The 144,179-nt window shown below is 38.8% G+C and overlaps 1 protein-coding gene and 1 pseudogene across 1 annotated transcript; both read right to left on the bottom strand.

Annotated features, from left to right (window-relative positions):
* Positions 1–56,785: 56,785 nt before the first annotated feature.
* On the bottom strand, positions 56,786–87,923 carry QRFPR (pyroglutamylated RFamide peptide receptor). The gene is given in 4 exon segments (XM_089911240.1): positions 56,786–61,839; positions 65,659–65,785; positions 65,861–65,913; positions 84,485–87,923. Coding segments are annotated over 4 exon segments (909 nt in total). The 5' UTR covers positions 84,968–87,923; the 3' UTR covers positions 56,786–61,593.
* Positions 87,924–143,103: 55,180 nt separating this feature from the next.
* Positions 143,104–144,179, bottom strand: part of LOC111186079 (lysine-rich nucleolar protein 1 pseudogene) — a 2,994-nt pseudogene continuing 1,918 nt past the window's right edge.

Below are 144,179 nucleotides of genomic sequence, written 5' to 3'. Positions count from 1 at the left end.
TTCAATATTTAACATCAGTGAATTACATATAATTAAAAATCCTGTTCTTATTTACAAAGCAGAAATAGAGACACAGATGTAGAGAATAAACATACGGATACCAAGGGGGAAGGGGGAGATGGGATGAATTGGGAGATTGGGATTGACATATATACACTACTGATACTATGTATAAAATAGATAACTAATGAGAACCTACTGTATAGCACAGGGAACTCTACTCAGTGCCCTGTGGTGACCTAAGTGAGGAGGAAATCCAAAAAAGAGGGGTTATATGTATACGTATAGCTGATTCACTTTGCTGTACAGTAGAAATTAACACAATATTGTAAAGAAACTGTACACCAATTAAAAATAAAATAAAATAAATCCTGTTAACTTATTTATTTCTCAATCTGAAAATTATGTATTTTATTTTTCCTAGCTTTTTTGAGGTATAATTGACAAATAAAATTGTAATCGGGACTTCCCTGGTGGTGCAGCGGTTAAGAATCCGCCTGCCAATGCAGGGGACACGGGTTCGAGCCCTAGTCCGGGAAGATCCCACATGCCGCGGAGCAACTAAGCCCATGCGCCACAACTACTGAGCCTGTGCTCTAGAACCTGTGAGCCACAACTACTGAGACCACATGCCACAACTACTGAAGCCCACGCGCCTAGAGCCCATGCTCCACAAGAGAAGCCACCACAATGAGAAGCCCGCGCACCACAATGAAGAGTAGCCCCTGCTTGTCGCAACTGGAGAAAGCCCACGTGCAGCAACGAAGACCCAACGCAGCCAAAAATAAATAAATAAAATAAATAAATTTATTTAAAAAGATTGTAATAGATGTGGATGTAATATTTCATTTTTCAGCTTCCGCCAATGTTGGTCTTAGGGTCTATAAACTAGTTTATTGGTACTCTGGTCTATAGAAGCACCATATATTGTAGTACGAAATGTATTAATATAAGCATAGGATAAGGGGTGTGTGTGTGTGTGCGTGTATGCACGTGAGTGTGGGGGAAGTGTTGTGTCTGCATAAAATGCTTGTGTCTGTTTAACTAAGAGTACTTCTGGAAGGATTGAGTCAAGCTAGATAGGAGAAGCTAACAGGAGGGTAGACCAAGGTTGAGAGAAAGGAAGTAAATAGGGGGAAGAAGGGTACTGCCTCACATATTCCCAGGATACTTTTAGTTCTTGGAAGTCTCTGGGGTTGGCAGACACAAATAGCAAGTGATGGATGTGGCAGTAAATAAGAAGCCAGATATTTGCAGGTTTACCTTCGGGTTTATCTGGTATCTTCTCAGTGTTCCTCCTCATTATTAGCAAGCGTAAACCTACATTCCACCATCTCAGCCTCTGGGATTCCCAGGATTAAGCTCAAATTATTGAAAACTTGTCCTTTGAGGATAATCTTAAACACTCCTTTTATGAAAGAAAAAAATTCCTAGGATATATTTTACAAAATTCTGTTTGAAAATCTCAAATTGATTTAATTTGCTTACAGGTAAATTATTGATAAAATACATTCCCTAAACTGATTTTAATATAACCAAGAAAGGTTTCTTGTCTCCATTGATTAAAGTGATACTTAAGTGGAATTTCCCCATTTAACACTGAACTTTTCCTTTGCTCAATGCCTTGGCTTAGATATCATTAATGTTTTAGCAGAAAAATGATGTCTCAGACATATCATCACACTTTGTTAAAGTTGGTCAGAGGCTGTTGAATGCAATAGTCTCAGAGCTCTTCCAATTGGCATTATGTGGATGAGGTAAAGCATTTCTTGGCTTAAACAAAGCCTTTTTTGGCTCCAAGTTACTATATTATCTATAATCTAAAGATTTCATAGCAAATCAATAACAAGAATGAAAATTTGTCATCTGGCTTTGATTTTAAAAAATATATCTATATCTACCTGTTTAATTTTTTAAATGTTTGCTTTGATTTTATATCCCCCCAATGTGATTTTCCCCCTAAATCTTTTATAATCATTATATATTTAAATTTTTGTTTACATTTAGTATCCTGGAGACCTTAGCTCTCATCAGCTTTTTGTCCTCATCAACTTTGCTTATTTTAAATACTTAAATGTCTTGAAACATATACGATAAAATCATGATGCATACAAATGAGTGGGGGAAAAATGTGTCTAAATTCAAAACTGCCTACAGAGGGTAACATTATTAACTAAATTTTTCTCTTTGGAGGAAGGGGTAAGGTTATGTAATAGAAATAGCAGTTTATTTTTGTCATTGATTCATTCACTCAGTCAGTCTCTACATGTGGGATCCTTCCGGACCGGGGCACGAACCCGTGTCCCCTGCATCGGCAGGTGGACTCTCAACCACTGCACCACCAGGGAAGCCCAATATTGGAGAGTTTTGAGGAAGGACATAACATAATCTGATTTTGTGTTTAATAGAATATTTCTAGTTGCTATGTTTGGAATAAACTCTAGAAGAGCAAAGGTACAAACAAGGAACCAGGTAGGAGGCTATTTAGGACAAAAGATTCTGATGTCTGAGACCAGGGTAGTATCGGCAGAGAATAATCTGAAGTCGACCCAGTAGGATTTGCTGGTAAACTGGATATGAGGTATTAGACAAAGAGGATTCAAGGATGATCTCAAGGTTTTTGGTGTGTGCAACTGGATAGACTGTGTTACTTGCTGAGATGAGGAGGCCTACGTGAGGAGGAGGTTGAATAGTGATATGTTACAGTTAATATGCATCCAAGTAGAGCCAGTAAAAGTAAACGATTGTATATATTAGCTGAGGGTTAAGGAGGGAAGTCCAGGTCAGATATATTAATTAAAGAAGCATTTGTATATAGAAAGAACTGAAAGCTCTGAGACTAGATGAAATATCACCAACACAGTGAGTGTAGAGGAGAAGAGGTCCAGAGACTGAGCCCCAGGGTACACCAGTGTTGAAAGAATGGGAAAGAGGAGGAATCAGGGAAAAAATGCTGGAAGGAAGCATCTACTTAGTGGGGGGAGCGGGGAGGTGGCTGGGGATTAGAGTGTGTGGTATCCTGGAAGGCAAGTGAAGAAAACATATCCAGGACGAAAAAGGATCTGACAAGTCAAGTTAACTGCCTGAAAATTTCCCACTGGATTTTCAAAAGTGGAGGTCATTTGGTGACCTTGACAAGAGCTGTTTTGTTGGAGGGTTGAGGTGAAGGCCAGATTGGAAGGAGTTATAGAAAAAAAAAGAGAAGAGTTTGCGAGTCAGCATTCTGCTATTTAACTGACCCTGTGAAAATTCATAAAAGAAAACCTCATTTAAGGTGGAGTCCCGAAGGGGGAGCTCTCAGGCACTACCCCTCGTTGCCATAGGAAGAGGGCAAACAGGAAGAGACCTACCTTACATCTCCAACAGGAGGAAGGAAGATTGTCTCCTAGATCAGCAACAGGCCCAGCCAATGAGAAACTGTCACCCCAAACTCTCACTTTCCTCCAATGGATTTTTGTTGGAAGCAGCTCCTCCCAGCTTCCTCCTTTTTCTATATAAAGTAATGTTCCTCTCCTTTATTTGCCTATGGTTTTGCCATAGCCTGCACATTCCAACTTGCAATTCCTCTACTCTTCCTGAATAAATGCATTTTGCTGGTAAAATAACTGTCTGTTTTATTTTTAAGGTTAACAAACTCCTCTGACTTGGGCCCTGATGGGCCAGAGGATAAAGAGTAGAAATCAGCATGGCAGCTCATCCTGAATCACTGATGAATCATGAGCAGCACTCTTCCACTAATTTGAGGAGATAGAATAAAGGACAACAGAGATTTTTTTTTTCATAGAGAGAGTGTGAAAATAAATATTATTAACATCTGTAATTCTGCTTTCCCATTCTCAGCCAAGCTGTGTCTTCTCTCTGTCCTTATACTTTCCCCTGAACTGAAGCATTTGTTATTGCCACACACAAGCCTCCGCTGATGACTTTCACAGCAGTAAATTGGATAAAAATCTCCGAAAACCCATAGTTAGTGCCGTGATTAAACTTCTTTGTGTTGGCCTGCGGGAGAAGAAAGCAGATGGCAGGGGTCTACACCTTCAATCACAAACACAGCTAAAGAGGGAGGCATGGTCAGCCTAGTAGCTGACAGTTTCAGGCAATCACCAGGGAGGTGCGGGGGAGGAATAATTGGGCCAGCAGGGTCAAGGATGAAGTGGGGGTTTCAGCCAGGGTCGTGAATAGGACGTATGTACAGTTAAGTGGGAAAAACTGGCTGAAGCACGGCCAAGGGAGAAAGGCCAACGTTAGCTCAGAAGTAAGGCCCAGGTGTTTAGGCCACGCGTGACAGTAACAATTCATTGTGCACCTTTATGTGGAATACTCACTTCTTTCCTCCTCATCCAGCTTAAGCCCAGCCATAAAGAAATTTCTCCCCAGCTAATCCTCCAGATGCGAGTTGGCAGCTGGCTAGCTCCTCAATACCCAAGGCACGAGTGAAATTTGATAGAACGTTTCTCCCATTCTCTAGTGCTGAAACTAGAGCTCAGATGCTGATCAGACCCAAGTAGATAGGACGGCAAGTTGCCTCAGTTACCAAATTTTTTCCTTTTAAATATATCCGTTCTCCCTCTCGTCCCTATGGCCCTATTTGTCCTGACTGTCCTTCTGATGATAACCACAGTTGCCCTTTGCATTAGAAACAGGAGACTTTTCATTGCAAGGGACAGAAATCCAAACCGGACCCACTTAAATCAACTGGTTTACGTACATTACAATACTGTGGGTTTAAGACACTTCAGGCACCATGCTTATATATTGCTGTCTTCAAGTCCTTGATCCCTGACAAACCCAGGACGGCACATACTAAACATTCTTTTTCAAATACTATAAAGATTTATGTTTTTAGAAAATCCAAGATTCTGCTCTATCCATACAAACTATGAGAGTTGCAGGGTCTTAGATAAGGAAATGATTCTCCAACTTGAAAACTGTATCATTGAAATCTTTTCTCACCTCATATGTGATCTCTTCTGTGGACAGCTGCTTTCATCTCACACCAGCCTTGAATTCAGTACCTGTCTAGTTTCCTGCTACAGGAATTCTCTAGAAAGCGTGAGTGAGCAGTGTAAATTTACTATTGATTTTGTAGAGGAGAAGACAGGAGAACTTGCATCAGGTAAAGTATCATATTTCACTACAGATCACATTGAATTTTTCTCCATCTCTCTTGATTATCAGCCTTTGGGTCTCCCTCTGTCCATCTTTCCCCCGTGAAGTCTCAAATAATATCTCCCGAAAGTCTTTCCTATTTTTTTCAAACTTTTTATTTTTATTTTTTGGGGGATTATATTGGATTAATTTTTTATTGTTTGTAGAATTTTATTTTTATTTATTTATTTTTTTATAGTGAAGTATAGCTGATTTACAATATCTTAGTTTCAGGTGTACAGCACAGTGATTCAGTTATATATGTATGTGTGTATATTATATGTATACATAATATTTATATATTCTTTTTCATACTCTTTTCCCTTATAGGTTATTACAAAATACTGAGTAGAGTTCCCTGTGCTATACACTAGGTCCTTGTTGGTTATCTATTTTATATATAGTAGTGTGTCCCTGTTAAGCCCATCCTCCTAATTTACCCCTCTCCCGCCTTCCCCTTTAGTAAGCACAAGTTTGTCTTCTATGTCTGTGGGTCTATTTCTATTTTGTAAACAAGTTCTTTTGTATCTTTTTTTTTCAGATTCTAGAGCTCTCTGTCATCCCTCTCAGTTCATCTCCTGTGTCCTCCTTCTTACTGCCTTGGAAACTCCAAAGAGGCTGTCAGAGCATTAACCCCAAAACTGATTCTCCCCCAAGGGGAAACTTTTGGAATGTGGCTAAAAAACTATTTTTTTCTGTTAGTTATATTTATATTGATGCCCTCAAATCAGTCTCCAGATAGTATTTTTTTTATTTCTCTAGATAAAACTTGCATGTAAATATTTTAATTACTCTCCATGTCTAAAAGAACTTTCAGTTAAGAGGCTGGTATCTACAGTTTATTGGGCTACCACAGAATCTTTGGGAAGGTTTTCCAAAGAGCAAATCTAAATCATGAGCAAACAGGGAACTCACATAAACAATCTCTTTCTACTTTTATTTCCAGAACAAAAAAACTTGAAGTGGTGGACAGGGGTTTCATGGTTATATTTTATGATGATTATGAAAATAATTAATTGAGTCAAGAGTGGAATATACATGGTTTGGCATGAAAAATGCAATGTCTCTCCCAGCCAAAAGAGTGATTGGGGACAGAAAAAGAGGAAGAATCGCTTTCTCTGTGATCTGAGACTTTTTACTGCAAAAGACAAAACTGAGAAAAATTTTTATATAAATTTACATATATTTTTAATATCAATATTTACCTCAGTCCAATTTGATTAACAGGAGTTAAGGGGAAATGAGCAAAAGGAATTGGATTTGCATAGAATTTAAATTTATAGTTACTGGTTGCTGGCAATGCTATTTTTAGTGACACTTACTTAGCCTTATTCATGCCTATCCACTGCATTCTATGCTTTCTTAAATCCACTATATGTTCAGAATTGCCATAAGAAGGAAAAAACGAAAATCCAAGCAATATACAACAGCCTGAGGATACATAGCTTCACTCAGAGGGCCATTCAGTGGAATATGGTGGACTCTTGATTTTTTTCAATTTTATTGAGACATAATTGACATATAACATTGTATAAGTCTATGATATACAGCATATGATTTGATATATGTGTATACTGTGAAATGATTACCACCATAAGGTTAGTTAACATCTGTCACTTCATATAGTTACAAACTTTTTTCTTGTGATGAGAACTTTAAGATCAACTCTCTTAGCAACTTTCAAATACACAATACAGCATTGTTAACTATAGTCACCCCGCTGTACGTTACAGCCCAAAACTTACTTATCTTATACCTTTGACCATCTTCATCCAATTTTCCTACCCCCACCCCCCCGAAACCCATAATTTTTTAGGGGAAAGAACTTGTAGGGGAAGTTAGGTAGTGTGTGAAAAGAACTTTCAACATTTCTGTCTGTATTTACATCATATGTTGAACTTTATCACTTTAATGAGATTGACATTGAAGGAGTAGAAGGTGATGCCATATAATAGGTATCGACCAATCTACTGACCGAAGTTAGCACTCCAGATATTAGCAGGCTCCAATACTGATAGGATAAGGAGGCTTGCTAGTGTCCATATGTGTCAGAGGGGAAATAGCACTGTGAGCACCCAGAAGACATGATGCCTTAGCCACAGATGTCCCTGTTCCTTACTGACAACATGGAAAACTTGGCAAGGATGCTTAGATTTGCAATTAAATTTTAGGAAATTAACTTGCTTCCTGATAAATGTTCCTGTAATCAGGAAACATGTTGATTTTCTAAAATTAGCTTTTTGCTTTCTTTGAAGAAAAGAGATTTTGGATGTTGTGGGCTTTTTGGTCTGTCTCCTCCATTCCTTACATCTGTAGTCAAATGAAGTAGACTGTTTGAATTCTTCAATAAATTAATATAAATTCTTTATCTGGTTGTAACAAAAGTGACTATTATTAAGAGATCATCTGGGCTGTTAAGAGACGTCTTTTGGTTATATAATAAAGTCTTGCTTTAACTAGATAGGTGGGGTTTTTTAAAAGTCAAGATTAAAATGCAGAGTGGCATTATTTGAGGTTCTTCGTGGTTTGCTTCCTGATGGACTTATGCATCCAGTTGGCAATAGAGATCTGAAGTCATAATGCAAATCTATCCTGGTCCCAACCGCGGTTTGGCACCATCTGGTGGCACTTATCCACCACGGCTTAAATATGGAGTGGTGGGCATTCCAGGAGAGGGCCAACGATTTCCAGGAATCTTCTGGTTGTTTGGCTCCTTTTTCACTGGCTTTAACTTGGAGAGACTGGGCTAGGAAGATACTGACTATGCAGGGAGCCACTCTTCACCTTATCACCTACTTTGCCAGACAATGTTGCCTGTCATTTCCAAGGTAAGAATTTTTACCTGTTCTTTGAGAAAATAATAGGAACCAAGTATCCATTGCACAATCTTGGCGCCATTGTGTGAAAGGATTTTACTTTAATTTAAAGGTATGAAAAATAGCAGAGGACAAGAGCAAAATCCTGAGGCATGGTTCCAGATGATTCTTCCATGTATTCCCAGGTTTGATATAATGGTAAGGGAATGGGAAGCCAGCAGGATAAGAAGTGTACTGTGTCCTTGGGCATGGATTCCTCACAGAAGGGGAATGCGTCCCCACTTCTCTTTTGGTGTGAAATAATTGGGTTAACACCACAACTCAATGCCTGGAAAGACTGAGCGCAGGGTCCCTTGTATTGTTTGAATTGACCCTTATTTTGAACACCTTCTATAGTACCTAACTTTTCTGACTGTTAGAGTTATTGTTTTTTAAAGGCACTATTATACTTTTAATACATAAAATTTTACAGAGAATTTTTTAAATTCCCAATCTCACCACCCCCCAAAAAGTGATTCTTTAAAAGAATACATAAATGTGTTTCAAAAATTCAAATAGTGCTAAGAATAATAAGATGAAAATTAATCAGCCTTTTTCTTTTCACCTTCTCCCTCAAATAACCACTGTCAGCTATTACTAAGCTTCTTTTATACTCTTGCAGTTATATACACATACCTGAAGAGTTCTGCATTTTACTTTTTGCACTTAATAATATATTTTGGAAATCTTTCTGTATCAACACAGGTACATACAGATCCACCTCGCTGAAGAAAACTACATAGAGAAAATCATTCGCTGCCTAGTTTCCACCCAAGAGCAGAGCCTGAGATAAAGCTTTTTGTACAAGTAGTTTATTGGTAGTGACTCCAGGATCATGAATGAGTGGTAGAGGAAGTATGGTAGCCAACTCCCAAGACCGCTCAATGTTCCCCACCCCTTGGTATTCACACTCCTGTGGAGTCTCCTCCCATATTGCACCAGAGTTGATCTATGTGGCTGACAGCGTACAGCAGACGTGATGATATGTCCCTTCTAAAGCTAAGTGATAAAACACACTGTAGCTTCCTGCTTGCACTCTCCCTTGTCCTCTCTCTTGGATCACTCGCTCTAGGGAAAGCCAGCTGCCATAAGGTGAGCCGCAGTCCATACTGGGAAAAACTCCTGCTCACAACCACGTGAGTAAGTTCAGAGGTGGATCCTCCAGCCCCAGTCAAGCCTTCTGATGGATACGGCCCTGGCTGACATTTGCACTAAATCCTCATGAGAGATCCTGAGCTGGAAACAGCCAGCTGAAGCGGATTCTGATTTGTTGACTGTGGAAACTGTGAGAACAAAAATTTGTTATTTTAAGTCACTAAGTTTTGAGGTAACTTTTAACACAGCAGTAGATAACTAATACAGGAAGTCAACCAGAGAGGGAGGGAAAGTCAATGTAAGGATATGTTCATTGCTGCTATGGTCAATGGATTCTCCATTCAGCAGGACTTTCTGAGGAGCCTTATGAACTGCATGTCAAGCATTCCATCAGCCCCATCCTTCACTGGTCAAGTGTGCTCCATGGGTGTTGACTCTCCAGCATTTCCAGGATACACATGTATGAGTGCCAAGTGGGTTCTTACGGGCTTCCCATGCCACCTTGTGAGACACATGACGTGGCTCAAAGCAAGACTGGCGGGTTGTGCCTGTACAAACATGCTTGAAACCTGCTCCAAACTGCAGGCTTCACAGCTAGAGGAGTGGACAAGATACAACTACACACTTATAACCATACACATCAAAGATACTTCCCCTCCCCTTTCTTTCTGCAATCTATGCTACATGTCTCATTTTTAACAGAACATTCTTTTTTGGTGTTTTCTTAAAAAAATACTGAAACTGAATACATTTGCCACACTTTTTCCTTCATGTGAAAAGTCAAGGTTTTATTGTTAATGTGTCTATGCTTAACTCTATACGAATTTATAAAGTAACTATATTTCCCTTCAATTTGCAATCCATTAAATTAATAAAGGGTCATGTATTCTAATGGATAGGACTAAAACAAATCAAAAGAATTTCAAGCCTCACATTGTTAATCCACTTCTCTGAGATCCCTTTGGAGTCTGTGACTAACTAAAGCAAGAGAAATTTTGCACTTTGGGTGCCCATTATGAGCTGAGATGAATCACCACTTCCTTTAACACATCAGAAATTGCAGTTCAATTCAGCTGTGAGAGATGTTGAAATGTTGATATTTTTCTCTTAGTTTGAATTTTGTATGAAATTTCTTTGATCATATGGCTTCTCAAAACCACCTTTCTATTTTTTGGAGGTCAATCTTAAACATAGGAAGACATTTACCTGCACCAGGGAAAACAAGGTCCTGCTTCTTCAATGGGGCACTCTGAGTTTGTGAATCTTTCTCGTCTGAAATTGGATGGAGAGATCTGTTGGCAGAAACAGCCTTTAAAATAAAGGTAACAGTGACTCAACTTCTGAAGTAGAGCCAGGTTCTCAGGCTGCAGGGTGCTGGGGTTAGCAGAGAGAGAACTCATTTCAGGAGAGCACAGGAAGCTACTTAATGTTGCTTATGAGTCAGAAGAGAGTTGTATCCGTGATGACTGAACTCTTATGTAGTTACACATATTCGCAGATACCTTAATATGTGTGTGTAAAACATGTATGTGTGTAATTTTATTCATCTGTGTTCTATGTTTTGCTTTGATAGGAACCCCTCATCCCCATCCTTCCTCAGCTTTTTGAAGACCGTAGTAATGAGTCACTGCTGCCTATTGCTTTGAAACTAAGGACTTTCTAGGTCAGAGATTTTTTTTTAACATTCTCCTTAATTCACTCCCCTCGGTGGGATTTTGTATAAGTGTATGTAGTTCAGAGACTTCTTGAATGAGGAAAGAAAAGTTAATCTATATTCACAATACATCTGCTATGTGCTTGGAACTTTATACACTATTTTATTTAGTCCATAAACAGGCATAATACTTCTTTCTGAAAACTGTGAAAATGGCAACAGGGGCTTAGTTATGCTAAGAGACTTCTCCAACATAAACTAGGATGTGGCAGGCTGGAAGTGAAGTCAGGGATTTCCTGTTCACATAACCCGTGATCTTCCCACCACAACATACTCTCTCTAATTCTTTGTAATCATGGCCTTTGCCAAGGTTCAATGCTGTGCCAGGTCACTACTTCTCTGTATAATTGTTTCTTCTGAAAAATGAGATATTTAACGCTGAAAGCCAGTCCAGTTCCAACACTATTTAACTTCATTTTGTTTTCCATCAGGGGCTTTTAGGGTCTGGCCATTCATAACAAAAATGCTGAATAATGCACATAAACCATGCTTGGGACTACTAGATCTGCCATTATTGAGACATTGATTACTGCCCCATTTTTCAGAGACTTGTCCATTTGTTTGGACGTTTAGAAATAGTTTTGCAAACAGAGAAGCCTCATATAATCTGTGCTCAGCTGGGAATCAATATAGGTTTTCTTTATCTGACTGTGGGCCTTCAGGCCAGATGTCTTGGGAAAATTTTAGGGAATTCTGCTTGATAAACCAATTCCACTAGTGAGAACAGAGCCTTCTCTTTGGGGCCTCTAGCCCCCTCTTTCCATCTTTGGAAGCAAAGAGGAATAGGCAAACAGCTGGAAAAAGCAGGATCTCATCCCAACACTCTTACAGTCATCACTATATCTATACATTGTGCCCTCTTAATTCTAATAGGTGCCCCTACATGCCGAAGTTAGGTGATATTTCTGGCAGTTTCAAGATAAGTTATTTTGTTGGAGATGATCTTTGAAGTAGTACTAAAAGGTAATATTTCCAGGTGTCATTACTACTTTAATAGGACTTTAATAATCCTACTTTTTTCCTGGAAGAGAAAGAACCCATCTTCCCATCTTACAAGAGGCACTGGGGTGTCTTCTGGCCAATTGTTGGTATGAAGAGCTGTCTTGAAAAAGAATTCTGATCAACTCCATCCCTTTTGCTCTATTAGCCAATCCACATTTTTTTAAAGATACATTTTGAAAATCAAAGAAATAGAAAATGTTATCACTGCCAATTTCTGTTTGATAAGCCAGTGAAGAAAGTTAAAAGAGCAAATGACAATGAAGTGAATACTAATATAGATTAACTGAATGCAAAGATTATTTCTTAAGGTTCTGTACATGATACTCTTAGCTTTGTTTGGCTTGAACAAGATAAATTAAGTATCAGGCTTTGCATATATCTTTGCTTTGCAGTTACATTTCTCTCCTTGAAATTAGAAGCCAAAATTCTGTGTTCAGGTTATGAGGGTAATCTGGCTGAAAACATACTGGAATCAAAGATAACTTTTTGCTAAGTAGAATCAGTTAGATTCTAACAACAAAAAACTCTTCTTTCTAAGTAAAATCGAGACAGTTCTTGAGACAACAGTAATTAACTCTCTCATAACTGGATTTTTAAGATCTTAATTTGGTCAAATAAAGGAGGAATTGAATAGGTTCACTTTATTAAAATTAGCTCCCAAATAATTCTGTGATACAGACGAGAGAACCACAAAATAAAAAATAAACAATCACTACTAGTAACAACTACTACTATTTTTACTACTAATAATTACAATTTATTATGCCCGACCATGTATCAGACACCATGTGTAATGAAGCACTGTTTCTCAGCAGTGCTGTGTCTTTTTTTTTCTACTCTTTGTGTTCTAATTTGTGCTTCTGGAGGTATTTACAAATTAGCCTGATGTTTTTTTCGATAGTGGCACATAACTGGTGATTAACATTTTGCAGTATTAAACAATTCATATTCATGTGTGAAATTCAATTACTGATATCTTACATCAGCAACTAGCTGAATATTGAACTCTAGAATTGTGTTCTTTTAATATTAGGAAATTTTATTTTATTTTCAAACAACCAAATAAAAAGTTCAGCCTGATTTAAATACTTTTGATTCGAATGTTGGGTATCACTACTTTTACTTTGCATTTGAATTCTCATAGTTATGAATATTTAGAAGACAACTTGAAATATTTATGAAAATGATTTTTTTTTATTTTTTGCATTTACTGTAATTTATATTTGTATAAAATGCATTAACATTTTGCACATTTTGAATATGATTATATTTATTTTTAAATCTTTTAGATCTCATAAGTAGAACACAAATTATGAGGAAGTGTTGATGACAACACAGCTAGTAACCTTACAGAATTAAAGGCCAAAAAAATTGGAATTAATATAAAATTATTTATGATTTATATGTGCTTTTATTTATATATACTCATCCAAATATAGTCAAAGCAACACTCATACATGAGCAATCATGATAAAATTCATACGTCTTTGACATTTTGCCACTAAACTATAGTTTGATGAATATTTTAAAACTTTGGTTGTGATGAGGCATATTTGTCAGGGTAGACATATAGGACTTATTTGTTTGTTTCTGTTATTTGTAACTTCTAAATATTTAGGGCTCTATTGAATTGACCTTCATTTGTATTCTTGCCCAGGGCCCTACAAATGTTAAGGGTGGGCTTGGGGAGAGGCACTTCCACTCCTGTAACATTCTCCAGGTCCCTGCCCTTAGTGCTGGACTTAGAGATCCCCTAATCAGACCCCTGTATTTTACAGATGGAGGAACCCTGATGGTTGGCTTCAAGCCTAAGCCAAACCATCACGTTGTCTGCATAGACCAGGAAATGGAGGCCCCTGAAGCAGGCAGAGTGGCATGTTCCTTGCGCTCAGCTGGAGGACTGCCAGGTCCTCTCTTGCAAACAGTTCACTCATCTTAGACTGAAAGCATGGGCCGCGATAGCCAATTGTGTGAGGTTAGCTTATTCCTCAGGCTCGCAGGCAGCTCACATGGGCAGCAGGCCCCTAACCAGGAGCCCTCTCCAATTGCCAACCCTCTCTCTCTAACTTATGTATCTTTTAACAAAGCATTGTATTTGTATCAGCATAGGTGAATTCTAAAAGGGCTAATTACAAAGAGGCTGGAGGCCACCCCTAAGAATAGTGCAGTATCCTGGGGCTAGAAGCAGCTAAAATGGTATCACTGAGAGGGTGGTGACCAGAGTCTAAGAGAGAGATGAGTGTGGAGATGGCTGCCTGAGAGTGGCCTTTGGTGGATGGACACATTCAAAGTGACCTCAGAAGGAAGGAACGGGGAGAAAAATTCCATATCTTCCACCTATTTTCCTCCATCTCTGGCCAGGGTTCCCCATTGGTCAAACCTAGCTGGAGGTGAGAAGGCACAGAAACCCTGAAGATGTAATACTTACCAGTCAAGACAGAGCATATGAAAAGGGGTGGAAATGCATTTGTAGGGGCAAATGGATGAGATTTGGTATAGCAAGTGAGTCTTTTTATCATATATTTTGGATCTTTTGGTTGTCTTGCTAAGCAGAATAAGTAGTGGATGGAGGGACCAGAACACTCTAATACCTGAGCAAACAGGGCCCCTGCGCAGGTTGGAGTGACTTCCTCCACAATATCTGAGACCCTTCCAGTGCTTGGGACCAGCTGGGACCAGCAGAGCCACCCAGGAAGGGTGCTCTGAGAGCAGAGCGAGACCTGTGTGGGCCTGGTCTTTGTTTCTCTCCATCAGAGCACTTTTTGATGTTCTATTCCACACACAAACGGGCATCAGAAGCTTGGAGTAGCTCTGGGACTTGTGCTGTGGGATTGTCGCTAGTGATCCTGGCCAGACCCCAGTTCCAGGGTGGGGGCCGGACAAGTGGCTCACTCTGCTGACTAGTGTAGTTCTTTTACGGGATCACGTGAAATTGGGCCACCAGCATGGTGGTGACAGACTGACTTGATGTGACTCTCACTCAGGTTAGACACAGGATGAGTTCAGGACTTTATTTTACTGCTGACCCTTGACTCAAGCAGCATGTGTGGCCTCTCACTTGTCAAGGTTCCAATCAGGGTGCCACCTTCATCTCTAGAACTCATGAGTGGTGGGCATGGCAGAAGGCATCCTTTGGCTTGTGTATCCCCCACCTCTGGTACCCAGAGCAGTCTCCCACCCCCTCTGAAGGCTCCATGCCATATACTGGTCAGTGCCCCAGACCAGGCCACACCTGTCTGGCTGATAGACTTCAAGACCAATGCACTACAAGCCAATGGGTCCATGTCCGCTCTTATCTCTGATTGGAACTGTGATGTGCTCTCAGGTCTGTCTGAGACTATGCCAGGTAAGGGTGACAATCCTTGCCCAATGGGACCACTCTTCTCATTTCAATCACTGGCCTCTTGCCTGTCCTTCTCACTGGCGACACTGTGTGGAAGGCAAGGGTACAGGTGACACTGAAAGAGAGAATATTCTAAGAATGCATTAAGGACTAAAGAGTTCAAGAGAAGATATGGTTGGAAAACATTTTGTTCTATATTTAAGCTATAAAGCTCTGGATGGTAAATTTAACATCATCGTGAATAAATAATTGTTCTAATTTTCCTGCATAGATGGGGTAAGACTTACATTTGTGGGCTTCTCCAATAAAGCACAGAAACACTTTCTAAGTCACTGGAAGCCAACATTCACGGGCAGCACAATAGATAACACAGTATTTAAAGTAATGATATAACCAGCATTAAATAAATGGTATTGGACAACTGCAGAGGCAAGAAGACCTTTTGTTTCCCACATATAAAGAACCAGCATTACAACAGCATTGCTACCATTTGCTTGTGGTAAGAGATATGAAATTGTCCAGAAACTTCACATTTGTCAATAAAAAACAGGAAAAGATGGTTCCCAGATGTGAACAGAAAGAAACGGTGCCTGGATACCACAAGGCATCTTTATTGAACCGATTAAACAATAAGAAATTATATAAGTACTTCTTCTCTCCCGTTTATTCTAAATCTTCATCAATAAAATACTATTCCTCCCACCGACCCATGACTTTTATAATGCATTTTAGTCTAGATGTGGATATAGACAAAGGATCCAAAAAAAATTATTTGCCTAGAAGGAGCTCTGTGGAGGACACTAAGGAGCTTTCTCCCTTAGTGTCCAGGAACAGGGGGCAAGGTTAATACTGATTACAAAGGGAGTAGGTATAATGTTGATGTAATGAGATCACTGACCCAAAAGACTGAAAGCTGGGTTCAAGTCTGGGCTCTACTTCTTACTAGCTGTGTGGCTTTTTTTTTTTTTTTAAATAAATTTATTTATTTTTGGCTGTGTTGGGGCTTCGTTGCTTTGTGCGGGCTTTCTCTAGTTGCGGTGAGCGGGGGCTACTCTTCGTTGCGGTGCACGGGCTTCTCATTGCGGGGACTTCTCTTGTTGCGGAGCACGGGCTCTAGGCACGCAGGTTCAGTAGTTGTGGCTTGCGGGCTCTAGTTCAGGCTCAGTAATTGTGGCGCGTGGGCTTAGTTGCTCAGCAGCATGTGGGATCTTCCCGGGCCGGGGCTCGAACCCGTGTCCCTTGCACTGGCAGGCAGATTCTTAACTACTGCGCCACCAGGGGAGCCCTGGGTGGCCTTATTTTTTTCTTTTTTTTTTTGCAGTACGCGGGCCTCTCACTGTTGTGGCCTCTCCCGTTGCGGAGCACAGGCTCCGGACGCGCAGGCTCAGCGGCCATGGCTCACGGGCCCAGCCTCTCTGCGGCATGTGGGATCTTCCCGGACCGGGGCACGAACCCGTGTCCCCTGCATCGGCAGGCAGACCCTCAACCACTGCGCCACCAGGGAAGCCCTGTGTGGCCTTTCAAAGTGAACTTGACATCACAAATTCTCAGCTTATTCATATATAAAACTGTAGTAATAATATGTGCCCTCCTTATCAAACAGGTTTAGTTTACTGACAACAGAAATTCATGTTTAAGAACAAACTTTGTAAACTTTACAGTGATTTGAAATAGGTATTTTGAAATAGCAAATTTTGTATAAAAACAATGAAAATTCTTTTCTCTTTAAAGTAATTCAACACTCTGTATGCACATTCTGTTTATTTTATTCTAATTAGTGAAAAAATAATCTCTCTAAGGTCACCTTTTCCTTTCAGTGGTTCAAAGCAGCATTCATTAGGCCTCTTTATGTAATGGAACAGTCAAAATTGCATTAAAATTATTAAAAAGCCATTTCCCATCAAAGGCTATTTGATTTGGGCTTTCCAAACCACTGACAATTTCACTGTTGTGTGTTTTTAGCAGAACTATGCATTTAAAGCTTATATATAAGCTGAAATTCTCCCCCAGGATATCAAGAACACCACAACTTTCCTTTGGTGTCATTTGTGTTATGATTTTAATTATTTCTTGACATTTCAGAAGTGAAAGCTTTGGCCTCCACTCTCTATGACTTCAAAAGATGGATCCCATTAGATCAATAAGTGGGCCAAGGGACCGAGGGGGTCATTTATACTGCCATTGCCATTCAACTTTCTTTTAGCCTGGGGGTCTCTTTTAAGCAGGAGAACACGAAGATGAAGTGCTGCTGTCTAAGCAGAAAGCCAAGTGGAGAAAAGACTGGGCTCTATTTTCATTATTTGGCTGAGAAAAATAAACCTCTCTTTGTCTATCTATGTCTCTAATTTACTACAGTCCTTCATTGCAAAGTATTTCCAAAGATTAAAGTCCACAGTCCATTTGTCATTGTAGAGTTAGAGTGCCTTAGCCCTTGTCTCCTTGTAACAAGTTTACCTGGTTTAGGCCTCATGTCAAAAGTCATTGAACACGCAGCCATGAACTTGGGAAGGGAAGTCAGGGGGCATTGATTTTGGGGATCCTAACCAACTTACCCCTAAGTTCTTGCATACTGTGAAATCAGCATGTGATATGAATGAGGGTGATGCACTACCACAATATCACAGCTGTAAACAAACACACTACTGTGGTTTACTAATAGAGGTAAAGTTCTCTCTGTTTCTGACCTCAGTCAGACCATTATTAGAAGGTTGTGAAATAGACTCATTTGGAGATACTGTAATTAAAAGTAAGAAAACCTAAGAAGTATTCAGAAGTCAAAAATGACTATAAGGTTAGGAAGATCCTTTGATGAAGGCCTGAAGGTCTCCTTTGGGTTAATGGAGACATATGAAAGGGGATTTAATAGGAGCCTTTGGGCTTCCCTGGGGGCGCAGTGGTTGGGAGTTCGCCTGCCGATGCAGGGGACGCGGGTTCGTGCCCTGGTGTGGGGGGATCCCATGTGCTGCGGAGCGGCTGGGCCCGTGAGCCATGGCTGCTGGGCCTGCGCGTCCGGAGCCTGTGCTCCGGAGCGCGAGAGGCCACAACAGTGAGAGGCCCACGTACCGCAAAAAAAAAAAAATAGTAGCCTTCAAATAAGAGAAGGTTTTTAACAGGAGGCAATAAGTTTTTTCCTTATCTTCCTGATAGGCCTTTATTACTTTGCTTGAATTTATTCTTTCCATCTTCTCGCCAACTCTCTGTTTTTTGCAACCTTAAAAATCAGTTCCTTCTTAACCCTGAAGACATTCATTTCAAATTTATAACAAATTTAACTTGCCACCATGACATACGTAGGGCCTTATATATACAACTCCATCCCCAGAATCTGTAATTTCTGTCCACTCAACCCACCCTTCAGCCACTGCTTCCTTCAACTCACTATCCTGTCCTTTCCTCTCAACTACTTAACATGACTCCTACCCCAGGGTCAATCATCTTGCCACAAGGACTTCCAGGCCCAGCTGGCCCTCTAGTCTCTGTATCTCTGCTCTCCCACAGCTGGAGATATTTAATCCTTGTCTGAAGACCGTCTTATTTGAACCTCAAGGTCTTCCTCACCAATTTATCCAGTTGGTAACAAGTTAGTCACGCTTTCATCCCAATACTTCTTGTTCCTTCCTCATTATGCTTAACTCTGGTTCAGGTCATGGTAAGCATTTTCCTGCAGCAAGAGTCAGCATACCAGAGTGGTGAAAATGTTCACACCCTGAATTTAAACAGTTTGCCCCTTGCTAGCTCTGTGACCTGGGACAAATTACTTAATCTCTCTAAATCTCTCTAAACTATAAAAGAAAGATATTGGTAGCATCAATCTACAGAGGCAGACTTAACATGAAACTATCAGAGCTTAAGCTTTAGGGTTCTTCTCTTGCACATGTTCCCTTCAAAGTCTTGGCAGGAAGAGCACTAGTAATGTGTTTTACTTAGTCATATCTTCTTGAAAATTTTGCAACAGTATGATATGTTTGATGTCTGTCTTCCTTTGTGTAATTCCTTTCATTGTATGGTATACAGACTGGCCACAGACATTCATTTCTGGGATCCAGGTACAGGGAAGTTTAGTTGGTCATATATTTAACTTGAGTGTAGAAAGATATAAGTACGTGTTTCACAATCACTTTGTCATGTATGATTAAATTTTACTTGCGTCCAGAAATATTCTTACTCTACTGCAGAGTATGGCATCAGAAGCATGTGGATACAGGAGAAAAATCAAGTTGTGAAATGTACAAATCCAGAAGATAATTTTCATAAAACTCTTCCAATTAGATTTATAAAATTTATATTAGAGGGTTCCAATCCTGTAGAGGGCTATTCAAAGGAGCATAGGAATATAGTCAGTAAGACAGCAAATACCAATATGAATGTACCATATGCTTTTTGCTAAATATCATTCAGAAAAGATATTTTGATATATATCATTCAACATAGATATTTCCAGAATTCCCATGTCTGTAGGACACAAACCAATAGTAGCAGTATTAATACAGAAAGCAATTATATCTGTAACAAATATTAAAGAAATTTGATAGGGCTTTTCTCAAATTTTACAACCATCTTAAAAAGTTATATTACCAAGATCACTTTTCAGCTTAACAAAAATTGATAATGAGTGTCTAACTCATTATCAGTAATGAGTTATGAAGTTGAAAGAAGCTTTTCTAAGTAAGCAATAGTTCAAAAAAAAAAACAAACTTCGACAAATGCTGCTAGAGAAAATTTTCTGTTCTCTGTATCTGTTATCTATTGCCTGGATAATGCTGTGTGCCAACTGCAAAATCTCAGTGGCATTCATGGATAAGCATTATTGTTCATGAGACTGGAGGAAGATGGGGGTTGACCAGATGGCTCTCTTGATCTTAGCTTCATTTCTTCATATGTTTGGGGATCAGCTAACTGTAGGCTGATCTAGGCTGGCTTTTGGCTATGACAACCATGGTGATGAGGCTCTGCTTCACGTCTCTCATCCTCCAGCAGGCTGGTCTCATTGTAAAGGTAGAGGTGCAAGACAAAGGAAGCTCAATTGTGCAAGTGCTTTTCAAGTCTTTTGCTGCTTCCAATTTGTTAACATCCCACTGACCAAATCAAGTTACATGGTTAAGCCCAAAGTCAAAGTGGTAGGGCATTACAAAGTTATGTGACAAAGGTGTGAATATAAGCAGTAGTGAAAATGGGGGCCATTTAAAAAATTGATTCTTTTAAATATCAACATTATAGATATGCTTCAAAGGTATGGTACAATCATTTCTGACATTCCCAGATTTATTTTGCAAAGTACTAATTACATAGAGTCACAGTAGAAAATGATTATAGATATGAGATTTTAAAATTAGGATTTAGAAATAATATACATTGACTTTTAAACATTAGATATTACACAAATTATCCCCTTCCTGATAAAAATTTACCATCAAAATTTACAAAATTTACCATTCTGTTTTATTTATTGTGTTACTTACAGTCTTACCTTTAAACTGAAGAGATAGTACATGTGTAGAGGCATTTGAGGGATGTACAGATTTCATCAATGTTATTAACAGAACTTTATTATTATTTATTATTAGTGGTTAGCATTATTGTGGTAATTATTTTTCATTCCTTACTATGTAATAGCAGAAAGTAGAATGAGCTAAAAGGTGGAAGGGGGAAGATGAATAGCTGAACTGATATGTTAGGGCTGGGATGTTGAGAAAGGTGCTTGCCTCAACAAGCAGCCGAAGTGTGGCATGATGTTACTAGACTGAACACAGAAGCCACCATCACCCTTTACTCCAGGACTTGAGAGGGAGCTAGTTGCACTGAGGGAATTACCAGAGGCAGCTCTCCTTCTCACCGGCATGTAACCACTAGCTCTCCATTTGAATCCAGCCCCTTCTAACCTGATCTCCAAGGTGCAAAAAGAGTATATTTTCCTAAGGCACAAATATGATTATATTACTCCCTAGTTTTTATGGTTATTGCAGTGGCCTCCACATTGAAACTCATTAGTGCTCCCTGTTCACACAGGGACTCACATCTCTAGTCTCAACTCTTAGCACACCTCTTTATTCTATTTTTAAAACAAACAAAAGCCAACAGACCAAACAAGGAGAGAAAAGGTGTTTTCCAACCCCTAATTGTCCTCCAGTGTCTTGCTTCTGATCACTTGGGCATACCATGCCCTCTGCATGAAAAAGTTTCCCTCTGACCACCCCTGCCTACCCAGCCCTGCACCCAACATAAGCATATATTTCCTTCCCTCTCCTGCCTTTCCTATTCTTCCTTCAGGGCTGAACTCAGATCATACTTTCTCCAGAAAGTCTTCCTGGAAAGCAGCCTCCCTCAAACTTGCTTAGTGTCTATCCTCTGGGAGCTCATAGACCTGTGCATTTAACCCATCGTAGCCTTCATCACTCTGCACTGAAATTGTCTCTATATGTGCCTGTTTCTCTTCTAGATGCAAGACTCTTATGGCCAGGGATTGTGCCCTGCTCAGGATGGTAACCCAAACCCAATCTTAGCATAGTGCCTGACACAAGAGAGGGACCAAATATTTGTTGTTTTAAACTAAGCATCAGTGGAGAAAAATAGGGATAATTACATTCTTATATTATTGTAACCAGAGATCTTCTGAATGTAGTCGAAAGAATCAGCGCTACTCTCAACCCTTCTTGCTTAGTCATCTGTTCTTTCAGTTTTGTCAAATAAGGACAAAATGCCTCCAATATTCTAAAGATAAGGGAACAGACATTGTGTCTTTTTCATGCCTGAGGACACAGTGACTCATAACAGGATGCTAGTGTATGCTGGAAACACCATCCCTCTGTACTGCTAAACCCACTGTCCTTTACAATCAGCTGTGTTTATCTCCAGATGTGTTCTTTTGCTATAAGTCATCAATGTATAGCCTGAGCTGGGAAGCACATTTATTCTCGCAGGCTACCTGCTACTGGAATAGATCATGTTCAGGGAATTCTTCTGTAGCTGATCTCAGTATTTGCCTAGATCTATGCTTTAAGAAATTACAAAAATTAGAACATGTGTGTGTGTGTAGGAAAAAGAAGGTGTGTGTGTGAGTGAGAAAGAGAGATGTAAAGAGGAAAATATTAAAAAAAATATGCCTTCTATCATAGCAATAGGAAAAAATCTATTACCTTGGATTTAAGGTTAGGTAGTGTGTTCCCATTTTCCATTGCTGGGTAAGGAATCACCTCAAAACATGTATCTCCTTGATTGCAAATGGGGTTGTACATTTTTCTATTGTTATGCTAACCAGCTGTATTTCTTACAGTACTCAACTTTTGGTTTCAGGACCCATTTACACTTTTAAAAATATTGAGGACCTCAAAGCTTTTGTTTATGTGGATCATATCTTTTGATATTTTTACCATATTACAAATTAAAACTAAGAAGCTTAAAATATGTACTTATTAATGAATGGAAAAAACCTATTATATGTTTTCAAATATAAAATTTTAATGAAAACTAATTGCTTCTAAAACCAAAAATAATTTGAGAGGCTTGGCATTGTTTTATATTTTTACATCTTTAATCTGAAACTTGCTAGAAGACAACTGGATTCTCATATTTGCTTTGGTATGCAATCCATTACAACGTGCTGTTTTGGTTGAATTATAAGAAGAAAATTCAGTATCTCACAGATGTAGCTGGAAAAGGAAGAATATTTTAATAGCCCTTTCTGAAAATTGTAAGTTTTTTTTTTTTTCTTTTTTTGATACTGCACAAAACTCACCAAGTGGCTATTTCTTAAAGGTTACTTTCAAAACAGAATCTGAAACCATAGTAATGAAATTTTGGTGTTCTTTTCAGTAAAATCCATTGGCATTTCTAGGACTTTCAATATATGTTTTTACCCATGCATGATTTTAAAATATCATGCCTAGGGCTTCCCTGATGGTGCAGTTGTTGAGAGTCCGCCTGCCGATGCAGGGGACACAGGTTTGTGCCCCGGTCCGGGAGGATCCCACATGCCACGGAGCGGCTGGGCCTGTGAGCCATGGTCGCTGCACCTGCCCGTCTGGAGCCTCTGCTCCACAACGGGAGAGGCCACAACAGTGAGAGGCCCGCGTACCACAAAAAAAAAAAAAAAAAAATCATGCCTAAGCCACTTAGAAAATATTAACTCGCTGAGTTATTTAAAACTTCCAAACATTATCACATTTCATTACAAAGTATCGAAAACTCAAATTTGTTAATATTATCACCAACCTCATCAGAAAAGTGTTGAAGAACTGGCAAGCGGTCAAGTTTACCATAGTAGTTACACATTTTCCAATATTCTGATTTTTCACTTGAAAACTCAGATTTTTGTCCCTGGCAACAAATATAATTGTTTTCATTAAAGTGAGAGCTTACTCAGTTCAGTTTCAAGAAAATGTCTTCCAAATACCTAAGTTCGAATAACCATAATTTGTCAATTCCTTCAAGTATAATGTTGTTCCATGAAAAAAAATGGCGAGTTCCTCTTGCAGTTTAAACAATCACAAAGTGCTTTCTCGAGATACTATTATACTTCAGTATTCAGCAAAAGTGCTTTTTTGTTTTTGTTTTGCGGTATGCAGGCCTCTCACTGTTGTGGCCTCTCCCGTTGCGGAGCACAGGCTCCGGACGTGCAGGCTCAGCGGCCATGGCTCACGGGCCCAGCCGCTCCGCGGCATATGGGATCTTCCCAGACTGCGGCACAAACCCGTGTCCCCTGCATCGGCAGGCGGACTCTCAACCACTGTACCACCAGGGAAGCCCAAGTGCTTTGTTCATACTTCTCATTTTGTCACACAGCAAACTAACAAGGTGTGTCCTCAAAGACAGATTTAGTAAAATTGATAACATAATGTTACTGCTTCATCAAGAACATTCTTCATTAAAATTGGCCTTTTTGTTTTGTGTTGTTTTATTTTGTTTTGTTTACCATGAGTGCACAGTGGTGAAAAACAGTGATCACAAGTTTGGTGCTGCTGTCTTGGTTTACGCTAAAGCACCAGTAGTTTGCTCACCATTGCTTTTGTACAATGTCAACACAGAGGGGTTAGTATCCAAAAATATAAATAACTCATACAACTCAATAGCGAAAAAGCAATCCAATTAAAAAATGGGCAGAAAATCTGAATAGACATTTTTACAAAGACGACATACAGATGGCCAACGGGCACATGAAAGATGCTCACCATCACTAATCATCAGGGAAATGCAAATCAAAACCACAAAAAGATATCACCTTATACCTGTCAGAATGGCTATCATTAAGAGGACAGGAACTAACAAGTGTTGGCAAGGACTGGAGGACATTATGCACTGTTGGTGGAAAGGGAAGTTAGTACAGCCACTATGGAAAACCGTATGGAAGTTCCTCAAAAAATTAAAAGTGGAACTATCATATGGTCCAGCAATTACACTTCTGGGTATTTCATTCAAAAAAATGGAAACACTAATTGGAAAAGATATATGTACTCCCATGTTTATTGCAGCATTATTTACAATAGCCAATATATGGAAACAACCTAAGTGTCCATTGATGAATGAATGGATAAAGATGTGATAGATACACACACACACACACACACACACACACACACAGGAATATTATTCAACCATAAAAAAAGAATGAAGTCTTGCCATTTGTGCAAACTTAGATGGACCTCAAGGGCATTATGCTAAGTGCAATAAGTCAGACACGGAAAGACAAATACTGTATGATCTCTCTTGTATGTGGAGTCTAAAAAGTATATTAAAATTTTTACATAAAACAAGTTTGTAGATACAGAGTAGAGAACAGATTGGTGGTTGCCATAGTCAGGGGATGGGAGGTGGGAGAAATGGGTGAAGAGAGGGAAAAATGGATTTGATTCTAGAGACATTGCTTTATTAAACTTTGTCCACCTTCTCCATACTTCTAAATAGAAAACAAATATGAGTTAATGCCTGACCCCGAGATTCCATCACAACTCTCACTGAAAATGTCATCTTAGAGTTTGGCACTTGTGTAGTTTTATTTATTACTTCTGATTTGGATTCCTTGCTAAAAATTTATTTTAACAATATGTTATTTTAACAATATGTTTCACCATATAATAACTAAAATATGCTCCCTAATGATGGAGAGTACAATTTTTTAAGTCCTAAAAAGTGAAAACTCACTGCCAGTGTTTATAAAGAACAGAGTAGTTTTAAGTGCATTATTGCCATACTACACATGAGAGAGAAATATGTCGATGATACAATTGTAAGTAATGAGATCTTCAACTGTCAACCAGTCTGACCTAGCAAGGTATTTCTATTTGTCATAACTAAAAATTCCAGATGGTAGAGCTTGATCTTGGGTCTTGCCAAAGCCTTATTCAGACTTGGGAGAAGTGCATTTACCCCAGTCCAGCTGTGGTTAGCTTTCCTGTCTCACTTAAAAAGGTAAAAAAAAAAAAAAATTGAAGAAGCACTTATGAAGGTCACAGCCTGAAGCACTGGCTCACTAAAAAACTGGGATTTAATCATAAGATTATAGAACATTTCCCCTTACCAATATCTTATCATCACATCAACAGGGCTCCAGAATAATAACAACTGGAAGAGCTGCAAGGCTCAGACTTGATTTAAGAAGGAATTTCTAGGAGAGCCCAAAGACAACAGGGGGACAAAAACAAATACACTAGAGGAATTTAAACCCTCTGGCACCTACAGTTACAGAAAACATTAAATATAACCCAAGTCCTAACTGTATTATGAAACCACACAATAAAGGCCTTTAGCTCAGTTCTTATTGCCCAGTGCATGACTACTCTAAGCATGTCTTTCAACAACAAATAAAAAGGCAAGTGAAGAGGCACAGTCTAAAGAGACAAAGGAAGCATCAGAACCAGACTCAGATATGACACAGATGTTGTAATTATCAGAGAGAGAATTTAACTAATTATTAATATGTTAGGCATTCTAATGGAAAAGGTAGACAACATTCAAGAATAGATGGCTAATGTAAGTGGACAGGCAGAAACTCTAAGAAAGAATCGAAAGGATATGCTAGAAAAAAAAACTGTAACAGAAACAAAGAATGGATTTGATGGGTTCATCATTAGACTGGACCTGGCCACGGGAAGAATCAGTGAGTTTCAAGATATATCAATTGAAACTTGCTAAAGTGAAATGCAGAGAAAAAAGATTGGGGAAAAAAAAACCAAGCAAACAAACCCTGGAACATTCAAGAACAGTGGGACAATTTTTAAAGATGTAATACGTTTATAATTGGAATACCAAAAAGAAAGGAGTGAACAGAAGAAATATTTGAAATAAAAATGGTCAATAATTTTCCAAAATGAATGACAGACACCAAACCATAGACCCAGGAAGCTCAGGGAATATCAATCAGGATAAATAGCAAAAAGAAACAAAACCCAAAACAAACCTCACATAAGCATATCATATTCAAATAGCAGACAGCCAAAGCCAAAGAGAAAGCCTTGAAAAAACCAGAGGAGAGAATCGGGAAGATGGCGGAGGAGTAAGACGAGGAGATCACCTTCCTTCCCACAGATACACCAGAAATACAACTACATGTGGGACAACTCCTACAGAACACCTACTGAACGCTGGCAGGAGACCTCAGACCTCCCAAAAGGCAAGAAACTCCCCACGTACCTGGGTAGGGCAAAAGAAAAAGATAAACAGAGACAAAAGGATAGGGACGGGTCCTGCACCAGCGGGAGGGAGCTGTGAAGGAGGAAAAGTGTCCACACGCTAGGAAGCCCCTTCACGGGTGGAGACTGCGGGTGGCGGAGGGGGAAAGCTTCGGAGCCGCGGAGGAGAGCACAGCAACCGGGGTGCGGAGGGCAAAGCGGAGACATTTCCGCAACAGAATCTGTGCCGACCGGCACTCACCAGCCTAAGAGGCTTGTCTGCTCACCCGCCGGGGCGGGCGGGGGCTGGGAGCTGAGGCTCGGGCTTCGGTCGGAGCGCAGGGAGAGGACTGGGGTTGGCGGCGTGAACACAGCCTGAAGGGGTTAGTGCTCCACGGCTAGCCGGGAGAGAGTCCGGGGAAAAGTCCGGAGCTGCCGAAGAGGCAAGAGACTTTTTCTTCCCTCTTTATTTCTTGGTGCGCGAGGAGAGGGGATTAAGAGCGCTGCTTAAAGGAGCTCCAGAGACGGGCGCGAGCCACGGCTAACAGCGCAGACCCCAGAGACGGGCATGAGACGCTAAGACTGCTGCTGCCGCCACCAAGAAGCCTGTGTGCGAGCACAGGTCACTATCCACACCCCCCTTCCGGGGAGCATGTGCAGCCGGCCACTGCCAGGGTCCCGTGATCCAGGGACAAATCCCCCGGGAGAACACACGGCGCGCCTCAGGCTGGTGCAACGTCACGCCGGCCTCTGCCACTGCAGGCGCACCCTGCATCCTCACCCCTCCCTCCCCCCGGCCTGAGTGAGCCAGAGCCCCCGAAGCAGCGGCTCCTTTAACCCCGTCCTGAGTGAAGAACTGATGGCTTCTAGCGACCTACACGCGGAGGCGGGGCCAAATCCAAAGCTGAGCCCCAGGAGCTGGGCGAACAAAGAGAAAGGGAAATCTCTCCCAGCAGCCTCAGAAGCAGCAGATTAAATCTCCCCAATCAACTTGATGTACCCTGCATCTGTGGAATACATGAATAGACAATGAATCATCCCAAATTAAGGAGGTGGGCTTTGAGAGCAAGATTTATGATTTTTTCCCCTTTTCCTCTTTTTGTGAGTGTGTATGTGTATGCTTCTGTGTGAGATTTTGTCTGCATAGCTTTGCTTTCACCATTTGTCCTAGGGTTCTATCCGTCTGTCTTTTTTTTTTTTTTTCTTTAAAAAACCTTTTTTTCTTAATACTTATTTTTTATTTTAATAACTTTATTTTATTTTATCTTACTTTATTTGATTTTATCCCCTTCCTCCCTTCCTTCCCTCCTTCCTTTCTTTCTTTCTTTCTTTCTTTCTTTCTTTCTACTTTTGCTCCCTTTTATTCTGAACCGTGTGGATGAAAGGCTCTTGGTGCTGCAGCCAGGAGTCAGTGCTGTGCCTCTGAGGTGGGAGAGCCAACTTCAGGACACTGGTCCACAAGAGACCTCCCAGCTCCACATAATATCAAATGGCGAAAATCTCCCAGAGATCTCCATCTCAAAACCAGCGCCCAGCTTCACTCAACGACCAGCAAGCTACAGTGCTGGACACCCTATGCCAAACAACTAGCAAGACAGGAACACAGCCCCATTAGCAGAGAGGCTGCCTAAAATCATAATAAGTCCACAGACACCCCAAAATACACCACCAGATGTGGACCTGCCCACCAGAAAGACAAGATCCAGCCTCATCCACCAGAACACAGGCACTAGTCCCCTTAACCAGGAAACCTACACAACCCACTGAACCAACTTTAGCCACTGGGGACAGACACCAAAAACAATGGGAACTGCGAACCTGCAGCCTGCAAAAAGTAAACCCCAAACATAGTAAGGTAAGCAAAATGAGAAGACAGAAAAACACACAGCAGATGAAGGAGCTAGATAAAAACCCACAAGACCTAACAAATGAAGAGGAAATAGGCAGTCTACCTGAAAAAGAATTCAGAATAATGAGAGTAAAGATGATCCAAAATCTTGGAAATAGAATAGAGAAAATGCAAGAAACAGTTAACAAGGACCTAGAAGAAATAAAGATGAAACAAACAATGATGAACAACACAATAAATGAAATTAAAAATACTCTAGATGGGATCAATAACAGAATAACTGAGGCAGAAGAACGGATAGTTGACCTAGAAGATAAAATAGTGGAAATAACTACTGCAGAGCAGAATAAAGGAAAGAGAATGAAAAGAACTGAGGACAGTCTCAGAGAACTCTGGGACAACATTAAACACATCAACATTCGAATTATAGGGGTTCCAGAAGAAGAAGAGAAAAAGAAAGGGACTGAGAAAGTATTTGAAGAGATTATAGTTGAAAATATCCCTAATATGGGAAAGGAAATAGTTAATCAAGTCCAGGAAGCACAGAGAGTCCCATACAGGATAAATCCAAGGAGAAACACGCCAAGACACATATTAATCCAACTGTCAAAAATTAAATACAAAGAAGACATATTAAAAGCAGCAAGGGAAAAACAACAAGTAACACACAAGGGAATCCCCATAAGGTTAATGGCTGACCTCTCAGCAGAAACTCTGCAAGCCAGAAGGGACTGGCAGGACATATTTAAAGTGATGAAGGAGAAAAACCTGCAACCAAGATTACTCTACCCAGCAAGGATCTCATTCAGATTTGATGGAGAAATTAAAACCTTTACAGACAAGCAAAAGCTGAGAGAGTTCAGCACCACCAAACCAGCTTTACAACAAATGCTAAAGGAACTTCTCTAGGCAAGAAACATAAGAGAAGGAAAAGATCTACAATAACAAACCCAAAACAATTAAGAAAATGGGAATAGGAACATACATATCGATAATTACCTTAAATGCAAATGGATTAAATGCTCCCAACAAAAGACACAGACTGACTGAATGGATACAAAAACAAGACCCATATATATGCTGTCTACAAGAGACCCACTTAAGACCTAGAGACACATACAGACTTAAAGTAAGGGGATGGAAAAAGATATTCCATGCAAATGGAAACCAAAAGAAAGCTGGAGTAGTAATTCTTGTAACAGACAAAATAGACTTTAAAATAAAGACTATTAGGAGAGACAAAGAAGGAAACTACATAATGATCAAGGCACTGATCAAAGAAGAAGATATAACAATTGTAAATATTTATGCACCCAACATAGGAGCACCTCAATACATAAGGCAAATACTAAGAGCCATAAAAGGGGAAATCGACAGTAACACAATCATAGTAGGGGACTTTAACACCCCACTTTCACCAATGGACAGGTCATCCAAATTGAAAATAAATAAGGAAACACAAGCTTTAAATGATACATTAATAAAGATGGACTTAATTTATATTTATGGGACATTCCATCCAAGAACAACAGAATACATATTTTTCTCAAGTGCTCATGGAGCATTCTCCAGGATAGATCATATCTTGGGTCACAAATCAAGACTTGGTAAATTTAAGAAAATTGAAATTGTATCAAGTAATTTTCCGACCACAACGCTATGAGACTAGATATCAATTACAGGAAAAGATCTGTAAAAAATACAAATACATGGAGGCTAAACAATACACTACCTAATAGCAAAGTGATCACTGAAGAAATCAAAGAGGAAATCAAAAAATACCTAGAAACAAATGACAATGGAGACACTACAACCCAAAACCTATGGGATGCAGCAAAAGCAGTTCTAAGAGGGAAGTTTATAGCAATACAATCCTACCTTAAGAAACAGGAAACATCTCGAATAAACAACCTAACCTTGCACCTAAAGCAATTAGAGAAAGAAGAACAAAAAAAAACCCCAAAGTTAGCAGAAGGAAAGAAATCATAAAGATCAGATCAGAAATAAATGATAAAGAAATGAAGGAAATAATAGCAAAGATCAGTAAAACTAAAAGCTGGTTCCTTGAGAAGATAAACAAAGTTGACAAACCATTAGCCAGACTCATCAAGAAAAAAAGGGAGAAGACTCAAATCAATAGAATTAGAAATGAAAAAGGAGAAGTAACAACTGACACTGCAGAAATACAAAAGATAATGAGAGATTACTACAGGCAACTCTATGCCAATAAAATGGACAACCTGGAAGAAATGGACAAATTCTTAGAAATGCACAACCTGCCAAGACTGAATCAGGAAGAAATAGAAAATATGAACAGACCAATCACAAGCACTGAAATTGAAACTGTGATGAAAAATCTTCCAACAAACAAAAACCCAGGACCAGATGGCTTCACAGGCGAATTCTGTCAAACATTTAGAGAAGAGCTAACACCTATCCTTCTCAAACTCTTCCAAACTATAGCAGAGGGAGGAACACTCCCAAACTCATTCTACGAGGCCACCATCACCCTGATACCAAAACCAGACAAGGATGTCACAAAGAAAGAAAACTACAGGCCAATATCACTGATGAGCATAGATGCAAAAATCCTCAACAAAATACTAGCAAACAGAATCCAACAGCACATTAAAAGGATAATACACCATGATCAAGTGGGGTTTATTCTAGGAATGCAAGGATTCTTCAATATATGCAAATCAATCAACGTGATACCCCATATTAACAAATTGAAGAAGAAAAACCATATGATCATCTCAATAGATGCAGAGAAAGCATTTGACAAAATTCAACACCATTTGTGATAAAAACCCTGCAGAAAGTAGATAGAGAGGGAACTTTCCTCAACATAACTATTTAAGGTAATAACATTAACAAAGATTATAACATATAGATAAGAAAATTAATGACACCAATGTCATAAGAGATGGAAGGTAAGAATTGGGAATAACCTGTTATAAGGTACCTTCCCTACCCGTGAAGTGGTATAGTGTTTTTACACTGAGAATATTTGTAAATGCATATTGCAAACTCCAAGGCAACCACTGAAATTTTTAGAAAGAACTATAATTGATATACCATGACATTAAATACAATGGAATTATGTAAAATGCTCAATTAAAACCAGAAGAGGCAGAAAAAGGAGGAAAGGAAAAGAACAAGTACAATGAAATAAAAAATAATTACAAACGTGATAAGTATTTATCCAACTATATCAATACTCACTTTAAATATGAATGGTCTAAATTTACCAATTAAAAGTCAGAGATTCTCGTAATGGATAAAAAAATAAAACCCAATTAGATGTTGTCTACAAGAAACTCGCTTAATATAAGGACTCAGGTAGGTTAAGAGTAAAAGCATGGAAAAGGCTATTCAGACTGAATCAAGACATTAGTCTTACATTTAATTAATTAATTAATTAATAATTTTGAAAAGTTTCTCTTCCTCCTTCCCCTCTCCATTTCAGGATCATGAAGGAAAAGGAATATGGTCATGTCTTTTATTTCCTGGTGCTCTGTCTGCTTTTCTTTTCCATCATCTGAGTCTTCCAGAGTTGGGATGGGAGAAGAGAGGCTTAAAGGAATAGGGCCAAGATGCAGATATTCAAATACTGGCTGTTTCCCAGGCATAGATGTGGGTTCCTTGGGAACCTCTGAACTGCAGTTTCTCAACACGGGCAATACACTCCCTGGCTGATATCTTGTGACCCCTACTCAGCTCCTGTCTCTAGTGGTTTACCCCTGTAGCCACCTTGTCCTTGCAGGAGATCCCCACTGGGAGGAGTGGTTTCAAGAAGCTTGAGACTCTCTACCTTGGGAGGTATGTACTTGGCCAATGGGAGCTATGTTCTTGCCATAAAATTTTCTGTAAATGGGGCTGCTCTCACCACTTCCCTGGCTCATTGCCTTGCTATTACAAACTATTCCCACTAGCCCCCTGCCTTTAGAGTTCTTCAGGTAGAAGAAGGGACCAGTTCTATGCCTACATTTCCTATCCCTGGGGAACATGCATCATGTTCTCCTCAGAGCTGTTCAACTGAGTTCACTCCTCACCTGGTGGTTGAATAGAGATGGTCTGCAAATTTCCAGAGTTTAGGTGATTCTTCTTTAGGAGGTCCCCAAAGGCTTAAGGCGGGAAAGGGAGAAAAATGTTAAGTGTTCTCCACTTCCATGTAAGCTCTTTACTGAATTCTCTCAAAGAATCTCCAGTCTTCTCTTACAAAGGCTGGAGGTATACATTGCAGTAGAGAGGCAAAGGATGGTTTAGCTAATTCTCAGTGGGTCCATAGAAATAAGGTCTTGCAGTTTTCTTTAGAAACAGGTTAATTGTCACCCATTCTCCATAGCTTTAGAGATATAGAAGTATTCTAGGACAACAGAATAAATTTCATTTCTACTGAGTTTTCTCTCCCTGAGTAATGCCTACAACTGCTAAATAAGTAACTACATATAATCTATATTGCTAGGCAATATTCTAAGACCTTAACATGTGTGAACCTATTTAATCTTCACTATAACTCTATGAAGTATGGCTGTTTGCCATTTTACAAATGCATACAATAAGATACAAATGAATTAAGCAAGTTGCTCAACATTAGCCAGGTAGTAGTTGCCAGAGCTGGAACCCAAAGCCCTCTAGTCTGCCTCAAAATTCACGCTCTTAACCCATAAGCCGTCCTGCCACATCAGCATATCATCCAGTAGTTCCCAGGATTTCTTAGTCCATAAATAATTATGGAATTTTTGCACTGCTGAGAGGAAGTGTGAATTGATAGAAAAGAACACAAGAGAGCTGAAGAGTTACTTAATAAACAGCAGCAATGTATTGAGTGCTACTGTGCACTGCGAAGTTACAGGACTATAGGGGAAGACCAAAACAGATATGGGTTCTACCTTGATGGAAGTTATATTTTGAAGCAGTCTTTCTCAAACTGTGGGTTATAACCATTACTAGGTAGCAAAATCAGTTTTGTGCAACAAGACCTACATTAGTTTTTTTTTTTTAACTAATATAGAATGGAATAGAAATTATTAGAGCGTATCACATGTAGTAAGGGTGAGTTTTGTTTCAGTCATATATTTGTGTATGTGTACTGGATAATAATATTGGAAAACTATATATTATTTCTTATTGTAATTGTGTGTCAGAAAAAGGCATTGGACTTCACAGGGCAATCTTGAAGATTAAATGAGATCATTATATATATATATGTATATATATACTATGTATATATATATACATACACACACATATATACACACACACACACACACACGCACACACACACACACACACACACATGAAGTTGATGCCTTATTCTTCCAGAATATAAGGATTCAGGTCATTTTATAGAGATATATAAACAGAAAGATAGTATCAATTCAAAAATGATGTAAAGAGACAAGAAAATAGTGACATGTATCAGAGCCAGAAATGTCTTCCTCAGATGCATTCCATGAAGTTCTAAATACTTGTAAACTGGGGAACTCAATTTTGGCTTTAATTTTTGTAGTTAAAAAAAAAAAAAAAGAACAAGAAAGGGAACCATGATCAGCTCCATCATATCAGTTACCTAAAAGATCAATGCTCAGGGTTGCTTGTAGCACCCACAAGAAGGCCAGAGAGAAGTTTTTCTCCAGGGTTCTCATTAGGAAGAGACTCTACAATGCAATACACAGTTCCACTACAAGAAGTAAACACTTAGCTCCATGACAAACTACAGGTGATTGATTAAGGCTATTCGTTTCCTTCCTGTCCTATAATACTCTCTAGGCTCAGATACACAAAGGAGAGAATTGGCATATAAGTCTTAAGAAAAGCCAGGGAGAATGCTATTTGAACATAACTTAAAATCGACACAGAACCTACACTCCGGAATTGTCAAGGCTAAATAAACTTTCTTAGGAATTTGTTCTTCAGGCAATAACAATTATACAAATTTTGACAGGAATTCATACAATTTTAATATGTAAATACAACTTTGATTCTTAAACTTAGCAAAATTTATACTCATAAGAAATAAAACTTCCTTAAAACACATTCACCATAAGTTGCATAGAAACAAAAACTTACTACTTAATAAGTATGCAAAAATGTGGCACTCTTCAAGTAGCAAAAAATGAGATATTTTTATCTCTTGTTATGAGTATTTCCTAAACCCAGTTCCACAGATAAAATGTCAAATGACTAACCTAGGTTACTCATAATCATAATTAAATAATGATGGAAACCAATTTCCCTAGAGGAGAAAATGTTTGAAAGTTTTACAGGATGCAGAACCAATCTATTGGAACGGGCTGCTCTGGGGTTGGTTGGTAGGTTGTCATTATCTAGAGACAGGATTTGGCAGGATTTTCACTTTCAAATCTTTATCCTGTTGCCTACAAATATACCAGCTTCCTGAGAAGTAGTACATGGTTAGAATATATGCTAAACAAATGCCCTTGCTTGATTACTAGCTGGCATGGGTCCTTAATCACTATCTTCATGCCAGTCCTAGTGACACGTTCCTGTGCGAGCATGGGGACAGCGCCAGGTTACTCAGTCCGTGGCTGCATTTCCCCGATTCCGTCTTAGTCCCCTCTTGGTCTTCCAAAGACCAAGCCAGCAACATAGTGGAGCTATCTGAAGGAGCATAGGTCCCTGTGCATGGAAGGGATTTCCAAAGGAGTGGGATTTGTCCTAGTCCAGTTTCATAAAACAAACAAAACAACAAGTTCTGTCTCCTTATGTGGTTATCTAATTGAGAGTCCCTGAAAATTCTATTTTCTTTCACTTGGTTTTAGAGAGCATCCAACTGCGTGACGTGGACAGGTTTGGAAGGCTAAAGTGTGCCTCACACATGCCGCCAGAAGAACCTGGTTACAGCATCTGCCAGCTCGTCTGTTTACAGCATGACCCTGATAAGTGTAAGTAACAATAATGTTTAGATTCCTTATGCAACTGGTGAATTGAATGCGTTTGTCTTGGGGAACAGTTGGGAATTGACTGCATTTTCCTCTCATCATGGCCTGTAGGCATCTCCATTGTCAGACATTCCTTCGAAATCATCTTAGGTCCTGTAGCTTTTAGTTATGCCTTTTTCCAGTAATTAGGACTTGCTTTCAGGCTTTAATCCAGCCCAGTCCAAAGCAAAACTTCAATCTTTGACAGTCAATATAATAATCTTACGATGGCTTGGGAACTACAGTGGGGAGGAGGGATGGCCCGTTTTTCCTACTGCCTTTCCATCTCTGCTATTTGCTTGTCTTGCTTCTTTCTCTGGTGTGATGCAGCCAGAAGGTAGGAGTAGGGGAAAGACACAAACCTGAGTTTCTTCTGACTGGTGCAGTCATGGTCCGACGGCAGGTGCCTATGTGAGGCAGGAGAGCTAGATGCCCCTTGAGCACATTGTGAGTTTCTATGGGAGGCTCCCTGTGTAGTTTTCTGAAATGGTGAATGACTCTTGGTTAATTTCCAAACATGGCAAAGCATTGGGTTGGCTAGAAACTTCTTTCAGGTTTTTCCGTAAGATGTTACGGAAAAACCTGAGTGAACTTTCTGGCCAATCCAATACAATTCTTCCCTTTATTTATTCAGTAGCTGCATTCCTGAAATATCAGAGTATGTTAAAAAGGCACCAAAAATACTGGGTGTTTATGTGTGCAATGGAGTTAAGTTCTGGGTTCAGAGAAGTGTAAAGAGGCTTTTCCCCAGTGGGACATTTGAAGGTTATGGGGGAAGTGGAACAATTCTCTGCTGTGTGGGATAGCCCGATGCATTGCAGAATGTCAGGCATCCCTACCTCCGCCCACTACGTATCAGAGGCAGCACCCAGCCCCCCAGCATTGTGACAGACAAAACTACCTCTTCAAATTTCCAGAAACGCCCCAACGGGGAATCGCATTGCCCTCATTGAGACGTCTAGCAGCTACTTTTTGAGCATGGGGACATATTACTGCCTGTTCTCAACTCTGAGCCTTTAGCTGAATCTTGAAGACAAAGGTCCTGATTCAGGAAACCAGTACTAGGAGTTTGAGACTAAACTACACTTACTGTGCTATGCACTGAGAATACTGATTCTCACAAAATTGTGATAGGTTAAACTTTTGCAAGTGAGAAAACTCAGGGGAGTTCAATACTTTATCTGAGGTCGTTCAGCTAACAAATGGCAACATCAGAATTTGAATCACAGTCTTCTTTTTTTTTTTTTTAACAGCTTTATGGGAGTATAATTGCTTTACAATGGCGTGCTAGCTTCTGCTGTGTAACAAAGTGAATCAGCTATACATATATGAATCACAGTCTTCTGATTCCAATGCATTAAAATAACTAAATAGGACTTATGTGAGAAAGAGCAAAGAAAAAACACAAATCACACTATAAAATGGAGCCAGGGATAAAGTTTATATTCATAAAATGCCTGCCGTAAAGTTCAATAGACTGCCTAAGGCTGGACCACAAATTTTGCCCTGAAATAAAAAGAGGGAAACATTTTCAGCTACATGATTCACAAAATCTAAAAGATAAACTAAAGAGAAGCAGTATCCTTAATTTTCCTCTTACTTTTCTTTCTAACTTTTGTGGTCCTAATTATCTACTGCCCTCACTGAGCATTTAGTACATTGTAGTTTGTACAGCTATTTACCTCTCTATGCACGTTTTCTCTCCCCACCTGATAACTGTAGACTCTTCAGAGCAGAGACTATTCCTTACTGCTTTGTATATTTTAGTGTACACATCATACAAGGTCTGTAATCCAATGAGCCTTTTCTTTTCATTTTGTTGTTGTTATAAGAAACTCTAATATAGAGCATAGAAAATAGAGCTGTCCTAATTGAAGCAGAGGTAGAGGTCCAAGCCCTTTTTCTTACCTTCCCCTCCACCTACCTGCACACACACGCACACACAGGCACACACACGTCCCTTCCCCAGCCCACCCCTGCTGCAAACGCACAAAGCTCCATGGAGCACACTTTTAGGAGGGGAGAACTGGCAGTTTTGGCAGGATGAAGAGCAGCGGCGTTCCTTGGGCAGCCTCTCTTCCTGAACCCCAGGAATTCCTCCCTCCCCTGCCTTTTCTGGCTACGGTGGAAAAGCATTTTTCTTGTCTCTTGCTGTTTCATCAGACCTTGTTGGTTTGAACTCAGCCAGCTCCTCTCTAAATTGTCCCTTCATTAACTTCCCAACAGTCTTACCCCATGAGTGTGCTATCTGCTTCCTGAGGGGCTCCATCTGACAAACAGCAATTCACCAAAAATCAATGAAAACCCGTTTGCCAAAAGCTAACTTGCTGACTTATAGAGGTTGTTATCTGCAAGATTTTCTCTTTGCTGTAGTTCCCCTACCTCTCCTCCCCAGTCCCCACTCCAACCCCTGCATCTGCCCAGCCTCTCTCTCTTCTGCATCTTCACACTGTCTTAGACTCACTTTACATTATCATCTGGTAGTTTGGGAGGAAACTAACTTTTAGTCAGCTGGCTTTAAATTTGCCTTTGGCTAATTGATTTTCAGTGAACTGCTAATTCGGAGGCTTGCTCTTCTGAAAATTAGCTGTCTGTAAATTTGACTTTTTGAGGACTTCCTCTGAGCTCGTTTTGAAAAGTATTGCAGAAGGTTGATTTTGTGAAGAGTGATGGTGCTGTTGATGACACTCTTAACTTCCTAACTTCTCTAGAGCCTGCATTCTCCTCTCCATCCTCAGCATTGCCCACTGGTATCCTGACCTATCTCTTGCCTGGCTCCAAACCATCTGCCACATGCTGCTAACTTCTTCTTTCTAAATGCAGATCTAACTGTATCTCCTATCGGCTTAGACTATTCCAACGGGTTCTTAATACCTAGAGGATCGATGCTAAATGCTCATATTTGGCAATAAACTCTTTTTTGACCCTCTGGTTCCTGATTATTCCAGTCTAATCCCGTGCCGCACTCACACCCTGCATTACCATCTATTGAACAACTTGCAGTTCACAGCAACCTTTCTAGGCTTGGAGGAACTTGTTCATGCTGTTCTTCCTGCTTGGAGTACCCTTTATACCCCATCCTCCTGTTACGTATGTCTTCCTTGTTTTGATCAGGGATCATTGTATTAGCGAGGTTTCAGTTGCTATAGGCTAGGTGATAAATAATCCCCAAATTTTGGTTGATAACAGCCATAATCACTTATCTCATGCTCTCAAGTCTGCAGGTCAGCTGGGGCAGCTCTGTTTCAGGCTGTGGCTTAAGTTTACACCCAGTCCTCCTGTCTCTCATTATGGGACCTATGGCTACCCGGGGCCTATTTTTCTCCTGGTGGATCGCAGGTCAAGAGAAGCACTCAATCAGTAAAGTACGTTTAAAGGTCTTTAACATTCCAGTTTTCAGTGTGAGGCATATTGCCAAGCACAAAGTCAATGGAATGGAAAAGTTTACTTTGCCTGTTTGACAGTCAGAGTCACAGTTACGTCTCATGGAAAATGGTGTAGATGCATAATTCTGTTATAGAGAGGTAGTGAAGACCTGGGAACTATAATTCAGTTGGTCCTCTCCATGGAGCTTCCCCTAACTACCCCAGGCCCTCAATGGAAGAGCTGCTTCTTTCTCTGTGGATCCACTCTACAACAGACATAATTCTAGGATAGCATCTTAACAGCAAATATCTGTCCTCTTCTATTGGATGGTAAATTCTTGCTTTATTCATCTTTGTGTTTTTAAGATTTATCACAAACACTGGCAGACATTAATAAATCATTGTTGAATCAGTTATTTAATTTTGTCACTAGGTACATTGAGCAAAAGAGCACAAATGAGTGTAAAGACTCTAAATGAATCATGTAAACCTTTGACCACAGAGAGAAAAACAAGCTGTAGGTCATTTAATCAAGTTCATAAAGAGAGGAGGGCCTTTTTTTACCCATCTGTCTTTGAGTACATGCAATGAAGATAGCCAAAGCAAAGAGGAGACTTTGGGGACAATGTATGTGGTTTCTTGTGAGCACATGGGGCAAATGCTCAAGACTGGTTTAATCCAGACATGGGTGGACATGGTGGGAGAGAGGGACAGGGAAAGTGTGGTGAGGGGCTGTCAGGAGGAGGAAACCTCAGCTGAGAAAATAGTCTTGAGACTGTATTTATGAGAACATTTTGTGGAACTCTTTAAATGGGGAAGTAGCTACTTTATAAGCAAAAATCAGGCCTCTGAAAAAAGAAAAAGGCTCATTGGTTATATGTTTTTTGTAGTTAGTGCAACAAACAAAAATATCTCAGAAATATTGTATAGTGTTTATTTGTAAGATGAGATTAAATAAATTTGTGAAACCTCATTTTAATTAATATAATTTATTATGTTTTAGAGAGGCCATAACATATATTCACATGAATGCAATTTCCAATGTTTACTCAAGCTCTTTTCTATGAGTATCGATTATAATTTCTGGTTTTTTACCAAGTAATCACTTATTATGTTTCATTTAGTTAAAGTGGATTGTGCAAGATGGGGGAAAGATGATTGAATCAAAAAGAAACTAAAAATTTTAAAATATCAAACTCTTCTAATTACTTTATTCTCCACGAGACTATTTTTTCACTCTCTGCCCCCCAGGTCCAGGAAAGGAGGCATAAGAGTGGGGAGAAATACCTTACTGTAATTCTGTGGATTTGGGGTTTTTTTCATCATTTTTAAACTTGCAAAGTTTTCTCTGTGGGGTTAGGTTGCCTAGAAGCCAAGAAAGACCTCAAAGTTAAGAGTTCAGATTGCCTGACAAAAATCTATTTTCCTTTGGGCATTAGTTTTTAATCTTTTCTATTGGAAGACAAAAGCTCTCTTAACTTGCCCTAAATTCCCAAACTTCTAGGAAGAGTTTGCTTGCTTTTAGTGTCTTTTCTTCCTGGCCTCAACCCATCTGGATCCAATTTCTACCACCTTCACTTGGCTGAATCTGCTTTCATCAGAATCACCAAAAACCTCCTTGTCACTCTCCAGGGTCAGCACTTAAAAATTAGTGTTATACAATGGAATATTACTCAGCCATAAAAAGAAACGAAATTGAGCTATTTGTAATGAGGTGGATAGACCTAGAGTCTGTCATACAGAGTGAAGTAAGTCAGAAAGAGAAAGACAAATACCGTATGCTAACACATATATATGGAATCTAAAAAAATGGTCATGAAGAACCTAGGGGCAAGACGGGAATAAAGACGCAGACCTACTAGAGAATGGACTTGAGGACACGGGGAGGGGGAAGGGTAAGCTGGGACAGAGTGAGAGAGTGGCATGGACATATATACACTACCAAACGTAAAATAGATAGCTAGTGGGAAGCAGCTGCATAGCACAGGGAGATCAGCTCGGTGCTTTGTGACCGCCTGGAGGGGTGGGATAGGGAGGGTGGGAAGGAGGGAGATGCAAGAGGGAAGAGATACGGGAACATATGTGTATGTATAACTGATTCACTTTGTTGTAGAGCAGAAACTGACACACCATTGTAAAGCAATTGTACCCCAATAAAGATGTTTAAAAAAAAAATTAGTGTTCCTCATCCACCTGGCTTAGCGTTGTTTTCTCCTCTACAGACTATTTTTTCCATGACTTCTCTGGACTCCCAACCCTACCGGCATGGCTTCAGTTTCCATTAAGACACCCTCACCCCTGGCTGTCCGGTCTCCCAGCCCCCCAGCTCCAGGTCAGTGTAGTCACAGGCAACCAGTCATATTCACGTAGTGGTTTTCAATGAGACCCAAATTCAGTTTGTTCCACACATAGTGATGTCACCATCCACACATCTGACCAAATCAGAAATGTGGAAATCTTTCTTGACTCCTTTTTCTCCTTTGTCCATTACTTCCAATCAGTGATTAATGGATTTTCTTTCCTTAACATCTCTTGAATCAACCTGTATCTTTTTGTCTTAACTGCCTTTGCCTAAGGTCAGACTCTCATTGTGTCTCACCTGACTTACTGCTGCAGGCTTGTAACTGATCAGCTCACCCCCAGTCTCAGCAGCCCCCAAACCATGGTCTATGAGGCAACTAGGATTTTTTTCTTTAATACAAACATGCTTTTATTACATCCCTGCTTTAAGCCTTTCCATAGTTCCCTACTGTCCTCATAATTCTTCGTATAAAAGACCCTCACGATAACAGCTCAAATATGTCCCTGGTCCCATCAGGTATTATGCTCTCCAAGCCATTTCCTACAAAAAATTAACTTCTCCAGACATACTGAATGGCTTCCATTTCCTAAAATGCATCATACTTTCTCTTGCCAGGTGTTAAATGTGCTGCTTCCTTTGTCCTCCACACACACCCCTCCCTGCATCAACTCAAACATCGCCTCCTTAGGCTCTCCTTCCTGACTCCCACCCCCAAGGACAGCCCACCCTGAGCACCCTGCCTGATTATTTGTTATTATTCCTGTTACTCTGTAATTTCGGACGAGGCAAGGAGGGTATCTTATTCATCACTGAATCTCTGGTGCTTGTTAAATATTTGCTGAGTGAACATAAACATGAGGATAGAAGAACAAGTTCGATATGAAGCTAGATGTATGAGGATGAAGTTAAGCTATTTTGATTATCCTCTGAGAAGGAGAACATAGTGTTCAACAGCTTGATGGCTTCTATAGAAGCTCTTTACCTTACCACTTCCAAAAGGTAGCTTAAAGAAGTCAATCTACCATTGCTTAAACAACACACGTGGTAAGCTGCTCTTAATGCATCCCTTTACTTTGTCTGGTTCTCTGTAAAATTTTTGCTTTCATTCCAGAGGTTAGATTAGTCTTGTGCATTTATCTGTAGTACCTAAGTTTTGCTGTCGTCCACTCTGAACTCCTGTGGTCCTCATGCATAATGGCTGTACAATGTAGTTAGTTAGGAGCACAGACCCTGGAATGGGGGTCTTGCCTTCTCCACTTATTGCTGTTTGACTTTTACCAAGTTACTTAAATTCCTGTGCCTAGTGTCCTCACCTGTGAAATGGAGATAATAGGATTGTTTGAGAGGTTTAAGTGAGTTACTAGATGTAAAGTACTAAGACCAGGATCTGGTACCTAGTAACACTATACACGCATTATTATTATTTATGTACAATTAATGCTGTCAATACAGTCTCTTATTCTTTAACTGTATTGCCTCTCTCATATTCAGCAGTAACTCCTTGTGGACAGGCACCATAGTTTAAACTTCTTTATACTCCTGAAAGCACCTAGACTAAGATGAGGTTCATAGTAGTTCACTAGATTTTGATTATGCTTTGATTAGTAACCTGGGTCTACTCATTCACCAACTCAGGATACAAGTCTATTCACACTTCTTAGCTGCATGCAGTTAATCCAGGCTCTTCTGTTTGCCCTCTGGGACTTATGTTATCCAAAAAGAGTCAGCTCCACTTCTAAACACAAGGCAGTGGCTGCCCTGTGTCTACTCAGGTCCTGTACACTCTGGTGGCTGGAATTGCATTAGCACAGGGTGTCCTCGCTGGCCCAGATCCCTAGCCAAGCCTTGGTGGAGCCCATGCTGTGCCCCAAGGTCAGGCCTACATGCTCAGTTATTGTTCCCAAGGACTATGCCCTGGATGAGTCCACAAGGGCTTCCTATGATGAACAAGCCTTGTTCAAGAATCAGCCCCAGGCCGTGACCTTTGGTCCTCAGCTTAAATCATTCCTCTTTCCCTTAAGGACTCATAGATTTTTTTTTTTTTTCTGCCCTCAGGTTCTGGTTAGGGCCACCTTGTTCCATCGTGGCCTATTTCCCTAACTTCAGATTTTAAGGGAGTCAGGGTGATGGGACAGGGGAGGGAAGTTGATGCTGTCCTTTCCTTCCCCAAAGATTTTTGGGCTCATTATGCAAATTCATTCACCCCTTCCCTAAGCTTTGCACACAGAAGGTCAGGGCCACATTAAAAAATCAAATAAACAAAAAATCAGAACCTCCAAAAAACCAAAATTACTCAAAAGTTGAAAGACTCTGAATCATACACTCGAGGGGCAAGGCATGTCTCTTGGCCATTCAGAATCTTCTCAACTCTCCCTCCCAGCAACCCTCCATCAGAGAAGTTCTGGTCAAGGTGACTTGGTAGATTCTGGAGTCAGTGAATGAATAGGTGGCTTCTAGACCTCCATTCAAGGTTATTTTTAACAGCCACCTTTTGAAAGACATAATGGTTCTGATTCTTTCCTTCTTTTTCCTCGTTTAGTCTTTAATGCAACACAAAAGCAAGAGAATTAGAAGACTCTATAAAATGCTAAAAAGCAAAACGTAAAACCCTGTTAGGACAAGTTGGACCTAGCAGGAACCATTCTAGTTTTAACAGTGTGAAATTAAAATGTAATTTTATTTCAGTTCTGGGTTTTTTTTTGGTTTGTTTTTTTTTTTGCGGTACGCGGGCCTCTCACTGTTGTGGCCTCTCCCGCTGCAGAGCACAGGCTCACGGGCCCAGCCGCTCCGTGGCATGTGGGATCTTCCCAGACCGGTGCACGAACCCGTGTCCCCTGCATCGGCAGGCGGACTCTCAACCACTGCACCACCAGGGAAGCCCCAGTTCTGGGTTTTGAATTAGTCATGATGTATACAAATGAGTATTGTGGGGAAAATATGCAAAGCAAGGATGCTGCCTCAAGCAGCTCTTCATCTGGGAGAGTCAGTGCCATCTTTCACCAAGAAAAGATACTGAACTACATTCACTCTATTCACTTAGGAGAATTGTAATTATTATCATTATTATTATTATTATTTGTATATCACTCACCTCTATCGAGCTGCACAGAAAACACTGGAATGTTTGAATATCAGTAAGAAATGAGTTTACAATATCAGGTTCCAGATTTGATGACAGAGGTAAGAAAAGTATGGAAAGGCTCTGTTGCCTGTTTCCACTTGCATGCAAGAAAAAGCAGGAAGTTTTCCTACTAGAGAAAGAAGGGCTTATAAGACAGTGCTGTGTGTGTATGCCTTTCCCCCGTTAGTCACAGTTAAGATGCTTCTGATGTTGTCTCTGGAAAACCACATCATCATTTATTCTTCCCACTCACATGCTCATCTCCTCACTCCTGGAATTAATTTTGAAGCCAGGTTTTATGGGGGGCTTGTAAGTCCCCTGAGGAAGCCAGGGAAAGAGGAGGGGGTTGTCTGTGGACTCTGAGAGGGCCTGACTGAGCCTGGAGAGAGTGAAGGAGGGCACAGAGGAGATATCAGCAGTTATGTCCCACTCTTAGAACTGGGAGAGTAGTTTTAGAAAAATAGAATAATGTATTTCATTTCCTCCTTTGAATCCTGTTCCCTTGAAGTCCCTAAACTGAGTTCTGAAGCTCTGTAGGAAAGGAGAGGACAGATCACTCCAAGAGCAGGAGGTCTGCCATCAGCCTTGCCTCTTAGAGGTGGATTCCTTCTGGCTAGAGCAAGACAACAGCGCTGAAGCACAGTCTTTATGAAAATGCAAAAAGATATTTTAACTCACTCTACCTTATTTATTAAACATTTCAAAATCCTGGCCTGGTAGATCTGATCCTCCAGTTTTGGGGAAGGGAATTCTTCACCTGAGAGGAAGAGTGGGAACGTCTGACCCTTCCAGGGAAAGTCTGGCTTGTGGGAGAAAGATGAACAGAGAAGACTAGAAATGGGTAAAATGACACCGTTTCCAGGTGTCCTGTCTCTGAGCAAAAGTCCTGGGTGTAGAAAGAATGCTGAATAATTTAAAGGCAGTGCAACACACGCAGGTGCACACACACACACAGACACACACACCACCACCACCACCACCACCAACAACAACAGAGACTTTTGCACCTCTCTTCTTTGAGGAGCCACAAACTGGGTGACCATAGGGTCGGAGTGGAGGGTCTGAGTCCAACTTGCCAGAGTCCGCATCAAACTCATGGCATGGTTGTATTTAAATCACCTTGAGTTCCCTGGGAGGGATGGGGAAGGTAGGCAGTGGTCCTGGTCGACCAGCTCAGGTGAAGGAGGGGTGTCACTGCAGGCAGGACAGGCAAAATGCTGCTGGATTCAAGGCCACAAACTTCACTCAAGTGGAAGTTACTGCCTGACCTCAGGAACAGAAATGGAACCAGTAAGAGTTGAGATAGGGCCCAGTGAGCAGGGAGAGGTGCTGAGGAAGCTCAGTTCATTACCTGAAGAATTTAGCTTCCTATTCCCGTAGGTTGTACAGTAATCAGGCGGAAGGGACATCATGTGGAAACCAGAAGAGCTGAGGGCCTTGCTAGTGTCTGTGCAGAGACCCCCCCATAACCCCCTTATCTGTTGCTATAAGGTTATGCAAGCTTTCCATTGCCCACTGTACGGGGTGGGGAGTCTGTCTGTCTGGTGGGGTCCATCTGTCTAGAGCCCTCGAGTGGGGGAGGAGGCCATTCCTGAAAGACAGTTATGTAAGAAAATATTGGTATTGTTAGATCAAGTTTGGCTTTCCAAGTGGGGCTCAATGTTTTTCCCTACAGCTCCGATAAGTAGGAGCTCATGAGAAAGATCCGATGAGTTCTAGAAAAGGAAGAGATTCTATTGTGCTTGACTATCTGAATGAATCTGCACCTCTGCTACACGTCTCTGAAATACCCAGAAGGCAGTTTCTACGCTCTCTTAAAGTGATTGACTCTCTGCAGGTAACGGAATTTGCCTCCAAAAATGTCAACTGGTGGAGGGGTGTGCACAGTTTCCTCCAGGGAAGGTAACTTCCTGATTGGCTGCTTTTCACTTCATATGCTCTAAATGTCTCTCCCTCTCAGATGCATCCTGTTTGCAAAAGGAGCTAGCTGTACTAGGGAGAAAAGGATTGCTACTAGTTCCACTGTTTCTTCAGTCAAAACAATGCAAAAGTCTTTAAAAAATAGTCTTTGGCCACTTCTCTGGCGGGAACTGATCGTGCTGGCAGGGAGGTAGCCCGGGTGGGGCTGGGGAGTCAGCGGCCCAGGCTTGTGCAGTCTGTGCTGGTGCAGCCCGCCTGCAGCTCTGCTACTTGGGGAACTTTAGGGCTGTGGCTCGATTCCTCCTTAGTGACACCTGCTTCCTGCTGCTGTGACTTAATAACTTCTGCAGTTTAGTTACATTGCCCGTGTGTGCTTTCCTTTTAGATTTTTATTTTGTTTCATTGAGATTCAGCTCCTTCAGGCAGTTTTCATTTGACTTTGGTTAGTTGAGAAGTGAAACAAGATCAAGGGAATAGATTAAATACAGACCTATAATGGTCTTCATTTCTGTATTTTTTTTTTTTTTTTTTTTGCGGTACGCAGGCCTCTCACTGCTGTGGCCTCTCCCGTTGCGGAGCACAGGCTCCGGACGCGCAGGCTCAGCGGCCATGGCTCACGGGCCCAGCCGCTCTGCGGCATGTGGGATCTTCCCAGACCAGGGCACGAACCCGTGTCCCCTGCATCGGCAGGTGGACTCTCAACCACTGCGCCACCAGGGAAGCCCTCTGTATTTGGTTTTTACAAAGTGTAGAGGAGTTGGGTCATGAAAAAAGCTCACGTTTGGAAAATTATTTGGGGGTAGGACATGCCCCAGTAATTGCCTGGTTATCACACTTTATCAGGGCTTGTTGTATGTGTAAAATTGTGTGTCTAAACTTTAATATGTCACTCTCTTTCCCTTCCTCTTCCCAATAATAAATAACAAGTTCTCCTTTGAATAAGATGCTCTAAGCGATTCAGCATACTAAGTCATGTATTAGTGACTGCTATTCACTCACCCATCCCTCATGGACTCAAAAAGCATTTACTGAGCACCCACTATGTTCCAGGTATGTCATAGGTAATGGACCTGCAGAGGTCAGCAAAATCTAGTTCTAGGCTTCAAAGAATTCACAGTCTCATTAAGGAGAAAAGTGTTCCAGGAAAGATAATGAACATCGTGACTATCTCACTACAGCCAAATGGTAAGACACGTGTAAGCAATACAGCAGCCTACATTACGTGCCATCTGCATCTGTGAGCTGGAAATTTTCATTCTGGACAAGTTGTACATAAAGTACAGAGGCCAGATCTGGATCCATGTCATAATGCCACTCCCTAACTTACGGATACCAAGACAAACCTTTTTGACTAATCTACAAGACATTTTTAGATTACACAAAAGAAAAAGTTGTAGGTGCCGGGGAACAAAGAATGTCAGGGAAGTTCCTCTAAAATATCATTGTCCAGGAAACGATCCAGGTGACCGTGATGCATGGCAAGAATGACCCTAGTTGGTGACAAGTGACATGTGTTTGTTGCCTTTAGAGCTTCTTCTCAATTTTGTCCCCCTAATCCTCACTGTTGTCTGCCCCTTCCTTCCTATCTGTCTTTACTTCCTAATGACATGCTTTCTTCTTCCACTTCTAAACTTTCATCTAACTCCATTTTCCAAATTTGAAAGTACATTTTTTATCTACCTCACTATCACCCACTTTTTAAATACCAGATTAATTTTTCCCCTAAACACTTCTGCCTCACCCTCCCTCCACTGCCTTGAATAGGGAGTCAGGAGAATTGAGTTTTAATATCAGTTCTGCTGCTGCGCTCTAGAGCCCATGAGCCACAACTACTGAGCCTGTGTGCCACAACCACTGAAGCCCGTGTGCCTAGAGGCCGTGCTGTGCATCAAGAGAAGCCACTACAATGAGAAGCCCACGTACCACAACTAGAGAAATCCTGCGCGCAGCAACAAAAACCCAACCTAACCAAAAATAAATGAATGAATTAATTAAAAAAGAAAAAGAACAGATCCCTAATTATCCTCACAGTGGATTGGCCTCAGTCTGTATTAGGGTGAAGGACCCATCTAGGTTCACACCTACTGACAAGTGAGTGATGCCACTCACTTGGAATGGCATCCTCTCCATTTGTATGGCATTACATACAAAGGAGTAATGTAGGAATAAAAGGAAAATGAAACCTTTTTTTTTTAAAGTTTTTTTTTGATGTGGACAATTTTAAAAATCTTTATTGAATTTGTTACAATATTGCTTCTGTTTTACGTTTTGGTTTTTTGTCTGTGAGGTGTGTGGGATCTAAGCTCCCCAACCAGGGATTGAACCTGCATCCCCTGCATTGGAAGGCGAAGTCTTAACCACTGGACTGCCAGGGAAGTCCCAAGAATCAAACCTTTTAACGAACCCCTTGGTATCTTACATTTTCTAAAATATGGCAATTAAAAAGATCAACAGCCAATATAGCCCATAGGGTGGAGGCATCCTTAATTTTGGCAGTCTCTAAAACCGTGGGGCAGCTCCACAGCCCAGACAGAAGGTAAGACCCATCCTAACCTAAGAGTCTAACACCTGGGATACAAGGTAGATACTATAAGCTACCACTATTTGACAATCTGACTGCACCCAATTGCGAGGCTAAATGTTTTGTGCAACACTTCACAATGGAAGAGTCCAATTACAACTTTTATCCTGAAATCCCAAGAATTTTCTCTGTCATCTTCTTATTCATGGAGCTCAGAGATGGCCATAGACTCATTTCTCACCAAAGCATAAATGAGTATATATAGCCCTCTCCCTCCTCTATACCTTTGGTTCTCTGGGTTCAAATGGACACCGAAGGAATAGGAAGAGGATATAATCAAGTCACTTAGAAATGAAAAACCCCAGTCCATTTTTCTTTTAGGTTTTCACCTTGACTAAGTTCTAGGTAAAAATCAAAATTAAGGAGGAATTCTAGGGAAATGTAATAAATACTGGTAGCTTAAAGTATCTACCTTGTATCCCAGGTGTTAGACTCTTAGGCTAGGATGGGTCTTACCTTCTGTCAGGGCTGTGGAGCTGCCCCACTGTTTTAGAGACTGCCAAAAATAAGGATGCCTCCACCCTATGGGCTATATTGGCTGTTGATCTTTAGTTGACTAAAGCTCTATTCAAATTCAATGTAAAAAGAGATTATCACTCCTATTTTAGTTATGAGAAATCTGAAGCTTATAATTAAATTAATTTGCTAATCCAGACTTTAACCAAGGGTCTGTATTTATTCTAAAGTGAGTCCTCCAAACCACCCAAATTTTTGGCTCTTTTAGGGTGTATTTATCGCTTCAGCCTTGATGGTGATTTTGGCACAGAGTAAACATGGCAAATCACTCTTTCATTGCCTCATCTACAGAACCGGGATAACACTCCATGTACAAGCTAAAGGCTGGGATTTGGCAAGTCCTTTTCTTGAGCACAAAGGCTAATATCATGAAGGATACCTTTTCCAGTACTTAGCTCCTAGATGCTAATAATCTAAAAGGCTCATAACCTAAAGCAAATTTATATTAGTACATATAACCTAAAAGGGCTATAAAGAATAAATAAATCTGGGGTTATCATCTCCTGGAAGTTGAAAAGAATACTTATAGAAGAGAGGGTGCCTGTATAGTGAAGGCATATTCCTTTATGAGTCATTCCTCATAGTAAAGGTTTCATAAAATATGATGGAAACAAAGAAAATGAATTGATTTTTAAATGTATGAGGCTGATTTAGAATGGGTTCCAGTATTGCACTCTCTTGAATACTTTAGATTTATCTCCCTTTCTGCCCTAGAATTAAGATCGCCTCAGTGTTTGATTGAGGCTCTTCAAGTACAAAGCACATGTAATATATTCATGTTTCCGAAGGAAATTCAGCTCATAGCTAAATAACCATTCTGACATCAGCCTATAAATAAATAATATTGGTGTATCTCATATGGCTATGAAGTAGTTAAATAATAAAAAGTTATACTTGCAACAGAAGAAGTGGAGTTGATAAATTTGGGAAGGAAAAGTATTCTATGTGAGCTATAATTTTTTGAGAGAAAATTAGAATCCTTTTCATGTTGGAACAAATCTAGAAGCTTTTCTTCCGTTTTTTTGTAAGTACACAGTAAAATAAATACTCTTCTTGCCACTAGTAATAATAACGTCACAGAGAGAAATGTAGGCATGGATAAATGAAGCTACTCCTGACTAATAAGCTGCAGACAGCATTTGCAGGATATATTAAGCAAGAACAATCCTTAGATTCCAGCATTTCATCTTCCATGCAGTGGCCAGACACAGAAATATAGTGTCTTAAAACACTATACTTAAGGTGTGACTTTTCGTCAACTTTCTAATACAAAGAACTTAGAATTCTCTGCAATTGGTATTGAAAGCTATGTTACAAAAAAAAGTTTTCTTCCAACACAGACCTCATAAGAAACAAACGGTATAGGAAGCAAAAGAGAACCCAAAATACTATAAAAACACAAAATAAAGTGGTGGATCCAAAAGAGACATGAGATAAAGTAGCCAGTAGACACAAGCTTTAAAATAATCCAGAGGTTGTAGTTAGCAGGTAAAACTTTAAGTAAATATGCTTAATAAGTTAAAAAACAGAATGTAGAGGGAAATATGAACAAAATGGATGAAAAGATGGAGGGTTACAATAGAGAATTAGAATCCATGAAAAACAATAAAGAAAATTCTAGAAATGCAAAATACAGAGCAGGCTGAACATAGAAGACAGTATTTATACTGTCAAAATGGGTCAATAGAAAATATTCAAGAAGCACAGACAGAAGAAAGAAGGAAGGAACAAAATAAAACATATAAGAGATATGAGACATGACTAAAATGCCTAACTGACATATAACCGGAGCCTCAAAAGGAGAGGAGAGAGATTGGGAAAAAAGAACTACTTGAAGACATTTTGGCCGAAAGCTTTTCAAATCTGACAAAAAATTACCCGCAGATTCAAGAAATTCAGTGGACTCCAAGCAAGATAAATACAAAGAAAACTTCAGCTCTTATTATTTTAAAAAATAATAATGAGAAAATCTTTAAAACATAGAAAAAAACACACCACCATCAGAAAAATAACAGTAAGAAATACCACTGATCAAATCTAAATACTAGAAGATTTTATTAAAGAACTGAAGACCTAAACAAAATAATGCCTTCTAACCCAGGATTCTACACAGAGTGAAAACGTCCTTCAAAAAACTGAAGAAGAAACTTTTTCAGATAACCAAAACTGAGAGAATCGTTGCTAGTAGATCTACAATAGAAGAAATACTGAAGAACATTTTTGATGTCGAAGGATAATGGTCCCAGATAATGGAATAGATGTTCAAGTGTTTATGACTTGGGTAGAAGAAAAAAATGTGACAGCAATAGCAAAAAATGATAGTAAGGGGATAAAAGGAGTTAAACTATTATAATCTCCTTGTAGTATTTAGGAAATCGTAAAAGTAGCCTGCAGTCATGGTTGCATTTTGTAATTGCAGGGTAATCTCTAAACTAGTGTTACAAAAATGTATAGCAAAAAAAGCTAATAAAGAAGATAAAATTCAATAATAAAATGTAATTTATTAATGCAGAATGTAGTATCCTTAGTCAATAAAGAATAAAAGAATCATATGACTCTGACTTTTTTTAAAATACAAGATTGAACTATTTGAACTAAGAGCTTCCGCTTCGGATGGTTTTATGTTATTTTAATACTCTGTTAGAAGCAACACTTACTTCTTGCAGTGTTTATTTTCTGTCCCACTCCATATCAGTATGCGCACAACCTGGGACTATTGTTCTCTTTCAGTCAGTTTAAATTATACACTCATGTGCATTTAGCTTCCACCATGACACTTTATGTATTACCTAGTTTACAACACCAAGATGCATAAGACAAGTATGCAGCACCTCCAATAGCCAAAGAGACAAGCTTATAAAGAATCTGGCCAGCACAAAATTTACTATTTGTTTTACCAAAATTATATCCTATTCCTCTACTAGATATCATTAGAAGGTGAGTATTATTCCTCTCTTAATATATTAAAAAGAACTTGAGAAAGTAATGTTGATCAAGGGACCATCGGAAGGCAGTAAAAGGATTTAAATTCCAGAGCTTTGCAATCCAAATCTCTACTTCTCACCCTCAGCTCTTCCTTTTATTCATTTCCAAGTTTGTAAATGCAGAGGTTTTTAAATTGTATCATAAATACTGGGAGTGTAGCCATGCTCTTTCTGGTTTCTAGCATCAATACAGGCCAAGACTTACCAAATTCTTGGAGGGATTTATAGAGCATTTATGAATATAGATTTTCAAGTCTTGTCTCAGAGCTAACTGCATCATAATCTTTGTGGGTGTGTTCAGTAATTTTTGTTTTGAGATACAGAAATCACTCTTTCAGGCTATGTTGTTTTTTAAAAAAAACACAAACAAGCAAATGTTTCTACCTACTGAAAATGTACTTGTGCTGTACAAACAATTGTCTTTGAAGCACATAGCAGATCATACTGTTGGAAAGACAATAGACTTCCAGCCCATAGAGTCATCACTGGGTGAATCTCTACTAAGCGTGTCTGTTTGATAGGCCCAGTTATCTATCTATCTGAGTATGTTATTAATGTGACTGCATACTTTCACAAATATGTGACTCAAACTGATTTCTAAGTTACTGGGGTTTTCTAGGAATTACTATTCTTGTACTCATTTTCAAATTTGCTGGAGGATTTGAAGAGTTGAAAGGAATGCAGTTACATTGTCTGGCTTTCTGAATATGTCAACGAGTCTCAGAATTTATCTTTATTTGGGCTTTATTGCTCACATTCATAATCTAATTTTTCTTCCAAAAATAAAGTTTGGAGGGAATAATTTATTCCATGAAGCAAAAGTCAGAAAGAGACACAATGTTTTGTTACTAAGGTGAGAAAGCTCATCTGGGGCTTCCCTGGTGGCACAGTGGTTGAGAGTCCGCCTGCCGATGCAGGGGACACGGGTTCGTGCCCCGGTCCGGGAAGATCCCACATGCCGCGGAGTGGCTAGGCCTGTGAGCCATGGCTGCTGAGCCTGCCCGTCCGGAGCCTGTGCTCCGCAACGGGAGAGGCCAAAAAAAAAAAAAAAAAAAAGGAAGGTCATCTGGACAAGAGGAAGAAAGATGAGTTTTTATGAAAATGAAAAACATCTCCTTCACTGTCAAGTCTTCCTTTCTCAGGCAGCTGTCCTCGCCCACCTTCCCACAGGTGAAGAAAGACTCTTGAGTAGGGTGGCATGTTTTTATACCAGCCCAGGTGAACCCTGAAAGGAGTGAAACAAGACATGAACTGGGCTGTCACGAGCATCCCACTGAACTGCCCCGTCTCTCTTGCTAACAAATCCACTTGTGGATTGTGACCTCCAAGCTTGTTTTAACCTTTACTTCCCAGGCAGTAGAGGCAACTTGCCAACATCTAAGCACAGACCAAACTTGAAAATACTTAGCTCTGACCCAGCCATAAGCCAGAGTTCCAGAGGGATCCTTAAAATTATACAACTGACCTGGCGCTGTGAAGCAATGGCGCCATCTACAGAGAAATGTGTGAAAAAAACCCCACAGAGCTGGAAGTCTGATTTGGCGGGGAGGGAGAGGTATAATAATTTTTTTTAAGTGTAACACTTTACAGTATATTTTATATGTGCATTTGGTAAGCTAATGTTACCATTACATTTAAAGGGAAGCTGTGTATTTTTCATCATTGATAGTGTATTTTAAAATGTGAAAAAGAGGTGTACAAAAATAAAATAGAAAAGATAATGAAGTTGGAATGAACACATCACAATCCATGTAGCACATGGATCATGATAAATGAAATGGGGTCCTGAAGCCAGCAATGGTGTTGTTGGTCTCCTGAGTCCTCATCTTCCAGATTGTAGCAGAGGAAGCAGCTTCTAGTCAGGCCATTTATATCTTATGAGAGTAATCCCTGCAAATTCAGGCCACAGCCTCTTCCTCCAGCCTTTCCAAAATTGTTGGGAGTCACCCCAGAACTTCTAATTGACCTCTTATTTTACATAAACTGACTAGAGGCTGTTTTGTTGCCTTCAACCTTACCCTAACTCTGTGTGATGACACACAGAGGTGAAATAGGTTACTGATGGAGTGAGGCCCGGGTCAAGGGGGCCTCTGCTGCAGCTACCACAGAAAACCAAATGCTCCCGTGGCCCAGAATCCCTGAAGAGGCAGCAGCACTTCCCCGCAAAGGCAGCACAAGCAGCAGAAGTAGGGCCTCCTCTTCGGTTTCATTTATGCTCTTAGATGATTATAAAGTGACAATTAGGAAGGTAGATAAATAGATGTGATAGATGTGTCTCCCACATCCCAGGCTGATGCGAGATCATGATGGGGCCTGACCTCAAAGGTGTGTGGGAAATGTAGTCTTTAGCTTCCAGACTACAGTGTGCAGTAAGGACTATTCCCTGCCCATGGGAATGCAGGTAGTGAGCCAGTCTTCAGTACTGGCCTCATGTGGTTTCAGCCTAAAACTTCTCTTTAGGCTTCACCGAACTCCTCTTTGTTCTCATTTCAGAGGCAGTTTTGTTTAGCAAGGGCAGCTGGTGATGTACCATGTTTTCCAAGCTTCACTCATTCTTGCACCACAGTCAAGCCTAATAATTGTTTAATATTTTTAAAAGTCTCTGAATAGTTTAACTTAAGCATTTTCCTACGCAAGTATTCTGAGAAATCACGAGCTTGATGTAACCATTATATTTTTTCTAGGACCCATTAAGATAAACCACCCCAAATTCATCTTGTGTGCTACTGCTGAGCACCCTGGTGCATGGAAAGAGTGCAGGCTTTGGAGTTAGGGCTTATCCTGCTCTACCTCTGTTAACCTCTCTAAGCTTTGGCCTCCACCTTCCCAGGAGGATCCAGTCAGAACACTTGTAAATGCTTGCCAGAGCAGTCAGCCAGTGGCTCTGAAAATGATACTGTTAGGTATTTTCTAATTTTTTAAAGGCTCTAATATAGTAATTGATCTCTCTGTAAATGCAAAAAGGAATAAGTTTTGAGGTATTTAAATATATGCTATTTGACAGTTATTTTCTGTACGATATAGTAGGATTTCACTCAGTAAGGAAACATGGGGCGTAGTTTATAATAAAGCCAACATGGCGTCAGGATAAAACATGCTAAGGGCTTCTCTTGTGGTGAAGTGGTTAAGAATCCGCCTGCCAGTGTAGGGGACACAGTTTCAAGCCCTGGTCCGGGAAGATCCCACATGCCGCGGAGCAACTAAATCCGTGCGCCACAGCTACTGAGCCTGCGCTGTAGGGCCTGCGAGCCACAAGTACTGAAGCCCATGCACTACAACTACTGGAGCCCGTGCTCTGCAACAAGAGAAGCCACTGCAATGAGAAGTTCATGCACCACAATGAAGAGTAGCCCCCGCTCGCTGCAACTAGAGAAAGCCCACGCAGCAACAAAGACCCAACGCAGCCAAAAATAAATAAATTAAAAACAAACAAAAAACACGCTAAAATCACTTTCATTCATCTAGCTTCATGCTTACAGCTGTGTACATTTCTCTATGTACTTTGGACACCAAAAAGAGTTTATAATAAAAGGAGAGAACTGACAAGACATTTCATACTTGGACTAGGTGGATTAAGCTAGAGAAATGACATTTTTTACTGAAAGAATGCACAACAAATGCAGAGTAGGTATCTAGGTAGAATGAAGAGAGCAAGAAAAAGATTTATACAATACTGTGTTCTGTGAATCTCCTTATAGAATATTATCTTCCAAATTCAAGAGTCTTTTATTTTGTACCATAACACAAACGGAAAATTACCCTTCATTCAAGGTTCTCATTTGGCAGTTTTCCCCACTGATTTAAGTAAAGATTATAGTTTTTTTTATAGATTTTTCCCCTTGTCACATGATTTTTTTTCCTTTTGGCTTCATGTAAATATTTGCTTCTCTACCATTATATCATCATAGACACAGACATTTTAAATGTAGACATTCTTCTTTCAAATACCTGGAAAATATAAGTACTTTGCATCTCAGAAATATGTAATGATGATGTAGAGAGGGAATTGAAGTAAACTTTAACTCAAGGAAGAAAATATGCAAACATTAGCAGTTATGTATACAAGAGTTATGTGAAAAGGAGTACAATAGAAAGTCTCTAAAAATATATAAAAGCTGAAAGAAACAAAGGACACATTTGAAAAGGTACCACTGGAGACAGATCTTTCCATCTAAAGAGAAACTTACTCTTAAAGTTTGTTTACATTTCTAAGTGGCTCAAAGTGGTGACTAAATAAATTATAATGAAAGCAGTAAGAAACCTGAGTGTGTCCCAGCAGTATCGCCTTGAGAATGAAAAAAGGTAGGGTGGGCAAAAACCTGGATCCTGCTGGTAAAGATAGTCACAGAGGCATTTGGCTTTTCTGTGGCAGCTCTTACAGGGGTCCCACAGCTGAGTTCCTCATTCTCATTTCATGGAATGGATCATGGTGGAAGTGGTGTGCTCCTGGAGCCAGCAGTGGGGGTTGGCTTCCCAATTCCCTACCCATCAATGTTAGGTGCCAAATATCTGGCTTTAAAAAAAAAAGACTTATTTTGCTTAAACATACTAGCCTAGAGTCTATGTGTTCTGTATCTGGTAACTGAATCCCAACTGATACAGGACGACAGTGCAATAAGTCAGATTAATAATAGAAAATGTGAGTAATTGTAAAAAAATTTTCTTGAGGAAGAATTGTGGTTCATTTCCAGAAAATTTAGAATAAAATCAACAACGATGTGCTTTTATGTTTTAGTGGATTCCTGCCTAGCACAGGGAAACTGAAGAAAATATAACTGTATTTAGTTCTAGAGGTGTATGTAGTAGAATAGACAGTGGAATATTACTGAGAATTTACAGAAATAAAAAGAATCATAAGAGAATACCATAAAAAAGGTATACCCCAACATTAGCTAACTTGGTCAGAATTAACAAATTCCTAGAAAGACACAAACTACTGAAACTGATTTAAGAAGAAGAAGAAATAGAAAAACTGAATAGACCTAATATAAGTGAACAGATTGAATTAATAATCAAAGAAAAGTCCAGGCCCAGATGGCTTCATTGGTGAGTTCTACTAAACGTTTAAAGAGAAATTAACGTATTTGCAAATGCTCCTCAAAACAAAACAAAACGAAAACATAAGAGGAGGCACAACTTCCCAATGCATTCATGAGGCCAGTATTACCCTGATACCAAAAGCAGACAAAGACATCACAAGAAAAGAAAATTACAGACCAATATCTCTTATGAATGCATATGCAAAAATCTTCAACAAAACACTAGCAAACTAAATTCAGCAGCATATAAGGATTATTTAATTATGGTAAGTGAGATGTATTCCAGGAATGCAAGATTAATTCAGCACATGAAAATCATTCAATGTAAAACCTCATATTATTTGAATAAAGGACAAAAACCACATGAACATGTCAATAGATGTTACAGGAATAGAAGGGGACTTATCTAACCTGATAAAGGACATTAATGTAAAACCTACAATTAATATCATACTTTATAGTGAAATACTGAAAGCTTTCCCCCCAAATCAGGAACAAGAAAAGCTGTCCATTCTTATTACTTCTATTCAACATTGTTCTAGAGGTTCTAGCCAAGACAGTTAGACAAGAAAAAGAAAAGTCATCTGGATGGGAAATGAAAGAGTAAAACTACTTCTATTTACAGAAAACACAATCTTATACATAAAACGTCCTAGGAATCCACAAAAAACATTTTGAGCTAATAATTCAACAAGATAGCTGGGTGCAAGATCAATATACAAAAATCAGTTGAATTTCTGTACAACAGCTATGATTAATTAGAAAAGAATTTTTTTTTAATTTCATTGATAGTCACATCAAAAAGGATAAAATATTTAAGAATAAATTTTGTAAAAAAAGTACAAGACTAGTACACTGAAAACTGTAAAACGTTGAAACAAATTAAGGAAGATATTAAATAAATAGAAAGGCATCCTGCACTCATGAACCTGAAAGACTATTGTTAAGATGGCAATACTACCCAAGTTGATGTACATATTCAATGCAATATTCATCAAAATTCCAATTACATTTTTTACAGACATTGACAAACAATCTAAAATTTATATGGAAATGTAAGGGACCTAGAATAGCCAAAATAATCTCGAAAAGAAAGAACAAAGTAGAAGTGTTCATGCTTTCAGATATCAAAACATATTACAAAGCTACATTAATCAAGCTAGTGTGGTATGGGCATAAAAATTAACACATACATCAATAGAAGAAAATTGTGGGTCAAGAAATAAATCTAAACATCCTGGTCAGTTATTATTGGTCAATGTGCTTAATCCATTCAATGGGGGGAAGAATTGTCTTTTCAATAAAAGGCACTGAGACAACTGTGCAATTCCTTGCACAATTCCTTGCACAATTTCTTCATGTGCAGTCCATATGCAAATGAAGGAATTTGGACTCATACCTCAAAATGGATTGAAAATCTAAATGTAGGAGCTAAAACTCTAAAACTCTTGGAAGAAAACTTAGATGTAATTCTGTTACATTGGATTAGGTGATTGTTTTTTTTAAATATTATCACATAAAACACAAAGTAACCCAAGAAAATACGGATTAATTTGACTTCATCAAATGAAAAAAGACTTTTGTCTATCAAAGGACTCCATCAAGAAAGAGAAAAAATAACCTCAAAATGAGTTGAAGATTTGTAAATCATAAATCTGTTAAGGAGCTATATCCAGAATATATAATGAATAACTTCAGCTCAAAAATAAGAAGATAAATAATCTAAGTAAAAAATGGACAAAAGACTTGAATAGACGTTTCTCTAAAGGAGATATACAAGTTGACAAAAAGCATATCAAAAGATGCACAATATCATTAGTCATCAGTGAAATGCAAATCAAAAGTACAAGGAAATACCACTTCATACTCACTAGGGTGTTTATGATAAAAAAAAATTAGAAAGTAACATGTACTGGTGAAATTATAGAGAAATTACAACTCTTGAACATTGCTGGTGGGAGTGTAAAATGGTGCAGTTACTGTAGAAAATATCAATAGTTTGGCAGTTCTTCAAAAAGTTAAATGTAAAGTTACTTTATGACCCAGCAATTCCATCCTATGTATATATATCCAAGAGAATTGAAAATATATGTTCAAACAGAAACTTATATATGGATGTTCATAGCAGCATCATTCATAATAGAAGAAAACCTGAATGTCCATCAACAGATGAACTGAAAAACAAGATGTGGTATATCCAGTCAATGGACTATTGTTTATCCATAAAAAGGGATGAACTAACATGCGACAACATGATGATACTTATAAACATTATACCATGTGAAAGAAACCAGACACAAAGGCCACATATTGTACGGCTTCATTTTTATGAAATGTCCAGAAAAGGCAAACCTATAGAGACAGAATATAGATTAGAGGTTTCCAGAGGCTGGAAGAAGGTCACAGTGGAGAATGACTGCTAATAAGTACAGTATTTTTAACTAAGGGCCATGAAAATATTCTGAAATTAGTTTGTGGCAATAATTGCATAACTTTGTGAATATACTGGAAACCACTAAATTTCATACTTTTAAGTGGTAAATTTTATGGTATGTGAAATACATTGCAATAAAAAAAAAAATCCAGGTCTCCTTTAAAAGCAAAGGCAAAACTTTTTGCTAAGCATTAAGAAAAATAGTTTTTCCTTACTGAAACGGAGTTTTCTCCATTAGTCCTGTAAAGGAGATTAATGTCTGCAAGAGATTTACACATTTTCAAGTTTACAACGAGTCATATTCATTATTTATTATCTCAGCATAGTAGTTCTTTCTTCTGAGGAAGTGAGAGAGCTAAATCTGCAGTATGTCCCAAGGTGCTCAACAGTCCAGCACCCTGTACTTCGAGAGGGAGGAGTTCTTTATATAAACACTAGAGGTCGCTGTACACTTGTAGAAATGATAAATTTTATCAAACCACTAGACTTCTAAGATTTTGGTGTGTTTTTTTTTTAATTTATTTATTTAATTTATTTATTTTTGGCTGTGTTGGCTCTTTGTTGCTGCGCGCGGTCTTTCTCTAGTTGCTGTGAGCCGGGCTACTCTTCGTTGAGGTGCTCAGGCTTTTCATTGCAGTGGCTTCTCTTGTTGTGGAGCACGGGATCTAGGCACACTGGCTTCAGTAGTTGTGGCTCGTGGGCTCTAGAGCACAGGCTCAGTAGTTGTGGCACACGGGCCTAGCTGCTCTGCAGCATGTGGGACCAGGGCTCGAACCCGTGTCCCCTGCACTGGCAGGCGGATTCTTAACCACTGTGCCACCAGGGAAGCCCCTAAGATTTTGTTTTTAATGGCCATTCAGTGTAGATTATAAAATAAACCATACGGCCCATGAGTATCATAGCAGTAAATTGTGTTTTTAAATTTCTATTAATCAATATGATCAGAAAGTAAAGCTTTTAGGTAAAAATAAAATATATCAATAATAATAATTTTAAGTAAATAACATACTCTCATTTCCAAAGGATTTTCATACATATCATCTTTTTTTTTTTTTTTTTTGCGGTACGCGAGCCTCTCACTGTTGTGGCCTCTCCCGTTGCGGAGCACAGGCTCCGGACGTGCAGGCTCAGCGGCCATGGCTCACGGGACCAGCCGCTCCGCGGCATGTGGGATCCTCCCGGACCGGGGCACGAACCCGCGTCCCCTGCATCGGCAGGTGGACTCTCAACCACTGCGTCACTAGGGAAACCCCTTATCTCACATTTTTTAGCATCATCCTTGGGTGGGAGGAAGTAAGGATGGATATTATCATGCTTCCTGGTACACATGAGGAAAGCAGGGGCCTTGGGAGTAAGGAGACTTATCCACATCATGTGGCTGGTGAGGAGTGGCAGAGAGAGGAGAGTGCCACAGCCATTCCTACTGCGTCATATTGACATGCAGAAGAAAATATAACGATTTTAAAGATTCCGAGTAACTATTTATAACAGTGACTTCCTCTTTGATTTGGGAGCTGGTAATCACCCTTTCTTCCTGCCATACGTAAAATCTCAAAAGTTTAAAATCAGTCCATGTGCTAAACGTGAATTACAAATGACACTTTGACTAAATTACCCAGGAATTCTGAGATCTCTGGCAATAGTCTCTTCCAGCACAACTAATTAAAAAAATATATATATATATTTTAATACAGCAGGTTCTTATTAGTTATCTATTTTATGCATATTTGTGTATATATATCAAACTAAAAATATTTTAAACAGAGGTGAATATTCCATTAAACAGACCTGGCAATTTTTGACATTTCTTTTCCATGAATAGTTTGAAGCACTGAGCCATCCCCCACTCTTTTCTTTATCCAAAGTTCATAGCCGATCTTACTGTACAGGATAAGCATCACCATAAGAGGCAGGAGGAAGAGGATGACAAGGATGAAGGTACTATAGATTTTCTGGTGCCCAGGGCTGGTCCACTCTTCCAAGCAGCAGATGTGTTCTTTTTCATATAAGAAGTTATACTTAATCTTTAAAATAAACACAATTCAGTTAGAAGAGCCAGAGGCAGCATCGAAAGAACACAAAGCAGGGCTTCCCTGGTGGCGCAGTGGTTGAGAGTCCGCCTGCCGATGCAGGGGACATGGGTTCATGCTTTCCGTGAGGATCCCACATGCCGCGGAGCGGCTGGGCTCGTGAGCCATGGCCGCTGAGCCTGCGCGTCCGGAGCCTGTGCTTCGCAACGGGAGAGGCCACAACAGTGAGAGGCCCGCGTACCGCAAAAAAAAAAAAAAAAAAAAAAGAACAAAAAGCAGCCAAATACTATTGTAATGCAGCATTTTTTAGATCCTTACATGTTTACCATGGGTACATATTTCAAATGAGATACAATTTTGATTGTTCTTTTGTTGGGAGGTGTGGGGTTTTTTCCACTCCAGTGTTTAAATTCTTAAGAGTTTCATATTTTCTTTTTTATTTTAAATGGAATTGAGGTCCATAGCCAGTTCACTTTTTTTTTTATCTTTCTCATCTTTTTACACGATAGTCGTTAAGTTTTTAGTTGGGTGAAAGAAAGAACACTACAATGACCAAAGTATGTATGAAAAGAATACTTTGTACTAGCATGCCAGCTAATTTACTGTTACATTATTTTGCTCCCTCAGTTGTTGAAGAGACCAATTCTGACATGGCATCAGACTTCTTCCAATTGAATTCGTACTGCAAGTCTGTATTTTGTTACTGCTATTTCAGATTGCAATGATCAGGTTGCTTGCAAAGATTTTAGAGAGGCAAGTGGTAGCTTGTAGATTCTGAGATGAATGAGAAACTGGGATTCAAACTATTGCCAATGTATGACTATTCAGACCAAATTATAAGCCTTTGAGCTATATATTTTACAGAAAGGCAAGTTCTATTTATTAATACTATTTCTAACAGACTGATCTCATGAGTTCAAAAAATTAATAATAACAGTATTAATACAGAAACTAACACACCATTGTAAAGCAATTATACTCCAATAAAGGTGTTTAAAAAATATTAACAGTAATAGAAAATGCTAATAAGGGACAAACCAAACATTTAAAGCATATTCAAAAGTCACATATCTGGATAATAGGAATTAAAGTTAGAGAATTTATGGAAACTGTTGTAGTTTGAGTCACTCTGGAGCTTTCCAGGTGAAGAATACTTAGGTCTTAAGACATATTTCTGCCTCCATTCCCAGAGGATTTTCACCAGTCTTCAAAGTCAATTGAATGGGGGAAACAAGCTTTCTGGTATAGTTATCAAAAGTATGAAAATTCAAGCTCTGATCTAGGTGTTATTTTTCAAATACAACTAAGAATGAAAACACTTACTGAACAATAATTTCAAGGTCCATGCTCTCTGAGAAGAGGATATTATGGTGAAACTCCTTCTGACTCCATGTAGGCAGAGCCCACTGGGCCAACAACCATGGGGGCCACGTATTGACACATTCCAAAGCACAAGGCGAGACTGACAGTCTCTGAACAGGTGCGCGTTCCCCTGGGGACAAGCAAAGACCTTCTGAGGGCACGCTCAGGTGGTTTCATGGGAACCAATCTCAGATCTTCTATTTCCAAACACATACTTCTCTAAAAATCCACTGCCAAAGAGAATGCCTGGGGTTGAAGTGTCATGCTGAGTCTACATTCTCAGTTCCTCTTTCATAATCACCCTTCTTTCAATTTTCACAAGTCATATCTCTCACCCAACCCCAATCTCACTATGGGCCCACCAAAGCAAGACGTGGTTCAAACTATTTGATGTCAGTGAAGCCACCTTGATCGAGGCACCATAAATCCACGACGGGGCTTTGTGCTTCTCCCTGTATTTCTATTCAGGGGAAAACTTGGCATTGGAAAAAAGGTGTTTTGACAGGTGATGACATGTTGTGAATTCCCATTTTCTGTACAGTGAAGGGGCAGAAGTAATGGGGCAACTTTAACCTAACCACCTCATTGCTTCCATTCCCTGAAAGTTGTCAAATACATCACTCCAGAGAAAGAGCCAGTGAAAGCAAAGCAAAGAGAACATTAGTGGAAATGGTGAAGTTAGTGGTGCTTCATTTCATCCAACTGAGGGATTAAGGCTTTTTGTATGCTCGCACTCTCGCTAATAGGACTTAGGAATGAGAAGGTGGCCGTGGGAAAGCATGTTAATACGTTTATTTGATTTGCAAAATGAAATCGTACTTTTTCTTGACAGAAAGCAAATCTGATTTGGCTGATCTGTGACAGAGAGGACTGGCTTTGCCAATTAGATTTTATGCATTTTCTACAAATGAAATGATTTATATATTTAAAATGTATAAATACATAAATTTTATATATTTATATATAAAATTGTTTATATATATGATAACATAATTTTATTTAAAAAATGGACACATCTCCTTGTGTTCTATGGGTCAGAAATGGACCCCACGTGGGAACTGGGTTGGGTCATTTATAAAAGGGCTTCATTGGTGTGGGTTTCCTGCTGGAGATAAGGGCAGTCTCAGAGAAAGGAGCTGGTCACGTCCAGTTGTGTGTGGAAGCTGAAAGGTCTTCACTAGCAGCTGGCTAAAGGGAGTAGCCGTTGGAAGCCTCAGGGTTGTTATTTGTGAGAAACCCATGAAGTAAAGAATCAGTCGTGGGAAACGGTCATATGCAGAATAAGGGGATAGTATCCCCTCTGCATACTGTAGGATTCTAGGCCTAAAAATGGCTCAAACTGGGGGAAGGGAGACGTTTTAAATTGATTGAGGGTATGGACTTATGTGATTGTGACACTGGACTAGACATTTTGATAAGGGAACTAACTCTGTTCAGTGACCAGTCACTGTTCTTATGACTGAAAGTGACCAGAGGAATTTTATTCTCTGAATGACCGCAAGAGTTACAGGGCCCACTCAAGGCTTCATCCACCACATTTCATCAGAGGACTGGAAAGACTGCATTTTTGTAGGTGGCAAGGGATAGAATAAAACTGCCTTCTGCTCTTACCTGTGGAGTCCAGCTCATTCAATATACCAGTTGCATCAAACGTCAAGCCACTTTTTAAATGTACCCTTGCCTGAGGGCTCATTTGATACCCTTGCCAGTGGATACTGAGTGCCCAGTAAAGTTTCACATTTGCTTATGTCAATTTAAAAGGTACAAAAGACACGTAGTTTAAAAAATTATCTTAGAGGGTATGTGAGCAACGCCCTAGTGTCCTTAATGACTACTGTCCGCGCTAGATCTTCCAGGCAGGACGCATTCAAGTACACCCCAATGGAGAGACCGGGTCACCAAAAATGGTGCGGTGCTTCCTTCACTGTGAATCACCAGAAGCCTGGGCCCATCTGACAAAGATGTTGGGGAAGCAGAGAGGTTGGAACATCCTTTTACATGTTCCAGTTCAGATTTCAATTTGTCAATGAATAGGCAGGCAGGTGAGAAACGGCTTACGAAGGAGAATCAAGCAATAAGTAGATAAGAGGTTACAAATTTTTCATGTGTCTTAAAAATAAAAGAAAAGTCTAGAGCGAGCATTGAACTCTTAAAACATAACAAGACACTGAAGAACACTAGGAAAGGCATGTTCCACTGGCAGGAAAATGTAGAATGTGTCCCTGGTACATTTTATTTTAAACATTAAAGTCTTAATGATATGAGATCTGGATAAAGCAGAGGAAAAAATCTTAAAGCAAATTATTTTATTCCACTTGAGAAACCTCCAGTGAAATAACTGAGATCATACAAATTTGCTGTAACACTCTTGCAGGAAGGAAAATGATTATAATTAAGAGGGGAGGGAAGACATTTCAATAGTGTGATTACCAATCCCAGCCCCGAATCTACCTCAAGTCGTTGCACATGCCACATGGGGGAGCCTATGATGACTGCCACCAGCCAGACCATACATGCAAAAACGTTAAAATCATCAGAATACAACTCGGCAAAGCCAAATACATCTGTGCTTAATTCTCTAATCATAAAGAATCCTTATGTTCAATGCACCCCATCACCTGTGCCCTGGAGCAGTGCAATGGTTTCCTCATACATTCTCACCTCCACTCCTTCACTACCCTCAAAATTGCTGCTGGAATAGTCTTCCTGAAATACGTTTTAAATGTTAAAACGTGCCTAAAAGATAAAGCCCAAGTCCGTAAAATGGTCCCCGAGGTTCTCTACACTCTCACTTGCCTGTCTGTCTTTGACATTTCTGTCCGTGTTCTTCATGCCCGAGTCCTCTGCTGAGGAATTTACAGAGTTGCTTTCAGTTCCCATTTCCCAGAATACATTGTGCTGCTCCATGCCTGGATGCTGTCACCCTGAATTGGCACCCTATCCCCACTATCGAACTGTGGACCCATTTTCTAGGACTTGACTCAAAAGTCATCTTCTTTTGGAAACCTTTGAAGGCCACCACCATTTTCAGATAGAACTGACCACTGTTGTCTCCATGTGCCCTCCAGAGTAGCACCTTTGTTGCCCTTACTGGTTTCTTCTCAACTTCCTCTGAGCAAGGACAATGCCATTTATTTTTGTGTGTTTGTTTCCCCAGATAAAATTCCCAGGGAAATTCCTGGCCCTCAGTAGCTGTGGATCAAGCACCTACTGCTTCTTTGTTGAATGGATGAATAATTTAAACATGATATAGAGAACCTTCTACAGCATCTTAAAATTGAAAGCACATTTATCTTAAGCATAATTATGGGAGCATTATTTTATTGTTTACAAAACAAACACTTGTAACATCAGAAACCAGGGTGCTCTTTCCAAATTTCCTGTGTTCCATGAGTTTGTTGAGAGGATTACTTTAATGATGCATCCCTGAGCAAGGAACAAAAGAGAATCTCAATGGATTAGGGAAAGGCCAGAACCAAGAGCCCCAACATGGATTTTGAAGGAAATTTCCCAGCTCAGGCACTGCTTGTTCTTTCTATTTTGAGTGGAAGCATTAAGAAAACACTGTATTAAAAAAGAACAGGGCTTCCCTGGTGGTGCAGTGGTTGAGAGTCCGCCTGCCGATGCAGGGGACACAGGTTCGTGCCCCGGTCCGGGAGGATCCCACATGCCGCGGAGCGGCTGGGCCCATGAGCCATGGCCGCTGAGCCTGCGCATCCGGAGCCTGTGCTCCGCAGCAGGAGAGGCCACAACAGTGAGAGGCCCGCGTACCTCAAAAAAAATATAAATTAATTAAGTAAATAAAAAGAACAAAATAATGCCATTTGCAGCAGCATGGATGGACCTAGAGATTGTCATACTGAGTGAAGTAAGTCAGAGAAAGACAAATATCATATATCACTTATATGTGGTATCTAAAAAAAAGGGTACAGATGAACTTATCTACAAAACAGAAATAGAGTTACAGATGTAGAAAACAAACTTACGGTAACCACAGGGTAAGAGGGGGAGAGATATATACAATGGAATATTACTCAGCCATATAAAAGAACAAAATAATGCCATTTGTGGCAACATGGATGGACCTAGAGATTGTCATACTGAGTGAAGTAAGTCAGACAGAGAAAGACAAATATATGATATCGCTTATACACAGAATCTAAAAAAATGGTACAAATGGACTTATTTAACAGAAATAGAGTCACAGATGTAGAAAACAAACTTATGGTTACCACAGGGAAAGGCGGGGGGACGGATAAATTGGGAGATTGGGACTGACATATACACGTTACTATATATAAGATAGATAACTAATAAGGACCTGCTGTATAGCCCAGGGAACTCAGTACTCTGTAATGACCTATATGGGAAAAGAATCTAAAAAAGAGTGGATATATGTATATGTATAACTGATTTACTTTGCTGTACACCTGAAACTAACACAACATTGTAAATCAACTATACTCCAATAAAAATTAAAACAAAGAAAAGAAAACACTACTGCCATGGGTTTCAAGGAACTGAGACTCAATCCCAAATTGGGGTTTATGATAAAGATACACATGAACTGACACCACCTATAGAAAGTCATTATGAATCAATAATTCGAGATAGTACTACGGCTCACAAATCAATATCTCTGTCTCTGTCCCTCTCTCTCTGTCTTCATCGCTATACACATCTATTCTCTTCTAGTCCAATCGTTATTTTATTGTATTAGCTCATATCCAATCATTTTTCCAATCTTTAGTAGAAATTCTGGAGGAATTGAGTCCAGTTGGCTTAGCTCATTGCCAGAAGGAACCTTAACTCCTGCAGAGTGGAGGGACAGGGAGAAGATTCTTACAGTTTCCAAGTGCCAAGAAGAAGACTCAATAGAGAGACTGCAAGAGGAAACTGACAGCAAAGAAGATGAGCCATTTTTCTCCAGAATTCTTGTTATACTTAGGGAAGGAGATGGAAGCTGCCCAGCTGGCTCTGAGAGGAGGCATGTCCATTTGGGCTGCTATAACAACGTGCCGTGGATGGGGTGACTTATAAACAACAGAGATTTATTTCTCACGGTTCTGGGAGTTGGAAGCCCGAGGTCAGAGTGCCAGCATGGTTTGGTGAGGACCCTCTTCCGGGTTGCAGACTTCTCACTGTATTCTCACTTGGCAGAAAGGGCAAGAGAGCTCTGTGGCATCTCTTTTACAAGAAGACAAATCCCATTCATGAGGGCTATACCCTCCTGACCTCTCATTTTTTCTTTCTCTTTATCAATTGAAAATTGTATGAGATAATTATAGATTCACATGCAGTTGTAAGAACTAATACAGAAAGATCCCTTGTATACTTTGCCCAGTTTCCACCAATGGTAACATTTTGTAAAACGACAGTAAACTATCACAACCAAGATATTGACGTTAATACAATCCACTGATTTTATTCAGATTTTCCAACTTTACCTGTACTCATCTCAGTGTGCGTGTGTTCTATAGATTTTATCAATAGGTTCAAGTATCTGCCATCACAGCCAAGATACTGAACACTTCCAACACCACAAAAGTCCCTCCTGTTGCCCTTTTATAACCACACCCATATGCCCCTCCCACCTCTGTCCCTCCCTGCCCCTAACCACTGGCAACCACTAGTCTGTTTTCCATTTCTAAAATTTTCTCATTTCAAAAATGGCATATAAATTGAGCAATATAGTAAATATCTTTTGGGATAGGCTCTTTTCTTTTTTAAAAAAAAATTTATTTATTTATTTTTGGCTGCATTGGGTCTTCACTGCTGGGTGCGGGCTTTCTCTAGTTACGGCGAGCAGGGGCTACTCTTCATGTGGTGTGCAGGCTTCTCATTACAGTGGCTTCCCTGGTGGCGCAGTGGTTAAGAATCTGCCTGCCATTGCAGGGAACACGGACTCCATCCCTGATCTGGGAAGATCCCACATGCCATGGAGCAACTAAGCCCATGCACCACAACTACTGAGCCCACGTGCCACAACTACTGAAGCCCGTGCGCCTACAGTCTGGCCCTTTTCTTTTAGCAGAGTCCCCTGGACATGCATCCAAGTTGTTGCATTTATCAAGTTTGTTCCTTTGTATTGCTGACTAATACTCCACAGAATATATGTACCACAGTTTGGTTAATCATTCATCCACTGAAGACCATCTGGGGTATTCCAGTTTTTGACTATTACCAAAAAAGCAGTTATGAATATTCACATATAGGTTTTGGTGTGAACACAACTTTTAATTTTTCTGGGATAAATACGCAAGAATGGAATCCCCTGGCTGCATGGTAATTGCATATTTAGTTTTATAAGAAATTGCCACATTATTTTCCAGAATGGCTGTGTCATTTGGTATTCCTGCTGGCAATATATAAGTGATCCAGTTTTTCCACATCCTTGCCAACGTTGTGTTGTCACTATTTTTTCTTTTAGCCATTCTGATAGATGTGTATTGATATCATGGTTTCAGTTTTCATTTCCTGATTTCTAACAATGCTGAACATCTTTTCATGTGTTCGTTTGCCATCTGTATATCCGCTTTGATGAAATTTCTCTTCGTGTGATTTGTCCATTTTCTAATTGGACTGTTTGTCTTTGTGCTGCTGAGTTTTGAGAGCTTATATATTCTATTGATAGATACTAGTTTTTTGTCAGATATATACTTTGTACATATTTTCTCCCTGTCCGTAGCTGGTCTTTTCATCTCTCCACATGGGCTTTAACAGAGCAAGTGTTTAATTTTGATGAGGTCCAAATTATCAATTTTTCCTTTTATGCAATGAGCTTTTGGTGTCAGTTAAGGACTCTAAGAATTCTGTACTCAGCCCTGATAATTTTCTATGTTTTTTCCCCAAAGTTTTGTAGCTTTACATTTACTTTTAAGTCTACAATCCAGTTTGAATAAATTTTTGTATAAAGTGTGAGATTTAAGTTTTTGTTTGTTTTGTTTGCTTATTTTCACCTATAAATATCAATTGCTCCAGCACTATTTGTGGAACAGGCAATCCTTCCTCCATTGAATCACACCTTTGTCAAAAATCCTTTGAGCATATTGTGCAGATCTATTTCTAAATTCTCTATTCTGCTTCATTCATCTGTGTTTATCCCTCTGGCAATATCACACTGTTTTGATTACTTTATCTACATAGAAGCTTTGATATCAGGCAGAGGAATTCCTCCCACTTCTTCTTTGTCAAGATTATTTTAGCTATTTTAGGCCCTGTGCCTATTATAAAGTTTTGAATAAGCTTGTCTATGTCTTCAAAAATCCTTGCTGGGATTTTGATAGGAATTACATTAAACCTATTGATCAATTTTGGGAGAACAGACATCTTTAATATATTGAGACTTCCAATCCATTAACACAGTATGTCTCATCATTTCTTTATGTATTCTTTGATTTTCTTCATCAGCATTTTGTAATTTTCAGCGCACAGAACTGAAAACTATGTTTCGTTTACTGTATACCTAAATATTTCACTTTATTTGGAGTAATTATAAGTAGTATGGTATTTTTCATTTCATTTTCTGCACGTTACTTGTTAATATAAAAATACCACTGAGTTTTGTGTGTTGATCTTATATACTTTGACTTTGCTGAATTCACTTATTCTAGGAGATTTTGTAGATTCTTGGGATTTTTAGAAAATAATGTCTTCTGCAAATAGAGGTAGTTTTATTTTTCCTTTCCAAACTTTATATCTTTTATTTCTTTTCTTTGCCTCCTTGCAGTGGCTTGAACTTCAAGCACTGTGCTACATAAGAGTAGTAAGAGCAGACATCCATGTTCTGTTCCCAATTTGAGAAAAAAAGCACTGTCTTTCACCATTAAATATGATGTTAGCTGTAGGTTTTTGTACATGCTCTTTATAAAGCTGAGAAAGTTTCTCTCCATTACTAACTTGCTGAGAACTTTTATCATGAATGGGTGTTGGATTTTGTCAAATGTTATTTGTGTGTCAATTGCTATGCTATGAGTTTTCTTCTTTAGCTTGTTGCTCTGGTGGATTACATTTTTTTCTTTTTTTTTTTCAGTATGCGGGCCTCTCACTGTTGTGGCCTCTCCCGTTGCGGAGCACAGGCTCCTGACGCGCAGGCTCAGCGGCCATGGCTCACGGGCCCAGCCGCTCCGCGGCATGCGGGATCTTCCCGGACCGGGGCATGAACCCGTGTCCCCTGCATCGGCAGGCGGACTCTCAACCACTGCGCCACCAGGGAAGCCTTTACATTGATATCTGAATGTTGAGCCAGACTTACATACCTAAGATAAATCCCACTTGATCATGTGTATAATCCTTTATATACATTGATGGATTCCATCTGCTAATACACTGAGAATTTTTATGTCTAAGTTTGCAGTTGAGAGACATTGGTTTGCAGTTTTCTTTTTATTGTACTGTCTTTGTCTACTTTGTCAGAGTAAAAATGGCCTCATGAAGTGGTTTAGGAAGTGTTCTCTTCTCTTCTATTTTCTGGAAGAGTTTGTGTAAAAGTAGTGTTAATTCTTCTTTAAATGTTTGGCAGCATTCTCCAGTGAAACCATCTGGCTAGGAGATGTTTTTGGGGGGGGCAGCTTTTCAGTTACAAATTTAATTTGTCTCTTCCTTTTAAAAATGTCTTTTTAATCAAAGAATTATGAGCAAATCGTTCAAAATCAGAAGGGCTACGATAAAAAAGAATGGGTCTCTGCCCACCCCCTCTCACCTGCTGTCCTACTCCCCGACATCTACTTGTGTTTAATTCTTCTGCCAGGTACCGTCACATTGCTAAACAAGTTGCTTTATATTCTTGATTTACTGATTTTAGATGGTCTATATTGACTTTCTTCTAGGATAGATAGGCTTTTAGTTCACTTTTATTACCTCCCACCTCTGCTTCTCCCCACATCTTTTAGTTTTCTTATAGTTATAACAATTTCTTCAATTATTTCTTTGAAAAGCTTTTGAGAAGTGTGTTTCCTAAATTCTTGCACGTGGTTTCCTCTATCTTTGACTCATAAAGTAATGTACTTAACACCCTTTTCCTTGGTCTATCAGCTTCCAGCAGTTTATCTTGTCCCTCACTTTGTAAGATGATGATACCTCACCCCCTCATGTCACCTCCTTCCTCCTTTTCTTCCTCTCTTCTTCCTTCCAACTTCTATCAGCTATACCTTTATATTTGCTTTATCAAGACTGATAGCTTTGCATTCTGTTCCATTGGCATGTTACGTCTTCTGTACTTAGCCTACAGTTTAATTATAAAAGATTATAACTATAAGCAACATTTTCATTATTATGACTATTTAAACATTATAACTACAAAACCAATATACATGTTCCAGATACATTTCTTTTTCTCTGAATTTATAGTAATGATCCTTGTGAATTTACTCATTGCTCTAAAGTGTGCCATATTTTAATGTGCTTTGTGTCCAGGCCGTGACCTTTTGTAGAGTATTTTCATTTATCTAATTTTTCCTGGAGTTTTAATTTGCATTTCTTTTTTTCCAGTTTGAAGAAGAAACATGTACCTTCTTCAACACACTATAGCAGTTTAGAGTATAAGCTCTGGAATTAGACTACCTGGGTTTGGATCTTGGGTTAACCACTAGTTAATTGTGTGACCTAGAGAAAATTACCTTACTTCACTGTGTCTTGGGTTTTCTTATCTATAAAATGTAGATGATGAAACAATACTTGCCTCATAGGACTCTTGGAGGATTAAATGAAATCATAAATGCCATGTGTTTAGGACAGAGCCTGGCACTATGTGAAAGTGCATTCATGAGTGTTAGCTACATTTATTGCTGCCGTAACCATCATCATTATTTTTACTATTACATCTCAACTTTTCACATAACATATACACAACTTGGAATCAATTCTAGTATTTGTTCTTTTAAGACTTTCTTCTAGAAGACTACTGACTTCTAAGTTTGATGACTGTGTTTATTTATTTATTTAAAGATTGTTCTATAGCCATGTTCTTGAAATTCATTTAGAATGGATTCCTTCTCCACTGTTCCTTTCATTTCATGGCTTCTTATTTCTTGTATTTCACCCTTGTTTTGCATGAATCTTTTTCAAGTAAGTTCTTCAAATTAATGAGTTTAAAGTAGGCTCCTTAAGTTCTTGCTTATCTGAAAGTGGCTATAATTTGACTTTAAATTCAACATTATCTTCCTTTGGAATCTTGAAGGTCTTGCCTTATTGACCTCTAGCATCCACTTTTGGTGCTAACACATCTATACCGTCCGACTGATTTTTGCTCTCTTATGAGGATCCTGGTTTACTATTTGGAAGCTTTTATTGATCTCTTTGTAATTGTACTTCTGAAATGTTATGGGAATATGAGTTGAAGCCTAGGCCATTTTTTATTCTTTTGCTCTTTGTGTGCCTTTTGAATTTGGAGACCTCTGACTCTCTTATCTCTGTGTTTTACCTCTGTGTTTTGTGCATTTTTTTGGTGGAACTCTTATTAATCAGATTTTGGAATTCCTGGCTGTATCCCTCATATTTATATCTTTTGTTTAATACATATTTTTTGCTTTATAAATTCTCTTTGTCTTTTTTGGTCCACATTACAGAGATCTTCTTCTCTTTATCTTCCAGCTCTTATAATTTATATATAAGTTCAGCAATCATATTTTCACTTTTAAGAACTTTTTCTTATTCTCAAATGTTCCTTTTCAGAGATGCTTACTCTTGATTTATGAAGTCAATATCTTCTTAAATGAAGACATCTCCCACTTACCATTAGTAACTCATTCATGAAAATGAGACATTCTGTGTGAAAATGTGCATTAGTAGCCTATTCCCCATCATTTAAAATGCCAAATCAAACTCCCAACAGAATTCCTGAAGTGTAACTAAAATATAGTTAAGTCATCATTTAGTATGTAAAATGTTTAAAATATTGCTCCCAATTTCCAGAACAATTAGAATGGTTTTTATCAAATGGTTTGTGTGCATGTTGCTCTGTATGCAGCATTTTCATGGTGCATCATGAATATTTTTTTCCAACAAGGCATAGCAACCAGCACACAGAAATTAATAAATATGTTAGAAAATTTCAAATATAATTTGCAACAAAAACAGGACAATTACCTTGGATGACCTGATACCCATGAAGAAAGGAACAGACTGGAAACTTGAAGAAAGTTGAAAGGCAAGGAGGGCTGAAATGTTATCATTGTCACTGGCTGTGGAAAGTGATATCATGAGTAAGTTGGGTTGCAAAGGTGCAATTTCAGGCAAACTATAAAACTCAGAAGCTTTCAGTTTTTTGTTTTTTTTTTAATCACTTTTGTGCTCAGGTGGGGACTCCTGAATGAATCTTCAAGGGATGTAGTTGACTCTTTAGGATGAAACACTACAGAATAAAGCTTTACTTACTCTCCTCTAGTATGTTTATAGAAGTATTTGCATGGTGATATAAGAGATATCTGGCAGTAATATCTCCACCAAGTTCAAAGATAATGATTATCATTGTATCAGCAGAGCCCACAAATAATTTTCAGCAAGCAATGTCTAGTGGTTTAATTGAATACCTTCTGGTTATCACTGTGATTAACTTTTTCAGACTGATATCCTGAACAACTTTAGTACTTGCTAATTTCTCATCATGCATTTAAATAATTCTTCAACATCTTTTTCATTGACCTCTTTGCAAAGCTACTCTTCTTTTCAAGAGTAACAATTGCAAAGAATGGTTCAGTCGCAAAGAATGTGTAAAATGATGTGATGCTTCTCTTAGTGTCAGCAACATTCAGTACACACATCCCATTGTGAACACTAGGCATGCTTTTCAAAATATCTATTTGCGATTTTGATGTTCTACCAAATGTATTTGGAATATAGCTGGATAATTTTTATTTATAGATAAATCATTTGGTTTAAAATGTTTTCTTAAGTTTTGGGACACACATTTTTCCTATGTAAAATCATCTTAAAAAGTGTTGTATTGAATGATACATTTATTGTAGAAGTTTGAGACTTAAAAACCAATAGGAATTCCACTATGAAAATATCAAATGAGGAGACATTCTTCAGAATATGTCCATAGATATGAAAATACTACTTAGAATTTTTTCTAAAGAAATCTATAAATCACCCATTTATGCTAGTTTCATTTATCTGTTTGTTTGTATTCCCTTTTATTCTGCAAACTTTCTTCAACTGCCTAACAATCCTTGATTGTCTTTACATACTTAAGAATGGGGCAACGTGAAAGACTTCTGGCTTCTCTGTGTACATGGGCTGGAGCTGTCCTCAGAAAGATTTTGATTTAGGATGAGTGGCCCTCCACAAGGGGCCATACAAATTGCGAGACCCTGAGGTTTTTCTTTGTGGAGCCAAGCTGATACTAACTGTAGTTCTGCTCAGAGTGCTTCCTTCAACTACTTTACAAGAAGAACCTTCTGGGTGCATATTTGTGTCAGAAAACAAGTTCACCAAAGTAAAATTGTGTCTCTTCTGGTATTTCTCTTCCTATTTTCATTACTCTAATAGCTACAAATACCATTTTAGAAAAGTAACTGAATTGTTTTTTTACTTTCCACTAATGGCAATAATTAGACTTTCAAATAATAGAGTAAAATAAGCCCAGGTTAAACATTAGGGTAATAAAGCAGAAACAAGGTGGTTTCATTGTGCTAAAAATCTTAAAATAACTCACTGTCAAATAATATAGGAGGGATTTTTCTTTCTTTTCTTTTTTTTTTTTGTATACAAGGAAAGAAATGGAGAAGGTCAGGTTAGCCATTAGGAAAAAATTCTTGAATGTGAAGGTTATCAGGCAACAAAATGCATTATAAAGTGTTCTTCCCCAGAAATGCTTAATAAAAAATTTTAAATATTCATGTAATTTATGTACTCAGTTGCTCACCAAACATAAAATAACCTCAAATTAGTGTAAACTAATGCCAAAAATAGAGGGATGGCTAAATAAAATATATGTCAATATAATGTAAATTATTAAATCATCTTTCAATGGACGTTTTAAAATGAAAACTAACTGAAACAAGCAGTAAACAAGTGATATATACATGTACACACACATACACTCAAACACTAAAGGGTTTCTATTTTGCTAAAAATATATTCAGGAGAAAACTAACAACTAAATGTTACTAATTTTAGTAACACACTAAAATTCTCATCATAATTACCTCTGGATTTGGAATACATAATTTTTATTTTCTTTGTATTTGTTTGTTCTATATATTAATTAGATGTTTTGGACTGCAAATAAAAGAAAATTCAGCTCAACTGGCTGAAACAATAAGGGAAATGTACTATTTCATATAAAAGTGATTCCAGAGGTAGAGCAATAATGGGGCAGTAAATTCTACAGCTGAATGATTTCAGCATGGATTGGCATTCTCTCCTTTGGATTACTTCATCCTCCTCAGCATGCTTTTGTTCTTAGGATTAGCAAGGAAAATATACACTTTTCTCAGTCCCTTTATGAAAGTGAGGAAAACCTCAGACTCTATGGCCAAAATGGGCTGCATGCCCATTTTAAAACTCATCGACAAGGAGAATGAAATTTAAAATATTGACCTACATTAATGAAATCCAACTCCTAGAGCTAAGAAGGATCCTAACCTCCCCTGAAGAACATGCCCACCCAATACGTTAACATACCAGGTTTCTGTTTGGAAGAAATAACATCCAACAAGACCTAATTAAACGGAGTCATTCTATGTGTAAGAGGTGATTGTATTAGTTCTCTACTGCTGCTCTAACAAATTACTACAATCTTAGTGGTTCAAAAGAACACACATTTATATCTTATAGTTCTGGAAGTCAGGTGTTTAAAATGGGCCTGCAGAGCTGCATTCCTTCTGAAGGCTCTAGAGAAGAATCTGTTTCCTGGCCTTTTCCAGTTTCCAGAGACTGCCTGCCTTCCTTAGCTCAAGGCCCTGCGTCACTCTGACTTCTGGCACGGTTGCCACATCTCCATCTCTGCTCCTGACACTCCTGACTCCCTTTGTAAGTACCCTTACGATTAATAGGGTCCAGCCAGATAATACAGGATGGTCTCCCCATCTCTAGATCCTTAACTTAGTCACATCAGCAAAATCTCTTTTGCCATGTAAAGCAACATAGTCAGAGGTTGTAAGGATTAGGTTATGGACATCTTTGAAGGACCACTGTTCTGTCTTATCACATAGGATTAACATGACAATATTGCACAGTGACTTATCATTAAAATGTCAATTATCTCCAAAACAGCAGATAAATTGAATACAATACCAATCAAAATTCCAGGGGGACAAACTTATTTTTAAATGCTTATGGAAAACTAAAGGTCCATACATAACTAAATCAACTCTGAAAGAGAAGGTCAAAGAAATAGGGGACTTTCCCAATGCAACATTTAGATATGCTAAAAAGCCTTTGCAATAAACACTATAGCACTGGTGTGGACTTAGACAACTAAGCAATGTTTCAAAATAGACAGAAAAGAAGATGGGAAATGGATTTATAATTAAAATGGCACCACAAATCAAGGGAGAAATTATAAGTTGTTTATAGGAAGTGTAAAAACGACTAGCTCTCTACATGGAGAAAAATAAACCAATCTGCCTATCTTGTATCACACACAAAGGTGGACTCTAAATACATAAATTATCTGTTAAAAATAAAAGCATTAGATAAACACAGCAACATGGAAAGATGTTGGAAACAGCACTGAGCAAAGTAACAATGCATATTTATGCAACATATGTAAGAAGAATACAAACAAATGTAAAGGTACATATCAAACACATTATTGTAGCCACCTTTTCAGGGGGAGATGAATTATAGCAGAGAATGGGGATTTAAGGGAAAAAAAGAATATAAACATAATAAAACAAGAGAAGGTTATTGTCCAGAATGATAATAATATCATATTATTAACTCAACGCTATGAACCTGAGATCCCAAAAGAGAGCACAAAAGCAAGAATGAGAGAGAGTTGTAGGATGGAAGGTGAAAGAGAGAGCAATCTACAAACGTTTTTTACAAGATGGAGAAGGTGAAATGGGAATTTTTGTTTGCTTGTTTCAAGCTATAACTAAAACTTTAGACCAGTCATATCTGAAGATGGAAGCAGTAACCATCAGTTACAATTCTCAGCAGTTACTCCTAGGTGGATATTCAGACACCCTCCCCAGCAACAGAAATGTGTACACTGGGAATTCCAAGACCTACCCCAGATTCCAAGCCCTAGAAAGCACTGGTTCTCAAACCTGGCTACGTGTTGTAATAAGCTGAGGATCTTTAAAAGAAATTGATACCTAGATCTCACTCTGAGAGATTCTGAATTGTGGGGAGTGAGTGGGGCCTTAGGGTTTAAAAAAGTACCCAGGTAATTTTAATATGGAGCAAAGTTTGAGAACCACTGGGTGAGAGAATGGATTTGAGAGTGAGCCTTCTCTTCAGGGTCTACTTTCTAACACTGCTTCCAACTGTGGGGGGTTGGGGAGGGCTTAGGAGGATATCTTAGTCTATCACACTAATTTTTCATGCTATATTCTGTCTTCTCATTCATTCATTTGTTCATTCGCTGACCTATGGATCATATACTACTGAAGGCTCTGACTACAGACCAAGACAAAACATAAACACTCCCAGCTGTTCTTCATGGAAGGAGAGCAGGCATTAAACAATATCCCACAAATAAATGTATAATTACAAAGCAGTATTCCAAGAAATTCTGTTTGAATACAGACAAGGATAAAGTTTAAAAAAACAAAAGTAAAATGCTGGATTAAAGTTGATTGAGAAAATGACAGTATACATTAAAGCAATGGTGGTGAGTGATACCTAGAATGTTGATGATTGATTATCATGTACATTACAAGGGATACAAGCAGTGGTGTGCTAATAAATGTTAACAACCAGCTCCCCAGGTTAAAAAAAAAGTTTCTGATCATTAATTATTTGCTAATTTCCCTGGTATAAATATGGTCACCATGGCCAATCCCAAACTACCAAAAGGATATCAATAAGTGTGGAGCCTGGAATAGATGTATACACAGTTGGTTATCATGAGTTGGTATGAATTAGCTCTAGCACACCATTGGATACCTAATTATGTTCAAAGAAATGATAGCTAAAAAGAATGCCAATCTATATATGTTTTATGACTTCTTTTATTTTTTGGTTTTGTTTTCTTCTCCTCTGTTCTTTCTCTCTGTGTATCTAAAACACTATTCCTGAACAGACTAGTTGTAAAAGAAAGTTTGTGTTTTAGATATGACTTCTTATGATAGTTAATTTTTTTCTTCTTTTTTCCAGTTGTATTCAGATATAATTGACATATAACCTTGTATTAGTTTAAGGTGTAAAATATGACTTGATACAAGTATATATTACAAAATGATTACCACAATAAATGTAGTTAACATCCCATCACCCCACATGGACCTACTGTATAGCACAGGGAACACTACTCAATATACTCTGTGATAGCTAATTTTATGTGTCAACTTGTATTGATAATGGGGTGCCCAGATGTCTGGTTAAACATTACTTCTGGTTGTGTCTGTAAGGGTGTTTCCAGAGGAGATTAGTATTTGAATTGGTGAACTGAGTAAAGCAGATGGCCCTTCCCAGTGTGGGTGGGCATCACCTAATCTGTTGAGAGCCCAAATAGAACAAAAGGGTGGAGGACGGTGGGAATTTGTTCTCTGCCTGACTGCTTTGAGCTGAGAAACTGATCTTCTCCAGCCCTTGAGGCCCCTAGTTTTCAGGCCTTCAGACTCAGACTGGAATCTACAACGTTGGTTCTTTGACTCTCAGGCTTTTGAACTACCACTGCCACCTGCTTTCCGGGGTCTCCAGTTTGCAGACAACAGATTGTGGGACTTCTCAGCCTCCATAACTGTGTAAGCCAATTCTTCACAGCACATCATACATATACACACATACTATTGGTTCTCTTTCCCAGGAGAACTCTGACTAATAAATATGCTTATCTTTCATCTCTTCCCCTGAGCTGCTCTCATTGACTTCTGTGGTTCTGCAACATCATGAAAGTCTATCTCTGCTCTCCTCTGCTCTCTCTTTTCTTTTGTCCCTGTTTATGCCTTATACCTGCCAGAAGTGTCCTTTGTCCTGACTGAGGCACAATGATGATAATGTTCAAAGTTAAAAGACTAACTTCCAATCTAGAACACTTTTTACCATTTACTGTGATATAATCAGCATTAACTCCATAAACTCAAAAAATCTGCTTGGCAGCAACACCATAAAATATGTATTGTTATGACCTCCATCTGTAGAAAGAGATGAGATAAAGAAACTTACCCAAGGTTGTTCCTATATCCCATAAAATGATGGCTCCAGAGTCTATGCTCTCAGCCACTGTGAAAAACAGTCCCCAAACCACAGGTTTTCCATAATTAGTGTGGAGAAGAGGCCTTACAAAATAAGTAAGTATTTAGGGTATTCAATGGTTTGGAAGCATCAATCCTATTTCTTTTAAATTACGTTTCTACTTGCCGAATTAGTATAACTCTATTCTCTACCTGTGTTTATATTAAGACTTGGAAGACAGCTGATTATCACTGTTTTCCTTCTTTTCTACATCTCATCTCTTTATCTTTCACATTTCCCTGCTTCCTTCCCACCCTGTTTTTCTGAACACCACTTTGCAAATCTTGTCGGGATAACATTTTTCTAAAATTTAGTTGAGTAGTGGGTCTCCTACAATTTTGTAATCTCTACACTTAACACAGTTCGAGGATTAAAATACATTATTCTGAGAGACTACACCATATATTTTTCAAGAACAGCTCTGATTTTACTGCAGTAATAAAAATAGTCAGAGGGCTAGGTGGCCCTAGGCAAAAATCACGTGTATAGCGTTCTTCCACTCGCCATGACTTGCATCTTTTGGTATAATCTCGTCTAAATAGTCTGCCTTTGTCACAGTCTCATCCACACCCACACATTCCAAGATGAATAAAAACTTCTGCTTTATTAGCAACCAACCACAGGTAAATCAACTTTTTAATTATCTGTGTTCCTTAAAATTGCATCATCAATTCCACCACTTTAGTAATCGAATTCAGAGAGTTGGCTGTAACAAAGTACTGCCACAGGGTAGCAATGGAACATAACCATGGCTGATGAGTTCTGATGGGTTTAATTTGCTTATGGTCAGCCATACTTGCTCTAACTTGACTCCCTTTATACTAGTGGCTTTAACCATGACCCACAATAGGAAATACCTTTACATTACACACACACACACACACACACACACACACACGTAATTTAAAGATATTTCTTATTGCATGTGTAGATACATATATGTATATACATATATATACACACACAACCAAACTTTTACTATGTAAATGCTCTCTGAAATTCTCTATTCTAATATATATCATTTTTTAGAAAATTGCTAATCCTGACTCACCCAATGACTTATGACTAATTAATAGGTTGCAACTCCTAGTTTGAAATTTGTTGCTTCAGATTAGTGATGCATCTGCTTCAGAATAAAATTCAAACTCCTTAACATAGCACTAGAAGGCTCTTCATGATTTCTCTTCTTTTCTCTCCAGCTTCATCTCTCACCACTTCCCCTTTGAATGCTAAACTCCAGGCATACAGAACTACTCACTTTCTCCAGGAAAACTGCTGTCTTTCCTCAAAATCTTTACACGATATATATTGTGTACTATTCACCCTTGTATTTGAGTTCAGCATAACGACTAGCATATATTAGTCATTCAATAAATAGTTGAATCAGTAAAGGAATGAATAAACAAATGAAAAAAATTATATCAAAGTCTATGCAAAGAATGTACTTTGTCAATAACATCCCATAGATTTCACTCTGAAAATGCAGGTATAGGCTACAGAAAGGAGAAAAAACACCCAATAACCTAGAGATTTATTAAGGAAAATTGTAATTTCTGGAAACCGGAGTAAACAGCTTCATAATAGCTTATTTACTTTGAGGAAATTTTTACCCATTTAATTTGGTTCAGCTGGATTTTGGTCATCAACAAATCAGGCAGACAAGTAAAGTTGATTGTGTATTAAATTCCACACCCTCCTTGGTATAATTATGACTTGGAAAAATAAGCTCTAATGGGAAAAGTCCTAGTTATTGTAGTAACGGCCTCTATGGTGTAACAGACAATCCGAGAGAAATATTTAGCCTGTCTATTTGCTAAGGAAAAGTGCTCAGTGGTGGCCTATTACCATTGGTCAAAATAACCTGTCCCCAAAGTGGAACACAGCAATGGTGTATTAGAGACCAATGAATCTCAAACTTCCTTGTGAATTTGGACCACATAGGGAATTTTGTTAAAATGCAGATTCTGATTCAATAGGTCTGGAATGGGGACTGAGACTGCATTTCTAACAAGGTTCCAGGTGATGCTCATGCTGTGGGCCCATGGCCTAGACTCTAAATAGAAAGAAAAGTACTCAATTTATTGAAGACATTCTGTTTTGCTCCTAGGAAGCATTATTTCCTAACTCAAATATTTTTGTTACCAAGGTAACTGGGCCACAAGCAGGTCCTATGACCACTTGACCTAATGACTTGTGCTGGAGGAACTGTTTTAGCCAAGCAGCAGCCTCTCCTCCCTCCACAGAATTTCAAATTAAAAGGAACAAGTACTATTTGTCCCAGAATAAGATATCTTCTAGTTACCAGTGAAGCAGCCCTTTCTTATTTACCTCTTTACATCAGGAACTTCATTGCCGACAACATTCTACATTGCCACTACCTAGAACTGAAACATGTTGAAAAGATGTATAAAAGCCATGCCGAAACCAAATAGCTCAGTATATTATTTTGGCGCTTATGCCTCTCACTTAACAATTGTTTTTCTGTTAGATTTCCTTCAGGTTTTCAGTGGAAGATAATCACATCCCATTCTCATATAGTCAGCTTCCCATCTGTCAGTAACATCTGTAAGTCAAGAGTTTCTGACAATAATAGAAAAATGTGGGTGCTTTTTTCCCCCAGTTCTTCCTTTTTTAAACAAAAAAAATTTTTTTTTGCTATATACCTTTTTCCAAGAAGAGAAAAAAAGGGGGACACGTACAGAGTTGCTTTAATTAAAGGGAAATCTCCTGTGCCTTTTTCTCAAAAAATAAGCCATATGTACTGGTCAAAAGTTTTTCCATTAGTTCTGTGGCGTTAGTTGCTCTGGGCAACTTTAAAATGCCCAAGTATAAGGATTTCATCAGAGTGCATAAAAAAGTCAATAATCCATAAGTCAATTTATGACTGCATTATGTGTCACTTTCAAGCTAATACTATGTACTCTAATGTTTAGTGTATTGGGGGAAATATATATATCATAGATGGGATGGGAATCAAAGATTTTAGCAACCTGATCCACTAACAATAAACCCGGTGCAAATTAATGGAAAAAAGCAATGCCAGGGACTTAAATTGAGGATCTCAAGTTGGTAATGGTAGGATGAAAGAAACACCCGCCATGAGAATAAAAGGAATTAGCTAAGGAAGGGGTGGAAATAGCAGAGTTTGAAAGCACAATGATTCATTTCTCTCACATTCTCCCTATATTTCCAATCACTTTCTATGAATTTTGAGATGGTCACAAGAGTACATCCACCCATGAAAACACAGGTACAATCAATGTTTCCTCATCCCCAAGGCACTCCATAAGCACTGGTGAGAATACAACCCACTACTATTTATGGGTTACAAAACACGCTCTCTAGTCATGTCTCTTTGGAAAGACTGCATCATTTAGAGAAGTGCAGTGTCTTATTTTTTCCCACACACTGCTCCCAACAAAGACTCCAAATGGTTCTCTGCCATTTCTGCTCCCATTCTAAGGAAGAGAAATTAATCTCTCTTTCTTTATCAGTCAAGAGGACATATATTTTCTGTGTTCCTTCTCCAAGTGTGACTCTGTTCATGTATTTTTTAAAAAGAAGGACTAGATTTTTTTTTTCTGCAAATGCATTATATTTGTTTTAAAGTGTTAAGTCCATATATATACTTGCAGTACAAATACCTGTCTGGAAGCCCCACGGGCAACTGGGGAGTGAGGCTGGAGGTTAGAGGAATGAGGGGATGTTGGGGTTTTTATTATTTGAATTATTTTATCTTACTTTTATTTTAAAAATAGGAAAAAGTCTTGGTAATTGTGGAAAAGGGAGCTGAACTAACTGGTGCCACTTCCCACCCCACTGCGGTGAGACTCTCCTAAGCATTTCCCTAACTTGTGTCTCTAAGCGACACGGAGAAAAATGCTGGAACGGAATCAAAAGGAGCAAAAACTTATCTCCAAGTGAGGGCAGGCGAGGAAGTTCTAAGAAAGGGTACTGGATTCATTTGGTAAAGAGAAAAATGGAAGAAAGTCAGAAGAGTAGAGTGTGTGTTGTGGAGGGGGTCCCCTGGAAGGCTGGGGATTAGGGGAGAAGGAAAGCGCGCGGACTCACCCCCCAGCCAGTTGTTGAAGATGTTCTCGAGCATAGTGACCGGGATACAGAAGAAGGCGATGGGCAGGTCGCTGAGCGCCAAGGAGCAGGTGAAGATGTTGGTGACGGTGCGCATGGCCTCGCTGAGGGTCACCACGTAGACCACCAGCGCGTTGCCAAAGAGCGCTAGGACGAAGATGAGCACGCCGGTGAGCACTCAAGCCAGCTTGGCGCGCCCAGGCAGCTGCGGGGTGTAGACCAGCGGCCGCAGCCCGTACAGCGCGATGAACTGCGCCCGTGTCGTGTTGTGGTCCCGCAGCAGCCGGGAGAACTGCTCTGGGGTGATGTTGAGCGACTGCATGCTGCGCGCGCCCCGCGTGCCATCCACCTCCCGGGGCTCGGACTCCCGCGCGGCGGGGCGCGGGCTACCGGGGGACCTGCGCGGAGGCCGCCTCCCTCCCCTGCAGGCCGGGACAGCCTCCGCTCTGGACTCGGGCGCACGAGAGGGCTCCCGCCAGCACCTCGGGAGGTTCTGGAGAAGGAAAGCAGTGCAGGGTTTTAACTCACAATCAACAGGCGAGAAGCCAGAGCGAGGGAGACGATCCCGTTGACCAAAAATGTTCGTAGTTCAAAGTCTTCTGCTCCTCTCTGAGGCCCGGCGCTGTGGCCGTCCGGAATGCCGGAGCGACAGTGCCCGTGCTTCTCACTCCCCAGCCTCTGGCCACGCGGTGAAGACACCGCACCGGCTCCGGGGGCGGCGGAGGGTGGGTCTGGAGCTCGGCTGCGCGCCCCTCACTGCCGGCTTCAGCAGCGGGGACCCCGCCTCCGAACCCTCTGCGCAAGGGAAACTCCTCCCGGGCTCCCCAGTTTCTGCCACCGAGCCCCTTTCTCGTGCCTCAGATCACGCTTATGTATAAAATTGAGTATTGGGGTTTTCCACAGTCTCACGGTTTCTCCTCTTAAGAAATAATGTGGGCCACAGCTAGCCAAGGCAAAAGAAGATTTATTTTTAATTATTTTTCTGTATTAAAAATTAATTACAGCGCCTAGGAAATTACACAGATAGTACAGAGAGGTCCAGTGCACCCTTCGTCTGGTTTCTCCAGTTGATTACATATTATTTAACTATGGTACGATACAAAACCAGGAATTTGCTATGTGTGTAATATGTCTGTGTGTAGGTCTGTGTCATTTTATACCAAATGTAGATTCCTGTAACCACCACCAAAATCAAGATAGAAACTCTTCTATCACCACAAAGGCCTCAGTGCAGCTACCCCTTTACTGTCACACCCAGCCTGTCCTCCCACCTCCAACCCCTGCTGATAACTCATCTATTTTCCATCTCTATATTTTGAGAGGTTGTATAAACAGAATCTTACAGTATATAACCTTTTTTTAAAACATCTTTATTGGAGTATACTTGCTTTACAATGTTGTGTTAGTTTCTGCTGTATAACAAAGTGAATCAGCTATACGTATACATATATCCCCATATCCCCTCCCTCTTGCCTCTCCCTCCCACCCTCCCTATCCCACCCCTCTAGGTGGTCACAAAGCAGCACTGGGCTGATCTCCCTGTGCTATGCTGCTGCTTCCCACTAGCTGTCTGTTTTACATAAGGTAGTGTATGTATGTCCATGCTACTCTCTCACTTCATCCCAGCTTACCCTTCCCCCTCCCCGTGTCCTCAAATCCATTCTCTATGTCTCCGTCTTTATTCCTGTCCTGCCCCTAGGTTCATCAGAACTTTTTTTTTTTTTTAGATTCTATATATATGTGTTAGCATACCGTGTTTGTCTTTCTCTTTCTGACTTACTTCACTCTGTATGACAGACTCTAGGTCCATCCACCTCACTACAAATAACTCAGTTTCTTTTCTTTTTATGGCTGAGTAATATCCATTGTATATATGTGCCACATCTTCTTTATCCATTCATCTGATGATGGACACTTAGGTTGCTTCCATCTCCGGGCTATTGTAAATAGAGCTGCAATGAACATTGTGGTACACGACTCTTCTTGAATTACGGTTTTCTCAGGGTATATGCCCAGTAGTGGGATTGCTGGGTCATATGGTAGTTCTACTTTTAGCTTTTTAAGGAACCTCTGTACTTCTCTCCATAGTGGCTGTATCAATTTACATTCGATACTGATTCTTTTTCTACTCAGCATCATGCTCTGCAGATTCATCCAAGTTGTTAGGTACATCCGTAGTTCCTTTTTATTGCTGAGGGTATATCACAGTTTAACCAGTCACCCGTAGTAAGATGTTTTGGTGGTTTCCAGTTTGGGGCTATTACAAATAAAGCTGCTATGAAGAACCAGGTACAGATTTTTGTGTGGACATGTTTTCATTTCTTTGGGAAATGCCAAGAAGTTTGGTTGTTGAGTCTATGGTCTGTATGTTTAGGTTTTTAAGAAATTGCCAAACTACTCTTCAGAGTGGTTGTTCCATTTTACGTTGCCATCAGCAATACATTAGAGATTCAGTTTCTCCACATCCTTGCAGCACTTGGTAGTTTCATTACTTTATTTTAGCTGTTTTAATAAGTGTGCAGTGCAGTGATATCTTATTGAGTCTTAATTTGCATTTCCCTAATACCAGATGATGTTGAATATCTTCTCATGTGTTTATTTGCCATCCCAATATCGTCAGTGAATTTTTTTTTTTTTTTTTGCGGTATGCGGGTCTCTCACTGCTGTGGCCTCTCCCGTTGCAGAGCACAGGCTCCGGATGCGCAGGCTCAGCAGCCATGGCTCACGGGCCCAGCCACTCCGAGGCATGTGGGATCTTCCCAGACCGGGGCACAAACCCATGTCCCCTGCATCAGCAGGCGGACTCTCAACCACTGCGCCACCAGGGAAGCCCTTCAGTGAAATTTTTAAAAATATAGTTTACCCACTTTCAAATTCAACTGTTTGGCCTAACTGCTGTTGAGTTTTGAGGGTACTTTTTATATGCTAGATGCCAGTCCTTTGTCAAATAAGTGGTGTGTAAATATTTTTCTTCTGTCTGTACCTTGTTATTTATCCTCTTAACAGAGTCTCTCTCAGATCAAAGTTTTTAATTTTGATGAAGTTCTATTAATTTTTTTATAGGTTATACTTTTGATTTTTTTTATAGGTTATACTTTTGATGTCCAGTCTAAGAACTCTTCACCAAATGTTGTGTCCCCAGATTTTTCTTCCATGTCTTTTTCTAAAAGTTCTGTGGCTTTACATTTGACATTTTGAGCTCTCTATTTTGTTCCATTGACCTAAGTGTTTCTTTGTCCTCCAATACCTCACAGGCTTGAATACTGCAGCCATGTAAGTCTTGAAACCAGGTAGAGTGATTTCTGCCACTTAATACTTTTTGTAAAATAAAATAATTTTGTAAAAATTATTTTAGATATTCTAGGGCCAGCGCCTATTCAAATAAATTTTAGAATATATTTGTGTATCTCTACAAAATGCCTTGCTGGGATTTTGATAGGAATTGAGACCTTTCCTATGTTGAGTCTTCCAGTCTGTGAATAGGGTAGGTCTCACTGTATAGTTAGATCTTCTTTGATTTCTTTCATCAGTGTTTTGCAGCTTTCAGCATATAGGTCCTGTATATATTTTGTTAGATTTGCAGTTAAGTTTTTTTTAAGCATTTGTGCATGGTATAGTATTTCTAATTTTCAGTTCCACATATTCATTGCTAGTACATAGAAATGTGATTATTTTGTATGTTGATCTTGAAACCTACAATGTTGCTGAATTCACTTATTAGTTTTGGGCAGTTCTTTGTTGTTGTTGATTTCTTGGGATTTTCTATGTAGACAATCATGTCACTTGAGAAGACAGGCAGTTTTATTTCTTCCTTTGTGACCTGTATGCATTATATATCCTTTTCTTGCCTTATTGCAATGACTAGAGCTTCCAGTAGTATGATAAGTGGCAGTAATGAGAATGGATATCATTGTCTTACCACAAGTTGTAGGGAATTAGGTCCTGTTGGTTGATGGTGTGGTTGAGTTCTATTTCCTTGCTGATTTTTTCTCTACTTATTCTATCAATTGTTGAGAGAGGAACTCCAACTATAATTGTGGATTTGTCTATTTATCATTTCAACTTTATTAGTGTTTGTCCCACATATATTGTAGCTCTATTTCTTAATGAATGCACATTTAGGACTGATATGTCTTCTTGATGCATTAACTCCCTTATCATTATACAATGTCCCTTTCTGTACCAGGTAGTTTTCTTTGCTCTGAAGTTGATTTTATGCTATAATAATATAACCACTCCCGCTTTCTTCTGATTAATGTTTGTATGATATTTCTTTGTCCGTCCTTGTACTTTAAACCTATCTATATCATTACATTTAAGTTGAGGTTGTTATAGAAATAAATCTTTGGGTCAATTAAAAAAATCCACTCTCCAGTCTCTTTTAATTTGTATATTTAGGCCATTTATATTAAATGCAATTGTTGCTATGTTAGGATTCAAGTCAACCATTCTATTTATTTATTTGTTTGTTTTCTGTTTGTTCTTAGTTTCTCTAATTTGTTTTTCCTGCCTGTGGGTTATATAAACATCTTTTAGCATCTCATTTAGATTTAACTGTAGTGGTTTTGACTGTATCTGTTTACGTACCCATTTTCTATGACTGCTGTATGTAAGTCACACTGCTTATGGTATTTTGTTATGGCAGCCCAAGTAGACTAAGATACCAACATTTTTCTAATTTTGCCCCCAACATTTTTCTAATTTTGCCCCAACTCTTTCCTTAATTTGACATGAATCCTGTAGCCATTGTTCTCTATCACTAACTTTCATGATAATAAAAAGCTGAGAAACATAAAAAACTCAGAATATAAATATTCAGAAATACACCTGCTAACCTACATCTGGTATTGGAAATGAAGTAGTTATCTAAATCTAATGTTGGCATCTACCCACATGTTGCTGCAAACATCTAGGAATATTTTTATGGTAATTTTTAAAAACAATGCAACAGTGTTGTGCTATTATATTTTAAAGAATCTGGCATTCCAAAAAAGCAATGATAAATGAAGTTCAACATTGTAACTATTGATGGAAGCCTAAGAAAGGAAGATGTCCTAATGGTTGCAGCCCACTGAAACCTCCTTGTAGAATTGATAGCCCACATCTGTGAGCCTGATTCTCTGGACTGTGGGTTGTAGATTTGGGTCACAGAGGATAGCCCTCAAATAGTGCAGAAGTCACAGAAATTGAAGCCCTGCCCCACCTCTCCCTGGGCCTTGGTACTGGGACCAAAGAAGGCTAGTGGTACAGCTGCACACCAATCCAGAGAAGAAATCTCATGATCTGTTAGAAGCTGGAGTGAGTCTGGTGTCACCATATTCAATCGCCTGTGCTATGTGGACCCATGTTACTGTGGATAGCGGTGGTGCTGACCTGGATGCCTCAGCCCTTGGTCTACTCAGCAGTCTTCAGACAGATAAGGAGTATTAGAAATTAGGGAGGTGTGAGAAGGAAAGATTAGCTCTCAGTGGCTCCCTGAGATATATTCAAAACCCTGTGGAGCTAGAGTAGGAGAATTTTAATTGAAATAATACATGATTCATGTTAGGGTTGGACTAGAGCTAAATATGAAAAAAGATGAAAATCATCTTCAAAGTTTCAAATTCTGTGTTTGTTCTTATTCTCCCTACGGATACTGTACAAATACTCATTTCCACCACTTATTCACACCTCTTCGACCATTACTCCCCCATCCTCCCAACCCACTCCATCTCACCCATCTACTCCCAATCCCCACCCAAGTGAAAATATCCCTACGAAGACAGCCCAAATCTGATCTCACAAGGTACTCCTGACCTTCTCCTCACCCAAACCCTGAAAACCCTAAGTGATCCAGTTCTTCAGATCTCTGCTTACTGCTAGAAAGCTGAAAAATTAAATGAACACTTATCTCTCTATCCAATACCTTTTTTGGATGGCAGTAGCAAACCACGCACTATGTTCATAATTAAGTGTGATGAAGAAACAGACACATTCCCCCACCTTTAAGAGGTAACTTCTGATGGACAAAGCACCATGGCATGCACACAATGGCATAAAACATAGCTCGGACTTTAGGCAGTTCATACTCTAGTTTAGGGGGTCTGCGAACTACAGCCTGGGCCAAAGATGGCCCACTAATTGTTTTTGTACTGCCCATGAACAAAGAATGGTTTTTACATTTTCAAATGGCTGAAAATAATCTTAAAGAGAACATATTTCATGACACATGGACATTGTATGAAATTCAAATTTCAGTGACTATAAAAACAGAAAAATTTGTTCAGAACACAACCATGCTCGTTGGTTTACATATTGTCTATGGCTGCTTTCATACTACAATGGCAGAGTTGAATATTTGCAACAGAGACTGTTTGGACCTCAAAGCAGAAAATATTTACTATCTGACCCTTTGCAGAAAATGTTTGCCAACCTCTCAACTTCTTGGAGAGGCAAGATGGACACAAGTATTCATAGCCCAGAGCAAGGTGATATGTGCCACATCCACACACAAAAAAGACATGTTCCAAAAAGTGCAAGCAAATCCACAAATGCTGCATAGAGAAAGTAGAGTGTGACCCAGGCCTAGAAGGAAGGGTAGAGATGAAAGAAAGGCCACCTATTTCACACTGAGGGAACAGCCTCCCTAAAGGCACTGAGGTGGAAATGATTATGCTAGAGATAGGGGAAGCTGGAAGAGGTAAGGCAAGGAAGGTAGGATTGGCTTCTGATATTTGTTGACAATAAAAATGACTAAAAGAGGACTTCTCTGGCTGTCCAATGGTGAAGACTCAACACTTCCAATGCAGGGGGCAAGGGTTCAATCCCTGGTTGGGGAACTAAGATCCCACATGCCCCATGGCATGGCCAAAAAAAAAAAAATGACTAGAAGACAGTAGTGAAAGAGGGTTCCTTTTCCAAAAGAAACAAGCTGACCAAGTGAAGGAGAAGCAATGAAGAACTCTCTACTCCTGAGGGTAGAAACATGGGAGAAATTATTTCGATAAAGGTAAAAGAAAAGGCAAAAGCAATTATACTCCAATAAAGATGTTAAAATAAATAAATAAATAAAAATTTAAAAAAATAAAAGAAAAGGCAAAGGTACTTTATGGGAATGTTCTAGAGTTTATCTTGCCAGTCTTTCCCAGAAAAGATTACAAAATTGCCCGAGATGGATTAACTAGACACTGACTGAAAGTATAAGTAGTCTAAAAACATAGTATATGGTGAATGTTTTCTTCACTTTGCTGAGAATCTTGTCACTCAAAAGGAAGAAGTAGATTCCATATATACATAGGGGCAGGACAGGAATAAAGACGCTGACGTAGAGAATGGACTTGAGGACATGGGGAGGAGCAAGGGAAAGCTAGGATGAAGTGAGAGAGTTGCACTGACATATATACACCACCAAATGTGAAATAGGTAGCTAGTGGGAAGCAGCCACATTGCACAGGGAGATCAGCTCGGTGCTTTGTGACCACTTAGAGAGGTGGGATAGGGAGGGTGGGCGGGAGACACAAGAGGGAGGGGATATGGGGATATATGTATACATATAGCTGATTCACTTTGTTATACAGCAGAAACTAACACAACATTGTAAAGCAAGTATACTCCAATAAAGATGTTAAAAAAAAAAAAGGAAGAAGTATCTGGTAGAACTGGTGGTGTTTTGTTTTTAACTCTGACGAATGTGGAAAGAGTTGATGGTGTGACGGGAGTAATAGAAAGTTTGGGATGATTTTTGCTGTCAACTCTGAGTGTGAGGTGAGGTAGAACATACATATATATATATATATATATATATATATATATATATACACACAAAACAGACACAAAAACTTCTAAGAAGAGAATAAACTAATGTTTGTGATCATGGTAAAAAAGAAAAAGAAAGAAACAGAGACAGAGGGACAGAGAGAGAGAGAAAGGCTTTTTTTCGTTTGAGAGCAAGAAGTTGAACAAATAAGAGCTAGGTTCCACTAATTTGGGTACAAGATCATGTAATTTTATATATTGGATATTTTATATCCATATTAATTACCATAAGAGAGGATTAGCAATAACTTATATTTTAAAAATTGCACTTAATGATCCCACAAAAAATTGTAACAATAAACAATTTAGTAAAGTTGCAGGATACAAATACAACCCACAAAACCAGTTGTGTTATGTTTTTATACACTAACAATGAACAGTCTGAAAAGGAAATTAAGAAAAACAGTTCTATCTACAGTAGCATCAAAAAGAATAAAATATGTAGGAATATACTTAACCAAGGAGACAGAAGACTTGTACACTGAAAACTACAAAATGTTGCTAAAAGAACTTAAAGATACAAATGAATGGAAAGATATTTCATGTTCATGGATTGGAAGGTTTATATATATTTTTTTAAGTGACAGACCAACTTTATTTCTTTTTAACATCTTTATTGGAATATAATTGCTTTACAATGTTGTGTTAGTTTCTCCTGTATGACAAAGTGAATCAGTTATACGTTAATATTGTTAAGATGTCAATACTACCCAAGGTAATCTACAGATTTAAAGCAATCCCTATCAAAGTCCCAAATGTTTTTTGCAGAAAAAGAAAAATCCATCCTAAAATTCGTATGGAATCACAAGGGACCCTGAATAGCCAAAGTAATCTTGAAGAAGAAGAACAAAGTGGGTTGCCTCACACTTACTGATTTTAATACTTATTACAAAGCTACATTAATCAAAACAGTGTGGTAGTTGCATAAAGACAGACACATAAACCAATGGAATAGAATAGGAAGCCAAGAAATAAACTCACATATACGGTCAAACAATTTTCAATATGGGTACCAAGACCATTCAATGGGGAAAGGACAGTCTTTTCAACAAATGGTGTTGGGGAAACTGGATATCACATGCAAAAAACAATGGACCTTACTTAGCTACAAAAATTAGCTCAAAATGAATAAAAGACCTGAAACATCAGAGCTAAAACTAAACAACTCTTAGAAGAAAACATAGAGGAAAAGCTACAGAATATTGGATTTGGCAATAATTTCTTGGATTTGACATGAAAAGCACAGGCAACAAAAGTAAAAATAGATAAACTGAGCTACATTAAAATTTAAAACTTCTGAGCATCAAAGGATATAATCAACAGAGTGAAAGCAGCCTATAGAATGGGAGAAAATATTTGCAAGTCATATTTCTGGTAAGTGGTTAATATCCAGAATATATTAAAAACTCCTACAACTCAACAACAACAAAAAAGCGACCTGATGAAAAAATAGGCAAAATACTTGAATAAACATTTCTACAAAGAAGGCATACAAATGGCCAACAAGTACATGAAAAGATGCTCAACATCACTAATCATTAGGGGAATACAAATCAAAATCACAGTGAGATGCCAGCTCACACCCATGAGGATGTCTACTATTTAAAAAACAAAAACGGGGCTTCCCTGGTGGCGCAGTGGTTGAGAGTCCGCCTGCCAATGCAGGGGACACGGGTTCGTGCCCCGGTCCGGGAAGATCCCACATGCCACGGAGCAGCTGGGCCCGTGGGCCGTGGCCACTGAGCCTGAGCATCTGGAGCCTGTGCTCCGCAACAGGAGAGTCCACAACAGGGAGAGGCCCGTGTACCGCAAAAAAAAAAAACAAAAAAAAAAAACAGAAGATAACAAGTGTTGGTGAGAATGCAAATAAATTGCAGCCCTTGTGCACTGTTGGTGGGAATGTAAAATTGCACAGCTACTATAAAAAACAGTATGGAGATTCCTCAAAAAATTAAAAATAGAATTATGTATGATCCAGCAATTCCATTTCTGGGTATATATCCAAAAGAAAGCAAGGTCAGGAAGAGATATTTGTACACCCATGTTTATAGCAGCATTATTCACAACAGCCAAAATGTGGAAACAACCCAAATGCCGTCGATGGATAAATGTATAAACAAAACATGGTCATATGTATATACATGGTCATATGTATATATGGTCATATATATGTATATATACCATGGGATATTATTCAGCCTTAAAAAGGAAGGAGATTCTGATACGTGAACAACATGAATGAACCTTGAGGACGTTATGCTAAGTGATATAATCCAGTCACAAAAGACAAATACTGTATGGTTTCACTTATCTGAGGTACCTAGAGTAGTCAAATTCATTGAGACAGAAAGTAGAAAGGTGGTTGCCAGGAGTTAGGGGTAGGAGGGGATGGAGAGCTGTTGGGATATACAGCATTTCAGTTTTGTAAGCCCTGAAGAGTTCTGGAGTTTGGTTGCACAACAATGTGGATGCACTTAACACTACTAAACTGCACACCTCACAATGGTTAAGATAGTAAATGTTCTGCTATGTGTATTTGAACACATTTTTTAATAAAGGAAAAAATGCATTAATAATATCATTTGAACTATACTTTACCTGCATTATTTTATTTTCACAACAACCGTATGAGGCAGGTGCTTTTATTATTTTCATTTTCTAAATGAAAAAGCGAGGCATAGAGAATATTATGAAACTCAAGTTCACACAGCTAAAAACTCTTAGTCTGTTTCTCAAAATTCCAGTGAGTCAGGCTTTTAAGCCCATGCTGTCTTTACTACTCAGCAAAAAGCTATAAACTTACCAGGACAAAACAAAAAAATGGTGAGGCAGGGGCTTGATGCATGAAGTTGGTAATGAAGGAAGCCAAGCAGGTATTTATACTAGTGAATCTAGATTACAGGAACTACAGCAACTGAGTGGAATATTTAGATACCAGCTTCCTGACCAGAAGGGAGTCAGGGCCAGGAGAAAAATATAAAGTACTGCAATCCTCATTACTCAAAAAAGAAAGGAAGCATGCTGGTATGTCAGAAGAGACCAAGCTCTTTCTGGCTCTGAACTCTTGGGGGCGGTGGCGGGGGGTAGTAATTTACCACATCAGCCTTTATAGAAGAAACATGGAAGTACATAATGGATGGTGTCTTCAGTACTGGTGGACATTCTGCATGTAGCCATAGCAAACGATGCCAGCTGATGGCATAATTCAAGTCATAGTTCTATAAAATGATGTGTATGGAAAACCAAAATAATAAAATGCAGGTATGGTGCTTTCTGGTGATTTGATTCCATAGGAAAAAGCTTAGGGAATATATTACTATTCATGTCTCATAAACTACCAGCCCTGAATATCAATTCTATTTGTCAGGCTTTGGACAGGAGCTGTATAGGAAATGGCTCTAAATTGAGATAAATGAGGTAATCTCTGCTGTTAATTGAAAAGAGATCCAGCTGCTCTAGACACAGCATAACCACTGTTAGTGGATTTGCTAGGAAAGTTAAGGGGCTCAGCTGCATTGTCCTACTGTTCAAGTGGACCCCTCCGATTCTGCACGGAGGTTGGCAACAGATTGTAGAGCCGGAAAGCAAGAGGATGACTAACTTAACCAATGGAGCCGAAGAACCACTGCTGAGAATCTTTAGAAAATCAGAAAACCAAGATAGGCTAGACATGGGTAAATTCTCCATTTCTCCAAGAAGGAAAATGGCGATTTTTAAACCATAAGTTTGAGGCCAGCTCCAGTAAAACTCTAGAGTAACTTAATAAAGGGAGGGAGATTATAAGCACAGGTTTTTATTAAGAACAAGTTTTGTCAAAGTACTACATTATTTTAAGTGTTGCTAGACTAATGGTAAAACACTGTGGTCAGGGGATACCCTGTTCATGAATGAATCCCAGCTCTGTCACTCACAAACTGCAGAACCCAGATGACTCTTTGTTTTGTTTTTTGGCTGCATTGGGTCTTCACTGCTACGCAGGCTTTCTCTAGTTGTGGCGAGCGGGGGCTACTCTTCATTGTGGTGCGTGGGCTTCTCACTGCCGTGGCTTCTCCTGTTGCAGAGCACGGGCTCTAGGCACACAGGCTTCAGTAGTTGTGGCATGCGGGCTCAGTAGTTGTGGCGCATGGGCTTAGTTTCTCCGCAGCATGTGGGATCTTCCCGGACCAGGGATCAAACCCATGTCCCCTGCATCGGTAGGCGGATCCTTATCCACTGTGTCACCAAGGAAGTTCCAGATGACTTTTTTTAAATCTGTCTAGGCCTCAGTTTCCTTGATTATAACCTGGGGATTGTAATACCTACTTAACAGTTCTATTGTGAGCAGTAAGCAAAATAATTCATGTAAATCATTTAGCATGGTTCCTAACAAAAAGTGGTTGATAAACATTAGTTATTGTGATTTTCTAGTGTGAAAATGAAAAAGCAAGCATAGGTTTAAAATAATGAGTTTAAGACTCAAAACCCTCAGGAAATGCTTTCATTTTTATTAAAATGCTTTTCTTTGTGCCTATATGTAGGGTAACTTTCTCTATCTCACAGTCTCCTACGGTTCATTTTTTTCAAACACAAATGTCATTAAAGGCTTTGACTAACAATAGAACACAAGAAAGATACTGTAGCTGAGTGTTAGAAAGGTCTTAGGGTCCTTCTAGGGGGCTTTTACATTTAAGTTTTAACCTCCCTAATGTTTAGCTGACTTGTCTACAAGTTACTTTTTAATAAGACTAAGATTTTACACAATATATTGCTGAAGGAATAAGGTACGATTCAATTTAATATATGCAATAATGTGTGGTCATAGTAAATGGAGAGATGATAAAGGGTTAGCGGTGGTAGTATAAGTACAGATGCTTTTTAGTTACTTTGTTTTGATTAGAAGTATTTTCCATTTTTTCCTACAATGAGTATATATAAAAACAGGGGAAATATTTTGAATTTTAAGATGTAGAGTGATCAGGAATGTCAAAATCTAAAATTTTTATAATAGGATGAGAACATGCTTGGAATGTATTTGTTTAAATTTTCTAGCCAGTTGAGTTTAGTGGATAGAAATCATAGCGTCCAGCCTTAGGAAAAATGTGTAAACACATTTCAGAATGTCCATTTATTTATTCATCAAGCACACATTCTCCCCAAGATATGCCACATGCTGTGTTATATATTAGGAGTAAAATGACAAGTTAGATAGAGCATAATTCTGGGTGGCAGAGCCTCTTGCCCTTCCTAGAAAAGAACAAAGCCTAAATTTTCCTAAGTCAGAAGTTCTCAGGTTTGGAGGCACATTAAAATCATCTGAGGAGCCTTTAACATCACCAATGCCCAGGCCCCACCTGAAGAGACTCTAGTTTAATTTAAAAGTGACTCAGGTGACTCTAATAGGAAGCCACAGCCTGAAGAATGGGTATTGAAACCGACCGTTGAAGGATATGAGGAGGGGTGTGCAGGGATGGAGGGAAGAAAGAGACCGGGTAGAGGCTGGTCAGTGATGGCAGAAGTGGATGAGGGATGCGGAGGGCATGGGAAAGAATGATGCCCAGTGATACCCTAAGAAACTACTGTGCACCTGCTTACAGGTATGCCCTGTGTAATTGTGTTTTTTAAATGTTTTACTAAAAAGGACCTGGCCCCTTTAATAAAGGAAAAATCTGTGCCAGCCATCCTGAGACAGGTGGGGAAAACTGCTAGAAGCCTGTGACATAGCTCAGTAAAAACAAAATTCCATGTGCATATAAAGAATTTATCATAAACCCCAGCTCCAGCGGAGAGACGGCTGTCAAACCTCAGCTCAAATGGCACTTGCGGTGGGTCAGACTAGAAAAAAACAATAATCAGAAACACATCAAAACCGCAGGCGCAGAGAAGGTCAGTGGGACAAGTCTCAGCAGTTATTGACAATAAAGCAAAGAACATACAGGGAGATTGACAAACGGATTTCAAGAGGCCTGGCAACAGTCCTAAGGCCATGAAATCAGACTGCGGATATCAGCAGGATACAGCAGCAGGTGGCCGGCTTAGGCTGGGGCAGATATTTGGAGCTTGAACTACAGACCCCAGAGGGATGAAAGGGTATAAGAAAGGGTGATTATCTCAGGTCGGGGCCTGCATCAGAGGCTGCAAGTTGAAGGTGAGCACGGACAAGAGAAAAACAGAGACACATTCTTAAAACTAAGATATAAAGAAGGATATGATCACAGAAGTAAGTAAACAGCCTATTTGAGAGTGGACTAAAAGTCAACGGCTATGTATGGGCCAACTTAAGAGTGATGTGGCGCCTTTCATGAAGGAAGAGTTCAGGGCCCCCAGCCAGGCTCAGCTGGCGGCAGCTACAGTTAAGTGGCTCCAGCTGCAGGACCTCTTAAGCGCAAGCCCCGCCGGTTATCGCGAGGCAGACTGGAAATAGATCCAAGGAGAAGGGGGCAATCAGAGGGCCCCCTTCCTAAGGCCTAAGGCTGGAAGAGCCCCCTCTCCCTCCCGCTGCACCTCAGAGAAAGGTGAGTTTTCCCTGGATCTTGCGGGCCCCTGAGCTATTTTTTTCTGTGCTGAACTTGGCTGTCAGAAACGCTGAAAGGGGGTAAACCAGGAATGTTGGGAAGGCAGTTAGCATGGGGTAAGAATGCCTGCAACACAGGAGAGGGCTACCAGGGAGGACTTTACACGTTCTGTAATGATGCGGCTGCAGGCGAGAGCAAAAGAGGTGTGTTTGTTCATTTGTTTGGGGAGGGGAGAATCACTTTTTTAAGAGAATGAAAGGCAAGACAATTACATTGAGATTTTCATAGCAATGCACATTGTTAACAAATGGTTTTAAGCTTAAGTTCCTGGTACATAGTATATGGCTTAATTTCAGTTGTATAACATTGGAAAAGAGGTTCGTCTGAATGCAGAACAATTAAAAATAGAATTAGATTAAGCAATTACAAATAGGAGCTGGCATTTAGGAAGTTTTGCATTATTATCAACGTATTACTTTCTACAAAGCACTTAAAAGTGTGCCTCTGAGTGCCTGCTGCCACCGCTGCTACAGCTACTCTATTTAAAAACATAAACATTTAATAGGCAGAATAATGGTTATGAGCCAAACTGATGGAACAAAAATCATGTTCCATCAACGAGAGTGACTTTGGATAAGTCACTTAATTTCTGTCCCTTATTTCCATCAGCTGTAACATGGAGATAACAATAGTACCATAGGGTCATAGGGAAAATTAGGTGAGTTTATATTCATAAAATGCTTACAGGAGTGCCCGGTACGTAGCAGGTACAATATCACAAGTGTTTGCAATTTTTATAAGTCTAATTAAATAATATAAAAAATGTTAAATCTCCCTGTAAATCAGTAGTTCCCAAACTTAGCTAAATGTTGGAATCTCCTAGGGCACTTTAAGATGTATGACACCTGGATCCCACCCCGAGTTATTATATAATGGAAGCTCCCTAGATGATTGTAATGGATAATTACGTTTGAGAATCATTAATGTAAATAATGACTCCCTTGCTTTAAGTAATGAGTTTCAGTTAATTAAATAGGTCATTTTATAATAAATGAGTCTAATGACAGCTAACCAAACTGCAGATATAAAACCAACTGAAAAGAATCAGCTTTGTGACCCAATTTGGGAGGTACTTGCACTGAGTTCATAATACTTGTTTTATGTATTATATAATTCTAGTACTATGAGAAACGCCATAAACACTATGAAAAACAATAAATAATTGCCAAATCAATGGAGCAGGGGATCATTTGAGCAGGTGCTTTATCAAGGGAGCCACAAGGGGAAAAAGGCCTCTGCCCTCAGGATGGCGTATGAACTCATGCAAAGACTATACTCAGAAGCTTTTTATTATTCCTGTGGATTTGTTTAGGATGAGGGTAACACAGGATTGCTGATGTTCCCAGGATAGTGTAGCCCACATGCTACTGGTTTAAACAGAGATTTTCCCCCAGGACCACTTCTGGGGCACTAGTACAAAAATGGTAACTGATGCTACATTTTCCAGGAAATGCCAGAGTATCATAGAATGAGAAATCAGTTTTCATTTCAGAGTCTGAGTAGCAGATAGTTCTTTGGGCCGAAGGGAGATTGAAGTGTGTGTGTCACCTGTTAGAAAGGCAGAATCCGGTGACTGCAGAAAGACCACAGCCACAAGATCACTGCAGACCCGGGGGTATTCAGATTAGAGAGTTTGGGAGCTGTAAAATTCCTGAGGTTGGTGAGCAAGGCAGGCAGCCAGAATTGTGTGCAGTGTTTTGGAAGGAAACAACATTTTCTGAAGAAATTAATTGCATGCTGCTTAAAGACTAAATTTGGAACAATCAACAAAGGCATAGAAGTTCTCCATGATTTGTATCAGGAACTCTGAACTGCGTAGGATGTAAGGGAAGAGTCATTTAGCTGCACTGGTCAAAGGCAATGGATAGTTTTTGAGTGAAGACACAGAGACCATCCACACCTACCATATACCCTTCTTATATAGCCCATGTATGCTTAAATGTGTATAATTCCCATCACAGAATAAATTTACAGTCAGTCTCAGCAAGTCCATGTGAGAGGTAGCACGGCATAGCACAGCACAACACGGCTGATTCAGACTTCCCAGGTTTGAACCCTGGCTCTGCCATGTACTCACAGGGGAAGCTTGGGCAGTGTTTTCATCTGTAAAATAGAGTCCATAAAAGTACCTTCTCTCAAAAAGCTGTTATGTAGATTAAAAGAATTCATATTTGTAAACCACCTAGAAGAGTGCCTTCACACTGCTATAGAAATGCTTCCGAAATAAGTAAAGCTTCATCAAATCTCAAATTAGAAATTCCCTTCTGACTTTATTATGTGTAGTCATGTTCCTGGATCAGGTGTCTGTCTGATAATCAAAGTCCCAACTCTGGCATACAGATGTGCAGAAAATAAGATAAGCCATACTTCTTTTGGAAACGTGTTTTGCTGGGATTATCTCTACCTGAATGAGCACTGTGTTATAACACCCACTTAGAGGGTATCAGGATGACAGACAGGATGCAATTTAAGAATCTGAGGGCATCATTTGTCTATTACTCTCATATCAGGAAATAGGATGTAAATAAACTTCCTTGGTTGTCAAGAATACCAAACAGCGCATGAGATTCAACCATTCATCCTCAAAACTCTGCCCAGTGTTTGTATTTGTTTGGCTGGTTGGTTGGTTTGCTAGTTTGTTTGTTTGGTTTTTATGTTTATTCAGCTTTTTTACAGTCTGGAAAAGAGACATGAAATTGCAGAAGCCTATGCTTCTCGGATTTTCTGGGGTTGGCAATGCTCAGGGCAGAGACAGCTCTTTCAATTATGGGTCTCAGTCAGTGTCGGCCACAAGGAAAAATGAATGGCCACACAGTCCTAAGGGGCCAGTATTTCTTTTTTTTAGTTTTATTTGCATTTATTTTTTTGTGGCATTTATTCCCAGGCCATAAGTTTTTTGTTTCTTCGGTTTCTTCTGGGTTATCCTTTTCTTCTGTGCAACCCCCTTTTCTGGTTTAGGAACAATCTGTTCTTTTTCAGTAAGGATCATCTCAATGTGGCAGGGAGAGCTCGTGTATGGGTTGATCTGACCACGAGCTCTGTAAGTCCTGTGCTGCATCTTGGGGATTCTGTTCACCTGGGTACGCTCCGCTCAATGACCAGAGAATCTACATCTAAGCCCTTAAGTTCAGCATTACTCTCTGCATCTTTGAGCACGTGCAGTAAAAATTCAGGAATTTTTTTGGGTCACCGACCCTGCATCCAGCCCCACTGTTTGGCCTGGGCACACCTACCAATTCGACCACTGTGACAAGGAATGGCACACTGCTTCTGTAAAGTGACATCCTTCAGATACTTGGTAGCTTTTCTGCTCTGCATACACTTTATGGCCTGGGCAGTTTCACGAGTGTTCTTAAAGTGAACATGAAGATTTGAACCTCTTGACTTGCATGATTTTGTGGGGTTTTCTGGGTCAAGTGAATAGCAAACCATTTTTAGAGGTCACCTCAGGCCACTTACCAGAAAAGCAGGGGCTAGTATTTCCATATCACATAGAAGCTGAAGCCCAAATTCACCGTATCTGCAGCATGGACTCAAAGAAGCTACCCAGTGACACTCTGCTCCCAAAGTGCTCTGGCTAACTGGTTACAAGCTCTACCTTTGATGGGCCAGTGACTCTCTCAGCTGGTTTAGTGGCAAAACACTGTTGACCCTCAGCCAGTTTCTACATGGCATCATCATGGTAAAAGGATGACTCTAAGCAGCTCCTCTGGCCATACCTGCCCAGAGCGGGAAAAAAGGAATGTATGCCAGCACCGTGCATCCTGAGTGGCATAAACAGCTGACACCCTCCCACTTGGGATTTTAAGTTTTTATCCTTTTTAATGTGTGCAAGTGTCATAAGACTTTGACACCTCTCCCAGGATTTCTCAGGATCTTTCCCCAAGAGCATTTGGCCTAGAGCCCTATTGCTACAGACTGTACCTCCTCTCTCTTCCTCTGCTGTTCTCTTTACAGCTAGACTTGCAAAGTAGATTTGTGTTAAAACACTTAAAAATGAAGATCATATATATATTTTTTTTTTTCTTTTTTTCTTTTGTTGCGGTACGCGGGCCTCTCACTGTTGTGGCCTCTCCCGTTGCGGAGCACAGGCTCTGGATGCGCAGGCCCAGCGGCCACGGCTCACGGGCCCAGCCGCTCCGCGGCATGTGGGATCCTCCCGGACTGGGGCACGAACCCGTGTTCCCTGCGTCGGCAGGCGGACTCTCAACCACTGCGCCACCAGGGAAGCCCGGAGATCATATTAATACAGCTTAAAATTTACCTTATTTTGTTCAAAAAAAAAAAAAAGCACAGAGTGAATTGTCGAGTTTGAGCTATGAATGAAGCTTTGGGTAGATTTCAAGGCAATAAGGCCAATCGACCTACTGAGTTTATCCCAAAGTGGACTGAAAGTTTGAGGAATCCGGCTGTGCTACTTAGATTGCCTAACCCATCCCATTAAATATTATTTTCTAGACCCAAAATTTCCCTTTTAGATCATTATCCATTGTCTGTTTTCTTGCCTGTGGTAATTACTGGGCTCCTGCACCACTGGAAGTACAGCAGAAGCATGCAACACAATCTTTTTTCTATTATGCTCCTAACCCTGTTTCTAAGTTCCAAGCAAACTCTCATCATCCTAAATTTACACACTCCTCTTCTTCCTTAGAGAATGGTATGCATTTCTATTACTAAAATAATATAGTGGAAAAATGTTTGCAATAGAACTTGTTTTTTTCTCATTTTTAATTTTTATACAATTTTTAAAGGTTTCACTCCATTTACAGTTATTACAAAATATTGACTGTATTCCCCATGTTGTACAATACATCCTTGTAGCCTATCTTACTCCCAATAGTTTAAACTTCCCACTCCTTCACTCCTATTTTGCCCACCCCGTTCTCCCCAAGGGTAACCACTAGTTTGTTCTCTATATCTATGAGTCTGCTTCTGTTTTGCTATATTCACTAGTTTGTTGTATTTTTTAGATTCCATATATATGTGATATCATACAGTAGTTGTCTTTTCTGTTTGATTTATTTCACTTAGCATAATAGCTTCCAAATTCATCCATTTTGCTGCAAATGGCAAAATTTCATTCTTTTTTAAGGATGAATAGTATTCCGTTGTGTGTGTGTGATATATATCACATCCTCTTTATCCTTTCATCTGTTGATGGACACTTAGGCTGCTTCCACATTTTAACAATTTGTAAATAATGCTGCTATGAACATTGGGGTGCATATATATTTTTAAATTAGTGTTTTCATTTTTTTGGACATATATACATAGGAGTAGAATTGCTGAGTCATATGGTAGTTTTACTTTTGGTTGTTTTTTTTTTTTGACACCTTTACTGGAGTATAATTGCTTTACATGGTTGTGTTAGTTTCTGCTGTATAACAAAGTGAATCAGCTGTATGTATACATATATCCCCATATCCCCTCCCTCTTGCGTCTCCCTCCCACCCTCCCTATCCCACCACTCTAGGTGGTCACAAAGCACTGAGCTGACCTCGCTCTGATATGTGGCTTCTTCCCAATAACTATCTATTTTACATTTGGTAGTGTATATATGTCAATGCCACTCTCTCACTTCTTCCCAGCTTCCCCTTCCCCATGTCCTCAAGTCCATTCTCTAAGTATGCATCTTTATTCCTGTCCTGCGCCTAGGTTCTTCAGAACTTTTTTATTTTTTATTCCATATATATGTGTTAGCATATGGTATTATTTTTTCTCTTTCTGACTTCACTCTGTATGACAGACTCTAGGTCCATCCACCTCACTACAAATAACTCAATTTCATTTCCTTTTATGGCTGAGTAATATTCCATTGTATATATGTGCCACATCTTCTTTATCCATTCATCTGTAGATGGACACTTAAGTTGCTTCCATATCCCAGCTATTGTAAATAGTGCTGCAATGAACATTGTGGTACATGACTCTTTTTTAATTATAGTTTTCTCAGGGTATATGCCCAGAAGTGGGATTGTGGGGTCATATGGTAGTTCTATTTTTAGCTTTTTAAGGAACCTCCATACTGTTCTCCATAGTGGCTGTATCAATTTACATTCCCACCAACTGTGCAAGAGGGTTCCCTTTTCTCCACACCCTCTCCAGCATTTATTGTTTGTAGATTTTTTGATGATGGCCATTCTGAGCAGTGTGAGGTGATACCTCATTGCAGTTTTGACTTGTATTTCTCTAATAATTAGTGATGTTGAGCATCTTTTCATGTGTTTGTTGGCAATCTGTATATCTTCTTTGGACAAATGTCTATTTAGGCCCTCTGCCCATTTTTTGATCGGGTTTTCTGTTTTTTTGATATTGAGCTGCTTGTGCTGCTTGTCTATTTTGGAGATTAATCCTTTGACAGTTGCTTTGTATGCAAATATTTTCTCCCATTCTGAGGGTTGTCTTTTAGTCTTGTTTATGGTTTCCTTTGCTGTGCAAAAGCTTTTAAGTTCCATTAGGTCCCATTTGTTTATTTTTGTTTTTATTTCCACTTCTCTAGGAGTTGGGTCAAAAAAGATCCTGCTGTGAGTTTTGTCAAAGAGTGTTCTTCTATGTTTTCCTGTAAGAGTTTTTATAGTATCCAGTCTTACATTTAGGTCTCTAATCCATTTTGAGTTTATTTTTGTGTATGGTGTTAGGGAGTGTTCTAATTTCATTCTTTTACATGTAACTGTCCAGTTTTCCCAGCACCACTTATTGAAGAGGCTGTCTTTTCTTCACTGTATATTCTTGCCTCCTTTATCAAAGATAAGGTGACCATATGTGCATGGGTTTATCTCTGGGCTTTCTATCCTGTTCCATTGATCTATATTTCTGTTTTTGTGCCAGTACCATACTGTCTTGATTACTATAGCTTTGTAGTATAGTCTGAAGTCAGGGAGTCTGATTCCTCCAGCTCCGTTTTTCTTTCTCAAGATTGTGTTGGCTATTCAGGGTCTTTTGTGTTTCCATACAAATTGTGAAAGTTTTTGTTCTAGTTCTGTGAAAAATGTCATTGGTAGTTTGTTAGGAATTGCATTGAACCTGTAGATTGCTTTGGGTAGTATAGTCATTTTCACAATATTGATTCCTCCAATCCAAAAACATGGTATATTTCTCCATCTGTTTATATCATCTTTAATTTCTTTCATCAGTGTCATAGTTTTCTGCGTACAGGTCTTTTGTCTCCTTAGGTAGGTTTATTCCTAGGTATCTTATTCTTTTTGTTGCAGTGGTAACTGGGAGTGTATCCTTAATTTCTCTTTCACATATTTCATCATTAGTGTATAGGCATGCATGAGATTTCTGTGCATTAATTTTGTGTCCTGCTACTTTACCAAATTCATTGATTAGCTCTAGTAGTTTTCTGGTAGCATCTTTAGGATTCTCTATGTATAGTGTCATGTCATCTGCAAACAGTGACAGTTTTACTTCTTCTTTTCTGATTCGGATTCATTTTACTTCTTTTTCTTCTCTGATTGCTGTGGCTAAAACTTCCAAAACTTTGTTGAATAATTGTGGTGAGAGTGGGCAACCTTGTCTTGTTCCTGATCTTAGTGGAAATGGTTTCAGTTTTTCACCATTGAGAACGATGTTGGCTGTGGGTTTGTCATATATGTCATTATTATGCTGAGGTTAAGTTCCCTTTATGCCTACTTCTGAAGGCTTTTTATCATAAATTGGTGTTGAATTTTGTTGAAAGCTTTTTCTGCATCTATTGAGACTATCATATGTTTTTTATCCTTCAATTTGTTAATATGGTGTATCACATTGGTTGATTTGCATATACTGAAGAATCCTTGAATTCCTGGGATAAACCCCACTTGATCATGGTGTATGATCCTTTTAATGTGCTGCTGGATTCTCTTTGCTTCTATTTTTTTGAGGATTTTCACAACTATGTTCATCAGTGATATTGGCCTGTAGTTTTCTTTTTGTGACATCTTTGTCTGGTTTTGGTATCAGGATGATGGTGGCCTCATAGAATGAGTTTGGGAGTGTTCCTCCCTCTGCTATATTTTGGAAGAGTTTGAGAAGGATAGGTGTTAGCTCTTCTCTAAATGTTTGATAGAATTTGCCTCTGAAGCCATCTGGTCCTGTGTTTTTGTTTGTTGCAAGATTTTTAATCACAGTTTCAATTTCAGTGCTTGTGATTGGTCTGTTTATATTTTCTATTTCTTCCTGGTTCAGTCTTGGGAAGTTGTGCTTTTCTAAGAATTAGTCCATTTCTTCCAGGTTGTCCATTTTATTGGCATATAGTGGCTTGTAGTGACCTTTCATGATCCTTTGTATTTCTTCAGTGTCAGTTGTTACTTCTCCTTTTTTATTTATAATTCTGTTGATTTGAGTCTTCTCCATTTTTTTCTTGATGAGTCTGGCTAATGGTTTATCAATTTTGTTTATCTTCTCAAAGAACCAGCTTTTAGTTTTATTCATCTTTGCTATCATTTTCTTCATTTCTTTTTCATTTATTTCTGATCTGATCTTTATGATTTCTTTCCTTCTGTTAACTTTGTGGTTTTTTGTTCTTTCTCTAATTGCTTTAGGTGTAAGGTTAGGTTGTTTACGTGAGATTTTTCTTGTTTCTTGAGGTAGGATTGTATTGCTATAAACTTCCCTCTTAGAACTGCTTCTGCTGCATCCAGTAGGTTTTGGGCCATCGTGTTTTCATTGTCATTTGTTTCTAGGTATTTTTTGATTTCCTCTTTGATTTCTTCAGTGATCTCTTGGTTATTTAGTAGTATATTGTTTAGCCTCCATGTGTTTGTATTTTTTACAGTTTTTTTCCTGTAATTGATATCTAGTCTCATAGCATTGTGGTCAGAAATGGTACTTGATATGATTTTAATTTTCTTAAATTTACCAAGGCTTGATTTGTGACCCAAGATATGATCTAGTCTGGAGAATGTTAATGAGCACTTGAGAAGAAAGCGTATTCTATTTTTTGGATGGAATGTCCTATAATTATCAATTAAGTGCATCTTGTTTAATGTGTCATTTAAAGTTTGTGTTTCCTTATTTATTTTCATTTTGGATGGTCGGTCCATTGGTGAAAGTGGGGTGTTAAAGTCCCCTACTATGATTGTGTTACTGTCGATTTCCCCTTTTATGGCTGTTAGCATTTGCCTTATGTATTGAGGTGCTCCTCGTTGGGTGCATAAATATTTACAATTGTTATACCTTCTTCTTGGATTGATCCCTTGATCATTATGTAGTGTCCTCCTTTGTCTCTTGTAACAATATTTTAAAGTCTATTTTGTCTGATATGAAAATTGCTACTCCAGCTTTCTTTTGATTTCCATTTGCATGGACTATCTTTCTCCATCCCCTCACTTTAGTCTGTATGTGTCCCTAGATCTGAATTGGCCTCTTGTAAACAGCCTATATACTGGTCTTGTTTTTGTATCTATTCAGCCAGCCTGTGTCTTTTGGTTGGAGCATTTAATCCATTTACATTTAAGATAATTATCAATATATCTGTTCCTATTACCATTTTCTTAATTGTTTTGGGTTTGTTATTTTATGTCTTTTCCTTCTCTTGTGTTTCCTGCCTAGAGAAGTTCCTTTAGCATTTGTTGTAAAGCTCATTTGGTGGTGCTGAATTCTCTTAGCTTTTGGTTTTAATTTCTCTGTCGAATCTGAATGAGACCCTTGCTGGGTAGAATAATCCTGGTTGTAGGTTTTTCCCTTTCATCACTTTAAATATGTCCTGCCACACCCCTGTGGCTTGCAGAGTTTCTGCTGAAAGATCAGCTGTTAACCTTATGGGGATTCCCTTGTATGTTATTTGTTGCTTTTCCCTTGCTGCTTTTAATGTTTTTTCTTTGTATTTAACTTTTGATAGCTTGATTAATATGCCTCTTGGCTTTTTCTCCTTGAATTTATCCTGCATGGGACTCTCTGTGCTTCCTGGACTTGATTGACAATTTCCTTTCCCATATTAGGGAAGTTTTCAACTATAATCTCTTCAAATATTTTCTCAGTCCCTTTCTTTTTCTCTTATTCTTCTGGGACCCCTTAGTTCGAATGTTGGTGCATTTAATGTTGTCCCAGATGTCTCTGAAACTGTCCTCAATTCTTTTCATTTTTTTTTCTTTATTCTGCTCTGCAGTAGTTATTTCCATTCTTTTATCTTCCAGGTCACTTATCTGTTCTTCTGCCTCAGTTATTCTGCTATTGATTCCTTCTAGAGAATTTTTAATTTCATTTATTGTGTTGTTCATCATTGTTTGTTTGCTTTTTAGTTCTTCTAGGTAGCTTTTAAACATTTCTTGTATTTTCTGCATTCTATTTCCAAGATTCTGGACCATCTTTACTATCATTACTCTGAATTCTTTTTCAGGTAGACTGCCTATTTCCTCTTCATTTGTTTGGTCTGGTGGGTTTTTCTTGCTCCTTCATCTGCTGCATATTTCTCTGTCTTCCCATTTTGCTTAACTTACTGTGTTTGGGGTCTCCTTTTCACAGGCTGCAGGTTCATAGTTCCTGTTGTTTTTGGTGTCTGCTGCCAGTGAGTAAAGTTGGTTCAGTGGGTTGTGTAGGCTTCCTGGTGCTGGGGACTGGTGCCTGTGTTCTGGTGGTTGGGGCTGGACCTTTTCTTTCTGGTGGGCAGATCCGTGTCTGTTGGTGTGTTTTGGGGTGTCTGTGAACTTCTTGTGATTTTAGGCAGCCTCTCTGCTAATGGGTGTGGTTGTGTTCCTGTCTTGCTAGTTGTTTTGCATGGGGTGTCCAGCACTGGAGCTTGCTGGTCATTGAGTGGAGTTGGGTCTTAGCATCGAGATGGAGATCTCTGAGAGAACTCTCGCTGATTGATATTACATGGGGCCTGGAGATCTCTCGTTGTCCAATGTCCTGAACTCGGCTCTCCCACCTCTGAGGCTCAGGCCTGACACCCAGCCAGAGCACCAAGACCCTGTCACCCACACGGTGCAGTGGATTGGTTCTCAGAGATAGAAATATTCAATGGAAGATACTTGATCCAGAGAGCTTTTGTGAGAGGAACGTGCAGCTCGTTCAGTCCACCAAGGACTTCCTGCCAATCAACAAGGCCCACTTCAGCAAGTTCAAGTTCGAGCCACTCAGGGGAGTTTAGACAGGGTGTGATCTCCTCAGCCCAATATTCCAAGAACTTCCTGTACCTGCTTGCTGGGGAGAATTTCCAGAACATCTTTGATGAGCTGCTGAAGCTTGTGCACCTGGACTTTGGTGGCTTCAAGCAGCCTCCCTACATCCCCACCAGGAAGAACAAGAAGAGCGCATGGCAGTCCAGCAGCCAGCAGGTGGCCTAGTCTTCAGGACCCACTGGCGGGCAGGTGTGCTCCAGCAGCAAAGTCAGCAGCCACCAGGTGCTGCATGCAGCCACTGCCAGGAGTCTCAAGTAGTGCTCCCCACTTTGGGCAGGGGCTGCCACACCTGTGAGCCTCCGTCCTCCTTCCTCCTTCCTCCTTCTCCTGGGCTGCCAGGCAGCTAGGTGAGGCCCTGGGGAGGCCTCCCACTCGGGCTCCTCACCACTGGCTGCCTGGGTGTCTTGCGTTTTTTTGTTATTGAGTTGTATGAGCTGTCTGTATAATTGGGAAATTAACCCCTTGTCAGTTGCATCATTTGCAGATATTTTCTCCCAGTCTGTAGATTGTCTTTTCATTTTGTTTGTGGCTTCCTTTGCTGTACAAAAGCTTGTAAGTTTGATGAGGTCCCATTTGTTTATTATTATTTTTTATTTCTATAGCCTTGCAAGACTTAAGAAAACATTGGTATGATTTATATGACAGAATGTTTTGACTATGTTCTCTTCTAGGAGTTTTATGGTGTCATATCTTATATTTAAGTCTTTAAGCCATTTTGCATTTATGTTTTTGTATGGTGTGATGGTGTACTGTAAATTCATTGATTTACATGTGTCTTTCCAACTTTCCTAGCACTACTTGCTGAAGAGACTGTCTTTCCTCCATTGTATATTGTTGCCTCCTTTGTCAAAGATTAATTGACCATAGATGCATGGGTTTATTTCTGAGCTTTCTATTCTGTTCCATTGATCCATATCTCTCTTTTTGTGCCAATACCATGCTATTTTGATTATTGTAGCTTTGTAGTATTGTTTGAAGTCTGGGAGGGTTATGTCTCCTGCTTCATTCTATTTCTCAGGATTATTTTGGCAATTCTGGGTCTTTTATGTTTCCACATAAATTTTAGAATTTTTGTTCTATTTCTTTGAAAACATGTCATGGGTAACTTGATAGGGATTGCATTAAATCTGTAGATTACTTTGAGTAGTATGGCCATTTTGACAATATTATTTCTTCCAATCCGAGAGCACGGATGTCTTTCCATTTCTATGAATCATCTTCAGTTTCCTTTATTGATGTTTTGTAGTTCTCAGCATATAAGTATTTTACCTCCTTGGTCAGGATTATTCCTAAGTGTTTTACTTTTTTGCATGCGGTTTTTAAAGGGTTTATTTTTTTTACATTCCCTTTCTGGTATTTTATTGTTAGTATAAAGAAATGCAACTGATTTCTGTATGTTAATCTTGTATCCTGCTACCTTGCTGAATTCACTAATCAGTTCTAATAGTTTTTGTGTTGAGTCTTTAGAGTTTTCTATATATAGTATCATGTCATCTGCATATAATGACGATTTTACTTCTTCCCTTCCAATTTGGATACCTTTTATTTCTTGTCTGATGACTGTGACTAGGACTTCCAATTCCATATTGAATAGAAGTGGTGAGAGTGGGCATCCTTGTCTTGTTCCAGATTTTAGCAGGAAGGCTTTCAGCTTTTCACCTTTGAGTATTATATTGGCTTCTCATAAATAGCTTATATTATATTGAGTTATGTTCCCTCTCTATCCAATTTGGTAATAGTTTTTAGCATGAAAGGATGTTGAATTTTAGCAAATGCTTTTTCTTCATCTATTGAGATGATCATGTGGATTTTGTCACTTCTTTTGTTGATACGGTGCATCACATTGATTGATTTGCATATGTTGAACCATCCTCATGACCCTGGGATGAATCTAACTTGGTCATGGTGTATGATCTTTTTATGTATTGTTGGATTCAGTTTGCTAATATTTTGTTGAGAATTTTTGCATCTATATTCATCAAAGATATTGGCCTATAATTACTTTTTTGGTAGTATCTTTGTCTGGTTTTGGCATCAGGGTCTTGGTGGCTTCAAAGAATGTCTTTGAGAGTGCTCCCCTCCTCTTCAATCATTTGGAAGAGTTTGAGAAGGATCGGTATAAATTCTTCTTTGTTTGGTAGAATTTCCTGTGAAGCCATTGGGTTCTTTACTTTTGTTTGTAGAGGTTTTTTAAATTACAGATTATATTTCACTTCAGGTCATTGGTCTGTTCATATCTATTTCTTTTTTTTTAATAAATTTACTTATTTTTGGCTGTGTTGGGTCTTTGTTGCTGCATGCGGGCTTTCTCTAGTTGCAGCGAGTGGGGGCTACTCTTCATTGCGATGCATGGGCTTCCCATTGCAGTCACTTCTCTTGTTGCGGAGCACAGGCTCTAGATGTACAGGCTTCAGTAGTTGCGGCTCGCAGGCTCTAGAGCACAGGCTCAGCAGTTGTGGCGCACAGGCTTAGTTGCTCCGCGGCATGTGGGATCTTCCTGGACCAGGGCTCGAACCTGTGTCCCCTGCATTGGCAGGCAGATTCTTAACCACTGCACCACCAGGGAAGCCCTCTATTTCTTCTTGATTCAGTTTTGGTGGGCTGTATGTTTCTAGAAACTTGTTCATTTTTTCCAGGTTGTCAAATTTGTTGACATATAGCTGTTCATAGTATTCTCTTATGGATTTTTGGTATTTCTGCAGTATCAGTTATTATTTCTCATTTTTCATTTCTTATTTTGTTTATTTGGGTTCTCTCTCTTTTCTTCCTGGTGAGGCTGGCCAGAGATTTGTCAATCTTGTTTAACCTTTCAAAGAACCAGTTCTTGATTATATTGATTTTTACTATTTTTAATCTCTATCTTATTTATTTACTCTCTGATCTTTATTAGCCTTCCTTCTGCTGACTTTAGGTTTTGTTTGTTCTTTTCTAATTATTTATGTTGTAGTTTAGGTTGTTTATTTGAGATTTTTCTTGTTTTTTGAGGAAGGCCTGTATTACTATGAACTTCCTTCTAAGAACTTCTTTTGCTGCATCCCTATATTTTGTATGGTTGTGTTTACATTGTCATTTGTCTCAAGGTATTTTTTAATTTCCTCTGATTTCTTTGTTGATGCATTGGTTTTTCAGTAATCCCTTTTTTCTTGTTTCTTTTTCTGTGGTTGATTTCTAGTTTCATGCCTTTGTGGTCAGAAAAGATGCTTGAAATAATTTCTATATTCTTAAATTTGTTGAGGCTTGTTCTGTGCCCTAGTTATGTGGTCAATCCTAGAGAATGTTTCATATGCACTTGAAAAGAATGTGTATTCTGGTTTTTTTGGATGTAATGTCCTGAAAATATCAATTAAACATAACTATCTATTATATCATTTAGGATCCCTATTACCTTACTGATTTTCTGTCTAAAAGATCTGTCCATTGATATGAGCGAGGTGTTAATGTATTCTAGTATTTTTTTATTCCCATCCATTTCTCCCTTTACGTCTGTTAGTATTTGTTTTATGCATTTGGGTGCTTCTATATTGGGTGCATATATATTGGCAATTGTAATATCCTCTTCTTGTATTGATTCTTTTATCATTATATGGTGTCCTTCTTTATGTTTCTTTATGGACGTTGTTTTAAAGTCTATTTTGTCTGATGTGCGTACTGTGACCCCCTCTTTCTTTTCATTTCCATTTGCATGAAATACCTTTTTCCATCCACTCACTTTCAGTCTATGTGTGTCCTTTGCCCTAAAGTGGGTCTCTTGTAGGCAGCATATTGTAGGCTCTTTTTTTAAAATCCAATCTGCCACTCTATGCCTTTGGATTGAAGCATTTAGCCCATTATCATTTAATGTAATTATTGATACATATGTGTGTATTACCATTTTAAACCTTTTTTTCCACTTGATATTTTATTTCTTTCTTGTTCCTTTCTTTTTCTTTTTGTTTTTCCTTTTGTGGTTTGATGATTTTCTTTTTTTATGCCCTTGTTCTCTTCTTTTTGGTTTTTGTGAATCTATTGTATGTTCTTGATTTATAGTTACCCTGTTTTTGAAGTATGTTAACCCCTTCCTGTATCTATTTGCTTTAGACTGATAGTCATATGGGTTCAAACACATTCTAAAAAAAAAAAATCTACATTTTCTTACTTTTCCCCCCAAATTTTATGATTTTGATGACCTCTTTTACATCTTCATTTATCCTTCATTTATCCTTCATTTATCCTTTTCCTATTCATTGTGATTATCATTAGTTTCACAAAAATTTTTTTGATTTTTAAAAAAATCTGTATACGGGCTTATTTAAGTGATTTACTTTCCAATTGTGATTTTCTCTTTCCTATGGATTCTTCTTTTTTATTTAGAGAAGACCTTTCAATATTTCTTTTAGGATAGGTTTATTATTGCTGTATTCTTTTAGTTTTTGCTTGCTTCCTGAGAAATCCTTTATCTCTCCTTCTATTCTAAATGATAATGGTGCTGGATAAAGAATTCTAGGTTGCAGATTTTTCCCTTTCAGGACTTTGAATATATCTTGCCACTCCCTTCTGCCTGCAATATTTCTGTAGAGAAATTAGCTGATAGCCTTATGGGGGTTTCCTTGTAATTAACTTTTTGTTTTTTCTCTTGCTGCCTTTAGAATCCTCTCTAACTTCTGTCATTTAAATTATAATATGTCTTGGTGTAGGTCTGTTTGGGTTCATCTTGATTGGGACCCTCTATGTTTTCTGTTTCCTTCTGTAGGTTTGGGAGGTTTTCAGCCATAATTTCTTCAAATACATTTTCAATCTCCTTTTCTCTCTCTTCTCCTTTGGGAATCCCTGTTATGCATAGATTGGCACATGTTATATTACCCCATATGTCTCTTATATTGCTTTAATTTTTTTTCATTTGTCTTTCTGTCTGCTGTTCTGATTGGGTGCTTACCATTATTCTATCTTACAGGTTATTATTTGTTCTTCTGCATTATCCAATATGCTATTTATTGCCTTTAGCTCTGCTTTTGTCTTGGCAAATGAGTTTCCTAATTTTTCTTAGTTTCTAATTCCTTTTTACAGTAATCTGCATTTGCTTTTTTTAATTTTTAAAAATTTAAAAATTTTTTACTTTTTAAGGCCTAAAAATTTAATTTCTGCACTTTCTAGTGGAAAATTTACAGAAAAAGAAATACTTATCAATTCAGCTAGAAGTTCTGTTATTTAGAAGATATCCAAAAATATTAAAAGTGGTTTAGTGTAAAATCTTCAAAAATATTTCAAAACTACAAAAAATTTCAACAAACCCATAAGCCCATATTTTCTATACTGTTTTCTTGTTGGTTTTTAATTTTTATTTTATATTGGAGTATAGTTGATGAACAATGTTGTGTTAGTTTCAGGTGTACAACAAAGTGATCCAGTTTTACATATACATATATCCATTCTTTTTCAAGTTCTTTTCCCATTTAGGTTATTACACATTATACTGCAGAGTTCCCTGTGCTATACATTAGGTCCTAGATGGTTATATATTTCAAATATAGCAGTGTGTACATGTCAGTCCCAAACTCTCATTCAAACACTCCCTCTCCACTCTTCCTCCCTGGTAATCATAAGTTTGTACTCTAAGTCTGTGAGTCAGTTTCTGTTTTATGTAAGTTCATTTGTATCATTTTTTTTAGATTCTGCATCTAAGAAATATGATATGATATTTTTTTTCTCCATCTGACTTACTTCACTTAGTATGACAATCTCTAGGTCTATCCATGTCGCTGCAAATGGCATTATTTCATTCTTTTTAAAGGCTGAGTAATATTCCATTATATATATGTACCACATCTTCTTTATTCATTCATCTGTCAGTGGACATTTAGATTACTTCCACATCTTGGCTCTTGTAAACAGAGCTGCAATGAACAATGGGGTGCATGTATCCTTTGAAACTATGTTTTTCTCTGGATGTATGCCCAGGAGTGGGATTGCAGTATCATATGGTAGCTCTGTTTTTAGTTTTTTAGGAACTTCATGCTATTCTCCATAGTGGCTGTACCAGTTTGCATTCCCACCAACAGTATAGGAGGGTTCCCTTTACTCCACACCCTCTCCAGCATTTATTATTTGTAGTTTTTATGATGGTCATTCTGACTGGTGTGAGATGATACCTCATTGAAGTTTTGATTTGCATTTCTCTAATAATTAGTGGTGTAGAGCATCTTTTCATGTGCTTTTGGCCATCTGTATGTCTTCTTTGAAGAAACGTCTATTTAGATCTTCTGCCCTTTTTTTTTTTTTTTTGCGGTACGCAGGCCCCTCACTGCTGCGGCCTCTCCCGTTGCGGAACACAGGCTCCGGACGCACAGGCCCAGTGGCCATGGCTCACGAGCCCAGTCGCTCTGCAGCATGTGGGACCCTCCTGGACCGGGGCATGAAACTGTGTTCCCCGCATCGGCAGGCGGACTCTCAACCACTGTGCTACCAGGGAAGCCCTGCCCATTTTTTTTATTTTTTTTATTTTTTTGATATTGAGCTACACGAACAATTTGTATATTTTGGAGATTAATCCCTTGTCAGTCACACAGTTCGCAAATATCTTCTCCCATTCTGTGGGTTGTCTTTTTGGTTTGTTTATGGTTTCCTTTGCTGTGCAAAAGCTTTTAAGTTTAATTAAGTCCCATTTGTTTATCTTTGTTTTTATTTTCATTTCTCCAGGAGGCAGATCCAAAAGGATATTGTTGCAATTTACATCAAAAAGTGTTCTGCATATGTTTACCTTTAAGAGTTTTATAGTATTGGGTCTTACACTTAGGTCTTTAATCCATTTTGAGTTTATTTTTGTGTATGGTGTTAGAGTATGTTCTAATTTCATTCTTTCACATCTAGCTGTCCCATTTTCCCAGCACCATTTATTGAAGAGACTGTCTTTTCTCCATTGTACATTCTTGCCTTTTTTGTCATACATTAAGTGACTATAGGTGTGTTGGCTTATATTTGGGCTTTCTAGCCTGTTCCATTGATCTATATTTCTGTTTTTGTGCCAGTACCATATGGTTTTGATAACTGTAGCTCTGTAGTATAGTTGGAAGTCAGGGAGCCTGATTCCTCCAACTCTTTTTGGTTTTTTCTCAAGATTGCTTTGGATATTCAGGGTCTTTTGTGTCTCCATACAAATTTTAAGAGTTTTTGTTCTGATTCTGTAGAAAATGCCATTGGTGTTTTGATAGGGATTGCATTGACTCTGTAGATTGCCTTGGGGAATATAGTCATTTTGACAATATTGATTCTTCCAATCCAAGAACACAGTATAGCTTTCCATCTTTTTGTGTCATCTTCCACTTCTTTCATCAGTGTTTTAACATTTTTGGAGTACAGGTCTTTTGCCTCCTTAGGTAGGTTTATTCCTAGGTATTCTTTTTGATGTGATGTTAAATGGGGGTGTTTCTTTAATTTCTCTTTCTGATCTTTCCTTGTTAGTGTATAGAAAAGCAACAGATTTCTGTGCATTTATTTTGTATCCTGCAAATTTACCAAATTTATTGATGGACTCTAGTAGTTTTCTGGTAGAAATGTTAGGATTTTATAGGTATAGTATCATATAATCTGCAAATAGTGACAGTTTTACCACTTCTTTTCCAATTTGATTTCCCTTAATTTCTTTTTCTTCTCTGACTGCCCTGGCTAGGGCTTCCAAAAGTATGTTGAATAAAAGGGGTGACAATGGACATCCTTGCCTTGTTCCTGATCATAGAGGGAATGTTTTAAGCTTTTCACCATTGAGAATGATGTTAGCTGTGGGTTTGTCCTATACAGACTTTATTACATTGAGGTAAGTTCCCTCTATGCCCACTTCCTGGAGAGGTTTTATCATAAATGGGTGTTGAATTTTTTCAAAAGTTTTTCTGCATCTGTTGAGATGATCATATGGTTTTTCTTCTTCAATTTGTTAATATGGTGTATCACACTGATTGATTTGTGAATATTGAAAAATCCTTGCATCCCTGGGATAAACCCCACTTGATCATGGTGTGTTATCCTTTTAATGTATTGTTGGACTCTGTTTGCTAGTATTTTGTTGAGAATTTTTGTGTACATATTCATCAGTGATATTGGCCTGTAATTTTCTTTTTGTGTGGTATCTTTCTCTGGTTTTGGTATCAGGCTGATGGTGGCCTCATAGAATTAGTTTGGGAGTGTTCCTTTCTCATCAATTTTTTGGAAGAGTTTCAGAAGGATAGATGTTAACTCTTCACTAAATATTTGATAGAATTTGCCTGTGAAGCCATCTGGTCCTGAACTTTTGTTTGTTGGAAGTTTTCAAATCACAGTTTCAAATTCACTACTTGTGATTGGCCTGTTAATATTTTCTCTTTCTTTCTGGTTCAATCTTAGGAGATCATACCTTTCTAAGAATTTGCCCATTTTTTCTAGGTTGTCCATTTTATGGGCATAGAGTTGCTTGTAGTAGTCTCATGATTTTTTGTATTTCTGTGGTGTCCTTTGTAACTTCTTTTTTGTTTCTAATTTTATCGATTTGAGCCCTCTTCCTCTTGATGAGTCTGGCTAAATGTTTACCAATTATGTTTATCTTTTCAAAGAACCAGCTTTTAGTTTCCTTTATCTCTTAGATTGTTTTTGTAGTCTCTATTTCATTTATTTCTGCTCTGCTCTTTACTGTTTCTTTCCTTTTACTAACTTTGGGGTTTTTGTTGTTGTTCTTCTTCTTCTTCATCTTACTTCTCTAGTTGCTTTAAGTGTAGGTGTAGGTTGTATGTATGAGATTTTTTGTTTCCTGAGGTAAGTTTGTATTGCTATAAACTTCCCTCTTAGGACTGCTTTTGCCACATCCTATAGTTTTTGGATCATTGTGCTTTTGTTTTCATTTGTCTCTAGGTATTTTTTGATTTCCTCTCTGATTTCTTCAGTGATCCACCGATTGTTTAGTAGCATATTGTTTAACCTCCATGTGTTTGGTTTTTTACAGTTTTTTTTCTTGTAGTTGATTTCTAATCTCATAACCTTGTGGCCAGAAAAGATTCTTGATATGATTTCATATTTCTTTAATTTACCAGGGCTCACTTTATGGCCCATCATGTGATCAATCCTGGAGAATGTTCCATGTGCACTTGAGAAGAATGTGTATTCTTCTGCTTTTGGGTAGAATGCTCTATAAACATCAATTAAGTCTATCTGGTCTAATGTGTCATTTATGGCCTGTTTTTCCTTTTTGATTTTATGTAGATGATCTGTCCACTGATGAAAGGGGTTTTTTAAAGTCCCCCACAATTATGTCACTGTCAATGTTTCCTTTTATGGCTCTTAGCATTTGCCTTATATATTGGGGTGCTCCTATGCTGGGTGCATATATATTTACAATTGTTATATCTTCTTCTTGGATTGAGCCTTTGATTATTCTGTAGTGTCCTTCTTTGTTTCTTGTAACAGTCTTTATTCTAATTCTAGTTTTGTCTGATATGATTATTGCTACTCCAGCTTTCTTTTGATTTCCATTTGCATGGAATACCATTTTCCATCTCCTTACTTTTAGTCTTTGATCCTAGATTTGAAGTGGGTCTCTTGTAGACAGCATATATATGGCTCTTGTTTTGGTATCCATTCCACCAGTCTAGGTCTTTTGGTTGAAACATTTAATCCGTTTATGTTAAGGTGCTTATCGATATGTATTTCTTATTGCCATTTTCTTAATTGTTTTGGATTTGTTTTTGTAGGTCTTTTTTCTTCCCTTCCTCTTTTATTCTCTTCTCTTGTGATTTGATGAGTAACTTTAGCGTTTTGTCTGGATTTTTTCTTTTGTGTGTGTGTATCTTTGTAGATTTTCAGTTTGCCCTTACCATGAGGTTTTGATATAGCAGTCTATATATAAACAAGATTGTTTTAAGTTGCTGGTCTTTTAATTTCAAATGCACTTCCAATGTCCTGAATTTGTACTCTCCTCACAGTTGCTGGTTTTGATATCATATTTGTGTTCAGATGTTTTCCTACCTTTATTTTATATTTGCCTTTACTGGTGAGATTTTCCATTCATAATTTTCTTGTTCTTTAGTGGCCTTTTCTGCTTAGAGAAGTTCCTTTAGCCTTTGTTCTAGATCTTGTCTGGTGGTGCTGAATTCCCTTAGCTTTTACTTGTCTGTAAACCTTTTATCTGTCAAATCTGAATGAGAGCCTTGCTGGGTAGAATATTCTTGGTTGAAGGTTCTTCTCTTTCATTACTTTAAATATATCATGCTACTCCCTTCTGGCCTGCAGAGTTTCTGCTGAGGAATCAGCTGATAACCTTATGGGAGTTCCCTTGTATGTTATTAGTTGCTTTTCCCTTATTGCTATTAATAGTTTGTCTTTCATTTTTGACAATTTGATTACTATATGTCTTGACATGTTCCTCCTTGGATTTATCCTGCCTGGGACTCTCTGTGTTTCCTGGACTTGCGTGATTGTTTCCTTTTCCACTTTAAGGAAGTTTTCAGCTATTGTCTCTTCAAATAGTTTTCCAGGTCTTTCTCTTTCTTCTTCTGGGACCCATATAATGTGAATGCTGGTGCATTTAATATTTTCCCACAGGTCTCTCAGACTGTCTTCATTTCTTTTGATTCTTTTTCTTTATTCTGCTCCACAGCAGTGATTTCCACCATTCTGTCTTCCAGCTCACTTATACGTTTTTATGCCTCAGTTATTATCCTCTTGAGTCCTTCTGGTGTATTTTTTTCATTTCAGTTGTTTTATTTTTCATTTCTGTTTGTTTCTCTTTCTTCTTCTGGGACCCATATAATGTGAATGCTGGTGCATTTAATATTTTCCCACAGGACTCTCAGACTGTCTTCATTTCTTTTGATTCTTTTTCTTTATTCTGCTCCACAGCAGTGATTTCCACCATTCTGTCTTCCAGCTCACTTATACGTTTTTATGCCTCAGTTATTATCCTATTGAGTCCTTCTGGTGTATTTTTTTCATTTCAGTTGTTTTATTTTTCATTTCTGTTTGTTTGTTCTTTAGTTATTCTAGGTCTTTGTTAAACATTTCTTGTATGTTCTTGATCTGTGCCTCCATTATTTTTCCCAGATTTGAATAATATTTACTATCATTATTCTGAATTCTGTTTTGGCTATATTGCCTATCTCCACTTCACTTAGTTATTCTGGGGTTTTATCTTGTTCCTGCATCTGGGACATATTCCTCTGCCATCTCAACTTGTCTAACTTTCTGTGATTGCGTTTTCCATTCCGCAGGCTGAAGTATTGTATTTCTCCTTGCTTCTGCTGTCTGCTCCCTGGTGAATGAGGCTAAGAGGCTTGTCCAGCATTTCTGGTGGGATGGACTGGTCCTGCCCACTGGTGGGTGGATCTGGGTCTTGTCCCTCTTTTGGGAAGGGCCGTGTCAGTGGGTGTGTTTATCAGGCAGTCGTATGCTCAGGAAGGCGTTAAGCATCCTATCTGCTGATGATGTGGAGCTCTGTTCCCACCCTGTTAGTTGTTTGGCCTGAGGCATCCCAACACTGGAGCCTACAGGCTGTTGGTTGGGACTAGGTCTTGTTGAGAAAATGGCAGCCTCAAGAGGGCTCACTCCAATTAGTACTTCCCAGAAACACTGCTGCCAGTGTCCTTATCCCTGCAGTGAGCCACAGCTGCCCCCCTCCTCTGCAGGAGACCCTCTGGATGTTGAGCAGGGTCTCTTCTTTGCTATACAGTTGTCACAGCCCTTTCAGGGGCAGGGTCTGCTCCCTAGTTGTTGGATTAGAAGCTCCCAGATCCATTTCTGAGCTGTGGTATGAGGTAGGAGGAATTGGAGCTCTCCCACTAGGAGAGGAGCCACTGTGTATTCCTCCACTGGCGCTGTCCTCTGGGGATTGTGCTCTGTGGTGTGACTTGTCACCTGTAGTGTGGGCTCACAAAGTACACTGTTGTTGGCACTACCCTCAGCCCTGCCTCAACCATGACAATTCCAGAAATTGGACCTGGTGTCCCTTAGGTGTTGTTTTCATGAAGACACCAGTGCAGATCCATAGGAGCAGATCCACTGAAGTCAGGTTCCAGGACCAGAGTAGTCATGCACCTGGACCCACCATGGGAGCTATGGAATCAGCCTAGACCCTGGCCCTGCCTCCATGTATGTATTCCCTTTAGATCTACAGCTGCTAAGGCCAGACCTGTCCCAGCCATAGGAGCACCCATTTTCTACTTGGATGTCCTGCAGATGCTAGGTTAGAAAGCCATTTGTGGTGGCATAAATCCAGGGGTTGCACAGCCACAGGGAAAAGGCTCAGATTTCAGCCCTACTTCCTGAGTTGCATGGTCCCTGGGGATAAGCTTTGATTTCAGACCCACCTCCATGTATAGACAACTCACTGGCACTTGTGCACTCCCAGAGCTCATAGAGGTGGCTCTGAGCAGGCTGAGAGTGTGCTGGGAAAGAGGCTGTTATGGCAGGGCCTGCCCCTGCCTTCTCACACCTCTTAACAGTGGTACTTCACTACTATGGTGGGCCCGGGCTTCTTCCATGTATGCCCCCCACTTGTAGCCATACCACACTCCAGCCCCTTCAGGCTGTCTCCATGCAGCCAGCCCCATTCCTTTCCCAAGGTCTGTCATCTAAAACCCGAGTTTCAGTGCCTAGCCTCCACCTGCACCAGCAGACATGTGTCTCAGGCTGGGGAGTGCAGGAGAGTGGCATGGACCATCTATCTGTGCAGGTCTCTTTCTGTTCTGCCTGTCACAAACTGGTTGCTGCACTCTTCTTTGAGCCTCTGAGGCTCTCTTTCTGTCCTGGCTGATCTCCCTGCTGGTGAGGGGGCTTCCTAGTGTGAAGGAACCTTTCCTCTTTCACAGGTCCCTCCTAGGGGTGCAGGTTGCATCCTGCTTCCTATTTTTTCTTTTGTCCTACCCAGTTACATGGAGATCTTTCTTGCACTTTTAGGTGTCTGAGATCTTCTGCTAACTCTCAGTAGGTATTCTTTGAGAATTGTTCCACATTTAGATGTATTTTTGATGTATTGGTGGGAGGAGTTGAGTTCCACTTCCTTCTATTCTGTGTTCTTGATTGGACCCTCCCTCTGCTTTACTTTTGTTTGAATTTGTCTGATATACTTTCCATTCCTTTGCTTTTACTTTTAGCCTTTTTTACTTTAGCCTTTCTGAATCATTCCCTTTTAAGTGCATCTCCTATATATGATATAGAGTTGAATTCCACTTTAAAGCCAACCTTATTTTTTAACAGGTAAATTGATTCCATTTGCATTTATTAATATGACCAACATTTTTTATCTCCATATTTTTAATATTTCAAGTTATATTTACTATGTGTCTTTCATTAAATGTTCTCTTTTGTTTATTTTATTTTGAACTTTTTGGTTTTTAGGAAGGTGTGTATTTTTGTTCTAGTAGTGATCTTTATTCTAATACTTTTATATAATTCCCTAGTCCCTTTTTTCTTTACTTGGGCATTTACTGTTAAGTTTATTATCTTTAAAAAATATTCTTCAACTGTCATCTCTTATTTATGGGCCAATTCATGAGGTAATTACATCTTCTTTTCTTTCCCTTATTCCATTTTTTGGTTGTCAAACATATATTTATATGCTTTTCTTCTACCTTTATTTTAGTGTTAAATGCTCACTGTTTTTTATGGAAGTCTCCCTGATCATCTCTGAAATTCATTTTCTTATTGATTCTTTAGAAAGGACATGTAGATAAAATACATCTTTGAGTTATCACATGTTTAAAACTATTTTTTCAATGACCTTTATACAGACTTTATTCTTTGCTTAGTATGTTGCTGTTGAAAAGCAGAGTTACACCAAGCTGATTTCTTTCCTTTGTAAGTGACCTTATGTATTTGCCTGGAGGCACAGTGTATCCTTTCTTTTATTTTTTATTTCTTATCTTTAAAGTCCAATAGTTTTACTAGACTGTGAGATATAACTGAACTTCTGGGATCAATGCTGTCAGGTATTTAATGGAAACATGATTTTTCTTTAAGCATAGTTTAAAAGTTCTCTTTAACTGTATTTTCCCCTATATAAGGACTCAAATTATATATTATATATATAATAGATCCTCTGTCCCTCTCTTTTATTTCTATCACTTACTTTCTTCTACCTTATTCATAGTTCCTCACTTCTGTATATTTATTTATTTTTAATTCCAATTTTATTGGGATATAATTGATATACAGCACTGTATAAGTTTAATGTGTACAGAATAATGGGTTTTTTAAAAAATAAATTTATTTATTTTGGGCTGCATTGGGTCGTCATTGCTGTGTGGGCTTTCTTTAGTTGCGATGAGCAGGGGCTACTTTTCATTGCAGTGCATGGGCTTCTCATTGCGGTGGCTTCTCTTGCTGTGGAGCACGGGCTCTAGGTGCATGGGTTTCAGTAGTTGTGGCACATGAGCTCTAGAGCACAGGGTCATCAGTTGTGACACATGGGCTTAGTTGCTCCATGACATGTAGGATCTTCCCGGACCAGGGCTCGAACCCATGTCCCTTGCATTGGCAGGCAGATTCTTAACTACTGCGCCACCAGGGAAGCCCCAGAATAATGGTTTGACTTACATATATTGCAAAAAGATTGCCACTGTATGTTTAGTTAATACCCATCATCTAATATAGATACAAAAAAAGAAAAAAGTTTCCCTTGTGATGAGAATTTTTAGGATATTGTCTTAGCAATTTTCATATATACCATGCAGCAGTATTAACTATAGTTATCATGTTGTACATTACATCCCTAGTAGCTGTTTATCTTTTAACTGAAAGTTTGTAACTTTTGATTACCTGAATCAAATTCCCCAACCCCTTACCCCCACCTCTGGTAACCACAAATTTTTACTTATTTTTTAGTTAGTTTGTTCGGTTTTGTTCTTTTAAATTTCACATATAAATGAGATCATTTAGTATTTGTCTTTGTCTGACTTATTTCACTTAGAATAATGCCCTCACAGTCCACCCACATTGTCCCAAACAGAAGGCTTTCCTTCTTTTTTAGGGCTGAATACTATTCAAATGTGTATATATACACAAACCACATTTTTATCCATTCACCTGTCCATGGACAATTTAGGTTGTTTTCATGTCTTGGCTATTGTGAATAATGCTAAAATAAACATTGGGGTATAGATATTTCTTCAACATAGTGATTCTCTTTAGATATATACCAGAGGTTGAATTGCTGGGTCATATGGTATTTCTAGTCTTAATTTCTTGAGAGACCTCCATATTGTTTTCCATAATGGTTGCATCAGTTTACATTCCCACCGACATTGCACAAGGGTTCCCTTTTCTCTACATCCTCGCTACATTAGTTATCTCTTGTCTTTTTGATGATAGCCATTATAACAAGTGTAAGGTGATATCTATTGTGGTTTTAATTAGTATTCCCCTGATGATTACTAATGTTAAGCACCTTTTCATATAACTGTTGACCATTTGAAAACCTTCTTTGGAAAATGTCTATTCAAGTCCTTTGACTGTTTTTAAATTGGATTAGTTGTTTTTCTGCTATTGAGTTGTCCTAGTTTCTTATATATTTTGGATATTAACCACTTATCACGTATATGATTTTCCAGTATTCTCTCCCATTTTTTAGGTTGCCTTTTCATTTTCTGGATTTTTTTTCTTTTGCTGTATAGAAGCTTTATAGTTTGATATAGTCCTTTTGTTGCTTATGCTTTAGGTGTCACGCAAAAACATCATTGTCAATACCCATGTCAAGGGGCTTTTTCTCTGTTTTCTTCTAGGAGATTTATGGTTTCCACTCTAATATTTAAGTATTTATTCTGAATTATTTTTTGTTAGTGGTGTGGGATAGGGGTCTAGTTTCATTATTTACATGGAATATTTCATTTTCCTAGCACCGTTTATGGAAGAGACTGTCTTTTCTCCACTGTGTATTCTTGGCTTCCTTGTCAAATATTAGTTGACTGTGTTTGCTTAGGTTTGTTTCTCAGCTCACAATTCTGTTCCATTTGTCTATGTGCCCATTTTTATACCAGTACAATACAGTTTTGATTAGCTTTATAATATACTTCAAATTCAGGAAATGCATGCCTCCAGCTTTTTTCTTCTTTCTCAGGATGGCTTTTGGCTATTCAGAGTCTTTTGTTGTTGCATACAAACTTTAGAATTGTTCTACTTCTGTTAAAAAAAAATGGTGTTGGAATCTTAATAGGGATTGCATTAAATCTATAGATGGTTTGGATAGTATGGAAATTTTAACAATGCTAATTATTTCAATTCATGAACATAAGATATCTTTCCATTTATTTGAGTCTTAAATTTCTTTCATCAAATTCCTGTAGTTTTTAGTGTAGGGATCTTTCACCTCCATGGTTAAATTTATTTCTAAATATTTTTATTGTTTTTGATTCTATTGTAAATGGGATCATTTATTATTTTCAGAAAATCCCTCATTGGTATATAGAAAAACTACTGATATTTGTATGTTAATTTTGTACCCTGCAACTATACTAAATTTATACATTAGACCTAACAGGTTTTTAGTGACGTCTTTAGCATTTTCTATATATAAAATCATGTTATTAGCAAACAGAGACCATTTTACTTCTTCCTTTCCAACTTGGGTACATTCTCTTTTTCTTTTTTGCCTGATTGTTCTGGCCAGGAATTCCAATTCTATGTTGAATAAAAGTGGTAAGAGTGGTCAACCTTGTCTTGTTTCTGATCTTAAATGAAAAGCTTTCAGCTTTTCACTATTGAGGATGATGCTAGCTGTGGGCTTGTCACATATGGCCTTTATTACATGGAGGTTTGTTCCCTTTCTACACACTTTGTTGAGATATTTTATCATAAATGGATGTTGAATTTTGTGAAATGCTTATTTCTGCATCTTTTGAGATAATCATATGGTTTTCATTCTTGATTTTGTTAATGTAGTGTATCAAATTGATTTGTAGAGGTTCAACTAAACTTAAACTTGAATACCTGGAATAAATTCTACTTTATCATAGAGTAAAATCCATTTAGTGTGATGCTAAATTGTATTCTCTGATATTTTGTTGAGGATTTTTACATCTATACATATGATGGAGATTAGTCTGTAATTTTCTTTTCTTGTAGTGTCCTTGTCTGTTGTTGGCATCAGGGTAATTCCAGCCTCATAAAATGAGTTTGAAAGTGTTCCTTCCCCATCTATTTTTTTGGAAGTGTTTAAAAATAATTGGTATTAATTTCCTTTAATGTTTGGTAGAATTCACCAGTGAAACCATTTGGTCCTGTGCTTAAATTTGTTGGGGGATTTTTGATCCCTGATTCAATATCCTTACTTGAAATTGGCCTGTTCAAATTTATTTATTTCTTCATGATTCAGTCTTGGTAGGTTGTATGTTTCTAAGAATTTATTCATGTTTTCTAGGTTGTCAAGTTTGTTGGCATATTCACAGTCACCTCTTATAATTCTTTGTATTTCTGTGGTATCACTTGTAATGTCTCCTCTTTATTTATATTTTTTTGTCCAAATTTTAAGATTTTTTGCACTATTTCTGTGAAAAATGCCATTGGTAATTTGATAGGGATTGCATTGAATCTGTAGATTTCCTTAGGTACTATAGTTATTTTGAAAATATTGATTCTTCCAATCCAAGAACAAGGTATATATTTCCATCTGTTTGTGTCATCTATTTTTTTTTTTTTTTTTTTGCAGTACATGGGCCTCTCACTGTTGTGGCCTCTCCCGTTGTGGAGGACAGGCTCCAGACGCACAGGCTCAGCGGCCATGGCTCACGGGCCTAGCTGCTCCGCAGCATGTGGGATCTTCTCAGACTGGGGCACAAACCCGTGTCCCCTGCGTCGGCAGGCGGACTCTCATCCACTGCGCCACCAGGGAAGCCCTGTTTGTGTCATCTTTGATTTCATTCATCAGCATCTTATAGTTTTAGGAGTATCCTTAGGTAGGTTTATTCCTAGGTAATTTATTCTTTTGGATGCAATGGTAAATGAGGTTGTTTCTTGAATTTCTCTTTCTGATCTTTCACTGTTAGTGTATAGAATGCAACAGATCTCCGTGTACTAATTTTGTATCCTGCAACTTTACCAAATTCATTGATGAGCTCTAGTAGTTTTCTGGTAGCATCTTTAGGATTTTCTATGTATAGTATCATGTCATCTGAAAACAGTGACAGTTTTACTTCTTCTTTTCCAATTTGGATTCTTTTATTTCTTTTTCATCTCTGATTTCCTTGGTTAAGACTTTCAAAACTATGTTGAATAGAAGTGGCAAGACTGGACATCTTTGTCTTGTTCCTGATCTTAGAGGAAATGCTTTCAGTTTTTCACCATTTATTATGTTGTTAGCTGAGGGTTTGTCATATACAGCCTTTAATATGTTGAGGTAAGTTTCCCCTATACCCACTTTCTGGAGAATTTTTATCATAAATGGGTGTTAAATTTTGTCAAAAGATTTTTCTGCATCTATTGAGATGATCATATAGTTTTTATTCTTAAATTTGTTAATGTGGTATATCACACTGATTGATTTGTGGATTGAGAAATCCTTGCATCCCTGGGATAGATCCCACTTGATCCTGGTGTATGATCCTTTTAATGTATTGTTGGATGTGGTGTGCTAGATTTTTGTTGAGTATTTTTGTGTATATATTCATCAGTGACATTGACCTGTAATTTTCTTTTTTGTGGTATCTTTGTCAGGTGTTAGCATCAGGGTGATTGTGGCCTCATAGAATGAGTTTGGGAGTGTTGCATCCTTGGCAATTTTTTGGAAGAGTTTCAGACGGATAGGTGTTAACTCTTCTCTAAAAGTTTGATAGAATTTGCCTGTGAAGCCATATGGTCCTGGGTTTTTTTTTTGTTGGGAGTTTTAAAATCATATATTCAATTTCAGTGCTTGTGGTTGATCTGTTCATATTTTCTATTTCTTCCTGGTTCAGTCTTGGAAGATTGTACCTTTCTAAGAATTTGTCATTACTTCTAGGTCGTCCATTTTATTGACATACAGTTACTTGTAGTAGTCTCTTATTATCCTCTGTATTTCTGTGGTGTCTGTTGTAACTTCTCCTTTTCATTTCTAATTTTATTGATTTGAGCCCTCTCTCTTTTTTTATTGATGAGTCTGACCAAAAGTTTATCAATTTTGTTATCTTTTCAAAGAACCAACTTTTAGTTTCATTGATCTTTTCTATTGTCTTCCTCGTCTCTATTTCATTTATTTCTGCTCTGATGTTTATGATTTCTTTCCTTCTACTAACTTTGGGGGTTTTCTTATTTTTTTTAATTGTTCTTCTTTCTCTAGTTGCTTTAGGTGGAAAGCTAGTATGTTTATTTGAGATTTTTTGTTTTGTTTTGTTTCTAAGTTAAGATCGTATTACAATAAACTTCACTCTTAGAATGTGTTTGCCACGTCCCATAGATTTTGGATCTTCGTGCTTTCATTTTCATTTGTCTCTAGGTATTTTTTGATTTCCTCTTTGATTTCTTTGGTGATTCATTTGTTGTTTAGTAGCATTTTGTTTATACTCAATTTCTTCAGTGATCCATTGATTGTTCAGTAGCATATTGTTTAGCCTCAGGTGTGTGTGTTTTTTATAGCTATTTTCATGTAGTTGATTTCTAATCTCACAGTGTTGTGGCTGGAAAAGATGCTTGATATGATTTCAATTTTCTTAAATCTACTGGGGCTCACTTTGTGGCCCAGTATGTGATCAATCCTGGAGAATGCTGCATGTGCACTTGAGAAGAATGTATATTTTGCTACTTTTGGATGGAATGCTCTATAAATATCAATTAAGTCTATCTGATCTAATGTGTCATTTAAAGCCTGTGTTTCCTTGTTGATTTTCTCTCTGGCTGATCTGTCCATTGGTGGAAGTGGGCTGTTAAAGTCTCCCACTGTTATTGTGTTACTGTCCATTTTACCTTTTATGACTGTTAGTATTTGCCTTATTTATTGAGGTGCTCCTATGTTGGGTGCATATATATTTACAATTGTTATATCTTCTCCTTGGATTGATCCCTTGATTATTCTGTAGTGTCCTTCTTTGTCTCATAACAGTCTTTATTTATTTATTTATTTATTTTTTTGCGGTACATGGGCCTCTCACTGCTGTGGCCTCTCCCGTTGTGGAGCACAGGCTCCGGACGCGAAGGCTCAGTGGCCATGGCTCACGGGCCCAGCTGCTCCACGGCATGTGGGATCTTCCCGGACCGGGGCATGAACCCATGTCCTCTGCATCGGCAGGCGGACTCTCAACCACTGCGCCACCAGGGAAGCCCCAACAGTCTTTATTTTAAAATCTATTTTGTCTGATATGAGTATTGCTACTGCAATTTTTGTTTGATTTCCATTTGCATCGATTACCTTTTTTCATCGTCTTACTTTCCATCTGTATGTGTCCCTTGATCTGAAGTGAGTCTCTTGTAGATAGCATATATATGGGTCTTGTTTTGGTATCCATTCAGCCAGTCTAGCTCTTTTGGTTGGATCATTTAATCCATTTACATTTAAGGTAATTATCAATATGTATGATCCTATTGCCATTTTCTTAATTGTTTTAGATTTGTTTTTGTAGGTCTTTTTTCTTCCTTTCCTCTTTTGTTCTCTTGTGATTTGATTACTAACTTTATGTTGTGTTTGGATTCCGTTTTCTTTTTTGTGTGTGTACCTGTTGTAGATTTTCAGTCTGTTAACATGAGGATTTGATATAGCAGTCTGTATATAAACAAGATTATTTTACGTTGCTGGTCTTTTAATTTCAAATGCATTCCCAATATCCTGCATTTGTGCTCTCCTCTTCTCACAGTTGCTAGTTTTGATATCATATTTGTGTTCAGATGTTTTCCTACCTTTACTTTATATTTGCCTTTCTGGTAAGCTTTTCCATTCATAATTTTGTTTCTAGTAATGGCCTTTTCTTTTCTGCTTAGAGAAGTTCATTTAGCATTTGTTGCAAATCTGGTCTGGTGGTGCTGAATTCTCTTAGTTTTTGCCTGACTGTAAAGCTTTTTATTTCTCCAATCAAATCTGAATGAGAGCCTTGCTGGGTAGAGTATTCTTAGTTGAAGTTTCTTCTCTTTCATCACATTAAATTTATCATGCCTGCAGGTAAGTTTATCTTGCCTTCTGGCCTGCAGAGTTTCTGCTGAGAAATCAGCTGATAACCTTATGGGAGTTCCATTGTATGTTATTTGTTGCTTTTCCCTTGTTGTTTTTAATGTTTTTTCTTTGTCTTTCATTTTTATCAGTTTGATTACTATGTGTCTTGGCATGTTCCTCCTTGGGTTTATCCTGCCTGGGACTCTTTGTGCTTCCTGGACTTGGGTGACAGTTTCCTTTCCATCTTAGGGAATTTTTCAGCTACTATCTCTTCAAATATTTTCTCTTGTCCTTTCTCTCTCTCTTCTCCTCTGGCACCCTTATAATGTGAATTTGGTGCATTTAATATTGTCCCAGAGGTCTCTTAAATTGTCTTCATTTCTTTTCATTCTTTTTTCTTTATTCTGTTCCGTGGCAGTGATTTCCACTATTCTGTGTTCCATCTCACTTATCCATTCTTCTGCCTCAGTTACTCTGCTATTGATTCCTTCTAGTGTATTTTTTATTTCCATTATTGTATTTTTCATTTCTTTTTTTTTTTTTCTGTAGTTCTTCTAGGTCTTAAACATTTCTTGTATCTCCACAATCTGTGCCTCTATTCTTTTACTGAGATCTTGGATCATCTTCACCATCATTATTCTGAATTATTTTTCCAGTAGATTGCCTATCTCCACTTCACTTAGTTCTTCTGGACTTTTATCTTGTTTCTTCATCTGGGACCTATTCCTATGCCATCTCATTTTGTCTATCTTTCTGTGATTGTGTTTTCCATTCTGCAGGCTATGGGGTTGTAGTTCTTGCTTCTGCTTTCTGCCCTCTGGTGGATAAAACTGTCTATGAGGTTTGTGCAGGCTTACTGTTGGGAAGGTCTTGCTCTTGCCCACTGGTGGGTGGAGATGTGTCTTGTCACTCTGGTGGGCAGGGCAGTGTCAAGGGGTGTGTTTATTGGGCAGCTGTGGGCTCAGGAAGATTTTAAGCAGCCTGTCTGCTTTGGGGTGGGGCTGTGTTCCCGCCCTTTTTGTTGTTTGGCCTGAGGCATCCCAGCACTGGAGCCTACAGGCTGTTCTGTGAGGCTAGTTCTTGGGGGGCGGTGGGCCTCCATGGTGTTCACTCCAATGAGTACTTGCCAGCACTCCTACTGCATGTGTCTTTTTCCCTGCAGTGAGCCACAGCCACCCCCCACCTCTGCAGGAGACCCTCCGGTACTAGTAGGTATGTCTGGCCCAGTCTCTTATGATGCCACTGCTTTTTCCCTGGGTCCTTGTGTGCACTAGGCCATGAGCATGCCCTCCAAGAGTGGAGTTTCTGTTTTCCTCAGTCCTGTGGAATTCCTGCAGTCAAACCCCACTGGCCTTCAAAACCAGATTCTCTAGGAGCACCTCCTTCCATTGCCAGACCCCAAGGCTAGGAAGCCTGACATGGGGCTCAGGACTTTCACAGCTATGGGAGTACTTCTGTGGTATAATTATTTTCCAGTTTGTGGGTTGCCCACCTGGTGGGTATGGGATTTGCTTTTATCATGATTGGGCCCCTTCTACTGTCTCATTGTGGCTTCTTCTTTTTCTTTGGGTGTAGGGTCCCTTTTTTGGCAGTTTCCAGTGTTTTTGTTTTGTTTTGTTTTATCAATGGTTGTTCAGCAGTTAGTTGTGATTTTGGTGTTTTTGTAAGAAGGGGTAAGCTCATATCCTTCTACTCTGCCATCTTATAATTTTGTTTATTTCGATCCTTTGTCTTTTTGTTTGTGTGTTTGTTTAGTCTAGTTAAAGTTTTGTCAATTATATCTATCTTTTCAAAGAACAAACTCTTAAGTTTGTAAATTCTATTTCATTTTCTGTTCTCAAAGTTATTTATTTCTGCTCTCATCTTTATTATTTCTTTCCTTATGCTAACTTTGTGCATAATTCTTATTTTCTACTTACTTGAGGTATACATTTAGGCTGTTCATTTGAGAACCTTCCATTTTCTTGTATATACACTTACAGCTATAAACTTCTCTTAGAACTCCTTTTGTAGCATCCCATAAGTTTCGGTATGTTGTGTTTCTGTTTTCCTTTTGCTTAAGATACTTGATTTCTCCCTTAATTTATTTCTTTATCCATTAGTGTTCAGGAGACTGTTTTCTAATTTCCTTGTATTTGTAATTTTTATAGTTTTCCTCCTATTCTTTCTTTCCATATATTGTGGGGTTTTTTTAAATTGATGTAGTTGATTTATGATATTTTGTCAGTTTCAGGTATATAGCATAGTGATTCAGACAATTTCTTCTGATTGCATTCCATTATAGTTTATTACAAGATAATAAACATAATTCCCAGTGATGTACAGTAAATACTTGTTGTTTATAATTTTATGTGTAATAGTTTGTATCTGTTAATCCTACACTCCCAATTTGTCCCTCTCTCTCTCGCCTTTGGTAACCATACTGTTTTTTCTATGTCTGTGAATCTGTTTCTGTTTTGTACATAAATTCATTTGTATTATTTTTTAGATTCCACATTTAAGTGATATCATATACTATTGTTTTTTTTCTGGCAGACTTACTTCACTAAATATATCCTCTAGCTCCATCCATGTTGCTGCAAATGTCAATATTTCATTCGTTTTATGGCTGAGTAATATTCAATGGTGTATATATACCACATCTTCTTACATCAGTCATCAACTGATGGACACTTGTGTTGTTTCCATGTCTTGGCTATTTTAAATAGTGCTGCTATGAACATTGGTGTGCATGTATCTTTTCCAATTAAGATATTTTTTACAGATATATACTGAGATATGTTACTACTGGATCATATGGTAGTCTGTTTTTTAGGGGGTTTTTTGTTTTGAACTCTCCATAATGTTTTCCATAGTGGCTATACAAATTTACATTTCCACCAACAGTATAGGAGGATGCCCTTTTATCCACAGCCTCTCCAGCATTTATTATTTATAGACTTTTTCATGACAGCCATTTTCACCAGTGTGAGGTAATACCTCATTGTGGTTTTGATTTGCATTTCTCTAATAATTAGTGATGTCGAGCATTTTTCATGTGCCTGTTGGCCATCTGTGTGTCTTTGAAAAATGTTTATTTAGGTCTTCTGCCCATTTTTTTTGATTGGGTTATTTATTTTTTCAATGCTGAGTTGCATGAACTGTTTGTATATTGGGTATTAACCCTTTGTTGGTCATATCATTTGCAAATATTTTCTTCCATTCCATAGGTTTTCTTTTCATTTTGTTAATGGCTTCCTTTGCTGTACAAAAGATTTTAAGTTGGTTTAGGTCCCATTTGTTTATTTTTGCTTTTATTTATTTTGCCTTGAGAGACTGGCCTAGGAAAATATTGCTATGATTTGTGTCAGAGAATGTTTTGCCTATGCTCTCTTCTAGGAGTTTTATGATGTTATTTTTTACACTAATGTCTTTAAACCATTTTGATTTTATTTGTGTATATTGTATGAGGAAGTATTCTAATTTCATTGATTTACATGTAACTTTCCAGCTTTTCCAATACCACTTATTGAAGAGACTGTCTTTTCTGCATTGTATATCCTTGCCTCCTTTGTCATAGACTATTTGACCATAGGTGCATGGTTTATTTCTTGGCTCTCCATTCTCTTGCATTGATCTATATGTCTGTTTTTGCACCAGTTCCACACTGTTTTGATTACTGTAGTTTTGTAGTATAGTCTGAAGTGTAATAGGATTATTCTTCCAGTTTTGTTCTTTTGACTCAGGATTGCTTTGGCATTTTGGGGTCTTTTGTTGTTCCATATAAATTTTAGGATTATTTTTTCTAGTTCTGTGAAGACTGTCATTGGTATTTTGATAGGAATTGCATTAAATCTGTAGATTGTTTGGCAGTACAGCCATTTTAGCAATATTAACTCTTCCAGTTCAAGAGCTTGGGATATCTTTCTATTTCTTGGAATCATCTTCAATTTCCTTTAGCAGTGTTTGTCTTTCATCTCCTTTGTTAAGTTTATTCCTAGATATTTCATTTTTTGACACAATTTTAAATGTTTTTTTTTTTAACTTTCTCTTTCTGGGTATTTCATTATAAGTGTAAAGAAATGCAACAGATGTTTGTATACTAATCTTGTATCCTGTTACCTTGCTGAATTGATTTATTAGTCCTAATAGTTTTGTGTGGAGACTTTAGGGTCTTATTTAGAGTATCATGTCATCTGTAAGTAGTGACAGTTTTACCTCTTCCTTCCAATTTGTATACCTTTTATTTCTTTTTCTTTTCTGACTGCTGTGGCTAGGATTTCCAATACTGTATTGAATAAAACCACTGAGAGTGGGCATCCTTGTCCTTTTGCTGAATTTAGCAGAAAGGCTTTCAGCTTTTCACCAATGAGTATGATGTTAGCTATGGGTTTGTCATAAATGGTCTTCATTATGTTGAGATATGTTCCCTCTATACTCACTTTGGTGAAAGTTTTTTTTATCATAAATGGATTTTAAATTTTGTCAAATTTTTTTCTGCACCTGTTGAGATAATCATTTGGTTATTGTCTCTCCTTTTGTTAATGTGGTGTATCACATTGATTGCTTTGCATACATTGAACCATTCTAGTGACCCTGGAATGAGTCCAAAGTGATAATTATGTATGATACATTTTATGTATTGTTGGATTCAGTTTGCTAGAATTTTGTTGGGGATTTTGGCATCTACATTCATCAAAGATATGTCTTGTAATTTTTTTTTGTAGTATCTGACTGATTTTGGTATTAGGGTGATTAAAATGAATTTGGGCATGTTCCCTCCCCTTCAATTTTTTGGAATAGTTTGGGAAGGATAGATATGTTGTTCTTTGTATACTTGATAGAATTACCCAGTAGACATTCTGTCCTGGAATTTTGTTTGCAGGGAGTATTTTTATCACAGATAATATTTCACTTCTAGTGAACAGACTGTTCGAACTATGTTTCTTTCTGACTCTGTTTTTGCAGGGAACCTCTAGCAACTCATCCATTTCTTCTAGGTTGTCCAATTTGTTGGCATATAACTGTTCCTAATATTCTATTATAATTCTTTTGTATTTCTGTAGTATCAGTTGCTCTTTCCCCTCTTTCATTTCTTATTTTGTTTATTTAGGTCCTTTCTCTTTTCTTCTTGGTGGTCTAGTGAAAGGTTTGTTAATTTTGTTTATCTTTTCAAAAAATCAGCTCTTGGTTTTATTCATCTTTTGACCTTGATTATTTATTTCCTCTCAGATCTTTATTATTTCCTTTCTTCTGCTGATTTTGGTTTTTGTTTTTTCTTTTTCGAATTCTTTTAGATGGTAGGTTAGGTTATTTATTTGAGATTTTTCTTGTTTCTTGAGTAAGGTCTGTAGTACTATGAACTTCCCTCTTAGGACTGCTTTTGCAGCATCCCATCGATTTTGTAAAGTTGTGTTTTCATTTTCATTTGTCTCATGGTATTTTCTGATTTATTCTTTGATTTCATCATTGAGCCATTGTTTTTTTAGTAGCATCTTGTTTAGTCTCCATGTAATTTTTTCCCCCCATTTTTATTTCTGTGACTGTTTTCTAGCTTTATACCATTCTGGTCAGAAAATATACTTGAAATAATTTTATACTCTTGACTTTGCGAGGTTTGCTTTTTGACCTAGTTTGTGGTCTATCCTAGAGAACATTCCATATTTGCTTGAAAGTATGTGCATTCTGATTTTAGGGGGATGTGGTGTCCTGCAGATATCAACTAAGTCCAACTGGCCTATTGTGTCATTTAAGACCACTGTTGCCTTATTGATTTTCTGTCTGGATGATCTGTCCATTGATGTCACTGTGGTGTTAAAGTCTCCTACTATTATTGTAGTATTGTCAATTTCTCATTTCATGTCTGTTAGTATTTGTTTTATATATTTAGACACTCCTATATGGAGTGCATATATGTTAATGTGTGTAATATCCTCTTCTTATATTTATTGCTTTATCATGATATAATGCTCTTTTTTGTCTTTCTTTATAGTTATGTGTTTTAAAGTTTATTTTATCTGATATGAGTATTGCTACCCCTGTTTCCTTGTCATTTCTATTTCCATGAAATACCTCTATCCATTCCCTCACTTTCACTCTGTGTGTCTTTTGCCCTTAGGTATAGGCAGCATATTGTAGGTTCTTGTTTCCGATTCAATTTGCCACTCTCTGTCTTGATTGAAGTATTTAGTCCATTGACATTTAAAAAATTATTGATAGACATGTACCTATTGCCATTTTATTCCTTATTTTTTTGTTGTTTTGTAGTTCCTCTTTCTTCATTTCTTCTTTTTGATTTTCCTTTTGTGGTTTGATGATTTTCTTTTGTAATAATTGAGTTCCTTTTTGGTTTCTGTTAACCTAAGGTGTATTTTTGATTTGTGGACCATGGAGTTCAAATATGTGAACCCATTACTGTATCTGCTTGCTTTAGACTGGTAGTCATATAAGTTTAAACACATTCTAAAAGATCTACATTTTCTTCCTCCCCTCCCCCCCTTTATGATTTTGATGTCATATTTTACATCTTCATTCTTATCCTTTTGCTGTTTTTTATAATTGATTTTACAATTTTTTTATTGTTTTTAAATCTATGCACTTTTTTTATTTAAGTAATCTTCAATCCTTTTATATATTTGCCTTTCCTATTGTGATTTCCCCTTTCCTATAGCTTCTTGCTTCTTTACTATTTGGAGAAGACCCTTCAATATTTCTTTTAGGGTAGGTTTAGTATTGCTGAACTCTTTTAGTTTCTGCTTATCTGAAAAATTTTTTACCTCTCCTTCTATTCTAAAGAACAGTCCTGCTGTGTAGAGTATCTTAGGTTGCAGGTTTTTATGTTTCAGCACTTTGAATAAATCATGCAACTCTCTTCTGGCCTGCAAAGTTTCTGCAGAGAAGTCATCTGAGAGCTTTATGGGGGTTCCCTTGTAACTGACTCTGTTTTTCTCTTTCTGCCTTTAATATTCTCTCTTTATCTTTCACTTTTGCCACTTGAATTATGATATATCTGTGTGGGTCTGTTTGCATTCATTTTGTCTGGGACCCTTTGTGCTTCCTGTACTTTGATAAATGTTTCCTTCTTTAGGTTTGGGAAGCTTTTAGCCATAATTTCTTCAAATACATTTTGATCCCCTTCTCTTTCTCTTCTCCTTCTGTATCCCCTATTATATATAGGTTGGCATGTTTTATATTTTTCTATAGATCTCGTATGTCGTGTTCATTTTTTTTTTATTTGTCTTTCTGTCTGATGTCTGATTGGGGAATTTCCACTAATCTATATTCCAAATCACTTATTCTTTCTTTGTCATTTAGTTGGCTATTCATTGCTTCTAGATTTGTTTTTATCTTGGCAATCAAATTGTCATTTTTTGATTGGTTCATCTGTATAGTTTCTAGTTCCTTGTTACAGTGATCTGCATTTCTATTAATAATCTTTAATTCAGTTAGCATTTGTATTGCCACTTCTTTGAACTCACAGTCTAGTAAACTGTTGAACTCTGTTTAATATTTGTTTTAGTATATTTCTCTTTTTTAAAAAAATAAACTGGGAATGGTTCTTCTGCATTTGTGTTTGGTTTTTTTTTTAACATAACTTTCTCTGTGAATTTAGGAGAAACAGTTATCTACTCTGGTTTTGAAGGGTGCTTTATGTGGAAGCATCCCTGTGTATACTGTGTGTGTCCAATGTTTTTGGTGCAAGGGCTGGTTTTGGTATGGATGCCAGCCACGTCTTTCCTCAGGATGTGTTGGTCATTATCCCCTTGATGTGCTGTGGTTTGTTTTGGAGTATCTAGAGCTGTGCAAGTTGCCATGTGGGGCTTCTGCTTACTGCCTTTTGTTGCCCTGTCAGGGGTGGGGTCTGCTCCCCAGTTGTTGGAGTAGAAACCCTGAAGATTGGGTTTGATCTGGTTCCATTGCCCTTGAATGCATGCTCTGGCTTAAAGGAGATGATTGCTGAAGGAAGTGAGGCTTGTGCAGTAACAGAGGACATATTCACTAACCGTGTAGTCATCTGTAGTTCTGCTCAGTGGCAGACCAAGGTCATGTTCTTTTATCTGTTGAGTTCATCCCAGATATAGTACAAGTCTGTGCCCTTGAGTAGGCTGGAGCTCTGAGTTGGGGAGTTGTGCTTGCAGGAATTGAGGTGGCTGCACTGCCATCTAATATCTATGCTGCCTCTGTGGCAGACTTCTCTCAGGACTTGTCTACTGCACTGTGGAGTGAGCAGAGCTAGGGTGCTCTCACTGGAAGACAAACCACTGCATGCCTTAGAGCATGCTGAAAATGGTTGCCACAACCCAACCTGGACCACACCCTAGGCCCTCCAGGCTGTCTCTGTGTAGCCAGATTGAGCATTCTCCCAGGCGCTGTCTGCCTGAGATTCAGCACTTAATCCTATCATGCTCTTGTTGTACCACTCCTTGCACATGCTGACGATGGCCACATTCATCCCACCTGGATCACACCCCAGGCATCTCAGTCTGTCTCTGCACGGCTAGACCAAGTCTTTGCCCATATCTTGTACCAGGCTGTGATGTGGAGTGAGTGGGGCTGGGATGTTCATGCCTTTGGATTGGGGAGTGTGACAAGACAGCAGCCACCAGTGTAAGGCTCTTTCCCACCTGACTGTTGGCAAACCAACATGAGTGCACTCCTTGCAAGTAAAGCCTAGGCTTCTCCATCCCTTCTGTCTGTCTCAACAAATTTCCCAACAGAAAAGGGGCTTGTGTCTTCCATGCAGGACACTGGGTCTGGGATGCCTAGATTTTTGCTTGACTTGCTCTCTCTCCCCAAGGCAGATTTGCCTGTGCAGACCTTCTCTTCCTTATAGATCCCCCCAGGGGCTTAGGTCCTGACCTGATGCATTTTTGGTTTTTTTGTTGTTGTTCTACCCAGTTATGTGGAGATTGTTCTTGCAGCTTTGGTTGTATAGTTCTTCTGCCAGTTTCCACTTCTGCTTAATTTCCCATGAGAATTGTTCCACATGTAGATGTATTTTCAATGTGTTTGTGGGGGGAGGTGAGCTCTGTGTCATCCTACTCCAACATCTTGATCCCCCTCCTCCTCCTGTTATTGATTTCTAGTTTCATGCTATTGTGGTCAGAGTAGATACTTGGTATGAGTTCAATCTTCTTGAATTTGCCAAGGCTTGTCTGTGGCCTAATATATGGTCTATTCTAGAAAATGTTCCATGTATGCTTGAAAAGAATGAGTGTTCTGCTGTTGTTGGATAGACTGTTCTGTATATGTCTATTAGGTTCATTTGTCAATAGTGTTCAAATCTGTTGTTTCCTAACTGATTCTCTGTCTGGATAGTTTATCTATTGTTGAGAATGGGGTATTAAAATCCCCAACTATTATTGTATTGCTGGGTTTTTTTCTCATTTTAGTTTTGTTTCCATTTGGTTTATATATTTATTTAGGTGCTCTGTTGTTGGGTGCATAAATATTTGTAATATTTTTGTTTTACCCCTTTATCATTATATAATGACCTCGTTTCTTTTTACCATTTTTAGTTTAAAGTCTATTTTGTCTGATATGGTTACAGCTACCCTTGTTTTTTTAGGGTTACCACTTGCTTGTAATATCTTTTTCCATTCCTTCACTTTCAACCTATGTGTCTTTAAAGCTAAAGTGAGTATTTGTAAACTGTATATCACTGGATCTTGTTTTTTTCTTTTTATCCATTCAGCTATTCTATGTCTTTTCATTGGAGAATTTAATCCATTTATGTTCAAAGTAATTTTTTTTTGGTATTGTTCAAATGTTCCCAAATGGTCTTTATTTCACAAAATTATTTTCATTAAAATTATTTCCTATACCACTTTTACTATATGATACTATTCAAATGAAAATCAATCAGCAAATTTATAAATTATGCACTTTTAAGTCATCTACTTTGAGGCTGTACACATCAAACATCATCAGCGCCCAAGCCTGAGTCAGTGAATTCCTAATGCTCTTCTTCCATTACCCTGGACTTGGACTTTCACATTTGGTCAGGTATCCATTACACCAAAGCAGCCTCTGAACCATATGTTACCTGGCCCAGGTGGAAGCTTAGATTTTCTGTGTTCTTGTGTGGTTTCCTCAGCCTGTTACTAAATCAATTAGCCAGTCTCTGAAGACCATGGCCTACATGAGATGGTCTACTACTACTACTACATGAAGGATGATGGAACAACAACACACAAAAAAATTCAAAAAATTTTAAGAAATAAGGTGAAAGTGAGAAAAACTTCTGCATGAGGCCTGTATTAATTTTCTATTGCTGCTTTAAATTACTACAGACTTAGTGGCTTAAAACGTCACAATTTTACCACCTTACAGCTCTACTGGTCTGAAGTCCAGTGGGCTTACCTTCAAAGTGAAGGTGTCAGCTGGGCTGTATTCCTTCTGGAGGCTCTAGGGGAGAATCAGTTTTCTTGCCTTTTCCAGCTTCTAGAGGTCACCTGCATTCCTTGGCTGGTGGTACCTTCATCTTCAAACTAGTGACAGCTTGTTGAGTGTTTCTTGCAAGTCTCTTGACTCTTCTGTCCCCTCTTCTACTTCTAATCCTGGATTATCTGGGTAGGCCCAGTCTAATCATATTAAGGTCAGCCAATTAGCAAACTTAATTCCATCTGCTACCTTAAACTCCCTTTTGTTTTGTATCACAACATATTAACAGGTTCCAATGATTAGGACTTGAACGGTGGGGGGGGGGGCATGGGGGCATTATTCCAACCACAAACCTGAACTGTTCTAAGTTCACAGAGCTGAACACACAGTTTTTAAGGGGAGAACTGTGTCTATCTGGCAAATACTTTTGATGGGCCAGTCTAGTTACAGAAAGGTGGCCTTAGGGAGGGGCCTAGTGGCCTAAGGCAAAACAGCAGGAATCACCCTAAGGATTAAAAAAGTGGTTAAGAATCACGAGGTCTGGGGAACGGCTGGATAAAGGCAGTTATAAGGAGGGAAGGACCTTGCCATAGGAGGGGGTTTCAGTCAGTGAGCAACCCCCAAGGGAGAAACAGCCGACAAGTTCGAGAACAGGGTTGTTACATATTCAGCTAAGACCTTGGCTGTGCTTAAATACCAGACCTCCCACCCTTCTCTCCCAGATTCTGAGTAAAAACCCAAAAACCGCCTTGTTCCAGTGGAGACAGGCTGTGTGCTACACGGAGTCAACTAATGAGGAAAAACATGGGAAACCACATCACAAAAACTTGCAGACAGCTTGAGGAGGGCCCAGGACATGGGGAAAAAGGGGGATAGGTGACTCAAGACAATGTTGTTTAATTTACAAAAGGACGGAGGCCCAGCTAACTGCAGGGCAGGAGCTGTCACTAGAGCAACAGTGGTCTGCACCTATGAGAGCAGCCGAGACAAGGCTAAGTTCAATCTGAGGACACTTGGCATCTTGCCGTCTTGGCTGCCCAGCCTTCTCTGTTTAGACCCTGCTTCAGGAACAGACTTTAATAAACCTTCCCGAGCCAAGTGGAACTCATTCAGCCACACTGAGCTAGAAAGTCAAATCCTATCACACACAGACTGAAGATACTGAACAGCAAGAGGGGAAAGACCTGACCACCACACCCTAATGAGAGCTACCACTGTGGGGATAGGTCAGGGACAATCGCTCAGACACTCTCCGGAAGCATCTGGTAGATGGCTGAGCACAATCCTTCCTGACAGCCGAGCAGGCCCAAACTGTAGTGTGATCTCTCAGCAAGATAAAAACGATTAGAGAAGCACTGGTTGGTTCCTTTTACACTGGGCAAGTTCCTGTAGTGTGGATCAAGACTGGGAAAGGTTTATTCCCCTGTTGGAAGGGGATGTGCCCTGAAGAGCTAACTCAAATGCAGAATCTTACCGTGTAGGCCTCTTCCGTTACGCATCTCAAGGTTGAATCCATGAAAGGCCAAGTTCACCTTCTGAGGGAAGTGGCCCACCTGAATCACTGCTAACACAGACTTGTAGGACTCTAGACCTGGCTGATGCTTGTTGGTCAGGGCCCAGGCAGGCCTGCCTCACCTCTGCCCCATGGGGCAGTAGTGGACCCTTGTTCATCTCACCAGCATCCAACCCTCAGTCTTCCTTCCTGACTGGCCTGAGAGTCTCCCTCCACATGCCAGGGGCTGGCTCAAGAATGGGTACGTGACCCACTGCTGGGCAATGAGTTATGACAAAAGGGCTTCTGGAAGTTTCCTTGAACCACAAGAAGGTTTTTCTTCTTCCTCTGTAATGGTCTAGTGTCTTGATACGCTGCCTGGAACTGCTACAGCCATCTTTCCACCAGCCTGATGAAGCCAACACTGAGGATGATGGAGCAGAGAGGAAACATTCGTTTCCTTCATGGGAAGCTGAATCAACCCCCCACAACAGGACAGCACTCCCTGCCACGTGAGAGACTGAATTTCCTGGCTGTCCAGGCCTGCCTGAGACAGGATGTCTGTAGCAGGAGTTCAAGCCAAGTGGTGTGAAAAAGGCCCAATCACAACTGATATTTTGGGAAGTAAAATGCTAGGTGAATGCGGAGAAGGTGGTCACATGTCACTCGGGTGGCTATACCTGGAGCTTTGTGAGGCTGGCCGTAGCCTCAAGGCTTGGAAACACTGTTCCCAGGCTGATAAGGCAACGCCCTGTCCTTCCCACGTCTGTGCCTCCTGCCATTCGACCTCCTCCAGGGAAGTCGCCTGGGATTCTCCTCCTCGTGATTGAAAAGAATCCAATAAACACGTCCCTGGGAATTAATGTGCCTTCGGTTCACGTGGAGGACTAACCACCTGCTCTCTAAAACGCCTGTTCAGCATCCAGTTAAAGCAGAAAGATGAAATGCAAGCTTGCCACTGGGGATGGAAGGACGGCAGACGCAAAAGGCAAGATGGGTTTAGAAGCACATTTCCCAGCAGCAGAGGAAGCTCAGCCACATCTGCTTGGTGGCAATCCAGAGGCCTCTTTGCCTGTGGCTACTCCAAGAAGGGGGAGGGAAAATGAGCTTGCTTCTCCCTGTTTACATTAATCCTGCTTCCTGTTTGAGTTTTAGGCATGTATAAAGCTTCTGTTTCCTCAGTTGAGACATTTTAATCC

Source organism: Delphinapterus leucas, chromosome 5 (genome assembly GCF_059928025.1).
Source record: "Delphinapterus leucas isolate spDelLeu-1000000601 "Yukka" chromosome 5, BTC_Dleu_Yukka2, whole genome shotgun sequence".
In the NCBI taxonomy this organism is placed as follows: Eukaryota; Metazoa; Chordata; class Mammalia; order Artiodactyla; family Monodontidae; genus Delphinapterus; species Delphinapterus leucas.
The sequence above is the reverse complement of the archived record's forward strand: the minus strand, read 5'-3'. Positions and strand labels throughout refer to the sequence as shown.